Source organism: Miniopterus schreibersii (genome assembly GCF_964146895.1).
Source record: "Miniopterus schreibersii genome assembly, chromosome: 4".
NCBI classification, from domain to species: Eukaryota; Metazoa; Chordata; class Mammalia; order Chiroptera; family Miniopteridae; genus Miniopterus; species Miniopterus schreibersii.
Window position 1 is genome coordinate 59,618,677 of NC_138105.1, and position 144,179 is coordinate 59,762,855.

The following is a 144,179-nucleotide window of genomic DNA, read 5'->3' on the forward strand; positions in this document are numbered from 1 at the left end:
AATCTTTCAGAGCTGAGAAAATAAGAGTCACATAAACTCACAAAAGTCTAGCAGTCTCATGCCTGAGCAACACGAGAAAAGGAGAATTCACCCAAGATTTACCACAAACTCACTCACCTCATACCTAGCACTACGCATGACTTAAGGTAGCCAGCTTCTCATACAATCTTTCCAACAGAAGAAAGAGAGAAAACTCTCTAAAGAAGCCACCTGGAGCTGCTTTGGTGGTTTATATGCAATTTCCTGCATACATGTAACTGGAACTATACATGCTAATACCCAAAATGCATGGCTTATTACTGAAAGAAAAAGAAAGGCAAAAGAAAGAGAAACTATGAGTAATATGAAGGTGATCCTGATAGTGGAGGAAGAGTACACTTAAAAAGTAACTATGATGCCTGGCCAGGCATGGCCCAGCGGTTGAGCATCAACCTAGGATCCAAGCAATCAGGGTTCGATTCCCGGTCGGGGCACATGCCCGGGTTGCGTGCGGGCTGCAGCCGATCAATTACTCTCTCATCATTGATGTTTCTGTCTCTCTCTCTCCCTCTCCTTTCCTCTCTCTGAAATCAATAAAGATATATTTTTTTTAAAAAAGTAACTCTGAGATTAAAGCTGGCTGCAGACTGAGCGGAAGCTACACTAACACTCTCCCAAGCCCTCTCATGCCCCGCACTTCCTACCAGTCTCTATGTGGTCTCCACTTTTCCTCCTTGGTTATGAGGGTGCCTCCAGCTCATCTTCAGTTGCAGCTGATTATTCAGGATGGTTTTTCTAAATTTTTGTTGTAATTCCAGTTTGGCCCCGGGAGAGTGTCAGTGTAGCTTCCACTCAGTCCACAGCCATCTTTAATCTCTATTCCTTTTTTCAATGTCCTGTAGTTTTCTGAGTAGAAATATTTTAGCTCCTTGATTAAGTTTATTCCACGGTATCTTATTTTTTTGTTGCATTGGTAAATGGGATTGTGTTTTTAGTTTCTCTTCCTGAGACTTCATTTTGGGTGTATAAAAATGCCATTGATTTCTGGGTGTTACTTTTGTATCCTGCTACTTTGCCAAATTCACTTATTAAATCTAGTACTTTTTGGTGGAGTCCTTAGGGTTTTCGATGTGCGATATCATGTCATCTGCTAATAATGACAGTTTTACTTCTTCCTTTCCTATTTGGATGCCTTTCATGTTTTCTTCTTGTCTGATCACTGTGGCTAAGACTTCCAGTGCTTTGTTGCATAAGAGTGGTGAAAGCAGACAGACATCCCTGTCTTGTTCCTGTTTTTCAGGGAAATGCTTTTCGTTTTTGCCTATTGTGTATGATGTTGGCTGTAGGTTTGTCATATACGCCCTTATTGTGTTGAGGTATGATCCCTCTATTCTCACCTTGCTGAGAGTTGTTATCAATAATGGGTGCTGAATATTGTCGAATGCTTTTTCTGTGTCTATTGATATGATCATATGATTTTTATCTTTCATTTTATTTATGTGATGTATCACATTTATTGATTTGTGGATACTCTACCAGCCTTGCATCCCTGGAATAAATCCCACTAGGTCATGGTGGATAATCTTTTTAAAACATTCCTGGAACCAATTTGCTAATATTTTGTTGAGGATTTTGGCATCTATGTTCATCAGGGATATTGGAAGTCTTCCTTCCTCCTGGGTTTTATGGAATAGTTTGAGGAGGATGGTTGTTGGTTCTTCTCTGAATGTTTGGTAAAACTCCCCTGTGAAGCCATCTGGTCCAGGACTTTTGTTTGCTGGGAATTTTTTGATTACTGCTTCAATTTCATTAATTGTTATTGGTCTATTCAGAGTTTCTGATTCTTCCTGAGTCACTTTTGCAAAATTGTATGTTTCTACGAATTTGGCCATTTGGCCCACGTTGTACAATTTGTTGGCATAATTGTTTGTAATATTCTCTTATGATCCTTTGAATTTCTGTGGTGTCAGTTGTTACTTCACCTCTTTCCTTTCTGATTTCATTTATTCGGGTGCTCTCTCTTTGTTTCTTGATGAGTCTGGCTAAAGGTTCATTAATCTTCTTTATCTTATCCAAGAACAAACTGTTGGATTCATTGGTCTTTTATATTGCTTTTTTAGTCCCTATGTCATTTATTTCTGCTCTGATCTTTATGATCTCCTTCTTCTATTTACTCTGGGCTTTTCTTGTTGTTCTCTTTCTCAATTAGTTGTCAGGTTAGATAGTATATTAGAGATTTTTCTTGTTTCTTGAGATAGGCCTGGAGTGCTATGAACTTCCTTCTCAGGACTGCTTTTGTCTGTCCCACAGATTTTAGACTGTTGTATATTCATTTTCATTTGTTTCCAGGAATTTTTAAATTTATTCCTTGGTCTCATTAGTAACCGATTCATTGTTTAAAAACATGCTCTTAAACCTCATGTCTTTAAATGTTTTTGAGTGTGTTTATTCAGTTGATGTCTAGGTTTATACCATTGTGATCCAAGAAGATGCTTGATATGATTTCAATCTTCTTGAACTTCTAGAGACTTATTTTGTGTCCTAATATGTTGTCTCTCTTTGAGAATGTCCCATGTGCACTGGAGAAGAATGCATATTCTGCAGTTTTGGGGTGAAATGCTCAGTAAATGTCAATTAAATCTGTGTGATCTAGTGTGTCACTTAGGGTCATTATTTCCTTGTTGATTTTTTGTCTGGAAGATCTACCCAGTGATGTCAGTGGGGTGTTTCCCATTTGGATGTAGCCCCTTACAATGACTGTATGGGTGTCTATCTCTCCCAGTGATCCCACTTCTAGAAATTATCCTAAGAATCCTGAAACACCAATCGGAGAGAATATATGCACCCCTATGTCCATAGCAGCACAATTTACAATTTACAATAGCTAAGATTTGGAAGCAGCCCAAGTGCCCATCAGTAGATGAGTGGATAAAAAAGCTGTGGGACATTTACACCATGGAATAATATGCAGCTGTAAAGAAGAAAGATCCCATACCCTTTGGGACAGCATGGATGGGCCTGGAGAATATTATGCTAAGAGAAATAAGCGAGGCATGAAAGACAAATATCACATGATCTCATTTATATGTGGAATCTAAACAACATAATAAACTGATGAACAAAATAGATTCAGTGACATTGAAGCATGGAACAGACTGATGAATCTCAGAGGGAAGGCAGGAGTGAGTGGGTGGATGGGGAGAGATAAACCAAAGAATTTATATGCATATATGCGTACCCCATGGACAGAAACAATAGTGTGGTGAAGGCCTGGGGCAGGGTGAGGTGGAATAGAAGGGGTCAATGGGGGAAAGGGGACATCTCTAATACTTACAACAATAAAGATAAATTTTTTAAAAATCCATAATTTAAGAAAAACTGAGGGTTTTTTTGTTTTGTTTTAAATATATCTTTCTTGATTTCAGATAGAGGAAGGGAGAGGGAGAGAGAAAGAAACATCAATGATAAGAGAGTCATTGCTTGGCTGCCTCCTGCAGGCCCCTGACTGGGGATCGAGCTGCTACCCGGGCATGTTCCCCGACTGGGAATGGAAACTCCATCTCCTGAATCCTAGGTCCATGCCTAACTGCTGAGCCACGCCTGGCCAGGCAAAAGTTTTTTTATATATTTAAGTGCTTCTATATTGGTTGCATATATGTTTACCAGGGTTAAATCCTCTTTTGGACAGATCTCTTAATATTGCATCGTGCACCTGTCATTTTTATTTTACCTACTGGAGAAAGTGGATTTGATTAGTTTCCTTTAGATCTCTCATAGAAGGCTTCACTTTTCTGCATTTATTCAGCTGGGCCAAAGATTCTAACTTTAAGTTATCTTGTTACTTTAATGATGGAAGACTGTGGGTATTTTGCTAAATAAATAAAAATGAGCATTTTGGATGTAAGATATTGAATGCAATCTTACAAATTCCTAATCTATATTGTTGCCCCAACCACTCTGTCCATATTTGATCGCCATACCATGTAATTATCTTGACCTGCATGTTGATTTACGTTTCTCAGGTCGATATCCCTGTGTCTGCTCATTACGTGTTTTTACTAATACTTTATTCCAAGAAGAAAACAGCAGCAGATGGGAATGCCAGCCAGGCATTGTGCTAGTATCAGATTTCATTGTAACAAATATGTGACAATACATTTGTATTATTGAGATTCCTTTTTGCTTCTATTTCTCATAGAAGATATGTAGATGTATTTTTATTTTTATTGAAATAAATACATTTTAAGGTTGAACTTGGCAGCTGGTTACCTTGCAATCTTGTAAGCGTGAGGACTTTGAGGCCTTCACCACTAAAAGTCAATATATTACCTTCCCACGTGCTTTCCTGAAAGTACTTTAGTTTGCCTTCAGTACACTCCCATCTCCAAGTGTTACTCTCCCAACTACTTTGATGCTTTCACTTTATATGGTGAGAGTTTTTTTAGGTACTGTTCTTCTTAAGAGTATAATTAAATATAAACTTTTTAGTTAATCCATCACCAACCCAGTGTACTCCCACTCCAATACTACTGTTGTTTGTTGAATATAGAACTTGGTATAATTAAAGTAGATACAGAAACATTTAGAGAAAATTGATGCTTTGTCCCTTCCAATACAACAGGCTATTAGTTATATTATCTCCTTTCTGCATCTCTCTAATCATTTAAACCATAGATAGATGCAGAAAGGAGATAACTAACAACGAAACAATACTGTATGTGGATAGTTTTATACCTTTCCTAAGTAAAGTGACTAAGTAAGACTTCATTTGATAGTGACAGGAATACCCGCATATTGATATTTATGCCAATGTCATATGTATAAATTAATACCCCTTCATCAAAGTATATGTTCACTTGTGTTTTATATTTTTATTGTGGAAAGTTTCGTATATATTCATATATTGAGAGAATGGTATAATGAATCCATATGTGTCCTTCATCTAAGTTCAGTAAGTATCAACCGATAGCCCATCACCATTATTTTCTACACCTACGCTCTCACTCTGACTCACTAATATTGATGAGCAAACGAGCAAACACTTGCACTACACTGAGTCTTGTCTTGAGCACAACACAAGCTCATTTTAACCCTCTCTTCCTCCTCTATCTTGGCCAGCTTATAACCCCCATTTATGTCTGTGCTCCTTGTTTACTCTTTTTTTTTATAGTGCTGCCTCTCTGATGGTGTGACTGCCAGGGGTCAAAATAAAGGTCAGCACTGCATACAGCCAGTGCAGAGAAAGGAGACACGACAGTGATGCTCCTGGCCCTGCCCTCCTTTCCTCTCACCAGTGGCTGTCTATGGTGGCCCCATAACGGCTCTGGGTGAGGCCTTGGTGCATATGAAGGTCACTCTTTTGCTGCTCTCTCAGGGGGTGTTTTTGTTTCTTTTTGGATTGTCCCAGGTTGGGAACCCTCAATACCAGGTCCCCAAGAGGTGGTGGTTCCCATGAGGCATGCCAGCAGCATGCAGCCCCCAGGCTGGCTCACTCACAGCCTGCACTTTGGGGACGAGAGACACATTGTCCACATGAAAGTCAACAAGCTTTTCTTGTCCAAACACCTCCCAGTGTTCACCACAGCCGAGGGTGTTCTCCTTGGGGACCAGCATTTTGTCCAGAATGACTGCTCCTATCATGGTTATGTGGAGGGGGACCCAGAATCCCTGTTTGCTCTCAGTACCTGTTTGGGGTGTTTTCAAGGAACATTGCAGACAAAGGACATTGTTTACGAAATAGAGCCCAAAAGAGTTTCTACCACATTTGAACATCTCTTAAAGAAGATGAACAGCGAAGACACACAGTTCCTACCCATGAGAGGAGGACTGACAGATGAAGAAATAGCACAACAATTGAAATTTCGAGATAGCGTTAATTTCATTTTGATGCAGAGTATGTATGAAGGCTGGTGGACCCACAAGAGGGTTCTTGAACTAGCAGTGGTGGTGACCCAAATCATTATCTTCATCATGAAAGTAACATCTCAAGTGTGCAGTATGTTATATGCCTTGCTGTCAATGAAATGGATAACTTTTTAATTCACTGGCTGTTTATGTGGTTTTAATTGGAATTGAGGTCTGGACTGGAAAAAAAATCCATTCATTGGATACCATAGGTGCTCTCCTGAGTGCATTTTGCAAATAAAAGACCTCTGACTTTAATGAATGCTTATGCCATGATCTTGCCCTTACTTTTGTAAAGCGTGACTATGGTGTTACAGTTGGCTTAGCCTATGTTGGAGGAGTATGTGACTTCTGTCATAATTGTGCAGTTGATAGGTTCATGAATGGTAATTTGAATGATTTTGCATATATTATGTCCCATGAGATTGGTCATAATTTGGGTATGGTGCATGATGAGAAAAATTATGTATGTGGATATAAATCCTGCATAATGTATCTATCCATCAAGTCATTGGGGAGAAAAAGGGACATCTGTAATATTTTAAACAAAAAATAATAATAATAATGCATGATATTAAATATAAAAAATTTTAAAAATCAAGTGAAACTGGACTCAGCAGGTGCAGTTATGAAACCTTCATGAACACCATTGCAAGACGAAACTGTATGTACGTTTTATCAAATACAGGAAACATCTTCACATTTACACAGTATGGGAACAGTGTAGTTGAAGAAGGAGAAGAGTGTGACTGTGGCACTTTAAGTTTGTGTATGAATGATCCATGCTGTGCGTCCAACTGCACACTCAGACATGGGGCTGTTTGTGCTTTTGGGCTTTGTTGCAAAGACCGCCGATTGTGCCTACAGGCAAAGTAGGTAGACCAGAGGAAAATGAATGTGCTCTCCAGGAGTGGTGCAATGGGAAATCCTACCATTGTCCAGAAGGAGTGTGTGTGCAGAATGGGATCCCATGTCAGGGCGGTGGCCACTGCTATGAAAAAATATGCAATAACTGTGAAGAACAGTGTAGGAAAATTTTGGCAAAGATGCCAAGAGTGTAAATCAGAGTTGCTACATGCAAATGAACACACAATGTGGTATCAAGAACGCTACATATATAAAATGTAACATCTCAGGTATCTTGTGTGGGAGGATTCATGGTGAAACATGACAGAAATTCCCCATCTGAGAGGTCATTCTACGGTTCATTGGACTCGCTTCAATGGTGTCACCTGCTAGGGTACCAACTATCACTTGGGGATGACCATACCTGACATTGGTGATGTGAAAGATGGTACAGAGTGTGATACAGAACATGTCTGTGTTGAAAGAAGTGTGTCTGTATTTCACTCCTGCTAACTAGTTGTTCACCTGAGACCTGCAATATGAATGGGGTCTGCAACAACAGAGAACACTGCCATTGCAACCAGAAGTGGCACCCTCGCTTCTGCCTGGAAGAAGGCAGTGGAGGTGGTATTGATAGTGGCCCACCCCTGGGAGAAACGTGAAAGGAAAAAACAAGGAAGGTTTCCCTACTACTACTTTGCTTGATTCTTTTTTTTATTGCATTATGCCTGTTAATTTTGTGTTGTACAGCATGGAAAAGAGCAGATAAGAGTGCAGAGCAGAGTGTGCCTCCCTCACATGGGGGAGAGGAGGAAGATGTGTAGACTCTATCTTTGGAAGAACAAGATGTTCCAATTTCATATAAGGAAGAGCAGTGAAATGTTGTTCTGCATTTAAAAAGAAAAACAACAATGTACAATTTCAAAAAGGAAACCTAAACTTATCCAATTTCCCATATTCTAAGTTTTAGTCTCCTGGCTATAAAACTGTTACAGAATGTGTCACAGACCATTGACATAATCTGAGACTTTTTGTTCTTTGGGATCATAAAACATTGGCCATTAAACAATTAGCAAAATATCCTAATTCTTAGACTATTTCTACTTTACATTACTTTTTATTTCTGCTTTTCGTTTTTTCCCCCCTTTTTTCTGGGTGCCCCTTACCAATTTTCACCATTCTGTACTTCAGTTTTCATACCTGGTAAAATGTTGTTAAATATCTAGTTGAGGAGCTTGTGTGAAGAGTAAAAGAACTAATACAGTAAAATACTTCTCCAGAGTAACTTCGCAATAAATACTAACCCCTATTATTATTAGGAAACTCACTCTGATTTTCCTGTTCCTGCTCCTTTTGTGCATTTTAGTCTTGTTGATGTTGGTGCTCCAAGATCCCAATGCAATCGCCCTACTCTGTCACTCGCTTCTTTCATATTGACTTGCCTCAGCCTTCCTGATGCCCTGGCCAGGCTCCATTAACTCCCTCACCCTATACCAATGGAAATGCAAGTAAAATTGTAGAAAAAGAACATCCTGGTGACAGTTATTTTGATTTCAACTTAGATGTATTGAAAGTACTATGTCCTCAGATCAGACAGGCTTACCTTCAGTTGCTGAGCGCTCCAGAACCGGGGCCGAATGCACCATCCTCACATTCTCTGTACCTCAGGCCCCAGTGGAATTCAGGCCTAATCATATGATCCCACATTCACACATCCTCATTCTCCTCTGCACTACCCTTAACCTTTCATCCTTGCTTCCCCAGCTCTTCCACTGCACCCTCTGTGATTCAGGATGTTTCCTCAAGTTCCCCAACCCCACATACATTCCCAAAATGCATCCTCTAAAAGTCCCTTGCACCTTCTTGCTCTAGCTGAAACTGAATTGATCCAACACCATTTCACCTACAGCATCCCAGGTGTAGAGGTTTCTCCCCCAACAACCCAAAGAGCTCGAGACCTAGGATTGGGTTAGGAGACCCCCTTGTATCTCGTAGATGCTTCCAGACTGCCTTCCCTACTTTCTCCTTCAACACCCATTCCTCTATGTGTCTTCAGATTTTACCATCTCTTAACCATTCTTTTCACTTTTCATTGACATACCTCTTAGTCACTCCCTCCTTGATTTATAATTTCAATATTTTTTCTGCTGTCTCCCTATCCACCACACTGCCAGTATTAATTCTCAGTGACATTAAAGTACATGTAGATAATCTCTTGGTTCTTGGCCTCATTAGTGTTACATTTTATCCTACCCTCATCTAAGATGCCTACCCCTATGGCCATCATCAATGACTACACTCCACTAAAATCTTGGTTTAAAAGTCAATAATGTCCTATCCTTCCAACTCACTCTAGTATTTCCACTGCAATAATTTTAGGTTCTCTGTGAAGTCTTCTGTCTATGGACCCTTCCATATTTTTACTTTCCATCACCCTCTTTATTTTTCTCTTCTCCTTCTTTACCCAGTCTACACTCAAAGTAAATACATTAACACTCTAATATTCCCCCAATCCTGTGGTCATAAGCAATGGGTGTCAAATTCAAATATTATTTAGGTGCCCGTGATTCAGCAGTGAAGAAGTGACAGAGCGGGAAAGATAGAGGGGTGAGGAGATCTCATGAACTTATGATTCAAGGAACTTACATAGGTATCTGTGCTACGTATGTGTGTGATGAGCAAGGGGAAGCAATACAAATAAAAGAATGTGGAGAGGCATAAAGTCATCTGCAGATGACAGAATACAATAATAAGAATGAGAGACTTCTTTGAACAGGTGACATTAGCTATCAAATGTGAATAATGAGCAAAAGAAGGAAAAATGCAAAGTCCTTGGAATGGCATATTAGAGGGACAGGAAGAAGTTTAGTGGGGTTAACTAACTAGTGGAAGGGTTAGTGGAGACAGGATTGGAGAACTGGACAAGGCTAAGTCCCTGCACTGCAATACAAAGTTGTGGGGTTTTGCTTTGTTTTGTAGGTTTTTGTTTCTTATTTATTTATTTATTTATTTATTTGTATAATTAGAGCCTATTGGAGAGTTAGTAGTGGTGGAGAGATATGATCTGAATTATTCTTATGATTACCCAAATTACTAAGCTATTCTAAAGAGTAGCCTGAGGCTATTATGGCAAATGGACTGCAGGAGACAGGAAGACCTCATGGGTTCCTGTAGCCATAGTTCACACTAGAGATGGCAGATGTTTGAAATAGAACCATAACATTGGAGATGGTGAAATGAAGTCGGATTGAGAATGTATCTTGAAGTCAACTCTGTGGAACATGGGACTCGCTGATGAATTAGGTGTAAAGGATAATGGAAAGAAAGAAATCCAGACTTCTGTCCTGAGCAGCTAGATTGTTAATGCCCTGTGGGTAGATGCAGTCAAGGAAGATTTGGGCATTTGGCAGAATCCAATGAAGGAGAATAAATTGATTCAGGATAGAAGGGGGTGATTCCAAAAAGAAAGTCCTTGATAAGACATCATGGGGATAGAAACCAGAGCTCAAACGAAGTCGATTGCCTCAAGTACACCTCTTTCATTCAAAAAGTTTCCAGTAGAAATGGTGAAAAGATGACACAACTCTCATCTACTTTAATCTAATTTCTCTTCCAGTTCCATGGGGAAGTTCTCAGCTGAGAGTATCGGATACATTGAGAGGGAGGGGGAGATCTGGAGAGAAGAATGTGTGAAATAATCATCTGAGAGTGGAAAATGAATTAATCAGGAAAGTGGGGCAATGTCTAGTGATGTTGAGTGCCTGTTTCAGATCTGTCATCAGAAATTTGAAATTAGTTCAGTCACCGCTGTTCTGTGTTTTGTTTTGTTTTTCCTTTGGCATAATTCAATTGACTATGTACCTGTATGAAACACATATTTGGGTTTAAATGAGGTAAACGTTCCATTATTTTAAACTATATTAGTGTTTAATTGTTCATGGAATATGTCTCTTTGTGTTTCCTGAGCGAAGGTCCAGCTAATGGATAATGTGTATCTGTCTGCTTTTAATTTGCTGTTTCAATTTTAACCATCCTTGCCATTTGTACTCTGCTTTGTTACACAGGGAATGCAAACATACAAATTAAATTACTCCTTTGCCAGTCCTCTCATTACTAGTTTCTTCAATAACTGGCAACTTGAGGGGGACTGGAAACCTGGGAAGTGTTTAGATTACTATTCAAATCAGTCTTGCCTCATTAACAGCTCTAGCCTTTACAAAGATAGTAACTTTTTTTATTATTACTTATTTCAGAGAGAGGAAGGGAGAGGGAGAGAGAGATAGAAACATCAATGATAAGAGAAATGCATTGATCGGCTGCCTCCGGTTCACCCCTGGGTGGGGATCGAGCCCACAAAAGGGCCCTGTGCCCTGATCGAGAATCGAACCACAAATTTTTGGATCCTAGGTCTATGCTCAAGCACTGAGCCATGCCCGCTGGGCAAATATAATCACTTTCAGACTGCACAGTATGACTATATATAATACAGGGGAGGGCAAAAGTGGGTTTAAAGTTATGAGGATGAAAAACACGGTTTATTCTTTTATTATTTATTATTGTTTTCTTTCCCATACACATGATGGTAAACCTATTTTTGCCCCACCTCGGTATATGATTATCATTAAAATTTTATACATGTTACATATTTTTTAGTAACTATCAGAACCAAGAGTACTATCAGGCTGAGTGATACTGGCACAGCTACCAAGCATATTACCCTCAGGTTTAGACTCTTCAAAGAGATCTTTCAGTCCTCCACCAACTCCCTGAGGTTTCAGTACCAGGTTGGCCAACCTTCTCAGGAATTCTAGTCTTAGATCCATGGGACTTATTCCAAAGGCATACGTTCCAATAATCCCATCTCTTCCCTTTGATCCCCAGTCCTAGGAGCAATAGTTACATCTACTTGTTAGTGACTCATGGCTATCTCTGAGGTGTTGTTGCATTTTATGACAGATCTCAACTGATAGATCATTATCTTACTACAATAGAGAACACAGAAGGGAGTCTGACATTAGAAGCTTTTAACTTTTTTCACACCACTGCTTGTAACACCTTGTGGACATGACTTACTCTTAGACAGAATTTCCTTAAAATCTGGAAAGACAGAAAATAGCACTTGCCACTCGATTCATTTTTACGTTTTAATTTAATTTAATTTAATTTTTGTTTAAAATATTACAGGCCCTTTTTCTCCCCAATGACCCATTCCACGCCATCTCATCCCTCTTGCCAGGCCCTCTCTCCAAAATTGTCCATGTCCTTGGGTTGTTCATATATGCATATAAATTCTTTGGTTACTCTCTCCCTCTCCAACCACCCGCCCTCCTCCATCCCTCTGACATTCGTCAGTCTCACCTATGCTTCCATGTGATTAAATCTATTCTGTTCATCAGTTTATTAAGTTCTTTAGATTCCACGTATAAGTGAGATCATGTGATATTTGTCTTTCGCTGCCTGGCTTGTTTCACTTAGCATAATATTCTCCAGGTCCATCCATACTGTCCCAAAGGGTACGAGATTCTTCTTTACAGCTGCGTAGTATTCCATGGTGTAAATGTCCTACAGCTTTTTTATCCACTCATCTGCTGATGGGCACTTGGGTTTTTTCCAGATCTTAGCTATTGTAAACTGTGCTGCTATGAACATCGGGGTACATATATCCTTCCTGATTCATGTTTCAGGATTCTTAGAATACATTCCTAGGAGTGGGTCAAATGGCAGCTCCATTTCTAATTTTTTGAGGAACCTCCAAACTGTTTTCCATAGTGGTTGCACCAGTTTGCATTCCCACCAGCAGTGTACTAGGGTTCCCCTTTCTGCACACCCTCGCCAGCACATGTCGTTTGTTGATTTGTTGATGGCAGCCATTCTGACAGGTGTGAAGTGATACCTCATTGTGGTTTTAATTTGCATCTCTCTGATGATTAGCGACGTTGAGCATCTTCTCATGTGTCTCTTGGCCATCCGTATGTCCTCTTTGGAGAAGTGTCTATTTAAGTCCTTTGCCCATTTCTTAATTGGGTTGTTCGTCTTCCTCTTGCTGAGTACTATGAGCTCTTTGTACACTTTGGAAATTAGCCCCTTATCAGATACATCTTTGGCAAATATGTTTTCCCAGACCGTGGGATTCCTTTGAATTTTGAGGCTGTTTTCTTTTGCTGTGCAGAAGTTTTTGGTTTGATGTAGTCCCATATGTTTATTTTTTTCTTTTGTTTCTCTTGCTCTAGGAGATGGATCAGTGAAAAGCCCACTACGTGGGATGTCTGTGACTTTACTGCCTATGTTTTCTTCCAGGATTTTTATGGTTTCACGACTTACATTTAAGTCTTTTATCCATTTTGAGTTTATTTTAGTGTACAGTGAAAGTTGGTGGTCTAGTTTCATTCTTTTGCCTGTATCTGTCCAATTTTCCCAGCACCACTTATTGAAGAGACTGTCTTTACTCCATTGGATACTCTTGCCTCCTTTGTCAAATAGTAACTGACCATAATGGTGTGGGTCTATTTCTGGGGTCTCTGTTCTGTTCCATTGATCTATATGCCTGTTGTTGTACCAATACCAGGCTGTTTTGATTACAGTGGCTTTGTAATACAGTTTGAAGTCTGGTAAAGTGATCCCTCCCACTCTGTTCTTTTTTCTCAAGATGGCTGCAGCTATTCGAGGTCTTTTTTGGTTCCATATAAATTTTCAAAATGTTTGTTCTAGGTCTGTGAAATATGCTGTTGGTATTTTCATAGGAATTGCATTGAATTTATAAGTTGCTTTGGGTAGTACGGACATTTTAATGATATTAATTCTCCCAATCCATGAGCATGGTATATTCTTCCACTTGTTTAAATCTTCCTCTGTTTCTTTTTTCAGTGTCAAGTAGTTTTCCAAGTACAGGTCTTTTACATCCTTGGTTAATGTTATTCCTAGGTATCTTATTTTTGTAGTTGCAATGGTAAATGGTACTGTTTTCTTAGTTTCTCTCTCTGAAAGTTCATTGTTGGTGGTTGAGAATGCCATTGATTTCCAGACGTTGATTTTGTATCCAGCTACCTTTCCAAATTCGTTTATCAAATCTAGTAGTACTTTGATGGAGTCTTTAGGGTTTTCTATGTACAATATCAGGTCATCTTCAAATAATGACAGTTTTACTTCCTCCTTTCCAATTTGGATACCTTTTATGTTTTCTTCCTGTCTGATGGCTATGGCGAGGACTTCCAGTACTCTGTTGAATAAGAGTGGTGAAAGTGGACATCCGTGTCTTGTTTGTGTTTTTAATGGAAATGGTTTTAGTTTTTGCCCATTGAGTATGCTGTTGGCTGTAGGTCTGTCATATATGGCCTTTATTATGTTGAGGTATCATTCCTCTATTCCCACTTTGCTGAGAGTTTTTATCAGAAATGGGTGCTGGATTTTGTCGAATGCTTTTTCTGCGTCTATTGATATGATCATATGATTTTTGTCCTTCATTTTCTTTATGTGATGTATCACATTTATTGATTTGTGGATGTTGTACCAGCCTTGCATTCCTGGAATAAATTCCACTTGGTCATGATGTATGATCTTTTTAATGTATTGCTGGATCCGGTTTGCTAGTATTTTAGTGAGTATTTTAGTATCTATGTTCATCAGGGACTTTGGTCTGTAATTTTCTTTCTTTGTAGTATCTTTATCTGGTTTTGGGATTAGGATGATGCTGGCCTCATAAAAAGAGTTTGGGAGTTTTCTCTCCTCTTGAATTTTCTGGAATAGTTTGAATAGAATGGGTGTTAATTCTTCTTTGCATGTTTGGTAAAACTCACCTGTATTCCATTTGGTCCAGGACTTTTGTTTGCTGGGAGTTTTTTGATTACTGCTTCAATTTCATTAGTTGTTATCGGCCTATTCAGGTTTTCTGCCTCTTCTTGACTCAGCTTTGGAAGGTTGTATGCTTCTAGGGATTTGTCCATTTCCCCCATGTTGTCCAGTTTGTTGGCATATGGTTGCTCATAATATTTTTTTACAATCCTTTGTATTTCTGTTGGGTCAGTTGTTATATCGCCTCTTTCATTTCTGATTTTATTTATTTGGGTCCTCTCTCTTTGTTTCTTAGTGAGTCTGGCTAAAGATGCATCAATCTTATTTACCTTTTCAAAAAACCAGCTCTTGGTTTCATTGATTTTTGTATTTTTTTTTTTTTTTTAGTTTCTATGTCAATTTCTGCTCTGATTTTTATTATTTCCTTCCTTCTACTTCCTCGGGGCTTTTCTTGCTGTTCTTGTTCTAGTTCTTTTAGTTGTTGTGTTAGATGGTTCATTAGATCTTTTTTTTGTTTCTTGAAATAGGCCTGTGATGCTATGAATTTTCCTCTCAGGACTGCTTTCGCCATGTCCCATAGGTTTTGGGTTGTTGTCTGTTCATTTTCATTACTTTCCATGAAGTGTTTGATTTCTTCCTTGATCTCCTTGGTAAACCATTCATTGTTTAATAACATGCTATTTAGCCTCCATGTGGTTGAATATTTTTGAGTTTTTTTATAGTGGTTGATTTCTAGTTTCATGGCATTGTGATCTGAGAAGATGCTTGATATGATTTCAGTCTTCTTATATTTGTAGAGACTTGCCTTGTGCGCTATTTTTGAGAATGTTCCATGTGCACTAAAGAAGAATGTGTATTCTGCTGCTTTGGGATGAAATGTTTGGTAAATGTCAATTAAATCCATTAGATCTAGTGAGTCATTTAAAGTCTCTGTTTCCCTGTTGATTTTATGTCTTGATGATCTGTCCAATGCTTTGTTTTGTAGGTTTTTGTTTTTTATTTATTTATTTATTTATTTATTTATTTATTTATTTATTTGTATAATTGGAGCCTATTGGAGACTTAGTAGTGGTGGAGAGATATGATCTGAATTATTCTTATGATTACCCAAATTACTAAGCTATTCTAAAGAGTAGCCTGAGGCTATTATGGCAAATGGACTGCAGGAGGCAAGAGTGGAGACAGAAAGACCTCATGGGATCCTGTAGCCATAGTTCACACTAGAGATGGCAGATGTTTGAAATAGGACCATAACATTGGAGATGGTGAAATGAAGTCAGATTCAGAATGTATCTTGAAGTCAACTCTGTGGAACATGGGACTCGCTGATGAATTAGGTGTAAAGGATAATGGAAAGAAAGAAATCCAGACTTCTGCCCTGAGCAGCTAGATTGTTAATGCCCTGTGGGTAGATGCAGTCAAGGAAGATTTGGGCATTTGGCAGAATCCAATGAAGGAGAATAAATTGATTCAGGATAGAAGGGGGTGATTCCAAAAAGAAAGTCCTTGATAAGACATCATGGGGATAGAAACCAGAGCTCAAACGAAGTCAATTGCCTCAAGTACACCTCTTTCATTCAAAAAGTTTCCAGTAGAAATGGTGAAAAGATGACACAACTCTCATCTACTTTAACCTAATTTCTCTTCCAGTTCCATGGGGAAGTTCTCAGCTGAGAGTATCGGATACATGGAGAGGGAGGGCGAGATCTGGGGAGAACGATGTGTGAAATAATCATCTGAGAGTGGAAAATGAATTAATCAGGAAAGTGGGGCAATGTCTAGTGATGTTGAGTGCCTGTTTCAGATCTGTCATCAGAAATTTGAAATTAGTCCAGTCACCACTGTTCTGTGTTTTGTTTTGTTTTTCCTTTGGCATAATTCAATAGACTAAGTATCTGTATGAAACACATATTTGGGTTTAAATGAGGTATACGTTCCATTATTTTAAACTATGTTAGTGTTTAATTGTTCATGGAATATGTCTCTTTGTGTTTCCTGAGCCAAGGTCCAGCTAATGGATAATGTGTATTTGTGTGCTTTTAATTTGCTCTCTCATTTCTAACCATCCTTCCCATTTGTACTCTGCTTTGTCACACAGGAAATGCAAACATACAAATTAAATTTCTCCTTTGCCAGTCCTCTCATTACTAGTTTCTTCAATAGCTGGCAACTTGAGGGGGACTGGAAACCTGGGAAGTGTTTGGATTACTATTCAAATCAGTCATGCCTCATTAACAGCTCTAGCCTTTACAAAGATAGTAACTTTTTTTATTATTATTGATTTCAGAGAGAGGAAGAGAGAGGGAGAGAGATAGAAACATCAATGATAAGAGAGATGCATTGATCGGCTGCCTCCGGCACGCCCCTGGGTGGGGATCGAGCCCACAAAATGGCCCTGTGCCCTGATCGAGAATCGAACCACAAATTTCTGGATCCTAGGTCTATGCTCAACCACTGAGCCATTCCCGCTGCGCAAAGATAGTAACTTTCAGGCTGCACATTATGACTATATATAATACAGGGGAGGGCAAAAGTGGGTTTAAAGTTGTGAGGATACAAAACACAGTTTATTCTTTTATTATTTATTAAATATTGTGTTCTTTCCCATACACATGATGGTAAACCTACTTTTGCCCCGCCTCAGTATATAATGTTATAATTAAAATTTTATACATATTACATATTTTTTAGTAACTATCAGAACGAAGAGTACTATCAGGCTCAGTGATACTGGCACAGCTACCAAGCATGTTTCCCTCAGGTTTAGAGTCTTCAAGGGGATCTTTCAATTCTCCACCAACTCCCTGAGGTTTCAGTACCAGGTTGGCCAACCTTCTCCTCAGGAATTCTAGTCTTAGATCCATGGGACTTATTCCAATGTCGTACGTTCCAATAATCCCATTTCTTCCCTTGATCCCCAGTCCTATGAGCAATAGTTACATCTACTTGTTAATAACTCATGAGTATCTCTGAGGTGTTGTTACATTTTATGACAGATCTCAACTGACAGATCATTATCTTAGTATTATAGAGAACACAGAAGGGAGTCTGACATCAGAAGCTTTTAACTTTTTTCACACCACTGCTTGGAACACCTTGTGGACATGATAGACAGAATTTCCTCAAAATCTAGAAAGACAGAAAATAACACTTGCCACTAGATTCATTTGTACATTTAAAAAATTTTTCTTTATTGTTGAAAGTATTGCAGATGTCCCCTTTTTTCACTCACTGACTTCCTCCGCCCAGCTCCGACCCCTCCCCAAGCCTTCACCACACTATTGTCCATGTTCATGGGTTATGCATATATACATATGTTTTTCACTTAACCTTTCCCCCCACCCACCCTCCGCTTCCCCCTGAAATACCTCACAGTGTTGCATGCCTCAGTGTCCCTGGATCTATTTCGCTCATGATTTTATTTTGTTCATTAGGTTCCACATATACGTGAGATCATGTGATACTTGTCTTTCTCTGCCTGGCTTATTTCACTTAGCATACTACTCTCCACGTTCCTCCATGCTGTCTCAAAGGGTAAGAGATCCTTCTTTTCTACAGCTGCATAGTATTTTATGGTGTCAATGTCCACACCTTTTTTATCTATTCATCTACTGATGGGCAATTGGGCTTTTTCCAGATCTTAGCCATTGTAAACAGCACTTCTGTGCTCATAGGGGTGTGTATATTCTTTCTGATTGGTTTCTCTGGCTTCTTATGATGTATTCTTAGAAGTGGGGTCACTGGGTCAAATGGCAGTTTCGTTTTTAATTTTTTGAGGAAACTCCACACTGTTTTCCATAGTGTTTGTACTAGAGTGCATTCCCACAAGCAGCACAATAGAGTTTTTCTCTCCACATCCTCGCCAGCACTTGTAGTTTGTTGATTTATTGATGATACCATTCTGCCAGGTGATACTTCACTGTCATTCTAATTTGCATCTCTCTAAGGATTAGTGGCCTTGATCTTTTCTTCATATGTCTCTTGGCCATTTGTATGTCCTGTTTATTTTTATTTTATTGTTTTAACCCACACCCAAGGATATTTTTTCCATTGATTTTCAGACACAGTGAGAGAGAGAGAGAGAGAGAGAGACATCGATGTGAGAGACACATCATTGGTTTCCTCCAGCACTTGCCCTGATCACCAGGGCTGGGTATTGAGCCTGCATCCAAGGTGTGTGTCCTTGACCAGAATCAAAACTGGGACCCTTCAGTCCATGGGCCAATGCTCTAACCACTGAGCCCACCCAGCTAAGGCTCTATGTCCTCTTTAGAGAAGTGTCTATTCAGGTCTCATTCCCAGTTTTTAATTACATTCTTTGTCTTCCTTTTGTTGAGTTCTATGAGTACTTTATGTATTTTGGAAATTAACCCCGTATCAGATATATCATTGGCAAATATGTTCTCCCATATTAAGTTCCCTTTTCATTTTGACGCTGGTTTCCTTTGCTATGCAGAAGCTTTTTAGTTTGAGGGGTCCCATTTGTTAATTTTTTCCTTCGTGTCTCTTGCCCTAAGCGATATAGCTGTAAAATTATGGTACTTGAGATGTCTGATATTTTGCTGGCTACAATTTCTTTCAGGATTTTTATGGTTTCACACTAAATTTATGTACTTTGTCCATTTTGAGTTTATTCTTGTGTCTGGTGTAAGTTGGTGGTCTAGTTTCTTGTTTTTGCATATACCTGCCCAATATCCCCAACACCATTTATTAAAGAGACTCACTTTACTCCATTGTCTGCTCTTGTTTCCATTGTCAATCAAATATTAGTTGAATATAATGGCTTGGGTCAATTTCCTGGTTCTCTGTTCTTCTCCACTGACCTATATGCCTGTTCTTGTGCCAAAACCAAGCTGTTTTAATTACAGTGGCTTAGAAATGTAACTTCATATCCCGTGTTGTGATCCCTCCAACATTGTTCTTTCTCAAGATTGCTGCTGCTATTCAGGGTCTTTTTTCTTCCATACACATTTTTGAAGTGTTTATTCTAGATCTGTGAAATATGCCATTGCTATTTTACTGGGGATTTTATCAAAACTATAGATATAGCTTCAGGTAGTGTGGACATTTTAATGATGTTAATTCTACCAATCAATGAACACAGCATATTTTTTTCACCCATTTATATCTTTATCTATCTATTTTTCATGATCTGTAATTTTCTGAGTACAGGTCTTTTACTTCCTTGCTTATGTTTATTCCAAGGTGTCTTAATTTTTTTTGTTGCAATGGTAACTGGGATTGTGTCTTTAGTTTCTCTTCCTCTGAGATCATTATTGGTGTATAAAAATGCCATTGACTTCTGGGTGTTAATTTAAATCCTACTACATTCCTGAATGAATTCGTTTATTAAATCTAGTTGTTTCTAGTGGAGTTCTTAGGGTTTTCTATGTACAATGTCATGTCATCTGCAAATTATGTCAGTTTTGCTTCCTCCTTTCCAGTTTGGATGCCTTTATTTTTTTCCACTTCTCTGATTGCTGTGGCTAAGGCTTCCAGTACTATGTTGAGTAAGAGTGGTGAAAGTGGACATCCCTGCCTTGTTTCTCTTCTTAGAGGGAATGCTTTTAGTTTTTTCCCATTGAGTATGAAGTTGGCTAGAGGTTTGAAATATCTGTCCTTTATTATGTGCAGGTATGATCTCTCACTTGAAATTCCCACTTTGCTGAGAGTTTTTATGGAAAACCGGTGTTGGAATTTGTGGAAATTTTTCTGTGTCTATTGATATGATCATGTGATTTTTATCTTTCAATTAGTTTGTGTGATGCATCACATTTAGTGATTTGCCAATATTGTACCAACCTTGCATCCTGGAATAAATCCCACTTGGTCATAGTGTATGACCTTTTGATATATTGCTGGATCCAATTTGTTACTATTTTATTGAGGATTTTAGCATGTGTGCTCATTAGAAATATTGGCCTGTAATTTTCTTCCTTTGTAGTGTCTTTAAGTGGTTTTGGATTTACGATACTGCTGGCCTTTTAAAAGGAGTTTGGTAGTGTTCCTTCCTCTTGGATGTTATGGAATAGTTTCAGGAGGATTGGTGTTAGTTCATCTTTGAAGATTTGATGAAACTACCCTATGAAGCTGTTCGGACCAGGGCTTTTGTTTGCTGGGAGTTTTTGAATTACTGCTTCAATTTCATCCATAGTTATTGGTATATTCAGGTTTTCTGATTCTTCCTGATTCAATTTTGGAAGATGGTAATTATCTAGGAATTTGTTCATTTTGTCCAAGTTGTCCAAATTGTTGGCGTATAGTAGTTCATAGTATTTTCTTACAATCCTTTGTATTTCTTTGGTGTCAGTTGTTACTTCACCTCATTCCTTTCTGATTTTACTTATTTTCCTCCTCTCTCTTTGTTTCTTGATTAGTCTGGCTAAAGGTTCATTAATCTTGTTTATCTTTTCACAGAACCAGCTATTGGATTCATTGATCCTTTGTATTGTTTTGTTAGTCTCTATGTCATTTCTTTCCTGTCTGATCTTTATTAATTCCTTCCTTCTACTTACTCTAGGTTTTCTTGTATTCTCTTTCTAAATCTTTAAGTTGTCATGTTAGATAGCTAATTAGCAACTTTTCTTCTGTCTTGAGGTAAGCCTGTAGTGCTATGAACTGCTCTCTAACGACTGCTTCTTCTGTGTCCCATAGATTTGGGGTTGTTGAGTGCTAATGTTTGTTTGTTTCCAGGAAGTTTTTTATTTTTTAATTTCAGTGGTAACGCATTCATTGTTTAATAACATGCTATTTAGCCTCCATGTGTTTTAATATTTTTGAATATTTTTATGGTAATTGATTTATAGTTTCATGCCATTGTGATCCAAGAAGTTCCTTGATATAAATTCAGTCCTCTTGAACTGTAGAGACTTATTCCATGCCCTAAAATGTGGTCTCTTGGAGAACGTTCCATGTGCACTTTAGATGAGTGAACATTCTACAGCTTTGTTGTGGAATGCTCAGTAAATGTCAATTAAATCCATGGGATCTAGTGTGTTGTTTAGGGTCTCTGTTTCCTTGTTGATTTTTTAGTCTGGAAGAATGATCCAGTGATGTCAGTGGGGTGTTAAAGTCCCCTACTATGACTGTATTGCTGTTGGTTTCTTCCTTAATGTCCTCCAAGAATGATATTTTATATTTATGTGCTCCTATATTGGAGCATATAAATTTACCAGAGCTATATTTTCTTGTTGTAGTGATACCTATAGTATTATGTAGTGGCCTTTTTTGTCTTTTTATGGCCTTTGCTTACATATCTACTTTGTCACATGTAAGTATTCCTACCCTACTTTTATCTTGTTTCCATTAGCATGGAAAATTCTTTTCCATCGCTCCACTTTCTGTCTGGGTGAATCTTTTGTTCCAAGGTAGGTCGCCTGAAGGCAGCATATATATATAGGTCATGTTTTCTTATCCATTCACCTACTCTATGTCTTGGATTGGAGCACTGAATCCATTTAGTGAGGGTTATTATTGATAAGTACTTATTTACTGCCATTTATTTTTCTTTATATCTATGTTCTCTCAATCTTGATAGAGTTCTTCTTAAAGCTGTCCCTTCAACATTTCCAGCAGTGCTGGTTTGGTGGTAATGTACTCCTTTAATCGTTGTTTTTTGTTGTTGTTGGTTTCTTTTTATCTGGGATGCTCTATTTTTCCTCTTCAAATTTAAATGATAGCCTGGCTGGATAGAGTCATCTTGGGTTCAGGTTCTTGTTTTCATTGCTTTAAGTGTTTCATGCCGATCCCTTCTGGCCGGAAATGTTTCTGTTGAGGAATCAGCTGACATTCTTATGGGTACTCCCTTGTAGGACACTTTCTATCTCTCCGTTGCTGCCTTTAAGATTCCTTTTTCATCTTTGATGTTTGTCATTTTGATTATGATGTGTTTTCGAGTGGGTCTTTTTGGATTCATCTTTATTGGAACTCTGCATTTCCTGAAATTGTGTCACTTTTTCCATCACCAGGTTTGGGAAGTTTTCTGTCATCATTTTTTTTTATCAGGTTTTGTATTCCTTGCTCACTCTCTTCTCCTTCTGTACCTCTATGATGCAGATGTTCTTATGATTCATGTTGTCCCAAAGTTCCCTTAAACTATCCTCCTGCTTTTTAATTGTTTCTTTTTGCTTCTCTAATCGGGTGCATTTTCCTAACTTGTCATCCATGTCACTTATTCAGTCTTCTTCCTCATTTAATCTACTTTTGATCCCTTCCAATGTATTCTCGATGTCAGAGATGTTATTTTTCATTTCCAACTGATTTTTATTTATGGTTTCTAAGTTTCTTGAAATTCTCACAAAGATCCTATAGCATAACCATTACTTTGAACTCTATATATGACAAACTGCTTGCCTCCATTTCGTCTGGCTCCCTTTCTGGAGTTTCCTTTTTTCGTTCATTACTCGGTTGTTTCTCTCACTGTCCATTTTTGCTGTCCCTTTGTATTTGTGTCTATGTATTATATCAAATTGCTATGCTTTGCAGTCCTCGTAGGGTGGCCTTATGTAGTAAGTGATTTGTGGTACCCAGTGGTCTAGTCTCTTAAATCTCCTAGGCTGGGTGGTATAGGAAGTTTCATTATGTGAGTTATTTGGGCTCTCCTGTTTTAATAGGGCCTTGAAGGTTGTTGTCCCACTCATGGGAGGAATCTCCTCTCAGACTGGCAAACTGTGAGGCTCAGCTCTGACCACATTGTGTGAGTTGTTGTGCAGGTGCTGTCAGAAAAAAACAAAATGAGAAACAAAACAAAAACATACACAAGACCCCTACAATAACAACAAAAGCATATACAAATGAAGAGAGAATTAGGAAGGAGAATTGAGAACAATAATAGAAGAATGGAAAAGAAAATAAAATGTGAGGAGAAAGTAGGGGAAGAAAAATGAATATGAATGTGCAGAGATGAAAGAAAGAAAATAAGAATAAAGATAGGAGGAGGGAAATGGTACAAAAGAATAGAGGAAGAAAATAATTAGGAAAAGGGAAATAGTGGAGAAAGCAGTGAGACAAAAAATAAGAAAAAGGAAAACAAAGAGAAAGCAGGAAAGGAGGAATAAATAGGGTAAGAAAAGGGAGGAGAGAATTAGATTTCTAAAAGAAAAAACAGAGACTAAAATAATAACAAAAAATTAAACAAGAAAGATAAGAAGGGCAAAAAAGAAAAGTAGCATTCAACTCAGGAGCAGTTAGTGCCTCCTGGGTCTTCCCTTTGGAGCCTGCTCTTCTGATGACTGAGGCTGACTGTTCTGTCTGCCAATTCTGGACTCCCCAGGAGGTACTTAGCTGCTAACCACTCTCAGAAACTGTCCTCTTTTGGCTCTCAGCAACCTGCTTGACTTCAAACAATGCACAGTTTGTGTCTTTCTTTTCAGGACTTGGCAGCACGTGGGAGGGGCCAGGCTGCACTCTAAGGCTGGTTTGTTAGCAGCAGGGGACCCAGGGATGGGTCAGCAAACTTCCCCATGTTCTCTGGGCTCTGCCTGTGCCTGCCTTCACCTGCCAGCCAGCTGGCAATCTTAATCACTCAAAAGTCTGTTTCTGAAAGGGCTTTAGACCTGATCAGGAGTCTAAACCTCTGGGTTTCCTGTGAGAGCAGGTACCCTTCAGAATTCAAGGAAAGTGATGGGTGTGTTTCCCAGTCCCAGGACTGCTACTCTGAGAGTGTCCCAGAATATGTCCCTGCCCTCGGCTGGGCATATTTCCTCGTATACAGTCCAGTGGGATCAGCTGGGAACTTGGTGTTTCTATCAGCTCTCCTGTGAAGGCTTAGCACCAGTCAGGTTCCCAGATTAGTGGGGCAGTCAGCCCTACCCCCACACCAGTGACTGAGTCTGTACAAACCCTTAGGCTTGGTTTCGGCAAAGGTCAAGATGCAGGGTGTGGCAGGCAGGACTTTGGAGGCTGTGGCAGGCTGTACCACCAAGGGTAGGGTTTTTCCCTTTGCCTGAGCTGTGGCTTCTGGAAGGGGTTATAGCCTCTCAGGAAAGAGTGCTGTTACAGTGTGCTGGGGTGTGACCACATGCACATCTACTTGCCCCCTCTTTCCTACCCCAGCCTCTCCTCAGGCACCTTCAGTCTCCACTGCCCTCCTTCACTGAACCCTCAGGTGAGTAGCTGCAAATGAAAATCCTGTGCTCTTGATTTTCAAGGAAAACTGCTGCTTTATTGCCCACCAGCTCTAGTCTGCCAGCTCCTGCCTCCCGGTGGCCATCAGTTCTGCTGTCTTTCATGGCTGTGTTACCAGAGAGATGATGAAGAAACCTTGGTTCTTGTCTTCTTGAAGGAAATACTTCAATCCAGAGACAGTGTAGAAAAGAAAATAAGGATTTATTGGTCACAGCAAAAATGTACTTAGGACAACAAAACAAGGAAGGGCATAGAAGAAGCAGAGGAGAGCCTAGGCTGGGGTGCTTAGGCTCACTGAGAAGTCAGAGAGAGAAGAGGACAGGTTTGTGGACCTTGGAGACAGGTTCAGGGGTAAGCCTGGGATGAGCCGCCCCTGCCCATTGCTCCCCTGGTCACAAGTCTCTCAGAGTCCCCTGGGAGGGGAGAAGGAAATGGCATTAGCATGCTTCCCTGGTGGGGAGGGGGAGAGTGTGCCCTGGGACCTTCATTTTCATGGGTTTTCACGGCTGGGCATATAGAGGAGGTCTTAGGTGAGGATCAATAGAATATTTGTCACCTTTATGCTGATATACCAAAATGAGGTTTATTCTCTTAAATTCATTTGTCCTTGGGAGTGGTTGGTAAATGGCACTAATTGGATTTCTGTTATTTATCTCCAGGTAACCATATTTAAGCTATCTGCCCTCTGGCTGAGGAGGAGAAATAAAAAATTTTACCCTGAGATAAATATTTGCATCTCAGGTGGATTAAATTGTAATGAGCACTACTCGCTTTCTTTCTGTCTTCCTTCCTTCCTTCCTTCCTTCCTTCCTTCCTTCCTTCCTTCCTTCCTTCCTTCCTCCCTCCCTCCCTCCCTCCCTCCCTCCCTCCCTCCCTCCCTTCCTTCCTTCCTTCCTTCCTTCCTTCCTTTCTTCTTTCTTCTTTCTTTTTGTTTCTTTCATTCCTTCCTTTTTCCTTCCTGCTTTCTTTCTTTTAACAGAGACATTTTGTGGTTTGGGTGGTATTGGTGAGTTTTGCTTCTTAATATTATTTTATAATAAGCATCTTTGATTTATTTTTGTGTAATTAATACCAGCTATCTAATTGCCTGATTCATTAAGATTCTTGTTCAAAATATCATAGTTACTCTTGTCAGATTTTGGCAATGCCTCGTGGTGGGTGAGAGTCCTGGTATATGTAACTAGGGATGCAAAGATGATTTTGTTTCCTTCTTACTTCACTGGTCACTCCTTCTGGATCAATAATGCAAGATTAAGTATTTTTCTATTCTTCTCAAACATAGTAATATGAATTCCTGAATCTGCAGACATACAAAAAAGATACAAACTAATATGCACCCCCAACCCATGCAATATTCTGACATATAAAATCAGAGCGACTGGGAATATCTCTAATGTTATTTAAAGGAAGGACAAAAGAATGATTTTAGAGAATAAATTTGACACAGATAAGTGATACACAGATAAGTAACAGTGTTGTCAATACTTTCTTTAGCTTTACAAGGAAAACAATATTTAGTTGGCAAGGTTGACAATTTGACTCACCGTAGGAAGGAGAAAGCCAATGAACTGAAAAAAATGGAGGGTTTACTGTGCTGCATTTACCTATGCTGCCATCCTGACGGGAATCCTTGGCTTCAATTGCTTATCTGTGGGATTGGCTTTTCTTTCCATTTTAAGTAATAAATTATTTGGTCACATTTCTCAAGAAAAATATTTGAAAATGCTTCATATATTATTATTTTTTGTGGGCAAAAGTTGGTTTACAGATGTGAGTGTGAAACAGAGTTCATTCTTGTACAGTAAACGGTCGATTTCGTGGACCTTGATTTAATGGACTTCAGATTTAACAGGAAAAATTCACATCCATATGTCATATGTGAAAATTAACACCCTGCTAATTCAAAAATTCTTTTAACCAAGATTTACTTATAATTAAATTAATAGCTTATGTTTTGTTCTTAATTCACTGTTATTTTTAACAAATTTTATGAATAAGGCATATGTTGAGAAAGAGCACTATAGTAATATCGCCAGCATAAATAAATTTTACATATCTACAAATATAGTCTACATATTTAAATCCAAGTGCCACCACTCATAAACAGTGTTCCTCAGATGATTAGCACTTGATCACACCACATCAAGTACAGTAACTGGTTGTGTTGTCACTTGGTGTGACTTTCTGCAGCAGTTTTAACCTGTGCCAGCTCATGTTCCCACCTGAGCTAAGTCACACCCCAGCCCCAGGCATTTGTTAAGTGGAGATGCCTGGTGAATGCACGCAGTTACTAGACCTAGTCAGTATAAATTTATAATTACAAATTATAAATTTTTAAAAAAATTTTTAAAATTAAAAAAATTTTTTTTTATTTTATACAAAACTTTTCTGTGAAGTGAAACTTTCTTGCCTACTTAATTTTAAGTACATAAACCTGCCTAATAAGTGAAAACAAGTAAACTAACTAATGTGTCAAGCTTTTAACATATTCATTTGGAAAACCTACTTTATTACCTAATGGACTTTCCCTTTAAGGGACACCCCCTCACCTGAATAAGTCTCTTATATCAAGGTCTTACTTTACTCTCATTCTCCCACAACCACATCATAAATACAACTAAACAAAGAACAACAATCACTCCAAACCACATGAAATCTAGCTTAACAGGCATCCTACAACAAGAATATAAAGAAGACGCCACTGATACTGGTAGGAGGGCCAGAGACACTGAACAGGCTGGTCCCACACCCACAAGTGTTGGATAAAACTGCCCTAACCTGGTGAAGGGAATAGAATAAAGATCCAGGAGGCACTGAGAGTCCCAAACAAGATGAACCCAAAGAGGCCCACACCAACACACATCATAATCCAATGCAAAAGGTTGAAGACTTAAAAAATCTTAAAAGCAGCAAGAGAAAAGGAATGAGCTCCCACAAGACTGTCAGCTGATTGCTCACCAGAAACTTTGCATGCCAAAGGGATTGGCAAGAAATATTTAGAGTGGCTGAAAGCCAAGATTACTCTACCCAGCAAAGCTATCGTTTAGCATTGAAGGATATGTAAATAGCTTCCTGGAAAAGAAAAAGTTAAAAGAGATCCTCACCACAGAACCAGTATTACATGAAATGTTCAAGTGTCTTCTTGAAGAAGAGGAAGAAGAAAGATTAAGAATATGAACAGTCAAATGCCAATAAATACATACCTATCAACAACTGAATCCAAAATAAATTAATAAATAAATATAAAGGAACAGCTGGAATAGAAACAAACTCATTATGATGGTGGTCAGATGGGAGGAGGGTTGGAGGCTTTAGTAAAAGAGGTGAAGGGATTAAGAAGTTCAAATTGGTAGTAACAGAATAGACATGAGGATGTAAAGCACAGCATAGGGAATAGAGTCAATAATATTGTAATAAGTCTGTGTGGTGTTAGATGGGTATGAGGTTTCTCGGGGTAATCACTTAGTAAGTTATAAAGGCCTAATCACTGGAGTATAGTCCTGAATCGAACATAATACTGTATGTCAACTGTCATTGAAAAATAAAAATAATTTAAAATAATAATAAAAACAAAATAAAACTGAAAAGAAAAGCTATACATTAATACTTATACCAAATCAATAGCAATATAGGCACAGAGACTCCCTCTCAAACATGAGATATGTTCACCTTTCCATTAAGACCCTTTGTTATATATATATATTGTGAAAAGGTTCACACATGTTCATGTATTTACACAACAGTTTCATTAATCACTGTGGGTTATTCATCTAGGTTCAATGAGTGTCAGTCTATGACAAATCACCACCATTTTTTGGTACACCCACACTCTCACAGTGCCTTACAATTTCTTTTGTTTAAATATGTTTATAATGACTTATAGACAGAGATGAAGGGAGAGGGAGAAAGAGATAGAAACATCAATAAGAGAGAAACATGTATCAGCTGCCACCTGCACAACCCTCACTGGGGATGGGGTCCGCAAGAGCCCTGACCAGGAATTGAACCAGTGACCTCTTGGTGCATGGGACGATGCTCGGCCAATGCAGCCACACTGGTCGGGCTGCCTTATAATTCCTTATGTGAAATGCGTGCAATATTCTGAGTCATGTCTTGAGCCAAACACTATTCTATTTTTACTCTTATCTTTCTCTTCCCCTTCTACCTTGGCCTGCTCATAACTCCTGACCCAGTCTCTACTCTTCTTTTTGTTTTCTCTTTTAGTGTGCTGCTCTGATGGTCTGATCCTGCCAGAGAACAGATTCAAAGTCAATGCTGAATACCCAGCTCAGAGGGACAAGACAGAACAGTGATGCTAGCCACCCGTCCCATTTTCCTCTCACCAATGGCTTTGTATGGTGGCTCCATAATGGCTGCGACTGAGGCCCTGGTGCATGTGAGGAACACTCTCCTGCCACTCTGGCTGTGGGTGCTTCTGTTCTCATATGAATGGTCTCTGGTTGTGAACTCCCAACGCCATGGTCCCGCAGAAGTGGTGATTCCCAAGAGGCATGCCAGCCGCATGCAGCCCCCAAGCTGGCTCACTTACAGCCTGCATTTTGGGGGCCAGAGGCACATTGTCCACATGAAAGTTAACAAGCTTTTCTTGTCCAAGCAGCTCCCAGTGTTCACCTACACAGACCAGGGGGCTCTTGTTGAGGACCAGCCTTTTGTCCAGAATGACTGCTACTACCATGGTTATGTGGAGGGGGACCCAGAATCCCTGGTTACCCTCAGTACCTGTATGGGAGGGTTTCAAGGAATATTACAGACAAATGACATTGTTTATGAAATAGAGCCCAAAAGACATTCTACCACATTTGAACATCTTTTATATAAGGTAAACTGGGAGGAGATACAATTTCCACCCATGAGATGTGGACTGACAGATGAAGAGATAGCACGACAATTGAAATTTCGAGAGAGTGTTAATTTCACTTTGATGCAGAGTGGGTATGAAGGCTGGTGGACCCATAGGCGGGTTCTTGAACTGGCCGTGGTGGTGGGCCACAATCGATATCGTTATCACCAAAGTAACACCTCAAGGGTGCAGTTTGAAGTATTCCTTGTTCTCAATGAAGTAGGTAACTTTTTGGAATCACTGGATATTACTGTGGTTTTAATAGGAATTGAGGTCTGGACTCAATCAAACCCCATTAGAACAGATACCATAGATGATGCCCTGGACGATTTTTCCATATGGAAGTTATATGGCTTTAATAATCGCTTACCCCATGATGCTGCACATACTTTTCTAATGCGTGACTATGGTGTTACTGTTGGCTTAGCCTTTATTGGTGGACTATGTCAGTTTCGTTACAATTGTGGGGTTGAAAGTTTCATGACTGATGATTTGTATAAATTTGCATATATTGTGTCACATGAGCTTGGTCATAATTTGGGTATGGAGCATGATGACAACACTTGTGGATGTGGACATAAATACTGCATAATGTATCCAGCACAAGTAAAGGCAACTAGATTCAGCAACTGCAGTTATGCAGCCTTCATGAACTACATTGGAAATCAAAACTGTATGTACATTTCATCAAATACAAGGAACATCTTCACATTTACACAGTGTGGGAACAGTGTGGTTGAAGAAGGAGAAGAGTGTGACTGTGGCACTTTTGATTTGTGTATGAAAGATCCATGCTGTACGTCAAACTGCACACTCAGACGTGGCGCTGTTTGTGCTTTTGGGCTTTGTTGCAAAGACTGCCAGATTGTGCCAACAGGCGAAGTTTGTAGACCAGAGGAAAATGAATGTGATCTCCCAGAGTGGTGCAATGGGACATCCTACCATTGTCCAGAAGATGTGTATGTGCAGAATGGGAACCCATGCAAGGGCGGTGGCCACTGCTATGAAAAGAGATGCAATAACCGTGAAGAACAGTGTAGGAAAATTTTTGGCAAAGACGCCAAGAGTGCAAATCAGATTTGCTACAGGCAGATGAACACACAAGGTGACCGTTTTGGTAACTGTGGTATCAAGAACGCTGCATATGTAAAATGTGACATCTCAGATATCTTGTGTGGGAGGATTCAGTGTGAAAATGTGACAGAAATTCCCCATCTGAGAGATCATTCTACGGTGCATTGGACTCACTTCAATGGTGTCACCTGCTGGGGTACAGACTACCACTTGGGGATGACCATACCTGACATTGGTGATGTGAAAGATGGCACAAAGTGTGATACACAACATGTCTGCCACGAAAGAAAGTGTGTCCATATGTCACTTCCACTAACTAGTTGTTCACCTGAGACCTGCAATATGAATGGGGTCTGCAACAACAGAGAACACTGCCATTGCAACCAGAAGTGGCACCCTCGCTTCTGCCTGGAAGAAGGCAGTGGAGGTGGTATTGATAGTGGCCCACCCCCCAAGAGAAAACTACAAGGAACAGGAACAGGAAAGTTTTACCTGCTACTACTTTCCTTGATTCCTTTTTTTGTTGCATTATGCCTGTCAATTTTGTGTTGCATGACACGGAAAAGGAAAGATAAGAGTGAACAGCAGAGTGTGCCTCCCTCACATGGGGGAGAGGAGGAAGATGTGTAGACTCTATCTTTGGAAGAACAAGATGTTCCAATTTCATCTAAGGAAGAACAATGAAATGTTCTTCTGCATTTTAGAAAGAAAAGCAACAATGTACAATTTCAAAACGGAAACCTAAACTTATCCAATTTCCCATATTCTAACTTTTAGTCTCCTGGCTATAAAACTGTTACACAATGTGTTACAGACCATTGACATAATCTGAGACTTTTTGTTCTTTGGGATCATAAAACATTGGCCATTAAACAATTAGCAAAATATCCTAATTCTTAGACTATTTCTACTTTACATTACTTCTTATTTTTGCTTCTAGCTTTTTTTCCCCGTTTTTCTGGGTGCCCCTTACCAACTTTCACCATTCTGTACTTCAGTTTTCAAACCTGGTAAAATGTTGTTAAATATTTTGCTAAGGAGCTTGTGTGAAGAGTAAAAGAACCAATACAGTAAAATACTTGTCCAGAGTAACTTCCCAATAAATACTAAACCCTATTATTATTAGAAAACTCACTCTGATTTTCCTGTTCCTGCTCCTTTTGTGCATTTTAGTCTTGTTAATGTTGGTGCTCCAAGATCCCAATGCAATCGCCCTACTCTGTCACTCACTTCTTTCATGTTGACTTGCCTCAGCCTTCCTGATGCCCTGGCCAGGCTCCATTAACTCCCTCACCCCATACCAACTGAAAAGCAAGTAATATTAGAAAAAGAACATCCTGGTGACAGTTATTTTGATTTCAACTTAGATGTATTGAAAATACTATGTCCTCAGATCAGACAGGCTTACCTTCAGTTGCTGAGCGCTCCAGAACCAGGGCCAAATGCACCATCCTCACATTCTCTGTACCTCAGGGCCCAGTGGAATTCAGGCCTAATCATATGATCCCACATTCACACATCCTCATTCTCCTCTGCACTACCCTTAACCTTTCATCCTTGCTTCCCCAGCTCTTCCACTGCACCCTCTGTGATTCAGGATGTTTCCTCAAGTTCCCCAACCCCACATACATTCCCAAAATGCATCCTCTAAAAGTCCCTTGCACCTTCTTGCTCTAGCTGAAACTGAATTGATCCAACACCATTTCACCTACAGCATCCCAGGTGTAGAGGTTTCTCCCCCAACAACCCAAACAGCTCAAGACCTAGGATTGGGTTAGGAGACCCCCTTGTATCTCGTAGATGCTTCCAGACTGCCTTCCCTACTTTCTCCTTCAACACCCATTCCTCTATGTGTCTTCAGATTTTACCATCTCTTAACCATTCTTTTCACTTTTCATTGACATACCTCTTAGTCACTCCCTCCTTGATTTATAATTTCAATATTTTTTCTGCTGTCTCCCTATCCACCACACTGCCAGTATTAATTCTCAGTGACATTAAAGTACATGTAGATAATCTCTTGGTTCTTGGCCTCATTAGGGTTACATTTTATCCTACCCTCATCTAAGATGCCTACCCCTATGGCCATCATCAATGACTACACTCCACTAAAATCTTGGTTTAAAAGTCAATAATGTCCTATCCTTCCAACTCACTCTAGTATTTCCACTGCAATAATTTTAGGTTCTCTGTGAAGTCTTCTGTCTATGGACCCTTCCATATTTTTACTTTCCATCACCCTCTTTATTTTTCTCTTCTCCTTCTTTACCCAGTCTACACTCAAAGTAAATACATTAACACTCTAATATTCCCCCAATCCTGTGGTCATAAGCAATGGGTGTCAAATTCAAATATTATTTAGGTGCCCGTGATTCAGCAGTGAAGAAGTGACAGAGCGGGAAAGATAGAGGGGTGAGGAGATCTCATGAACTTATGATTCAAGGAACTTACATAGGTATCTGTGCTACGTATGTGTGTGATGAGCAAGGGGAAGCAATACAAATAAAAGAATGTGGAGAGGCATAAAGTTATCTGCAGATGAGAGAATACAATAATAAGAATGAGAGACTTCTTTGAACAGGTGACATTAGCTATCAAATGTGAATAATGAGCAAAAGAAGGAAAAATGCAAAGTCCTTGGAATGGCATATTAGAGGGGCAGGAAGAAGGTTAGTGGGGTTAACTAACTAGTGAAAGGATTAGTGGAGACAGGATTGGAGAACTGGACAAGGCTAAGTCCCTGCACTCCAATACAAAGTTGTGGGGGTTTTGCTTTGTTTTGTAGGTTTTTGTTTCTCATTTATTTATTTATTTATTTGTATAATTGGAGCCTATTGGAGACTTAGTAGTGGTGGAGAGATATGATCTGAATTATTCTTATGATTACCCAAATTACTAAGCTATTCTAAAGAGTAGCCTGAGGCTATTATGGCAAATGGACTGCAGGAGGCAAGAGTGGAGACAGAAAGACCTCATGGGATCCTGTAGCCATAGTTCACACTAGAGATGGCAGATGTTTGAAATAGGACCATAACATTGGAGATGGTGAAATGAAGTCAGATTCAGAATGTATCTTGAAGTCAACTCTGTGGAACATGGGACTCGCTGATGAATTAGGTGTAAAGGATAATGGAAAGAAAGAAATCCAGACTTCTGCCCTGAGCAGCTAGATTGTTAATGCCCTGTGGGTAGATGCAGTCAAGGAAGATTTGGGCATTTGGCAGAATCCAATGAAGGAGAATAAATTGATTCAGGATAGAAGGGGGTGATTCCAAAAAGAAAGTCCTTGATAAGACATCATGGGGATAGAAACCAGAGCTCAAATGAAGTCGATTGCCTCAAGTACACCTCTTTCATTCAAAAGGTTTCCAGTGGAAATGGTGAAAAGATGACACAACTCTCATCTACTTTAACCTAATTTCTCTTCCAGTTCCATGGGGAAGTTCTCAGCTGAGAGTATCGGATACATGGAGAGGGAGGGCGAGATCTGGGGAGAACGATGTGTGAAATAATCATCTGAGAGTGGAAAATGAATTAATCAGGAAAGTGGGGCAATGTCTAGTGATGTTGAGTGCCTGTTTCAGATCTGTCATCAGAAATTTGAAATTAGTCCAGTCACCACTGTTCTGTGTTTTGTTTTGTTTTTCCTTTGGCATAATTCAATAGACTAAGTATCTGTATGAAACACATATTTGGGTTTAAATGAGGTATACGTTCCATTATTTTAAACTATGTTAGTGTTTAATTGTTCATGGAATATGTCTCTTTGTGTTTCCTAAGCCAAGGTCCAGCTAATGGATAATGTGTATTTGTGTGCTTTTAATTTGCTGTCTCATTTCTAACCATCCTTGCCATTTGTACTCTGCTTTGTCACACAGGAAATGCAAACATACAAATTAAATTACTTTTTGCCAGTCCTCTCATTACTAGTTTCTTCAATCTTTGGAAACTAGAGGGGGACTGGAAACCTGGGAAGTGTTTGGATTACTATTCAAATCAGTCATGCCTCATTAACAGCTCTAGCCTTTACAAAGATAGTAACTTTTTTATTATTATTAATTTCAGAGAGAGGAAGGGAGAGGGAGAGAGAGATAGAAACATCAATGATAAGAGAGATGCATTGATCGGCTGCCTCCGGCAAGCCCCTCTCTGGGGATCGAGCCCACAAAAGGGCCCTGTGCCCTGATCGAGAATCGAACCACAAATTTCTGGGTCCTAGGTCTATGCTCAACCACTGAGCCATGCCCGCTGTGCAAAGATAGTAACTTTCAGGCTGCACATTATGACTATATATAATAATGGGAGTGCAAAAGTGGGTTTAAAGTTGTGAGGATGTGAAACACAGTTTATTCTTTTATTATTTATTAATTATTGTGTTCTTTCCCATACACATGATGGTAAACCTTCTTTTGCCCCACCTCGGTATATGATTATCATTAAAATTTTATACATATTACATATTTTTTTCATAACTATCAGAACCAAGAGTACTATCAGGCTCAGTGATACTGGCACAGCTACCAAGCATGTTTCCCTCAGGTTTAGAGTCTTCAAGGAGATCTTTCAATTCTCCACCAACTCCCTGAGGTTTCAGTACCAGGTTGGCCAACCTTCTCCTCAGGAATTCTAGTCTTAGATCCATGGGACTTATTCCAATGTTGTACGTTCCAATAATCCCATTTCTTCCCTTGATCCCCAGTCCTATGAGCAATAGTTACATCTACTTGTTAATAACTCATGACTATCTCTGAGGTGTTGTTGCATTTTATGACAGATCTCAACTGACAGGTCATTATCTTAGTATTATAGAGGACACAGAAGGGAGTCTGACATCAGAAGCTTTTAACTTTTTTCACACCACTGCTTGGAACACCTTGTAGATATGACTTACTCTTAGACAGAATTTCCTCAAAATCTGGAAAGACAGAAAATAATACTTGCCACTCAATTCATTTGTACATTTTTAAAATTTACCTTTATTGTTGAAAGTATTACAGATGTCCCCTTTTTTCTCCCCATGGACTTCCTCCGCCCAGCTCCGACCCCTCCCCAAGCCTTCACCACACTATTGTCCATGTTCATGGGTTATGCATATATACATATGTTTTTCACTTAACCTTTTCCCCCACCCACCCTCCGCTTCCCCCTGAAATACCTCACAGTGTTGCATGCCTCACTATCTCTGGATCTATTTCGCTCATGATTTTATTTTGTTCATTAGGTTCCACATATACGTGAGATCATGTGATACTTGTCTTTCTCTGCCTGGCTCATTTCACTTAGCATACTACTCTCCACGTTCCTCCATGCTGTCTCAAAGGGTAAGAGATCCTTCTTTTCTACAGCTGCATAGTATTTTATGGTGTCAATGTCCACACCTTTTTTATCTATTCATCTACTGATGGGCAATTGGGCTGTTTCCAGATCTTAGCCATTGTAAACAGCACTTCTGTGCTCATAGGGGTGTGTATATTCTTTCTGATTGGTTTCTCTGGCTTCTTATGATGTATTCTTAGAAGTGGGGTCACTGGGTCAAATGGCAGTTTCGTTTTTAATTTTTTGAGGAAACTCCACACTGTTTTCCATAGTGTTTGTACTAGAGTGCATTCCCACAAGCAGCACAATAGAGTTTTTCTCTCCACATCCTCGCCAGCACTTGTAGTTTGTTGATTTATTGATGATACCATTCTGCCAGGTGATACTTCACTGTCATTCTAATTTGCATCTCTCTAAGGATTAGTGGCCTTGATCTTTTCTTCATATGTCTCTTGGCCATTTGTATGTCCTGTTTATTTTTATTTTATTGTTTTAACCCACACCCAAGGATATTTTTTCCATTGATTTTCAGACACAGTCAGAGAGAGAGAGAGAGAGAGAGAGAGAAACATCGATGTGAGAGACACATGGATTGGTTGCCTCCAGCACTTGCCCTGATCACCAGGGCCGGGTATTGAGCCTGCAACCAAGGTATGTGTCCTTGGCCAGAATCAAAACAGGGACCCTTCAGTCCATGGGCCGATGCTTTAACCACTGAGCCCAACCAGCTTGGGCTGTATGTCCTCTTTAGAGAAATGTCCATTCAGGCCTCATTCCCAGTTTTTAATTACATTCTTTGTTTTTCTTTTGTTGAGTTCTATGAGTACTTTATGTATTTTGGAATTTAACTCCTTATCAGATGTATCTTTGGCAAATATGTTCTCCCATACAGTGAGTTCCCTTTTCATTTTGATGCTGGTTTCCTTTGCTATGCAAAACCTTTTTAGTTTGATGGGGTCCCTTTTGCTAATTTTTTTTCCTTTGTTTCTCTTCCCCCAATCAATATAGCTGTAAAATTATGGTAACTGAGAAGTCTGATATTTTGCTGCCTACAATTTCTTTCAGGATTTTTATGGTCATGCTTAATTTACGTACTTTATCCGTTTTGAGCTTATTCATGTGTCTGGTGTAAGTTGGTGGTCTAGTTTCATGTTTTTGCACGTACCTGCCCAATATCCCCAACACCATTTATTAAAGAGACTCACTTTACTCCATTGTCTGCTCTTGTTTCCATTGTCAATCAAATATTAGTTGAGCGTAATGGCTTGGCTCAATTTCCGGGTTCTCTGTTCTGTTTCTCTGACCTATATGACTGTTCTTTGCCAAAACCAAGCTGTTTTGATTACAGTGTCTTTGAAATGTAACTTCATATCCCGTGTTGTGATCCCTCCAACTTTGTTCTTCTTTCTCAAGATTGTTGCTGCTATTCACAGTCATTTTTGGTTCCATATAAATTGTTGAAGTGTTTGTCCTAGATATGTGAAATACGCCATTGCTATTTTAATGGGGATTTCATTGATCTATAGATGTAGCTTCAGGGTAGTGTGGACATTTTAATGATGTTAATTCTACCAATCAATGAACACAGCATAGTTTTTCACCAGTTTATGTCTTTACCTATCTATTTTCCGTGATCTGTAGTTTTCTGAGTACAGGACTTTTACTTCCTTGCTTATGTTTATTCCAAGGTGTCTTAATTTCTTTGTTGCAATGGTAACTGGGATTGTGTCTTTAGTTTCTCTTCCTCTGAGATCATTATTGGTGCATAAAAATGCCATTGACTTCTGGGTGTTAATTTAAATCCTACTACATTCCTGAATGAATTCGTTTATTAAATCTAGTTGTTTCTAGTGAAGTCCTTAGGATTTTCTATGTATAATGTCATGTCATCTGCAAATTATGTCAGTTTTGCTTCCTCCTTTCCAGTTTGGATGCCTTTATTTTTTCCACTTCTCTGATTACTGTGGCTGAGGCTTCCAGGACTATGTTGAATAAGAGTGGTGAAAGCAGACATCCCTGTCTTGTATCCGTTCTTTGAGGGAATGCTTCTGTTTTTTGCCCATTGAGTATGAAGTTAGCTAGAGGTTTGGAACATGTGGCCTTTATTATGTGGAGGTATGATCTCTCACCTGGAATTCCTACTTTCTGAGAGTTTTTATGAAAAATCTGTGTTGGAATTTGTGGAAATTTTTCTGTGTCCATTGACATGATCATGTAATTTTTATCGTTCAAATAGTTTGTGTGATGTATCACATATAGTGATTTGCCAATATTGTACAAACCTTACATTCCTGGAATAAATCCCACTTGGTCATAGTGTATGATCTTTTTGATATATTGCTGGATCCAATTTGTTAGTATTTTATTGAGAATTTTAGCATCTATGCTCATTATAAATATTGGCCTGTAATTTTCTTTCTTTGAAGTATCTTTAACTGGTTTTGGATATAGGATAATGCTGGCCTTGTGAAAGGAGTTTGGAAGTGTTCCTACCTCTTGGATGTTATGGAATAGTTTGAGTAGGATTGGTTTTAGCTCATCTTTGATGGTTTGATGAAACTACCCTGTGAAGCCATTCGGACCAGGGCTTTTGTTTGCTGGGAGTTTTTGCATTACTGCTTCAATTTCATCAGTACTTATTGGCGTATTCAGGTTTTCTGTTTCTTCTTGATTCAGTTTTGAAAGATGGTACTTTTCTAGGAATTTCCATTTTGTCCAAGTTGTCCAACTTGTATAGTTGTTCATAGTATTTAATTACAGTCTTTTGTATTTCTTTGGTGTCACTTGTTACTTCACCTCATTCCTTTCTGATTTTATTTATTTGCATCCTCTCTCTTTGTTTCTTGATGAGTCTGGCTAAAGGTTCATTAATCTTGTTTATCTTTTCACAGAACCAGCTATTGGATTCATTGGTCCTTTGTATTGTTTTGTTAGTCTCTATGTCATTTCTTTCCTGTCTGATCTTTATTAATTCCTTCCTTCTACTTACTCTGGGTTTTTCTGTATTCTCTTTCTAACTCTTTAAGTTTTCATGTTAAATAGTTAATTAGCAACTTTTCTTCTCTCTTGAGGTAGGCCTATAGTGCTATAAACTTCCCTCTTACGACTGCTTTTTCTGTGTCCCATAGATTTGGGGCTGTTGAGTGCTAATGTTTGTTTGTTTCCAGGAAGTTTTTTATATTTTAATTTCAGTGGTAACCCATTCATTGTTTAATAACATGCTATTTAGCCTCCATGTGTTTTAATATTTTTGAATATTTTTATGGTAATTGATTTATAGTTTCATGCCATTGTGATCCAAGAAGTTCCTTGATATAAATTCAGTCCTCTTGAACTGTAGAGACTTATTCCATGCCCTAAAATGTGGTCTCTTGGAGAACGTTCCATGTGCACTTGAGAAGAGTGTCCATTCTACAGCTTTGTTGTGGAATGCTCAGTAAATGTCAATTAAATTCATGTGATCTAGTTACTCTGCATCTTATTTATGGCCTCTGTTTCCTTATTGATTTTTTAGTCTGGAAGAATGATCCAGTGATGTCAGTGGGGTTTTAAAGTCCCCTACTATGACTCTATTGCTGTTAATTTCTTCCTTAATGTCCTCCAAGAATGTTTTTTTATATTTAGATGCTCCTATATTGGAGCATATAAATTTACCAACGCTATATTTTCTTGTTGTATTGATACTTATAGTATTATGTAGTGGCCATTTTTGTCTCTTTTTATGGCCTTTGCTTACATATCTACTTTGTCACATATAAGTATTCCTACCCCTAATTTTTTTGTTTCCATTAGCATGGAAAATTCTTTTCCATCTGTCCACTTTCTGTCTGTGCAAATCTTTTGTTCCAAGGTAGGTCGCCTGAAGGCAGCATATATATATGGGTCATGTTTTCTTATCCATTCAGCTACTCTATGTCTTGGATTGAAGCACTGAATCCATTTAGTAAAGGTTACCATTGATAGGTACTTATTTAGTGCCATCTTTTTTCCTTTATATCTATGTTCTCTCTCTCTCAATTTCTTGTTCTTAAAGCTCTCCCCTCTTCAACATTTCCAGCAATGCTGGTTTGGTGGTAAGGTAATACTTTATTCTTTTTTTTCTTTTGTTTTGTTTTGTCTGGGAAGCTCTATTTCCTCTTCAAATTTAAATGATAGACTGGCTGGATAGAGTCATCTAAGGTTCAAGTCCTTGTTTTTCATTCCTTTAAGTGTTTCATGCCAATCCCTTCTGGCCAGAACTGTTTTTGTTGAGGAATCCGCTGACATTATAATTGGTACTCCCTTGTAGGACACTTTCTGTCTCTCCCTTGCTGCCTTTAAGATTCTTTCTTCATCTTTAATGTTTGTCATTTTGATCATGATGTGTTTTCCAGTGGGTCTCTTTGGATTCATTTTTATTGGAACTGTGCATTTCCTGAACTTGTGTGACTTTTTCCGTCACCAGGTTAGGTAAGTTTTCTGTCATCACTTCTTTTATCAGGTTTTGTATTCCTTGCTCAGTCTCTTCTCCTTCTGACAGCTCTATGATGCAGATGTTTTTCTGCTTCATGTTGTCCCAAAGTTACCTTAAACTATCCTCCTGCTTTTTAACTCTTGTTTCTTTTTGCTTCTCGAATGGGGTGCATTTTCCTAGCTTGCAATCCATGTCACTTATTCAGTCTTCTTCCTCATTTAATCTGCTTTTGATCCCATCCAATATATTCTTGATATCAGAGATGTTATTTTTCATTTCCAACTGATTTTTATTTATGGTTTCTATTTCATGGTTCATGCTATTTTAGCCCCTCTAAGTTTCTTAAAATTCTCATGAAGATCCTAGGGCATACCCATTACATGGAACTCTATATGTGATAAACTGCTTGCCTCCATTTCGTCTGGCTCACTTTCTGGAGTTTTCTTTTTTCCTTCATTATGGGGTTGTTTCTCTGTCTCCCCATTTTTACTGCCCCTCTGTATTTGTTTTTAAGTATTATATCAAATTGCAATCCTTGCTGTCCTCCTGGGGTGGCCTTATGTAGTAAGTGATTTGTGGTACCCAGTGGTCTAGTCTCTTAAATCTCCTAGGCTGGGTGGTCTAGGAAGTTTCCTTGTGTGAATTATTTGGACTCTCCTGTTTTAATAGGGTCTTGAAGGTTGTTGTCCCACTCATGGGAGGAATCTCCTCTCAGGCTGGCAAATTGTGAGGCTGAACCCTGATCACATTGTGTGAGTTGTTGTGCAGGTGCTGTCTGAACAAAAAAAATTAGAATGAAACAAAAACATCCACAAGACCCCACCAATGCAACAAAAGCAAACACAAATGAAGAGAGAATTATGAAGGAGGAATGAGAACTATAATAGAAGAAAGGCAAAGGAAAGAAAATATGAGAAGAAAATAGGGGAAGAAAAAGGAATATGAATGTGCAGAGATGAAAGAAAGAAAATAGGAATAAAGATAGGAGAAGGGAAATAGTATAAAAGAAAAGAAGAAAATAATTAGGAAAAGGGAAATAGTGGAGAAAGCAGAGAGACAAAAAAGAAAAAGGAAAACAAAGAGAAAGCAGGAAAGGAGGAATAAATAGGGTAAGAAAAGGGAGGAGAGAATTAGATCTATAAAACAAAAAAGAGACTAAAATAATAACAAAAAATTAAACAAGAAAGATAAGAAGGGCAAAAAAGAAAAGTAGCATTCAACTCAGGAGCAGTTAGTGCCTCCTGGGTCTTCCCTTTGGAGCCTGCTCTTCTGATGACTGAGGCTGACTGTTCTGTCTGCCAATTCTGGACTCCCCAGGAGGTACTTAGCTGCTAACCACTCTCAGAAACTGTCCTCTTTTGGCTCTCAGCAACCTGCTTGACTTCAAACAATGCACAGTTTGTGTCTTTCTTTTCAGGACTTGGCAGCACGTGGGAGGGGCCAGGCTGCACTCTAAGGCTGGTTTGTTAGCAGCAGGGGACCCAGGGATGGGTCAGCAAACTTCCCCATGTTCTCTGGGCTCTGCCTGTGCCTGCCTTCACCTGCCAGCCAGCTGGCAATCTTAATCACTCAAAAGTCTGTTTCTGAAAGGGCTTTAGACCTGATCAGAGTCTAAACCTCTGGGTTTCCTGTGACAGCAGATACCTTTCAGATTTCAAGGAAAGTGATGGGTGTGTTTCCCAGTCCCAGGACTGCTACTCTGAGAGTGTCCCAGAATATGTCCCTTCCCTCGGCTGGGCAGATTTTCTTGTATACAGTCCAGTGGGATCAGCTGGGAACTTGGTGTTTCTATCAGCTCTCCTGTGAAGTCTTAGCACTACTTACGTTCCCAGGTAAGTGGGACAGTCAGCTCTATGCCCACACCAGTGACTGAGTCTGTTCAAACTCTTAGGCTTGGCCTCGGCAAAGGTCAAGATGCAGTGTGTGGCAGGCAGGGTTTCTGAGGCTGTCACAAGCTGTGCCACCAAGGGTAGGGTTTTTTCCTTTGCCTGAGCTGTGGCTTCTGGAAGGGGTTATAGCCTTTTAAGAAAGAGTGCTGTTATAGTGTGCTGGGGTGTGACCGCATGCACATCTTCTGGCCACCTCTTTCCTAGCCCAGCCTCTCCTCAGGCACCTTCAGTCCCCACTGCCCTCCTTCACTGAACGCTCAGGTGAGTAGCTGCAAATGAAAATAGTGTGCTCTTGATTTTCAAGGAAAACTGCCTCTTTATTGCCCACCAGCTCTGGTCTGCCCGCTCTCGCTTCCCACAGGTGTTGGATAAAACTTCCCTAACCTGGTGAAAGGAATAGAATAAAGGTCCAAGAGGTGCTGAGAGTCCCAAACAAGATGAACCCAAGGAGACCCACAGCAACACACATCATAATCGAAATGCAAAACGTTAAAGACTTAAAAAATCTTAAAAAACAGCAAGGGAAAAGGAATGAGCTCCCACAAGACTGTCAGCTGATTGCTCACCAGAATCTATGCTCGCCAAAAGGATTGGCAAAAAATATTTAGAGTGACTAAAAGCCAAGATTACTCTTACCCAGCAAAGCTATCCTTTAGCATTGAAGGATTTGTAAATAGCTTCTTGGAAAAGAAAAAGTTAAAAGAGATCATCACCACAGAACCAGTATTACATGAAATGTTCAAGTGTCTTCTTGAAGAAGAGGAAGAGGAAAGATTAAGAATATGAACAATCGAAAGGCACTTAATACATATCTTTCAGCAACTGACTCCAAAATAAGTAAACAAATAAATTTAAAAGAACAGGTGAAACAGAAACAAACTCATTATGATGGTCGTCAGACTGGAGGAGGGTTGGGGGCTTTGGTAAAACAGGTGAAGGGATTAAGAAGTTCAAATTGGTAGTAACAGAATAGTCATGAGGATGTAAAGTACAGCAAAGGGAATAGAGTCAATAATATTGTAATAAGTCTGTGTGGTGTTAGATGGGTATGAGGTTTCTTGGGATAATCACTTGGTAAGTTATAAAGGTCTAATCACTGGGGCACAGTTTTGAATCTAACATAATATTGTATGTCAACTGTCATTGAAAATTAAAAATAACTTAAAATAATAATAAAAACAAAATAGAATTGAAAAGAAAAGCTATACATTAATACGTATACCAAATCAATAGTAATACAGGCATAAATAGAGACTCCCTCTCAAACATGAGATCTGTTTACCTTTCCATTAACGCCCTTTGTTTTATATATATATTGTGAAAATGTTCACACATGTTCATGTATTTAAACAACAGTATCATTAATCACTGTGTGTTATTCATCTAGGTTCAATAAGTGTCCCTCTATCACAAATCACGACCATTTTTTGGTACATCCGCAATCTCACAGCGCCTTACAATTTCTTTTTTTTAAATATGTTCATAATAACTTTTAGTCAGAGATGAAGGGAGAGGGAGAAAGAGATAGAAACATCAATTAGAGAGAAACATGTATCAGCTGCCTCCTGCACAACCTCTACTGGAGATGGGGTCCGCAAGAGCCCTGACCAGGAATTAAACCAGTGACCTCTTGGTGCATGGGACGACACTTGGGCAATTCAGCCACACTGCTCAGGCTGCTTTACTATTCCTTATGGGAAAATGCATCAGTATTCTGACCCATGTCTTGAGCCAAACATGAATCTATTTTTACTCTTATTTTTCGCTTCCCCCTCCACCTTGGCCTGCTCATAACCCCTGACCCAGTCTCTACTCTTCTTTTTGTTTTCTCTTTTAGTGTGCTGCTCTGATGGTCTGATCCTGCCAGAGAACAGATTCAAAGTCAATGCTGAATACCCAGCTCAGAGGGACAAGACTGGACAGTGATGCTAGCCACCCGTCCCATTTTCCTCTCACCAATGGCTGTGTATGGTGGCTCCATAATGGCTGTGACTGAGGCCTTGGCACATGTGAGGAACACTCTCCTGCCACTCTGTCTGTGGGTGCTTCTGTTCTCATATGAATGGTCTCTGGTTGTAAACTCCCAATAACGGGGTCTCCCAGAAGGTAATTCCCATGAGGCATGCCAGCAGCATGAAGCCTCCCGGGTGGCCCACTTACAGCCGGCATTTTGGGGGCCAGAGGCACATTGTCCACATAAAAGTTAAGAAGCTTTTCTTGTCCAAGCACCTCCCAGTGTTCATCTACACAGACCAGTGTACTCTCCTTAGGGACCAGCCTTTTGTCCAGAAGGAATGCTCCTATCATGGTTATGTGGAGGGGCACCCAGAATCCCCGTTTGCTCTCAACACCTGTTTGGGATGTTTTCAAGGAATATTACAGACAAATGACATTGTTTATTAAATAGAGCCCAAAAGACATTCTACCACATTTGAACATTTCATATACCAGATGGACAGTGAGGAGACACAATTTCCACCCATGAGATGTGGACTCACAGATGAAGAAATAGCACAACAATTGAAATTTCAAGAGAGTGTTAATTTCACTTTGATGCAGAGTGGGTATGAAGGCTGGTGGACCCACAGGCGGATTCTTGAACTGGCAGTGGTGCTGGACCACAATCGATATCTTCATGACCAAAGTAACACCTCAAGGGTGCAATATGCAATATTCCTTGTTGTCAAGGAAATAGATAAGTTTTTGGACCCACTGGATGTTGATGTGGTTTTAATGGGAATGGAGATCTGGACAGAAAAAAACCTGTTACTATAGAGACCATAGGTGCTCTCCTGGATGCATTTTCCAGATGGAAGACACTTTGCTTTAATAATCGCTTACCCCATGATGTTGCACATGCTTTTGTAAAGAAACACTATGGTATTACTGTTGGCTTAGGCTATGTTGGACAAGTATGAAACTTACATCATAATACTGGGGTTGAAAGTTTCATGACTGATAATTTGCATAGTTTTACATATATTGTGTCATATGAGATTGGTCATAATTGTGGTATGCATCATGATGATAAAACTTGTGTAAGTGAACATAAACACTACATAATGTATCCAGTACAAGTAAGGGCAAGTAGGTTCAGCAACTGCTGTTATGCAGGCTTCATGAACACCATTGCAAGACGAAACTGTATGTACATTTAATCAAATACAGGGAACATCTTCGTATTTAAACAGTGTGGGAACAGTGTGGTTGAAGAAGGAGAAGAGTGTGACTGTGGCACTTTAAGTTTGTGTATGAAAGATCCATGCTGTGCATCAAACTGCACTCTCAAACGTGGGGCTGCTTGTGCTTTTGGGCTTTGTTGCAAAAACTGCTGGATTGTGCGATCAGGTGAAGTTTGTAGAATAGAGGAAAATGAATGTGATCTCCCAGAGTGGTGCGATGGGACAACCTACCATTGTCCAGAAGATGTGTATGTGCAGAATGGGATCCCATGTAAGGGCGGTGGCCACTGCTATGCAAAAAGATGCAATAACCGTCAAGTACAGTGTAGGAACATTTTTGGCAAACACTCCCACAGTGCAAATGTGAATTGCTACAGGCAAATGAACACACAAGGTGACCGTTTTGGTAACTGTGGTATTAAGAACGCTGCATATGTAGAATGTAACATCTCAGATATCTTGTGTGGGAGGATTCAGTGTGAAAATGTGACAGAAATTCCCTATCTGAGAGATCATTCTACTGTGCATTGGACTCGCTTCAATGGCGTCACGTGCTGGAGCACCGACTACCACTTGGGGATGACCATATCTGGCAATGGTGATGTGAAAGATGGTACAGAGTGTGTTAGAGAAGTGTGTCCATAAGCCACTTTTGCTAACTGGTTGTTCACCTAAGACCTGCAATATGAATGGAGTCTGCGACAACAGATATCACTGCCATTGCAACCAGAAGTGGCACCCTCCCTTTTGCCGGAAAGAAGGCAATGGAGGTAGTATTGATAGTGGCCCACCCCCTCCAGAAATATTACAAGAAAAAAGAAAAGGGAAGTTTAGCCTGCTACTACTTTCACTGATTTTTTGTTGTTGTTGTATTATGCTTGTTAATTTTTTGGTTTATGAATGAAAAGAAAGACCAGCCTGAATATAAGAATATTGCAGATCCACATGATGAAGAAGAGTAACATGTTTCAGTTTCGTCTAAAGAGGTGCAAGATGTTCCAATTTCACCTAAGGAAGTACAGTGAAATGTTCTACTGCATTTTAGAAAGAAAAGCAACAATTTACAGTTTCAGAAAAGAAACCCAATCTTATCCAATTTCCCATATGCTAAGTTTTAGTGTCCTGCCTGTAGAAATGTTACAGAATGTGTCACAGACCACTGACACAATCTGAGAATTTTTATTCTTTGGGATCATAAAACATTGGCCATTAAACAATTAGCAAAATATCCGAATTCCTGGAATAGGTCTAGTTTCCATTATTTTAAATAATGTTAGTGTTTAATTTTTCATTAAATTTGTCTTTCTGTGTTTCCTGAGTGAAACTACAGCTAATGGATAATGTGTATTTGTGTGCTTTTAATTTGCTCTCTCATTTCTAACCATCCTTCCCATTTGTACTCTGCTTTGTCACACAGGGAATGCAAACATACAAATTAAATTTCTCCTTTGCCAGTCCTCTCATTACTAGTTTCTTCAATTGCTGGCAACTAGAGGGGGACTGGAAACCTGGGAAGTGTTTGGATTACTATTCAAATCAGTCATGCCTCATTAACAGCTCTAGCCTTTACAAAGATAGTAACTTTTTTTATTATTATTGATTTCAGAGAGAGGAAGAGAGAGGGAGAGAGATAGAAACATCAATGATAAGAGAGATGCATTGATCGGCTGCCTCCGGCACGCCCCTGGGTGGGGATCGAGCCCACAAAATGGCCCTGTGCCCTGATCGAGAATCGAACCACAAATTTCTGGATCCTAGGTCTATGCTCAACCACTGAGCCATGCCCGCTGCGCAAAGATAGTAACTTTCAGGCTGCACATTATGACTATATATAATAAAGGGGAGGGCAAAAGTGGGTTTAAAGTTGTGAGGATGTGAAACACAGTTTATTCTTTTATTATTTATTAATTATTGTGTTCTTTCCCATACACATGATGGTAAACCTACTTTTGCCCCACCTCTGTATATAATGTTATAATTAAAATTTTATACATATTACATATTTTTTAGTAACTATCAGAACGAAGAGTACTATCAGGCTCAGTGATACTGGCTCAGCTACCAATCATGTTTCCCTCAGGTTTAGAGTCTTCAAGGGGATCTTTCAATTCTCCACCAACTCCCTGAGGTTTCAGTACCAGGTTGGCCAACCTTCTCCTCAGGAATTCTAGTCTTAGATCCATGGGACTTATTCCAATGTCGTACATTCCAATAACCCCATTTCTTCCCTTGATCCTCAGTCCTATGAGCAATAGTTACATCTACTTGTTAATAACTCATGACTATCTCTGAGGTGTTGTTGCATTTTATGACAGATCTCAACTGACAGGTCATTATCTTAGTATTATAGAGGACACAGAAGGGAGTCTGACATCAGAAGCTTTTAATTTTTTTCACACCACTGCTTGGAACACTTTGTGGACATGACTTGCTCTTAGACAGAATTTCCTCAAAATCTGGAAAGACAGAAAATAACACTTGCCACTGGATCAATTTGTACTTTTTAAAAATTTACCTTTATTGTTGAAAGTATAACAGATGTCCCCATTTTTCACCCCACAACTTCCTCCGCCCAGCTCCGACCCCTCCCCAAGCCTTCACCACACTATTGTCCATGTTCATGGGTTATGCATATATACATATGTTTTTCACTTAACCTTTTCCCCCACCCACCCTCCGCTTCCCCCTGAAATACCTCACAGTGTTGCATGCCTCACTATCTCTGGGTCTATTTCGCTCATGATTTTATTTTGTTCATTAGATTCCACATATATGTGAGATCATATGATACTTGTCTTTCTCTGCCTGGCTTATTTCACTTAGCATACTACTCTCCACGTTCCTCCATGCTGTCTCAAAGGGTAAGAGATCCTTCTTTTCTACAGCTGCATAGTATTTTATGGTGTTAATGTCCACACCTTTTTTATCTATTCATCTACTGATGGGCAATTGGGCTGTTTCCAGATCTTAGCCATTGTAAACAGCGCATCTGTGATCATAGGGGTGTGTATATTCTTTCTGATTGGTTTCTCTGGCTTCTTATGATATATTCTTAGAAGTGGGATCACTGGGTCAAATGGCAGTTTCGTTTTTAATTTTTGAGGAAACTCCACACTGTTTTCCATAGTGGTTGTACTACTCTGCCTTCCCACCAGCAGTGTACTAGAGTTCTTTTTCTCTCCACATCCTCGCCAGCACTTGTACTTTGTTGATTTATTGATGATACCATTCTGCCAGGAGATACCTCACTGTCATTCTAATTTGCATCTCTCTAAGGATTAGTGGCCTTGATCTTTTCTTCATATGTCTCTTGGCCATTTGTATGTCCTGTTTATTTTTATTTTATTGTTTTAACCCACACCCAAGGATATTTTTTCCATTGATTTTCAGACACAGTCAGAGAGAGAGAGAGAAACATCGATGTGAGAGACACATGGATTGGTTGCCTCCAGCACTTGCCCTGATCACCAGGGCTGGGTATTGAGCCTGTAACCAAGGTGTGTGTCCTTGGCCAGAATCAAAACGGGGACCCTTCAGTCCATGGGCCGATGCTCTAAACGCCGAGCCCAACCAGCTAAGGCTGTATGTCCTCTTTAGAGAAGTGTCCATTCAGGTCTCCTTCCCAGCTTTTAATTACATTCTTTGTCTTCCTTTTGTTGAGTTCTATGAATACTTTATGTATTTTGGAGTTTAACTCCTTATCAGATGTATCATTGGCAAATATGTTCTCCCATACAGTGAGTTCCCTTTTCATTTTGATGCTGGTTTCCTTTGCTATGCAAAACCTTTTTAATTGAGGGGGTCCCATTTTTTAAATTTTTCCTTCGTGTCTCTTGCCCTAAGCACTATAACTGTAAAATTATGGTACCTGAGAAATCTGATATTTTGCTGCCTATGATTTCTTTCAGGATTTTTATGGTTTCACACTTAATTTACATCCTTTATCCATTTTTAGTTTATTCATGTGTCTGGTGTAAGTTGGTGGTCTACTTTGATGTTTTGTTGTTGTTTTTTTTAATCTATCTTTATTGATTTCAGAGAAAGGAAAGGAGAGGGAGTCAGGGAGATAGAAACATCAATGATGAGAGAGTCATTGATTGGCTGCAGCCCACAACACAAGCATGTGCCCTGACCGGGAATCGAACCCTGATCGCCTGGATCCTAGGTCGATGCTCAACCTTTGAGCCACGCCCTGCCAGGCTACTTTGATGTTTTTTCACGTACCTGCCAATATCCCCAACACCATTTATTAAAGAGACTCACTTTACTCCATTGTCTGCTCTTGTTTCCATTGTCAATCAAATATTAGTTGAGCGTAATGGCTTGGCTCAATTTCCTGGTTCTCTGTTCTTCTCCACTGACCTATATGCCTGTTCTTGTGCCAAAACCAAGCTGTTTTGATTACAGTGTCTTTGAAATGTAGCTTCATATCCCGTATTGTGATCCCTCCAACTTTGTTCTTCTTTCTCAAGATTGCTGCTGCTATTCAGGGTCTTTTTTGGTTCCATAAAAATTTTTGAATTGTTTGTTCTAAATCTATAAAATATGACATTGCTATTTTAAAGGGGATTTCATTGAATCTATAGATATAGCTTCAGGTAGTGTGGACATTTTATTGATGTTAATTCTACCAATCAATGAACACAGCATAGTTTTTCACCAGTTTATATCTTTACCTATTTATTTTTCATGACCTGTAATTTTCTGAGTACAGGTCTTTTACTTCCTTGCTTATGTTTATTCTAAGGTGTCTTGATTTTTTTTTGTTGCAATGGTAACTGGGATTGTGTCTTTAGTTTCTCTTCCTCTGAGATCATTATTGGTGCATAAAAATGCCATTGACTTCTGGGTGTTAATTTAAATCCTACTACATTCCTGAATGAATTCGTTTATTAAATCTAGTTGTTTCTAGTGAAGTCCTTAGGATTTTCTATGTATAATGTCATGTCATCTGCAAATTATGTCAGTTTTGCTTCCTCCTTTCCAGTTTGGATGCCTTTATTTTTTTCCACTTCTCTGATTGCTGTGGCTAAGGCTTCCAGTACTATGTTGAGTAAGAGTGGTGAAAGTGGACATCCCTGCCTTGTTTCCGTTCTTTGAGGGAGTGCTTCTAGTGTTTGCACATTGAGTATGAAGTTGGCTAGAGGTTTGGAATATGTGGCCTTTATTATGTGGATGTATGATCTCTCACTTGGAATTCCCACTTTGCTGAGAGTTTTTATGAAAAATTGGTGTGGGAATTAGTGGAACATTTTCTGTGTCCAATGATATGATCATGTGATTTTTATCTTTCAATTAGTTTCTGTGATGCATCACATATAGTGATTTGCCAATATTGTACCAACCTTGCATCCTGGAATAAATCCCACTTGGTCATAGTGTATGATCTTTTTGATATATTGCTGGATCCAATTTGTTAATATTTTATTGAGGATTTTAGCATCTATGCTCATTATAAATATTGGCCTGTAATTTTCTTTCTTTGTAGTGTCTTTAACTGGTTTTGGATTTAGGATAATGCTGGCCTTGTGAAAGGAGTTTGGAAGTGTTCCTACCTCTTGGATGTTATGGAATAGTTTCAGGAGGATTGGTGTTAGTTCATCTTTGAAGGTTTGATGAAACTACCCTGTGAAGCCATTCGGACCAGCGCTTTTGTTTGCTGGGAGTTTTTGTATTACTGCTTCAATTTCATCAGTACTTATTGGTGTATTCAGGTTTTCTTTTTCTTTTTTTTTTTTTTTTAATATATCTCTATTGATTTCAGAGAGAGGAAAGGAGAGGGAGAGAGAGATAGAAACATCAATGATGAGAGAGTCATTGATCCAGTCCACAACCGGGCATGTGCCCTGACTGGGAATCAAACCCCGATCGCCTGGATCCTAGGTCGAAGCTCAACTGCTGAGCCATGCCCGGCCGGGCAGGTTTTCTGACTTTTCCTGATTCAGTTTTGGAAGATGGTGCTTTTCTAGGAATTTGTCCATTTTGTCCAAGTTGTCCAACTTGTTGGCGTATTGTAGTTCATAGTATTTTCTTACAATCCTTTGTATTTCTTTGGTGTCAGTTGTTACTTCACCTCATTCCTTTCTGATTGTACTTATTTTCTTCCTCTCTCTTTGTTTCTTGATGAGTCTGGCTAAAGGTTCATTAATCTTGTTTATCTTTTCACAGAACCAGCTATTGGATTCATTGATCCTTTGTATTGTTTTGTTAGTCTCTATGTCATTTCTTTCCTGTCTGATCTTTATTAATTCCTTCCTTCTCCTCACTCTGGATTTTCCTTGTATTCTCTTTCTAAATCTTTAAGTTGTCATGTTAGATAGTTGATTAGGAATTTTTCTTCTTTCTTGACATAAGCCTGTAGTGCTATGAACTTCTCTCTAAGTGCTGGTTTTGCTGTGTCCCATAGATTTTGGGTTGTTGAGTGCTAATGTTTGTTTGTTTCCAGAGAGTTTTTTATTTCTATTTTTATTTCAGTGGTAACCCATTCATTGTTTAATACCATGCTATTTAGCCTCCATGTGTTTTAATATTTTTGAGTATTTTTATGGTAATTGATTTATAGTTTCATGCCATTGTGATCCAAGAAGTTCCTTGATATGAATTCAGTCTTCTTGAACTGTAGAGATTTATTCCATGCCCTAAAATGTGGTCTCTTGGAGAATGTTTCATGGGCACTTGAGAAGAGTGTACATTCTACAGCTTTGTTGTGGAAGGCTCAGTAAATGTCAATTAAATCCATTTGATCTAGTGGGTTGTTTATGGTCTCGGTTTCCTTGTTGATTTTTTAGCCTGGAAGATCTATTCAGTGATGTCACTGGGGTGTTAAAGTCCCCTACTATGACTCTATTGCTGTTGATTTCTCCCTTAATGTCCTCCAAAAATGTTTTTTTATATTACGGTGCTCCTATATTAGAGCATATAAATATACCAGGTCTATATCTTATTGTTGCATTGATACCTTTAGAATTATGTAGAGGCCTTTTTTGTCTCTTTTTATGGCCTTCGCTTACATATCTACTTTGTCACATATAAGTATTCCTACCTCTACTTTTTTTGTTTCCATTAGCATGGAAAATTCTTTTCCATCCAACCACTTTCTATCTGGGAATATCTTTTGTTCTAAGGTAGGTTGTCTGAAGGCAGCATATATATATGGGTCATGTTTTCTTATCTATTCAGCTACTCTATGTCTTTGGATTGGAGCACTGAATCCATTTAGTTAAGATCATTATTGATAAGTACTTATTTACTGCCATTTTTTTTTGCCTTTATATCTATGTTCTCTCACTCTTAATTTCTTGTTCTTCTTAAAGTTCTCCCCTCTTCAACATTTCCAGCACTGCTGGTTTGGTGGTAAGGTAATACTTTATTCTTTGTTTTTTTTTTTTGTCTGGAAAGCTCTTATTTCCTCTTCAAATTTAAAAGATAGACTGGCTGGATAGATTCATCTTGGGTTCAGGTCCTTGTTTTTCATTGCTTTAAGTGTCTCATGCCAATCCCTTCTGGCCAGAACTGTTGTTTTTTTTTGAGGAATCAGCTGACATTATAATTGGTACTCCCTTGTAGGTCACTTTCTGTCTCTCCTTTGCAGCCTTTAAGATTCTGTCTTCATCTTTAATGTTTGTCATTTTTATTATGATGTGATTTTGAGTGGGTCTCTTTGGATTCATCTTAATTGGCATTCTGCGTTTCCTGAACTTGTGTGACTTTTTCCGTCACCAGGTTAGGTAAGATTTCTGTCATCACTTCTTTTATCAGGTTTTGTATTCCTTGCTCAGTCTCTTCTCCTTCTGACAGCTCTATGATGCAGATGTTTTTCTGCTTCATGTTGTCCCAAAGTTCCCTTAAACTATCCTCCTGCTTTTTAATTCTTGTTTCTTTTTGCTTCTTGAATGGGGTGCATTTTCCTAGCTTGCAATCCATGTCACTTACTCAGTCTTCTTCCTCATTTAATCTGCTTTTGATCCCATCCAATATATTCTTGATGTCAGAGATGTTATTTTTCATTTCCAACTGATTTTATTTATGGTTTCTATTTCATGTTTCATACTATTATAGCCCCTCCAAGTTTTCTGAAATTCTCACAAAGATCCTAGGGCATTACCATTAGTTTGACTCTATATCTGACAGATTGTTTGCCTCCATTTTGTTTGGCTCACTTTCTGGAGTTTCCTTTTTTTATGTTCATTACAGGGTTGTTTCTCTGTCACCCCATTTTTGCTGTTCCTTTGTATTTGTTTTTATGTATTATATCAAATTGCTATGCTTCGCAGTCCTCTTGGTGTGGCCTTATGTAGTAAGTGATTTGTGGTACCCAGTGGTGCAGTCTCTTAAATCTCTTGAGCTGTATGGTCTAGGAAGTTTCCTTGTGTGAATTATTTGGACTCTCCTGTTTTAATAGGGTCTTGAAGGTTGTTGTCCCACTCATGGGAGGAATCTCCTCTCAGACTGGCAAACTGTGAGGCTCAGCTCTGACCACATTGTGTGAGTTGTTGTGCAGGTGCTGACAGAAAAAAACAAAATGAGAAACAAAACAAAAACAGACACAAGACTCCAACAACAACAAAAGCCCACACAAATGAAGACAGAATTAGGAAGGAGAAATGAGAACTATAATAGAAGAAAAGAAAATATGAGGAGAAAGTAATGGAAGAAAAAGGAATATGAATATGCAGAATGAAAGAAAGAAAATGGGAATAAAGATAGGAGAAGGGAAATGGTATAAAAGAAAAGAGGAAGAAAATAATTATGAAAAGGGAAATAGTGGAGAAAGCAGAGAGACAAAAAATAAAGAAAAATAAAGAGAAAGCAGAAAAGAAGGAATAAATAGGGTAAGAAAAGGGAGGAGAGAATTAGATCTATAAAACAAAAAAGAGACTAAAATAATAACAAATAAATAAACAAGAAAGATAAGAAGGGCAAAAAAGAAAAGTACCATTCAACTCAGGAGCAGTTAGTGCCTCCTGGGTCTTCCCTTTGGAGCCTGCTCTTCTGATGACTGAGGCTGACTATTCTGTCTGCCAATTCTGGACTCCCCAGGAGGTACTTAGGTGCTAACCATTCTCAGAAACTGTCCTCCTTTGGCTCTCAGCAACCTGCTTGACTTCAAACAATGCACAGTTTGTGTCTTTCTTTTCAGGACTTGGCTGCACGTGGGAGGGGCCAGGTTGCACTCTAAGGCTGGTTTGTTAGCAGCAGGGGACCCAGGGATGGGTCAGCAAACTTCCCCATGTTCTCTGGGCTCTGCCTGTGCCTGCCTTCACCTGCCAGCCAGCTGGCAATCTTAATCACTCAAAAGTCTGTTTCTGAAAGGGCTTTAGACCTGATCAGAGTCTAAACCTCTGGGTCTCCTGTGACAGCAGATACCTTTCAGATTTCAAGGAAAGTGATGGGTGTGTTTCCCAGTCCCAGGACTGCTACTCTGAGAGTGTCCCAGAATATGTCCCTTCCCTCGGCTGGGCAGATTTTCTTGTATACAGTCCAGTGGGATCAGCTGGGAACTTGGTGTTTCTATCAGCTCTCCTGTGAAGGCCTAGCACCAGTCAGGTTCCCAGGTTAGTGGGACAGTCAGCTCTATGCCCACACCAGTGACTGAGTCTGTTCAAACTCTTAGGCTTGACCTCAGCATAGGTCTAGATGCAGTATGTGGCAGGCAGGGCTTCTGAGGCTGTGGCAGGCTATACCACCAAAGGTAGGGTTTTTTCCTTTGCCTGAGCTGTGGCTTCTGGAAGAGGTTATAGCCTCTCAGGAAAGAGTGCTGTTACAGTGTGCTGGGGTGTGACCACATGCACATCTTCTGGCCACCTCTGTCCTGCCCCAGCCTCTCCTCAGGCACCTTCAGTCCCCACTGCCCTCCTTCACTGAACTCTCAGGTGAGTAGCTTCAAATGAAAATACTGTGCTCTTGATTTTCAAAGAAAACTGCCTCTTTATTGCCCACTAGCTCTGGTCTGCCAGCTCTCGCCTCCCACAGGTGTTGGATAAAGCTGCCCTAACCTGGTGAAAGGAATAGAATAAAGGTCCAAGGGGCGCTGAGAGTCCCAAGCAAGATGAACCCAAAGAGGCCCACACCAACACACAACATAATCCAAATGGAAAAGGTTAAAGACAAAAAATCTTGAAAGTAGCAAGAGAAAAGAAATGAGCTCCCACAAGACTGTCAGCTGATTGCTCACCTGAAACTTTGCTCGCCAAAAGGATTGGCAAGAAATATTTCGAGTGGCTAAAAGCCAAGATTACTCTACCCAGCAAAGCTATCCTTTAGCATTGAAGGATATGTAAATAGCTTCCTGGAAAAGAAAAGTTAAGATTTCATCAATACTGAACCGGTATTATATGAAATATTAAAGTGTCTTCTTGAAGAAGAGGAAGAAGAAAGATTAAGAATATCAGTAATCGAATTGCAATAAATACATGCCTATCAGCAATTGAATCCAAAATAAAAAAACAAATACATATAAAGGAACAGGCTGAACAGAAACAAACTCATTATGATGGTCGCCAGATGGGAGGAGGGTTGGGGGCTTTGGTAAAACAGGTGAAGGGATTAAGAAGTTCAGATTGGTAGTAACAGAATAGACATGAGGATGTAAAGTACAGCATAGGGAATAGAGTCAATAATATTGTCATAAGTCTGTGTGATGTTAGATGGGTATGAGATTTATCGGGATAATCACTTAATAAGTTATAAAGGTCTAATCCTGGGGCTTACTCTTAAATCTAACATAATATTGTATGTCAACCGTGATGGAAAATTAAAATTAATTTAAAATAATAATAAAAACAAAATAAAATTGAAAAGAAAACCTATACATTAATACTTATTCCAAATCAATAACAATACAGGCATAAATTGAGATTCTCTCTCAAACATGGGATATGTTCATCTTTCCATTAAGACCCTTTGTTTTATATATATATATTGTGAAAATGTTCACACATGTTCATGTATTTAAACAACTATCATTAATCACTGTGTGTTATTCATCTAGGTTCAATAAGCGTCAGTCTATTATAAATCACCACTGTTTTTGGTACACCCACAGTCTCACACTGCCTTATAATTTCTTTTTTTTTTAAATATATTTATAATGACTTTTAGAGAGAGACGAAGGGAGAGGGAGAAAGAGATAGAAACATCAATTAGAGAGAAACATGTATGAGCTGCCTCCTGCACAGCCCCTGCTGGGGATAGGGCCCACATGAGTCCTGACCAGGAATTGAACCAGTGATCTCTTGGTGCATGGGATGATGCTCGGCCAATGCAGCCACACTGGTCGGGCTGCCTTAAAATTCCTTATGGGAAAGTGCATGCAATATTCTGAGTGATTCCTTGAGCCAAACACTAGTCTATTTTTACTCTTATTTTTCTCTTCCCCCTCCACCTTCGCCTGCTCATAATCCCAGACCCAGTCTCTACTCTTATTTTTGTTTTCTCTTTTAGTGTGCTGCTCTGATGGTCTGATCCTGCCAGAGAACATATTCAAAGTCAATGCTGAATACCCAGCTCAGAGGGACAAGACAGAACAGTGATGCTTGCCACCCGTCCCATTTTCCTCTCACCAATGGCTTTGTATGGTGGCTCCATAATGGCTGTGACTGAGGCCCTGGTGCATGTGAAGAACGCTCTCCTGCCACTCTGGCTGTGGGTGCTTCTGTTCTCATATGAATGGTCTCTGGTTGTGAACTCCCAACGCCATGGTCCCGCAGAAGTGGTGATTCCCAAGAGGCATGCCAGCCGCATGCAGCCCCCAGGCTGGCTCACTTACAGCCTGTATTTTGGGGGCCAGAGGCACATTGTCCACATGAAAGTTAACAAGCTTTTCTTGTCCAAGCAGCTCCCAGTGTTCACCTACACAGACCAGGAGGCTCTCATTGAGGACCAGCCTTTTGTCCAGAATGACTGCTACTACCATGGTTATGTGGAGCAAGATCCAGAATCCCAGGTTATCCTCAGTACCTGTTTGGGGGGGTTTCAAGGAATATTACAGACAAATGACGTTATTTATTTAATAGAGCCCAAAAGACATTCTACTACATTTGAACATTTCATATCTAAGATGGACAGTGAGGAGATACAGTCTCCACCCATGAGATGTGGACTCACAGATGAAGAAATAGCACGACAATTGAAATTTCAAGAGAGTGTTAATTTCACTTTGATGCAGAGTGGGGTGGAAGGCTGGTGGACTCACAGTCGGGTTCTTGAACTAGCAGTGGTGGTGGGCCACGATCGATATCTTCATCTCCAAAGTAACACCTCAAAGGTGCAGTATGAAATATTCTTAATTATCAATGAATTATCTATGTATTACGATCAATTACAAGTATTTGTGGCTTTAGCAGGAATTGAGATCTGGACTGAAAAAGACATCATTCTTAGAAATGATACTATAGAAAATTTCCTGCAGGATTTTGGCATATGGAAGGCATATAGCTTTAATGATCGCGTACCCCATGATGCTGCACAGGTTATTTTCAAGACTCCTTTTGGTCCTGCTATTGGCCACAGCCTTACTGGAAGAATATGTGAACCACACAAAAATTGTGGGGTTGGAGTTTTCCTGAAAAATGATTGGCATAGTTTTACAAATCTACTGGCACATTTGATTGGTCATAATTTGGGTATGGATCATGATGAAAAATATTGTGTATGTGCAGCAAAATACTGCATAATGGTTCCGCAACTACGCATGGCAACTAAATTCAGCAACTGCAGTATTGCTGGCTTCGTGAATACCATGTCAAAAACAAACTGTACATACATTAGAAATAATGTAAACTACTTCACATTTAAACAGTGTGGAAACAGTGTAGTTGAAGAAGGAGAAGAGTGTGACTGTGGCACTTTAAGTTTGTGTATGAAAGATCCATGCTGTATGACAAACTGCACTCTCATACCTGGGGCTGCTTGTGCTTTTGGGCTTTGTTGCAGAGACTGCCAGATTCTGCGATCAGGTGAAGTTTGTAGAATAGAGGAAAATGAATGTGATCTCCCAGAGTGGTGCGATGGGAGATCCTACCATTGTCCAGAAGATGTGTATGTGCAGAATGGGATCCCATGTAAGGGCGGTGGCCACTGCTATGAAAAGAGATGCAATAACCGTCAAGTACAGTGTAGGAACATTTTTGGCAAACACTCCCACAGTGCAAATGTGAATTGCTACAGGCAAATGAACACACAAGGTGACCGTTTTGGTAACTGTGGTATCAAGAACGCTGCATATATAGAATGTAACATCTCAGATATCTTGTGTGGGAGGATTCAGTGTGAAAATGTGACAGAAATTCCCTATCTGATAGATCATTCTACGGTGCATTGGACTCGCTTCAATGGCGTCACATGCTGGGGTACCGACTACCACTTGGGGATGACCATACCTGACATAGGTGATGTGAAAGATGGTACAGAGTGTGGTACAGAACATATCTGTGTTGAAAGGAAGTGTGTCCATACGTCACTTCTGTTAAGAAATTGTTCACCTAAGACCTGCAATATGAATGGGGTCTGCAACAACAGAGAAAACTGCCATTGCCACTATGAGTGGAACCCTCCCTTCTGCCTGAAAGCAGGCAATGGAGGTAGTATTGATAGTGGCCCACCCCCTTGGAGAAAATTGCAAAGAAAAGGAAAAGAGAAGTTTAACCTGCTACTACTTTTGTTGATTCCTTTTTTTGCTGCATTATGCTTGCTAGTTTGGTGGTGTATGCAAGGCAAAAAAGACCAGAAGGAAGTTAACAAAAACCCACAATGAAAAACATAAGAAGAGTAAATGTCATGACTTTACCTAAGGAAGAAGAGCAACATATTTCAGTTTCATCTAAAGAGGTGCAAGATGTTACAGTTTCATCTAAGGAAGAACAGTAAAATGTTCTACTGCATTTTAGAAAGAAAAGCAACAATTTACAGTTTCAAAAAAGAAACCCAATCTTATCCAATTTCCCATATGCTAAGTTTTAGTGTCCTGCCTGTAGAAATGTTACAGAATGTGTCACAGACCACTGACATAATCTGAGAATTTTTATTCTTTGGCATCATAAAACATTGTCCATTAAACAATTAGCAAAATATCCGAATTCCTGGAATAGGTCTAGTTTCCATTATTTTAAATAATGTTAGCGTTTAATTGTTCCTGGGATTTGTCTTTCTGTGTTTCCTGAGTGAAAGTACAGCTAATGGATAATGTGTATTTATGTGCTTTTAATTTGCTGTCTCAGTTCCAGCCATCCTTCCCATTTGTACTCTGCTTTGTCACACAGGGAATGCAAACATACTAATTAAATTTCTCGTTTGCCAGTCCTCTCATTATTACTTTCTTCAATAGCTGGCAACTAGAGGGAGACTGGACACCTGGAAAGTGTTGGATTACTGTTCATACCAGTCTTGCCTCATCAACAGCTCTAGCCTTTACGAAGATGGTAACTTTCAGTCTGCATATTATTACTGTATATAAACCAAGGGTGGGCAGAAGTAGGTTTATAGCCGTGAGTATGTGAAGCACAATTTATTCTTTTATTATTGACTAATTACTGTATTATTTTCCATACAAATGACTGTAAACCTACTTTTGCACACCACTGTATATAATGTTCTAATTATAATTTCGTATATTTACATATATTTTAGTAACTATCAGTACCAAAATACTGTCGGGCTCAGAGAAACCAGCACAGCTAGCAAGCATGTTGCCCTCAGGGTTCAGAGTGCCAGATCTTTGAGTCCTGCACCTGAGGTTTCGGTACCAGATTGGCTAACCTTCTCCTCAGAGGTTCTAGTATTAGATCCATGGGACTTATTCCAAAGGCATAGGTTCTAATAATCCCATCTCTTCCCTTTGATCCCCAGTCCTAGGAGCAATCGTTACATCTCCTTGTTAGTAACTCATGGTTATCTCTGTGGTGTGGTTCCTTTTTATGACACATCTCAACCGACAGAGTATTATCCTAGTATAATGGAGAACACAGAGGGGAGTCTGACATGAAAGCTTTTAACACTTTTTACACCAGATTTTTGTTGTCTGTCTCTCAGTAGGGTGACTTAAGCTATCTACCCTCTGAATGGGGAGGGGAAATGCACACCATTTTCCCTTGAGTGTCTGGGGTTTAGGGAAGATAGGATTGACCAGGTGGCCACAAAATTGCTGTTTGACTATCTGTCTTAGTTCCCTCTTCCACTAGTCCTGGAATTTTCCTAGCTTCGTATTATACTGTAACAGCTGGATTTCACATGGGCACCTGGTCCTGGCTCTGGTGTTCCAAGCTATGGAGGCCAGGCTAGGTTCCAGCCCTGGATCTTCTCAGGGAAATAACCCTCCCGTAGCCAAGAGATCTCTCTACACTCTTCTGGCACCCCTGGAAGCTGAGTCAGCCCTTCTCCTAACCTCGCCCTTCCTATCAGTCTCCTAGTGTTTTCTGCCCTTCCTTGATATACGTCTGCTCCTCAGCTGGGCCTCAGTTGGCAATCCCAGGTGAATGTTCCCCAGTTTCGATGTACATCCAGTCTGGCCCGGGGAGGACGTGAAAGCAAGCTCTGCCTATTTGGCTGCCACCTTCTCCCGCTCTGTACTTTTTCTTATAAAATGGATATTTAAAAAAACCCTACCATACTCTGAAGGACATATGAATCTCCACAACCATGTTTTCTCTGGTAAAGAAATGAATAAATAAAATAAAAACCAGAAAATCCAAATTATATTCTACGAATTTATTTTATGGACATCCAAGAGCTGAGAAAGCAATGTGGAGATGAACTAAAATTTCAGGGAGGGAAAAAATTCTGAAAAGCTCTCAGTCTTGCCCCTCATTTTTCTTCTGAGACATTGGCAATAATGGATGTGAATTGAGCCTTAGCCCAGTTAGAGGACTTCCTCTGAGAGAAAGAGAACTCCCCTGTGTTCTTTGTTACTGCTTAGGTTTAGATTGACTCACAAATTAGACATCAAAGGGCCTCTAATTTGCAGCCATTGCCCCCAAGTCACAATTACTTAATTTAAGAGCTTTGTGGGAGGCTGGAGACCTACTCTGAAATTTCTTAAACACGTGGTTTCCTAAATTCATGGCATATTTTAAATACAAGACATAGTAAAGGAAGGCTTATCTCAAGCATCTATACTGTCTATGTTTTTTAAATTGATTTTTAGAGAGAGAGGAATGTGAGGGAGAGACATAGAAACATCAATGAGATGGAAACATCAGTCCGCTGCCTCCTGCATGGCCCCTACTGGGGATCGAGCCTGCAAGTTGGGCATGGGCCCTGATCAGGAATCCAACCAGCAACCTCATGGTACATGGGACTCAATGAAGTAACTGAGCCACACCGGCCCAAACACTTATCGGATTTTGTCACATCAAAATCCGATAGCAAACCTTTGGAGAGCAGGATTGTCAACCTCTAGGTGATAGAGATAAATCCCCCATAATCTTTCAGAGCTGAGAAAATAAGAGTCACATAAACTCACAATTAAGTCTAGCAGTCTCATGCCTGAGCAACACGAGAAAAGGAGAATTCACCCAAGATTTACTAAAACTCACTCACCTCATACCTAGCACTACGCATGACTTAAGGTAGCCAGCTTCTCATACAATCTTTCCAACAGAAGAAAGAGAGAAAACTCTCTAAAGAAGCCACCTGGAGCTGCTTTGGTGGTTTATATGCAATTTCCTGCATACATGTAACTGGAACTATACATGCTAATACCCAAAATGCATGGCTTATTACTGAAAGAAAAAGAAAGGCAAAAGAAAGAGAAACTATGAGTAATATGAAGGTGATCCTGATAGTGGAGGAAGAGTACACTTAAAAAGTAACTATGATGCCCGGCCAGGCATGGCCCAGCGGTTGAGCATCAACCTAGGATCCAAGCAATCAGGGTTCGATTCCCGGTCGGGGCACATGCCCGGGTTGCGTGCGGGCTGCAGCCGATCAATTACTCTCTCATCATTGATGTTTCTGTCTCTCTCTCTCCCTCTCCTTTCCTCTCTCTGAAATCAATAAAGATATATTTTTTTTAAAAAAGTAACTCTGAGATTAAAGCTGGCTGCAGACTGAGCGGAAGCTACACTAACACTCTCCCAAGCCCTCTCATGCCCCGCACTTCCTACCAGTCTCTATGTGGTCTCCACTTTTCCTCCTTGGTTATGAGGGTGCCTCCAGCTCATCTTCAGTTGCAGCTGATTATTCAGGATGGTTTTTCTAAATTTTTGTTGTAATTCCAGTTTGGCCCCGGGAGAGTGTCAGTGTAGCTTCCACTCAGTCCACCGCCATCTTTAATCTCTATTCCTTTTTTCAATGTCCTGTAGTTTTCTGAGTAGAAATATTTTAGCTCCTTGATTAAGTTTATTCCACGGTATCTTATTTTTTTGTTGCATTGGTAAATGGGATTGTGTTTTTAGTTTCTCTTCCTGAGACTTCATTTTGGGTGTATAAAAATGCCATTGATTTCTGGGTGTTACTTTTGTATCCTGCTACTTTGCCAAATTCACTTATTAAATCTAGTACTTTTTGGTGGAGTCCTTAGGGTTTCCGATGTGCGATATCATGTCATCTGCTAATAATGACAATTTCACTTCCTCCTTTCCTATTTGGATGCCTTTCATGTTTTCTTCTTGTCTGATCACTGTGGCTAAGACTTCCAGTGCTTTGTTGCATAAGAGTGGTGAAAGCAGACAGACATCCCTGTCTTGTTCCTGTTTTTCAGGGAAATGCTTTTCGTTTTTGCCTATTGTGTATGATGTTGGCTGTAGGTTTGTCATATACGCCCTTATTGTGTTGAGGTATGATCCCTCTATTCTCACCTTGCTGAGAGTTGTTATCAATAATGGGTGCTGAATATTGTCGAATGCTTTTTCTCTGTCTATTGATATGATCATATGATTTTTATCTTTCATTTTATTTATGTGATGTATCACATTTATTGATTTGTGGATACTCTACCAGCCTTGCATCCCTGGAATAAATCCCACTAGGTCATGGTGGATAATCTTTTTAAAACATTCCTGGAACCAATTTGCTAATATTTTGTTGAGGATTTTGGCATCTATGTTCATCAGGGATATTGGAAGTCTTCCTTCCTCCTGGATTTTATGGAATAGTTTGAGGAGGATGGTTGTTGGTTCTTCTCTGAATGTTTGGTAAAACTCCCCTGTGAAGCCATCTGGTCCAGGACTTTTGTTTGCTGGGAATTTTTTGATTACTGCTTCAATTTCATTAATTGTTATTGGTCTATTCAGAGTTTCTGATTCTTCCTGAGTCACTTTTGCAAAATTGTATGTTTCTACGAATCTGGCCATTTGGCCCACGTTGTACAATTTGTTGGCATAATTGTTTGTAATATTCTCTTATGATCCTTTGAATTTCTGTGGTGTCAGTTGTTACTTCACCTCTTTCCTTTCTGATTTCATTTATTCGGGTGCTCTCTCTTTGTTTCTTGATGAGTCTGGCTAAAGGTTCATTAATCTTCTTTATCTTATCCAAGAACAAACTGTTGGATTCATTGGTCTTTTATATTGCTTTTTTAGTCCCTATGTCATTTATTTCTGCTCTGATCTTTATGATCTCCTTCTTCTATTTACTCTGGGCTTTTCTTGTTGTTCTCTTTCTCAATTAGTTGTCAGGTTAGATAGTATATTAGAGATTTTTCTTGTTTCTTGAGATAGGCCTGGAGTGCTATGAACTCCCTTCTCAGGACTGCTTTTGTCTGTCCCATAGATTTTGGACTGTTGTATGTTCATTTTCATTTGTTTCCAGGAATTTTTAAATTTATTCCTTGGTCTCATTAGTAACCGATTCATTGTTTAAAAACATGCTCTTAAACCTCATGTCTTTAAATGTTTTTGAGTGTGTTTATTCAGTTGATGTCTAGGTTTATACCATTGTGATCCAAGAAGATGCTTGATATGATTTCAATCTTCTTGAACTTCTAGAGACTTATTTTGTGCCCTAATATGTTGTCTCTCTTTGAGAATGTCCCATGTGCACTGGAGAAGAATGCATATTCTGCAGTTTTGGGGTGAAATGCTCAGTAAATGTCAATTAAATCTGTGTGATCTAGTGTGTCACTTAGGGTCATTATTTCCTTGTTGATTTTTTGTCTGGAAGATCTACCCAGTGATGTCAGTGGGGTGTTTCCCATTTGGATGTAGCCCCTTACAATGACTGTATGGGTGTCTATCTCTCCCAGTGATCCCACTTCTAGAAATTATCCTAAGAATCCTGAAACACCAATCGGAGAGAATATATGCACCCCTATGTCCATAGCAGCACAATTTACAATTTACAATAGCTAAGATTTGGAAGCAGCCCAAGTGCCCATCAGTAGATGAGTGGATAAAAAAGCTGTGGGACATTTACACCATGGAATAATATGCAGCTGTAAAGAAGAAAGATCCCATACCCTTTGGGACAGCATGGATGGGCCTGGAGAATATTATGCTAAGAGAAATAAGCGAGGCATGAAAGACAAATATCACATGATCTCATTTATATGTGGAATCTAAACAACATAATAAACTGATGAACAAAATAGATTCAGTGACATTGAAGCATGGAACAGACTGATGAATCTCAGAGGGAAGGCAGGAGTGAGTGGGTGGATGGGGAGAGATAAACCAAAGAATTTATATGCATATATGCGTACCCCATGGACAGAAACAATAGTGTGGTGAAGGCCTGGGGCAGGGTGAGGTGGAATAGAAGGGGTCAATGGGGGAAAGGGGACATCTCTAATACTTACAACAATAAAGATAAATTTTTTAAAAATCCATAATTTAAGAAAAACTGAGGGTTTTTTTGTTTTGTTTTAAATATATCTTTCTTGATTTCAGATAGAGGAAGGGAGAGGGAGAGAGAAAGAAACATCAATGATAAGAGAGTCATTGCTTGGCTGCCTCCTGCAGGCCCCTGACTGGGGATCGAGCTGCTACCCGGGCATGTTCCCCGACTGGGAATGGAAACTCCATCTCCTGAATCCTAGGTCCATGCCTAACTGCTGAGCCACGCCTGGCCAGGCAAAAGTTTTTTTATATATTTAAGTGCTTCTATATTGGTTGCATATATGTTTACCAGGGTTAAATCCTCTTTTGGACAGATCTCTTAATATTGCATCGTGCACCTGTCATTTTTATTTTACCTACTGGAGAAAGTGGATTTGATTAGTTTCCTTTAGATCTCTCATAGAAGGCTTCACTTTTCTGCATTTATTCAGCTGGGCCAAAGATTCTAACTTTAAGTTATCTTGTTACTTTAATGATGGAAGACTGTGGGTATTTCGCTAAATAAATAAAAATGAGCATTTTGGATGTAAGATATTGAATGCAATCTTACAAATTCCTAATCTATATTGTTGCCCCAACCACTCTGTCCATATTTGATCGCCATACCATGTAATTATCTTGACCTGCATGTTGATTTACGTTTCTCAGGTCGATATCCCTGTGTCTGCTCATTACGTGTTTTTACTAATACTTTATTCCAAGAAGAAAACAGCAGCAGATGGGAATGCCAGCCAGGCATTGTGCTAGTATCAGATTTCATTGTAACAAATATGTGACAATACATTTGTATTATTGAGATTCCTTTTTGCTTCTATTTCTCATAGAAGATATGTAGATGTATTTTTATTTTTATTGAAATAAATACATTTTAAGGTTGAACTTGGCAGCTGGTTACCTTGCAATCTTGTAAGCGTGAGGACTTTGAGGCCTTCACCACTAAAAGTCAATATATTACCTTCCCACGTGCTTTCCTGAAAGTACTTTAGTTTGCCTTCAGTACACTCCCATCTCCAAGTGTTACTCTCCCAACTACTTTGATGCTTTCACTTTATATGGTGAGAGTTTTTTTAGGTACTGTTCTTCTTAAGAGTATAATTAAATATAAACTTTTTAGTTAATCCATCACCAACCCAGTGTACTCCCACTCCAATACTACTGTTGTTTGTTGAATATAGAACTTGGTATAATTAATGTAGATACAGAAACATTTAGAGAAAATTGATGCTTTGTCCCTTCCAATACAACAGGCTATTAGTTATATTATCTCCTTTCTGCATCTCTCTAATCATTTAAACCATAGATAGATGCAGAAAGGAGATAACTAACAACGAAACAATACTGTATGTGGATAGTTTTATACCTTTCCTAAGTAAAGTGACTAAGTAAGACTTCATTTGATAGTGACAGGAATACCCGCATATTGATATTTATGCCAATGTCATATGTATAAATTAATACCCCTTCATCAAAGTATATGTTCACTTGTGTTTTATATTTTTATTGTGGAAAGTTTCGTATATATTCATATATTGAGAGAATGGTATAATGAATCCATATGTGTCCTTCATCTAAGTTCAGTAAGTATCAACCGATAGCCCATCACCATTATTTTCTACACCTACGCTCTCACTCTGACTCACTAATATTGATGAGCAAACGAGCAAACACTTGCACTACACTGAGTCTTGTCTTGAGCACAACACAAGCTCATTTTAACCCTCTCTTCCTCCTCTATCTTGGCCAGCTTATAACCCCCATTTATGTCTGTGCTCCTTGTTTACTCTTTTTTTTTATAGTGCTGCCTCTCTGATGGTGTGACTGCCAGGGGTCAAAATAAAGGTCAGCACTGCATACAGCCAGTGCAGAGAAAGGAGACACGACAGTGATGCTCCTGGCCCTGCCCTCCTTTCCTCTCACCAGTGGCTGTCTATGGTGGCCCCATAACGGCTCTGGGTGAGGCCTTGGTGCATATGAAGGTCACTCTTTTGCTGCTCTCTCAGGGGGTGTTTTTGTTTCTTTTTGGATTGTCCCAGGTTGGGAACCCTCAATACCAGGTCCCCAAGAGGTGGTGGTTCCCATGAGGCATGCCAGCAGCATGCAGCCCCCAGGCTGGCTCACTCACAGCCTGCACTTTGGGGACGAGAGACACATTGTCCACATGAAAGTCAACAAGCTTTTCTTGTCCAAACACCTCCCAGTGTTCACCACAGCCGAGGGTGTTCTCCTTGGGGACCAGCATTTTGTCCAGAATGACTGCTCCTATCATGGTTATGTGGAGGGGGACCCAGAATCCCTGTTTGCTCTCAGTACCTGTTTGGGGTGTTTTCAAGGAACATTGCAGACAAAGGACATTGTTTACGAAATAGAGCCCAAAAGAGTTTCTACCACATTTGAACATCTCTTAAAGAAGATGAACAGCGAAGACACACAGTTCCTACCCATGAGAGGAGGACTGACAGATGAAGAAATAGCACAACAATTGAAATTTCGAGATAGCGTTAATTTCATTTTGATGCAGAGTATGTATGAAGGCTGGTGGACCCACAAGAGGGTTCTTGAACTAGCAGTGGTGGTGACCCAAATCATTATCTTCATCATGAAAGTAACATCTCAAGTGTGCAGTATGTTATATGCCTTGCTGTCAATGAAATGGATAACTTTTTAATTCACTGGCTGTTTATGTGGTTTTAATTGGAATTGAGGTCTGGACTGGAAAGAAAATCCATTCATTGGATACCATAGGTGCTCTCCTGAGTGCATTTTGCAAATAAAAGACCTCTGACTTTAATGAATGCTTATGCCATGATCTTGCCCTTACTTTTGTAAAGCGTGACTATGGTGTTACAGTTGGCTTAGCCTATGTTGGAGGAGTATGTGACTTCTGTCATAATTGTGCAGTTGATAGGTTCATGAATGGTAATTTGAATGATTTTGCATATATTATGTCCCATGAGATTGGTCATAATTTGGGTATGGTGCATGATGAGAAAAATTATGTATGTGGATATAAATCCTGCATAATGTATCTATCCATCAAGTCATTGGGGAGAAAAAGGGACATCTGTAATATTTTAAACAAAAAATAATAATAATAATCATGATATTAAATATAAAAAATTTTAAAAATCAAGTGAAACTGGACTCAGCAGGTGCAGTTATGAAACCTTCATGAACACCATTGCAAGACGAAACTGTATGTACGTTTTATCAAATACAGGAAACATCTTCACATTTACACAGTATGGGAACAGTGTAGTTGAAGAAGGAGAAGAGTGTGACTGTGGCACTTTAAGTTTGTGTATGAATGATCCATGCTGTGCGTCCAACTGCACACTCAGACATGGGGCTGTTTGTGCTTTTGGGCTTTGTTGCAAAGACCGCCGATTGTGCCTACAGGCAAAGTAGGTAGACCAGAGGAAAATGAATGTGCTCTCCAGGAGTGGTGCAATGGGAAATCCTACCATTGTCCAGAAGGAGTGTGTGTGCAGAATGGGATCCCATGTCAGGGCGGTGGCCACTGCTATGAAAAAATATGCAATAACTGTGAAGAACAGTGTAGGAAAATTTTGGCAAAGATGCCAAGAGTGTAAATCAGAGTTGCTACATGCAAATGAACACACAATGTGGTATCAAGAACGCTACATATATAAAATGTAACATCTCAGGTATCTTGTGTGGGAGGATTCATGGTGAAACATGACAGAAATTCCCCATCTGAGAGGTCATTCTACGGTTCATTGGACTCGCTTCAATGGTGTCACCTGCTAGGGTACCAACTATCACTTGGGGATGACCATACCTGACATTGGTGATGTGAAAGATGGTACAGAGTGTGATACAGAACATGTCTGTGTTGAAAGAAGTGTGTCTGTATTTCACTCCTGCTAACTAGTTGTTCACCTGAGACCTGCAATATGAATGGGGTCTGCAACAACAGAGAACACTGCCATTGCAACCAGAAGTGGCACCCTCGCTTCTGCCTGGAAGAAGGCAGTGGAGGTGGTATTGATAGTGGCCCACCCCTGGGAGAAACGTGAAAGGAAAAAACAAGGAAGGTTTCCCTACTACTACTTTGCTTGATTCTTTTTTTTATTGCATTATGCCTGTTAATTTTGTGTTGTACAGCATGGAAAAGAGCAGATAAGAGTGCAGAGCAGAGTGTGCCTCCCTCACATGGGGGAGAGGAGGAAGATGTGTAGACTCTATCTTTGGAAGAACAAGATGTTCCAATTTCATATAAGGAAGAGCAGTGAAATGTTGTTCTGCATTTAAAAAGAAAAACAACAATGTACAATTTCAAAAAGGAAACCTAAACTTATCCAATTTCCCATATTCTAAGTTTTAGTCTCCTGGCTATAAAACTGTTACAGAATGTGTCACAGACCATTGACATAATCTGAGACTTTTTGTTCTTTGGGATCATAAAACATTGGCCATTAAACAATTAGCAAAATATCCTAATTCTTAGACTATTTCTACTTTACATTACTTTTTATTTCTGCTTTTCGTTTTTTCCCCCCTTTTTTCTGGGTGCCCCTTACCAATTTTCACCATTCTGTACTTCAGTTTTCATACCTGGTAAAATGTTGTTAAATATCTAGTTGAGGAGCTTGTGTGAAGAGTAAAAGAACTAATACAGTAAAATACTTCTCCAGAGTAACTTCGCAATAAATACTAACCCCTATTATTATTAGGAAACTCACTCTGATTTTCCTGTTCCTGCTCCTTTTGTGCATTTTAGTCTTGTTGATGTTGGTGCTCCAAGATCCCAATGCAATCGCCCTACTCTGTCACTCGCTTCTTTCATATTGACTTGCCTCAGCCTTCCTGATGCCCTGGCCAGGCTCCATTAACTCCCTCACCCTATACCAATGGAAATGCAAGTAAAATTGTAGAAAAAGAACATCCTGGTGACAGTTATTTTGATTTCAACTTAGATGTATTGAAAGTACTATGTCCTCAGATCAGACAGGCTTACCTTCAGTTGCTGAGCGCTCCAGAACCAGGGCCAAATGCACCATCCTCACATTCTCTGTACCTCAGGCCCCAGTGGAATTCAGGCCTAATCATATGATCCCACATTCACACATCCTCATTCTCCTCTGCACTACCCTTAACCTTTCATCCTTGCTTCCCCAGCTCTTCCACTGCACCCTCTGTGATTCAGGATGTTTCCTCAAGTTCCCCAACCCCACATACATTCCCAAAATGCATCCTCTAAAAGTCCCTTGCACCTTCTTGCTCTAGCTGAAACTGAATTGATCCAACACCATTTCACCTACAGCATCCCAGGTGTAGAGGTTTCTCCCCCAACAACCCAAAGAGCTCGAGACCTAGGATTGGGTTAGGAGACCCCCTTGTATCTCGTAGATGCTTCCAGACTGCCTTCCCTACTTTCTCCTTCAACACCCATTCCTCTATGTGTCTTCAGATTTTACCATCTCTTAACCATTCTTTTCACTTTTCATTGACATACCTCTTAGTCACTCCCTCCTTGATTTATAATTTCAATATTTTTTCTGCTGTCTCCCTATCCACCACACTGCCAGTATTAATTCTCAGTGACATTAAAGTACATGTAGATAATCTCTTGGTTCTTGGCCTCATTAGTGTTACATTTTATCCTACCCTCATCTAAGATGCCTACCCCTATGGCCATCATCAATGACTACACTCCACTAAAATCTTGGTTTAAAAGTCAATAATGTCCTATCCTTCCAACTCACTCTAGTATTTCCACTGCAATAATTTTAGGTTCTCTGTGAAGTCTTCTGTCTATGGACCCTTCCATATTTTTACTTTCCATCACCCTCTTTATTTTTCTCTTCTCCTTCTTTACCCAGTCTACACTCAAAGTAAATACATTAACACTCTAATATTCCCCCAATCCTGTGGTCATAAGCAATGGGTGTCAAATTCAAATATTATTTAGGTGCCCGTGATTCAGCAGTGAAGAAGTGACAGAGCGGGAAAGATAGAGGGGTGAGGAGATCTCATGAACTTATGATTCAAGGAACTTACATAGGTATCTGTGCTACGTATGTGTGTGATGAGCAAGGGGAAGCAATACAAATAAAAGAATGTGGAGAGGCATAAAGTCATCTGCAGATGACAGAATACAATAATAAGAATGAGAGACTTCTTTGAACAGGTGACATTAGCTATCAAATGTGAATAATGAGCAAAAGAAGGAAAAATGCAAAGTCCTTGGAATGGCATATTAGAGGGACAGGAAGAAGTTTAGTGGGGTTAACTAACTAGTGGAAGGGTTAGTGGAGACAGGATTGGAGAACTGGACAAGGCTAAGTCCCTGCACTGCAATACAAAGTTGTGGGGTTTTGCTTTGTTTTGTAGGTTTTTGTTTCTTATTTATTTATTTATTTATTTATTTGTATAATTAGAGCCTATTGGAGAGTTAGTAGTGGTGGAGAGATATGATCTGAATTATTCTTATGATTACCCAAATTACTAAGCTATTCTAAAGAGTAGCCTGAGGCTATTATGGCAAATGGACTGCAGGAGACAGGAAGACCTCATGGGTTCCTGTAGCCATAGTTCACACTAGAGATGGCAGATGTTTGAAATAGAACCATAACATTGGAGATGGTGAAATGAAGTCGGATTGAGAATGTATCTTGAAGTCAACTCTGTGGAACATGGGACTCGCTGATGAATTAGGTGTAAAGGATAATGGAAAGAAAGAAATCCAGACTTCTGTCCTGAGCAGCTAGATTGTTAATGCCCTGTGGGTAGATGCAGTCAAGGAAGATTTGGGCATTTGGCAGAATCCAATGAAGGAGAATAAATTGATTCAGGATAGAAGGGGGTGATTCCAAAAAGAAAGTCCTTGATAAGACATCATGGGGATAGAAACCAGAGCTCAAACGAAGTCGATTGCCTCAAGTACACCTCTTTCATTCAAAAAGTTTCCAGTAGAAATGGTGAAAAGATGACACAACTCTCATCTACTTTAATCTAATTTCTCTTCCAGTTCCATGGGGAAGTTCTCAGCTGAGAGTATCGGATACATTGAGAGGGAGGGGGAGATCTGGAGAGAAGAATGTGTGAAATAATCATCTGAGAGTGGAAAATGAATTAATCAGGAAAGTGGGGCAATGTCTAGTGATGTTGAGTGCCTGTTTCAGATCTGTCATCAGAAATTTGAAATTAGTTCAGTCACCGCTGTTCTGTGTTTTGTTTTGTTTTTCCTTTGGCATAATTCAATTGACTATGTACCTGTATGAAACACATATTTGGGTTTAAATGAGGTAAACGTTCCATTATTTTAAACTATATTAGTGTTTAATTGTTCATGGAATATGTCTCTTTGTGTTTCCTGAGCGAAGGTCCAGCTAATGGATAATGTGTATCTGTCTGCTTTTAATTTGCTGTTTCAATTTTAACCATCCTTGCCATTTGTACTCTGCTTTGTTACACAGGGAATGCAAACATACAAATTAAATTACTCCTTTGCCAGTCCTCTCATTACTAGTTTCTTCAATAACTGGCAACTTGAGGGGGACTGGAAACCTGGGAAGTGTTTAGATTACTATTCAAATCAGTCTTGCCTCATTAACAGCTCTAGCCTTTACAAAGATAGTAACTTTTTTTATTATTACTTATTTCAGAGAGAGGAAGGGAGAGGGAGAGAGAGATAGAAACATCAATGATAAGAGAAATGCATTGATCGGCTGCCTCCGGTTCACCCCTGGGTGGGGATCGAGCCCACAAAAGGGCCCTGTGCCCTGATCGAGAATCGAACCACAAATTTTTGGATCCTAGGTCTATGCTCAAGCACTGAGCCATGCCCGCTGGGCAAATATAATCACTTTCAGACTGCACAGTATGACTATATATAATACAGGGGAGGGCAAAAGTGGGTTTAAAGTTATGAGGATGAAAAACACGGTTTATTCTTTTATTATTTATTATTGTTTTCTTTCCCATACACATGATGGTAAACCTATTTTTGCCCCACCTCGGTATATGATTATCATTAAAATTTTATACATGTTACATATTTTTTAGTAACTATCAGAACCAAGAGTACTATCAGGCTGAGTGATACTGGCACAGCTACCAAGCATATTACCCTCAGGTTTAGACTCTTCAAAGAGATCTTTCAGTCCTCCACCAACTCCCTGAGGTTTCAGTACCAGGTTGGCCAACCTTCTCAGGAATTCTAGTCTTAGATCCATGGGACTTATTCCAAAGGCATACGTTCCAATAATCCCATCTCTTCCCTTTGATCCCCAGTCCTAGGAGCAATAGTTACATCTACTTGTTAGTGACTCATGGCTATCTCTGAGGTGTTGTTGCATTTTATGACAGATCTCAACTGATAGATCATTATCTTACTACAATAGAGAACACAGAAGGGAGTCTGACATTAGAAGCTTTTAACTTTTTTCACACCACTGCTTGTAACACCTTGTGGACATGACTTACTCTTAGACAGAATTTCCTTAAAATCTGGAAAGACAGAAAATAGCACTTGCCACTCGATTCATTTTTACGTTTTAATTTAATTTAATTTAATTTTTGTTTAAAATATTACAGGCCCTTTTTCTCCCCAATGACCCATTCCACGCCATCTCATCCCTCTTGCCAGGCCCTCTCTCCAAAATTGTCCATGTCCTTGGGTTGTTCATATATGCATATAAATTCTTTGGTTACTCTCTCCCTCTCCAACCACCCGCCCTCCTCCATCCCTCTGACATTCGTCAGTCTCACCTATGCTTCCATGTGATTAAATCTATTCTGTTCATCAGTTTATTAAGTTCTTTAGATTCCACGTATAAGTGAGATCATGTGATATTTGTCTTTCGCTGCCTGGCTTGTTTCACTTAGCATAATATTCTCCAGGTCCATCCATACTGTCCCAAAGGGTACGAGATTCTTCTTTACAGCTGCGTAGTATTCCATGGTGTAAATGTCCTACAGCTTTTTTATCCACTCATCTGCTGATGGGCACTTGGGTTTTTTCCAGATCTTAGCTATTGTAAACTGTGCTGCTATGAACATCGGGGTACATATATCCTTCCTGATTCATGTTTCAGGATTCTTAGAATACATTCCTAGGAGTGGGTCAAATGGCAGCTCCATTTCTAATTTTTTGAGGAACCTCCAAACTGTATTCCATAGTGGTTGCACCAGTTTGCATTCCCACCAGCAGTGTACTAGGGTTCCCCTTTCTGCACACCCTCGCCAGCACATGTCGTTTGTTGATTTGTTGATGGCAGCCATTCTGACAGGTGTGAAGTGATACCTCATTGTGGTTTTAATTTGCATCTCTCTGATGATTAGCGACGTTGAGCATTTTCTCATGTGTCTCTTGGCCATCCGTATGTCCTCTTTGGAGAAGTGTCTATTTAAGTCCTTTGCCCATTTCTTAATTGGGTTGTTCGTCTTCCTCTTGCTGAGTACTATGAGCTCTTTGTACACTTTGGAAATTAGCCCCTTATCAGATACATCTTTGGCAAATATGTTTTCCCAGACCGTGGGATTCCTTTGAATTTTGAGGCTGTTTTCTTTTGCTGTGCAGAAGTTTTTGGTTTGATGTAGTCCCATATGTTTATTTTTTTCTTTTGTTTCTCTTGCTCTAGGAGATGGATCAGTGAAAAGCCCACTACATGGGATGTCTGTGACTTTACTGCCTATGTTTTCTTCCAGGATTTTTATGGTTTCACGACTTACATTTAAGTCTTTTATCCATTTTGAGTTTATTTTAGTGTACAGTGAAAGTTGGTGGTCTAGTTTCATTCTTTTGCCTGTATCTGTCCAATTTTCCCAGCACCACTTATTGAAGAGACTGTCTTTACTCCATTGGATACTCTTGCCTCCTTTGTCAAATAGTAACTGACCATAATGGTGTGGGTCTATTTCTGGGGTCTCTGTTCTGTTCCATTGATCTATATGCCTGTTGTTGTACCAATACCAGGCTGTTTTGATTACAGTGGCTTTGTAATACAGTTTGAAGTCTGGTAAAGTGATCCCTCCCACTCTGTTCTTTTTTCTCAAGATGGCTGCAGCTATTCGAGGTCTTTTTTGGTTCCATATAAATTTTCAAAATGTTTGTTCTAGGTCTGTGAAATATGCTGTTGGTATTTTCATAGGAATTGCATTGAATTTATAAGTTGCTTTGGGTAGTACGGACATTTTAATGATATTAATTCTCCCAATCCATGAGCATGGTATATTCTTCCACTTGTTTAAATCTTCCTCTGTTTCTTTTTTCAGTGTCAAGTAGTTTTCCAAGTACAGGTCTTTTACATCCTTGGTTAATGTTATTCCTAGGTATCTTATTTTTGTAGTTGCAATGGTAAATGGTACTGTTTTCTTAGTTTCTCTCTCTGAAAGTTCATTGTTGGTGGTTGAGAATGCCATTGATTTCCAGACGTTGATTTTGTATCCAGCTACCTTTCCAAATTCGTTTATCAAATCTAGTAGTACTTTGATGGAGTCTTTAGGGTTTTCTATGTACAATATCAGGTCATCTTCAAATAATGACAGTTTTACTTCCTCCTTTCCAATTTGGATACCTTTTATGTTTTCTTCCTGTCTGATGGCTATGGCGAGGACTTCCAGTACTCTGTTGAATAAGAGTGGTGAAAGTGGACATCCGTGTCTTGTTTGTGTTTTTAATGGAAATGGCTTTAGTTTTTGCCCATTGAGTATGCTGTTGGCTGTAGGTCTGTCATATATGGCCTTTATTATGTTGAGGTATCATTCCTCTATTCCCACTTTGCTGAGAGTTTTTATCAGAAATGGGTGCTGGATTTTGTCGAATGCTTTTTCTGCGTCTATTGATATGATCATATGATTTTTGTCCTTCATTTTCTTTATGTGATGTATCACATTTATTGATTTGTGGATGTTGTACCAGCCTTGCATTCCCGGAATAAATTCCACTTGGTCATGATGTATGATCTTTTTAATGTATTGCTGGATCCGGTTTGCTAGTATTTTAGTGAGTATTTTAGTATCTATGTTCATCAGGGAATTTGGTTTGTAATTTTCTTTCTTTGTAGTATCTTTATCTGGTTTTGGGATTAGGATGATGCTGGCCTCATAAAAAGAGTTTGGGAGTTTTCTCTCCTCTTGAATTTTCTGGAATAGTTTGAATAGAATGGGTGTTAATTCTTCTTTGCATGTTTGGTAAAACTCACCTGTATTCCATTTGGTCCAGGACTTTTGTTTGCTGGGAGTTTTTTGATTACTGCTTCAATTTCATTAGTTGTTATCGGCCTATTCAGGTTTTCTGCCTCTTCTTGACTCAGCTTTGGAAGGTTGTATGCTTCTAGGGATTTGTCCATTTCCCCCATGTTGTCCAGTTTGTTGGCATATGGTTGCTCATAATATTTTTTTACAATCCTTTGTATTTCTGTTGGGTCAGTTGTTATATCGCCTCTTTCATTTCTGATTTTATTTATTTGGGTCCTCTCTCTTTGTTTCTTAGTGAGTCTGGCTAAAGATGCATCAATCTTATTTACCTTTTCAAAAAACCAGCTCTTGGTTTCATTGATTTTTGTATTTTTTTTTTTTTTTTTTAGTTTCTATGTCAATTTCTGCTCTGATTTTTATTATTTCCTTCCTTCTACTTCCTTGGGGCTTTTCTTGCTGTTCTTGTTCTAGTTCTTTTAGTTGTTGTGTTAGATGGTTCATTAGATCTTTTTTTTGTTTCTTGAAATAGGCCTGTAATGCTATGAATTTTCCTCTCAGGACTGCTTTCGCCGTGTCCCATAGGTTTTGGGTTGTTGTCTGTTCATTTTCATTACTTTCCATGAAGTGTTTGATTTCTTCCTTGATCTCCTTGGTAACCCATTCATTGTTTAATAACATGCTATTTAGCCTCCATGTGTTTGAATATTTTTGAGTTTTTTTATAGTGGTTGATTTCTAGTTTCATGGCATTGTGATCTGAGAAGATGCTTGATATGATTTCAGTCTTCTTATATTTGTAGAGACTTGCCTTGTGCGCTATTTTTGAGAATGTTCCATGTGCACTAAAGAAGAATGTGTATTCTGCTGCTTTGGGATGAAATGTTTGGTAAATGTCAATTAAATCCATTAGATCTAGTGAGTCATTTAAAGTCTCTGTTTCCCTGTTGATTTTATGTCTTGATGATCTGTCCAATGCTGACAGTGGGGTGTTAAAGTCCCCCACCATGATTGTGTTGCTGTCAATCTTCCCCTTAAAGTCACCCAAGAAATTTTTTTATATATTTAGGTGCTCCTATATTGGGTGCATAAATGTTTATAAGGGTTATTTCCTCCTGTTGGATTGATCCCTTTAGTATTATGTAGTGACCATCTTTGTGTCTTGCTATGGTCTTTATTTTGAAATCTATTTTGTCAGAAATAGGAATTGCAACTCCAGCTTTCTTTTACTTTCCATTTGCATGGAATATTTTATTCCATCCCTTCACTTTTAGCTTGTGTGAATCTTTTTCTCTCATGTGGGTCTCTTGTAGACAGCATAATTTGGGTCCTGTTTTCTTATCCATTAAGCTACCCTCTGTCTTTTGATTGGACCATTTATTCCATTTACATTTAAGGTTACTATTGATATAAACTTATTTAATGCCATTTTTCCCCTTTATGCTGATGTACCTTTCTCTCACTATTCTTTCTTTTTCTTAGAGCAGTCCTTTTAGCCATTTCTTGCAATGCTGGTTTGGTGGTACCGAACTCCTTTAGCCTTTTTTTGTCAGGGAAGCTCTTTATTTCATTTTTAATTTTAAATGATAGCCTTGCTGGATAAGGCAATCTTGGTGCATGTTCTTGCTTTTCATTACTTTGAGAACTTCATGCCACTCCTTCTGCCCTGAAGAGTTTCTGTTGAGAAATCAGCTGTTAGCCTTATTGGGGTTCCCTTGTAGGTCACTGCTTGTTTCTCTCTTTCAGCCCTTAATATTTTCTCTTTGTCCTTGACATTTGCCCTTTTAATTATGATGTGTCTTGTAGTGGGTCTCTTTGGGTCCCTCTTGTTTAAAACCCGCTGTGCTTTCTGAACTTGTGTGGCTTTCTCCCTCTCCAGCCTAGGGAAGTTTTCCTCATTATTTCCTCCACCAAGTTCTCTATCCCTTGCTCTCTTTCCTTCCCCTGTGGCACTCCTATAATGTGAATGTTGTTTCCCTTTATGTTGTCCCAAAGCTCCCTTAGACTGTCCTCATGCTTTTTAAGTGTTTTTTCTTTTTGCTGCTCTGATTGATTTTTTCTACCTTGTCTTCTAAGTCACTTATTCTATCCTCTGCTTCATTGAGCCTGATTTTAATTCCTTCCGGTGTATTCTTGATATCAGATACAGCATTCTTTATTTCTGTCTGATTTTTGTTTATGTTATGGATCTCTTTTTTCATGTTTTCCCTAAAGTCCTCCATCTTATCCTCTATTGCCTTGTTTTTCTCTTTAAGTTTCTTAAACATCTTCACCATCAATACTCTGAATTCTGTTTCTGATAGCTTGCTTAACTCCATCTCTTCAAGGACTTTTCCTGGCAATGTTTCCTTTCCTTTAATTTGGGGGTTGTTTCTTTGTCTCCCTATTTTAGTAGGTCTCAGTGTTTGTATCTATATGTTAGATATATTTGCTGTCTCCCAGTCTTGTGGGAAGGGATTTTGTCTTGTGGTTCCAGTGGAGCCCAGAGGTGTGTTTTCCTTATACTTCTGAGCTCTTTGCTCTAGGCATGTCCCTTTTGTGGGTGTCCCTTTTGTAGTTTCTTTATGTTCTCCTGTTGTGGTTGGGTCTAGATTGTCATTGACCAGTCCTTGGGAGGGCTATCCTCTCAGGTTGGTTAACTGTGTCTCAGTCCCAACCTTGTGTAAGCTGTTGTACAGGTGCTGGCAAGGCAGGACAATATACAACTAAACTTCCAGGAAACAAGTGGTATCTTACAAAATATCTTGACAGTCACGATGAAAACAACCCAAGTGAAAATAGAACTGGGAGAGTGAAGGGAGAACACACCCAAAAAAAAGCTTTAAAAAAAAGAGAGAAAGAAAAGTAATGCTTAGAGAGAGATATCTAAATTATTGTTAAAAGTGATGAAAATTTAGAAAATAATAATAAACTAAAATGTAAAAAATAGAGAAACTACAGGGAGATAACAGAGGCAGAGAAAAGATTCTGAAAGAAGGGCCAGCAAAAAATTAAGGGAGAGAATAGCAATAGGATAATAGTTGAAAAGAAGAAAATAAAAATACAATAAAGAGAATAAGAGAAACTAACAACCAAACAAAAAGAAAAGAAGGCAAAATGGAGGGTAACAAAAGAATGAAAGAAAAGAATAAAAAGAGGAAAGGAAAAAAAAGTTAAAAAAACAAAAACAAAAAAGTTATGCCAATGGATCGAGAAGAGAGAGAGATAAAGCCTGGGCAGGGAGGGAGTCTGGTAAGAGATTTGGGAGAAACTATATAGGAAAGCAGTAAACTTTGTTATAATGATAAAGTCCCAGTCATTACACAGGAATATCAAGAAAGCCTTGATAGTAAACAGATAAAGATACTACAAAGAAAGAAAATTACAGACCAAAGTCCCTGATGAACATAGATACTAAAATACTCACTAAAATACTAGCAAACCGGATCCAGCAATACATTAAAAAGATCATACATCATGACCAAGTGGAATTTATTCCAGGAATGCAAGGCTGGTACAACATCCACAAATCAATAAATGTGATACATCACATAAAGAAAATGAAGGACAAAAATCATATGATCATATCAATAGATGCAGAAAAAGCATTCGACAAAATCCAGCACCCATTTCTGATAAAAACTCTCAGCAAAGTGGGAATAGAGGAATGATACCTCAACATAATAAAGGCCATATATGACAGACCTACAGCCAACAGCATACTCAATGGGCAAAAACTAAAACCATTTCCATTAAAAACACAAACAAGACACGGATGTCCACTTTCACCACTCTTATTCAACAGAGTACTGGAAGTCCTCGCCATAGCCATCAGACAGGAAGAAAACATAAAAGGTATCCAAATTGGAAAGGAGGAAGTAAAACTGTCATTATTTGAAGATGACCTGATATTGTACATAGAAAACCCTAAAGACTCCATCAAAGTACTACTAGATTTGATAAACGAATTTGGAAAGGTAGCTGGATACAAAATCAACGTCTGGAAATCAATGGCATTCTCAACCACCAACAATGAACTTTCAGAGAGAGAAACTAAGAAAACAGTACCATTTACCATTGCAACTACAAAAATAAGATACCTAGGAATAACATTAACCAAGGATGTAAAAGACCTGTACTTGGAAAACTACTTGACACTGAAAAAAGAAACAGAGGAAGATTTAAACAAGTGGAAGAATATACCATGCTCATGGATTGGGAGAATTAATATCATTAAAATGTCCGTACTACCCAAAGCAACTTATAAATTCAATGCAATTCCTATGAAAATACCAACAGCATATTTCACAGACCTAGAACAAACATTTTGAAAATTTATATGGAACCAAAAAAGACCTCGAATAGCTGCAGCCATCTTGAGAAAAAAGAACAGAGTGGGAGGGATCACTTTACCAGACTTCAAACTGTATTACAAAGCCACTGTAATCAAAACAGCCTGGTATTGGTACAACAACAGGCATATAGATCAATGGAACAGAACAGAGACCCCAGAAATAGACCCACACCATTATGGTCAGTTACTATTTGACAAAGGAGGCAAGAGTATCCAATGGAGTAAAGACAGTCTCTTCAATAAGTGGTGCTGGGAAAATTGGACAGATACAGGCAAAAGAATGAAACTAGACCACCAACTTTCACTGTACACTAAAATAAACTCAAAATGGATAAAAGACTTAAATGTAAGTCGTGAAACCATAAAAATCCTGGAAGAAAACATAGGCAGTAAAGTCACAGACATCCCACGTAGTGGGCTTTTCACTGATCCATCTCCTAGAGCAAGAGAAACAAAAGAAAAAAATAAACATATGGGACTACATCAAACCAAAAACTTCTGCACAGCAAAAGAAAACAGCCTCAAAATTCAAAGGAATCCCACGGTCTGGGAAAACATATTTGCCAAAGATGTATCTGATAAGGGGCTAATTTCCAAAGTGTACAAAGAGCTCATAGTACTCAGCAAGAGGAAGACGAACAACCCAATTAAGAAATGGGCAAAGGACTTAAATAGACACTTCTCCAAAGAGGATATACGGATGGCCAAGAGACACATGAGAAGATGCTCAACGTCGCTAATCATCAGAGAGATGCAAATTAAAACCACAATGAGGTATCACTTCACACCTGTCAGAATGGCTGCCATCAACAAATCAACAAACGACATGTGCTGGCGAGGGTGTGCAGAAAGGGGAACCCTAGTACACTGCTGGTGGGAATGCAAACTGGTGCAACCACTATGGAAAACAGTTTGGAGGTTCCTCAAAAAATTAGAAATGGAGCTGCCATTTGACCCACTCCTAGGAATGTATTCTAAGAATCCTGAAACATGAATCAGGAAGGATATATGTACCCCGATGTTCATAGCAGCACAGTTTACAATAGCTAAGATCTGGAAAAAACCCAAGTGCCCATCAGCAGATGAGTGGATAAAAAAGCTGTAGGACATTTACACCATGGAATACTACGCAGCTGTAAAGAAGAATCTCGTACCCTTTGGGACAGTATGGATGGACCTGGAGAATATTATGCTAAGTGAAACAAGCCAGGCAGCGAAAGACAAATATCACATGATCTCACTTATACGTGGAATCTAAAGAACTTAATAAACTGATGAACAGAATAGATTTAATCACATGGAAGCATAGGTGAGACTGACGAATGTCAGAGGGATGGAGGAGGGCGGGTGGTTGGAGAGGGAGAGAGTAACCAAAGAATTTATATGCATATATACACAACCCAAGGACATGGACACTGGTGGGGAGAGGGACTGGGGAGGGGGAAGGAATGGGGTGGAACGGGTCATTGGGGAGAAAAAGGGACATCTGTAATATTTTAAACAAAAATAAAATTTCAAACAAACAAACAAACAAAAACAACAAACTAATATTCACCCTCAACCCATGCAATATTCTGACATATAAAATCAGAGCGACTGGGAATATCTCTAATGTTATTTAAAGGAAAGACAAAAGAATGATTTTTGGAGAATAAATTTGACACAGATAAGTGATACACAGATAAGTAACAGTGTTGTCAATACTTTCTTTAGCTTTACAAGGAAAACAATATTTAGTTGGCAAGGTTGACAATTTGACTCACCGTAGGAAGGAGAAAGCCAATGAACTGAAAAAAATGGAGGGTTTACTGTGCTGCATTTACCTATGCTGCCATCCTGACGGGAATCCTTGGCTTCAATTGCTTATCTGTGGGATTGGCTTTTCTTTCCATTTTAAGTAATAAATTATTTGGTCACATTTCTCAAGAAAAATATTTGAAAACGCTTCATATATTATTATTTTTTGTGGGGAAAAGTTGGTTTACAGATGTGAGTGTGAAACAGAGTTCATTCTTGTACAGTAAACGGTCGATTTCGTGGACCTTGATTTAATGGACTTCAGATTTAACAAGAAAAATTCATTTCCATATGTCATATGTGAAAATTAACACCCTGCTAATTTAAAAATGCTTTTAACCAAGATTTACTTATAATTAAATTAATAGCTTATGTTTTGTTCTTAATTCACTGTTATTTTTAACAAATTTTATGAATAAGGCATATGTTGAGAAAGAGCACTATAGTAATATCGCCAGCATAAATAAATTTTACATATCTACAAATATAGTCTACATATTTAAATCCAAGTGCCACCACTCATAAACAGTGTTCCTCAGATGATTAGCACTTGATCACACCACATCAAGTACAGTAATTGGTTCTGTTGTCACTTGGTGTGACTTTCTGCAGCAGTTTTAACCTGTGCCAGCTCATGTTCCCACCTGAGCTAAGTCACACCCCAGCCCCAGGCATTTGTTAAGTGGAGATGCCTGGTGAATGCACGCAGTTACTAGACCTAGTCAGTATAAATTTATAATTATAATAATACATATACAAAACTTTTCTGTGAAATGAAGCTTTCTTGCTTACTTAATTTTAAGTAAATAAACCTGCCTAATAAGTGAAAACAAGTAAACTAACTAATGTGCCAAGCTTTTAACATATTCATTTGGAAAACCTACTTTATTACCTAATGGACTTTCCCTTTAAGGGACACCCCCTCACCTGAATAAGTCCCCTCACCTGAATAAGTCTCTTATATCAAGGTTTTACTTTACTCTCATTCTCCCACAACCACATCATAAATACAACTAAACAAAGAACAACAATCACTCCAAACCACATGAAATCTAGCTTAACAGACATCCTACAACAAGAATATAAAGAAGACGCCACTGATACTGGTAGGAGGGCCAGAGACACTGAACAGGCTGGTCCCACACCCACAAGTGTTGGATAAAACTGCTCTAACCTAGTGAAGGGAATAGAATAAAGATCCAGGAGGCACTGAGAGTCCCAAACAAGAAGAACCCAAAGAGGCCCACACCAACACACATCATAATCCAATGCAAAAGGTTGAAGACTTAAAAAATCTTAAAAGCAGCAAGAGAAAAGGAATGAGCTCCCACAAGACTGTCAGCTGATTGCTCACCAGAAACTTTGCACGCCAAAGGGATTGGCAAGAAATATTTAGAGTGACTAAAAGCCAAGATTACTCTACCCAGCAAAGCTACCCTTTAGCATTGAAGGATATGTAAATAGCTCCTGGAAAAGAAAAAGTTAGAAGGGTTCATCACGGAACCAATATTACATGAAATGTTCAAGTGTCTTCTTGAAGAAGAGGAAGAGGAAAGATTAAGAATATGAACAGTCAAATGGCAATAAATACATACCTATCAACAACTGAATCCAAAATAAATTAATAAATAAATATTAAGGAACAGCCGGAACAGAAAGAAACTCATTATGATGGTAATCAGGTGGGAGGAGGGTTGGGGGCTTTGGTAAAATAGGTGAAGGGATTAAGAAGTTCAAATTGGTAGTAACAGAATAGTCATGAGGATGTAAAGTACAGCATAGGGAATAGAGTCAATAATATTGTAATAAGTCTGTGTGGTGTTAGATGGGTATGAGGTTTCTCGGGATAATCACTTGGTAAGTTATAAAGGTCTAATCACTGGGGCATAGTTTTGAATCTAACATAATATTGTATGTCAACTGTCATTGAAAAATAAAAATAATTTAAAATAATAATAAAAACAAAATAAAACTTAAAAGAAAAGCTATACATTAATATTTATACCAAATCAATAGGTATATAGGCATAAATAGTGACTCCCTCTCAAGTATGAGATATTATCACCTTTCCATTAAGAATCTTTGTTTTATATATATATTGTGAAAATGTTCACACATGTTCATGTATTTAAATAACAGTTTCTTTAATCACTGTGGGTTATTCATCTAGGTTCAATGAGTGTCAGTCTATGACAAATCATCACCGTTTTCTGGTACATCTGCAATCTCACACCGCCTTACAATTTCTTTTGATTAAATATGTTTATAATGACTTTTAGACAGAGATGAAGGGAGAGGGAGAAAGAGATAGAAACATCGAAAAGAGAGAAACATGTATCAGCTGCCACCTGCACAACCCTCACTGGGGATGGGGTCCGCAAGAGCCCTGACCAGGAATTGAACCAGTGACCTCTTGGTGCATGGGATGATGCTCGGCCAATGCAGCCACACTGGTCGGGTTGCTTTCCAATTCCTTATGGGAAAATGCATGCAATATTCTGAGTCATGCCTTGAGCCAAACACTATTCTATTTTTACTCTTATCTTTCTCTTCCCCCTCCACCTTCGCCTGCTCATAATCCCAGGCCCAGTCTCTACTCTTATTTTTGTTTTCTCTTTTAGTGTGCTGCTCTGATGGTCTGATCCTGCCAGAGAACAGATTCAAAGTCAATGCTGAATACCCACCTCAGAGGGACAAGACAGAACAGTGATGCTAGCCACCCGTCCCATTTTCCTCTCACCAATGGCTTTGTATGGTGGCTCCATAATGGCTGTGACTGAGGCCCTGGTGCATGTGAAGAACACTCTCCTGCCACTTTGGCTGTGGGTGCTTCTGTTCTCATATGAATGGTCTCTGGTTGTGAACTCCCAACGCCATGGTCCCGCAGAAGTGGTGATTCCCAAGAGGCATGCCAGCCGCATACAGCCTCCAGGCTGGCTCACTTACAGCCTGCATTTTGGGGGCCAGAAGCACATTGTCCACATGAAAGTTAACAAACTTTTCTTGTCCAAGCACCTCCCAGTGTTCACCTACACAGACCAGGGGGCTCTTCTTAAGGACCAGCCTTTTGTCCAGAAGGAATGCTACTACCATGGTTATGTGGAGGGGGACCCAGAATCCCAAGTTGCCCTTAGTACCTGTATGGGAGGGTTTCAAGGATTATTACAAACAAATGACATTGTTTATGAAATAGAGCCCAAAAGAGTTTCTACCACATTTGAACATTTCATATACCAGATGGACAGTGAGGAGACACAATTTCCACCCATGAGATGTGGACTCACAGATGAAGAAATAGCACAACAATTGAAATTTCAAGAGAGTGTTAATTTCACTTTGATGCAGAGTGGGTATGAAGGCTGGTGGACCCACAAACGGATTCTTGAACTGGCAGTGGTGGTGGACCACAATCGGTATCTTCATGACCAAAGTAACACCTCAGTGGTGCAGTATGTAGTATTCCTTGTTGTCAATGAAGTAGATAACTTTTTGGATTCACTGGATGTTGATGTGGTTTTAATGGGAATTGAGGTCTGGACTCAAAAAAACCCCATTATAATAGATACTATAACTGATCTCCTGGATGCATTTTCCACATGGAAGACACTTGGCTTTAATAATCGCTTACCCCATGATGTTGCACATACTTTTGTAAAGCGTGACTATGGTATTACTGTTGGCTTAGCCTATGTTGGAGCAGTATGTCACTTTCATTATAATTGTGGGGTTGATAGTTTCATGGATGATAATTTTCATAGTTTTGCATATATTGTGTCACATGAGATTGGTCACAATTTGGGTATGGAGCATGATGACAACACTTGTATATGTGGACATAACTACTGCATAATGTATCCTACAAAAGTAAGTGCAACTAGGTTCAGCAACTGCAGTTATGCAGACTTCATGAACACCATTGCAAGACGAAACTGTATGTACATTTCATCAAATACAGGGAACATCTTCAAATTTACACAGTGTGGGAACAGTGTGGTTGAAGAAGGAGAAGAGTGTGACTGTGGCACTTTAAGTTTGTGTATGAAAGATCCATGCTGTACGTCAAACTGCACACTCAGACGTGGCGCTGTTTGTGCTTTTGGGCTTTGTTGCAAAGACTGCCAGATTGTGCCAACAGGCGAAGTTTGTAGACCAGAGGAAAATGAATGTGATCTCCCAGAGTGGTGCAATGGGACATCCTACCACTGTCCAGAAGATGTGTATGTGCAGAATGGGAACCCATGCAAGGGCGGTGGCCACTGCTATGAAAAGAGATGCAATAACCGTGAAGAACAGTGTAGGAAAATTTTTGGCAAAGACGCCAAGAGTGCAAATCAGATTTGCTACAGGCAGATGAACACACAAGGTGACCGTTTTGGTAACTGTGGTATCAAGAACGCTGCATATGTAAAATGTGACATCTCAGATATCTTGTGTGGGAGGATTCAGTGTGAAAATGTGACAGAAATTCCCCGACTGAGAGATCATTCTACGGTGCATTGGACTCGCTTCAATGGCGTCACCTGCTGGGGTACAGACTACCACTTGGGGATGACCATACCTGACATAGGTGATGTGAAAGGTGGTACAGAGTGTGGTACAGAACACGTCTGTGTCGAAAGGAAGTGTGTGCATATGTCACTTCTGTTAAGAAATTGTTCACCTAAGGCCTGTAATATGAATGGGGTCTGCAACAACAGGCTACACTGCCATTGCAACCGGAAGTGGGACCCTCCCTTCTGCCTGGAAGAAGGTAGTGGAGGTAGTATTGATAGTGGCCCACCCCCTGGGAAAAAATTGCAAGGAACAGGAAAAGGGAAGGTTTACCTGCTACTACTTTTGTTGATTCCCTTTTCTCTTGCATTATGCTTCTTAATTTTGTGCTGTATGCATGATGAAGAATAGATGAGAGTGAACAGCAGAATGTGGCACATTCACATGAGTAAGAAGAGCAAATGTCAAGACTTTATCTAAGGAAGAAGAGCAACATGTTTCAATTTCATGTAAAGAGGTGCAAGATGTTACAGTTTCATCTAAGGAAGAACAGTGAAATGTTCTACTGCATTTTAGAAAGAAAAGCAACAATTTACAGTTTCAGAAAAGAAACCCAATCTTATCCAATTTCCCATATGCTAAGTTTTAGTGTCCTGCCTATAGAAATGTTACAGAATGTGTCACAGACCACTGACATAATCTGAGAATTTTTATTCTTTGGCATCATAAAACATTGGCCATTAAACAATTAGCAAAATATCCGAATTCCTGGAATAGGTCTAGTTTCCATTATTTTAAATAATGTTAGCGTTTAATTGTTCCTGGGATTTGTCTTTCTGTGTTTCCTGAGTGAAAGTACAGCTAATAGATAATGTGTATTTATGTGCTTTTAATTTGCTCTCTCATTTCTAACCATCCTTCCCATTTGTACGCTGCTTTGTCACACAGGGAATGCAAACATACTAATTAAATTTCTCGTTTGCCAGTCCTCTCATTATTACTTTCTTCAATAGCTGGCAACTAGAGGGAGACTGGACACCTGGGAAGTGTTGGATTACTGTTCATACCAGTCTTGCCTCATCAACAGCTCTAGCCTTTACGAAGATGGTAACTTTCAGTCTGCACATTATTACTATATATAACCCAAGGGTGGGCAGAAGTAGGTTTATAGCCGTGAGTATGTGAAGCACAATTTATTCTTTTATTATTGACTAATTGCTGTATTATTTTCCATACAAATGACTGTAAACCTACTTTTGCACACCACTGTATATAATGTTCTAATTATAATTTCGTATATTTACATATATTTTAGTAACTATCAGTACCAAAATACTGTCGGGCTCAGAGAAACCAGCACAGCTAGCAAGCATGTTGCCCTCAGGGTTCAGAGTGCCAGATCTTTGAGTCCTGCACCTGAGGTTTCGGTACCAGATTGGCTAACCTTCTCCTCAGAGGTTCTAGTATTAGATCCATGGGACTTATTCCAAAGGCATAGGTTCTAATAATCCCATCTCTTCCCTTTGATCCCCAGTCCTAGGAGCAATCGTTACATCTCCTTGTTAGTAACTCATGGTTATCTCTGTGGTGTGGTTCCATTTTATGACACATCTCAACCGACAGAGTATTATCCTAGTATAATGGAGAACACAGAGGGGAGACTGACATGAAAAGCTTTTAACTCTTTTACACCAGATTTTTGTTGTCTGTCTCTCAGAAGGGTGATTTAAGCTATCTACCCTCTGAATGGGGAGGGGAAATGCACACCATTTTCCCTTGAGTGTCTGGGGTTTAGGGAAGATAGGATTGACCAGGTGGCCACAAAATTGCTGTTTGACTATCTGTCTTAGTTCCCTCTTCCACTAGTCCTGGAATTTTCCTAGCTTCGTATTATATTATAACAGCTGGATTTCACATGGGCACCTGGTCCTGGCTCTGGTGTTCCAAGCTATGGAGGCCAGGCTAGGTTCCAGCCCTGGATCTTCTCAGGGAAATAACCCTCCCGTAGCCAAGAGATCCCACTACACTCTTCTGGCACCCCTGGAAGCTGAGTCAGCCCTTCTCCTAACCTCGCCCTTCCTATCAGTCTCCTAGTGTTTTCTGCCCTTCCTTGATATACGTCTGCTCCTCAGCTGGGCCTCAGTTGGCAATCCCAGGTGAATGTTCCCCAGTTTCGATGTACATCCAGTCTGGCCCGGGGAGGACGTGAAAGCAAGCTCTGCCTATTTGGCTGCCACCTTCTCCCGCTCTGTACTTTTTCTTATAAAATGGATATTTAAAAAAACCCTACCATACTCTGAAGGACATATGAATCTCCACAACCATGTTTTCTCTGGTAAAGAAATGAATAAATAAAATAAAAACCAGAAAATCCAAATTATATTCTACGAATTTATTTTATGGACATCCAAGAGCTGAGAAAGCAATGTGGAGATGAACTAAAATTTCAGGGAGGGAAAAAATTCTGAAAAGCTCTCAGTCTTGCCCCTCATTTTTCTTCTGAGACATTGGCAATAATGGATGTGAATTGAGCCTTAGCCCAGTTAAAGGACTTCCTCTGAGAGAAAGAGAACTCCCCTGTGTTCTTTGTTACTGCTTAGGTTTAGATTGACTCACAAATTAGACATCAAAGGGCCTCTAATTTGCAGCCATTGCCCCCAAGTCACAATTATTTAATTTAAGAGCTTTGTGGGAGGCTGGAGACCTACTCTGAAATTTCTTAAACACGTGGTTTCCTAAATTCATGGCATATTTTGAATACAAGACATAGTAAAGGAAGGCTTATCTCAAGCATCTATACTGTCTATGTTTTTTAAATTGATTTTTAGAGAGAGAGGAATGTGAGGGAGAGACATAGAAACATCAATGAGATGGAAACATCAGTCCGCTGCCTCCTGCATGGCCCCTACTGGGGATCGAGCCTGCAAGTTGGGCATGGGCCCTGATCAGGAATCCAACCAGCAACCTCATGGTACATGGGACTCAATGAAGTAACTGAGCCACACCGGCCCAAACACTTATCGGATTTTGTCACATCAAAATCCGATAGCAAACCTTTGGAGAGCAGGATTGTCAACCTCTAGGTGATAGAGATAAATCCCCCATAATCTTTCAGAGCTGAGAAAATAAGAGTCACATAAACTCACAATTAAGTCTAGCAGTCTCATGCCTGAGCAACACGAGAAAAGGAGAATTCACCCAAGATTTACTAAAACTCACTCACCTCATACCTAGCACTACGCATGACTTAAGGTAGCCAGCTTCTCATACAATCTTTCCAACAGAAGAAAGAGAGAAAACTCTCTAAAGAAGCCACCTGGAGCTGCTTTGGTGGTTTATATGCAATTTCCTGCATACATGTAACTGGAACTATACATGCTAATACCCAAAATGCATGGCTTATTACTGAAAGAAAAAGAAAGGCAAAAGAAAGAGAAACTATGAGTAATATGAAGGTGATCCTGATAGTGGAGGAAGAGTACACTTAAAAAGTAACTATGATGCCCGGCCAGGCATGGCCCAGCGGTTGAGCATCAACCTAGGATCCAAGCAATCAGGGTTCGATTCCCGGTCGGGGCACATGCCCGGGTTGCGTGCGGGCTGCAGCCGATCAATTACTCTCTCATCATTGATGTTTCTGTCTCTCTCTCTCCCTCTCCTTTCCTCTCTCTGAAATCAATAAAGATATATTTTTTTTAAAAAAGTAACTCTGAGATTAAAGCTGGCTGCAGACTGAGCGGAAGCTACACTAACACTCTCCCAAGCCCTCTCATGCCCCGCACTTCCTACCAGTCTCTATGTGGTCTCCACTTTTCCTCCTTGGTTATGAGGGTGCCTCCAGCTCATCTTCAGTTGCAGCTGATTATTCAGGATGGTTTTTCTAAATTTTTGTTGTAATTCCAGTTTGGCCCCGGGAGAGTGTCAGTGTAGCTTCCACTCAGTCCACCGCCATCTTTAATCTCTATTCCTTTTTTCAATGTCCTGTAGTTTTCTGAGTAGAAATATTTTAGCTCCTTGATTAAGTTTATTCCACGGTATCTTATTTTTTTGTTGCATTGGTAAATGGGATTGTGTTTTTAGTTTCTCTTCCTGAGACTTCATTTTGGGTGTATAAAAATGCCATTGATTTCTGGGTGTTACTTTTGTATCCTGCTACTTTGCCAAATTCACTTATTAAATCTAGTACTTTTTGGTGGAGTCCTTAGGGTTTCCGATGTGCGATATCATGTCATCTGCTAATAATGACAATTTCACTTCCTCCTTTCCTATTTGGATGCCTTTCATGTTTTCTTCTTGTCTGATCACTGTGGCTAAGACTTCCAGTGCTTTGTTGCATAAGAGTGGTGAAAGCAGACAGACATCCCTGTCTTGTTCCTGTTTTTCAGGGAAATGCTTTTCGTTTTTGCCTATTGTGTATGATGTTGGCTGTAGGTTTGTCATATACGCCCTTATTGTGTTGAGGTATGACCCCTCTATTCTCACCTTGCTGAGAGTTGTTATCAATAATGGGTGCTGAATATTGTCGAATGCTTTTTCTCTGTCTATTGATATGATCATATGATTTTTATCTTTCATTTTATTTATGTGATGTATCACATTTATTGATTTGTGGATACTCTACCAGCCTTGCATCCCTGGAATAAATCCCACTAGGTCATGGTGAATAATCTTTTTAAAACATTCCTGGAACCAATTTGCTAATATTTTGTTGAGGATTTTGGCATCTATGTTCATCAGGGATATTGGAAGTCTTCCTTCCTCCTGGATTTTATGGAATAGTTTGAGGAGGATGGGTGTTGGTTCTTCTCTGAATGTTTGGTAAAACTCCCCTGTGAAGCCATCTGGTCCAGGACTTTTGTTTGCTGGGAATTTTTTGATTACTGCTTCAATTTCATTAATTGTTATTGGTCTATTCAGAGTTTCTGATTCTTCCTGAGTCACTTTTGGAAAATTGTATGTTTCTACGAATTTGGCCATTTGGCCCATGTTGTACAATTTGTTGGCATAATTGTTTGTAATATTCTCTTATGATCCTTTGAATTTCTGTGGTGTCAGTTGTTACTTCACCTCTTTCCTTTCTGATTTCATTTATTCGGGTGCTCTCTCTTTGTTTCTTGATGAGTCTGGCTAAAGGTTCATTAATCTTCTTTATCTTATCCAAGAACAAACTGTTGGATTCATTGGTCTTTTATATTGCTTTTTTAGTCCCTATGTCATTTATTTCTGCTCTGATCTTTATGATCTCCTTCTTCTATTTACTCTGGGCTTTTCTTGTTGTTCTCTTTCTCAATTAGTTGTCAGGTTAGATAGTATATTAGAGATTTTTCTTGTTTCTTGAGATAGGCCTGGAGTGCTATGAACTCCCTTCTCAGGACTGCTTTTGTCTGTCCCATAGATTTTGGACTGTTGTATGTTCATTTTCATTTGTTTCCAGGAATTTTTAAATTTATTCCTTGGTCTCATTAGTAACCGATTCATTGTTTAAAAACATGCTCTTAAACCTCATGTCTTTAAATGTTTTTGAGTGTGTTTATTCAGTTGATGTCTAGGTTTATACCATTGTGATCCAAGAAGATGCTTGATATGATTTCAATCTTCTTGAACTTCTAGAGACTTATTTTGTGTCCTAATATGTTGTCTCTCTTTGAGAATGTCCCATGTGCACTGGAGAAGAATGCATATTCTGCAGTTTTGGGGTGAAATGCTCAGTAAATGTCAATTAAATCTGTGTGATCTAGTGTGTCACTTAGGGTCATTATTTCCTTGTTGATTTTTTGTCTGGAAGATCTACCCAGTGATGTCAGTGGGGTGTTTCCCATTTGGATGTAGCCCCTTACAATGACTGTATGGGTGTCTATCTCTCCCAGTGATCCCACTTCTAGAAATTATCCTAAGAATCCTGAAACACCAATCGGAGAGAATATATGCACCCCTATGTCCATAGCAGCACAATTTACAATTTACAATAGCTAAGATTTGGAAGCAGCCCAAGTGCCCATCAGTAGATGAGTGGATAAAAAAGCTGTGGGACATTTACACCATGGAATAATATGCAGCTGTAAAGAAGAAAGATCCCATACCCTTTGGGACAGCATGGATGGGCCTGGAGAATATTATGCTAAGAGAAATAAGCGAGGCATGAAAGACAAATATCACATGATCTCATTTATATGTGGAATCTAAACAACATAATAAACTGATGAACAAAATAGATTCAGTGACATTGAAGCATGGAACAGACTGATGAATCTCAGAGGGAAGGCAGGAGTGAGTGGGTGGATGGGGAGAGATAAACCAAAGAATTTATATGCATATATGCGTACCCCATGGACAGAAACAATAGTGTGGTGAAGGCCTGGGGCAGGGTGAGGTGGAATAGAAGGGGTCAATGGGGGAAAGGGGACATCTCTAATACTTACAACAATAAAGATAAATTTTTTAAAAATCCATAATTTAAGAAAAACTGAGGGTTTTTTTGTTTTGTTTTAAATATATCTTTCTTGATTTCAGATAGAGGAAGGGAGAGGGAGAGAGAAAGAAACATCAATGATAAGAGAGTCATTGCTTGGCTGCCTCCTGCAGGCCCCTGACTGGGGATCGAGCTGCTACCCGGGCATGTTCCCCGACTGGGAATGGAAACTCCATCTCCTGGATCCTAGGTCCATGCCTAACTGCTGAGCCACGCCTGGCCAGGCAAAAGTTTTTTTATATATTTAAGTGCTTCTATATTGGTTGCATATATGTTTACCAGGGTTAAATCCTCTTTTGGACAGATCTCTTAATATTGCATCGTGCACCTGTCATTTTTATTTTACCTACTGGAGAAAGTGGATTTGATTAGTTTCCTTTAGATCTCTCATAGAAGGCTTCACTTTTCTGCATTTATTCAGCTGGGCCAAAGATTCTAACTTTAAGTTATCTTGTTACTTTAATGATGGAAGACTGTGGGTATTTTGCTAAATAAATAAAAATGAGCATTTTGGATGTAAGATATTGAATGCAATCTTACAAATTCCTAATCTATATTGTTGCCCCAACCACTCTGTCCATATTTGATCGCCATACCATGTAATTATCTTGACCTGCATGTTGATTTACGTTTCTCAGGTCGATATCCCTGTGTCTGCTCATTACGTGTTTTTACTAATACTTTATTCCAAGAAGAAAACAGCAGCAGATGGGAATGCCAGCCAGGCATTGTGCTAGTATCAGATTTCATTGTAACAAATATGTGACAATACATTTGTATTATTGAGATTCCTTTTTGCTTCTATTTCTCATAGAAGATATGTAGATGTATTTTTATTTTTATTGAAATAAATACATTTTAAGGTTGAACTTGGCAGCTGGTTACCTTGCAATCTTGTAAGCGTGAGGACTTTGAGGCCTTCACCACTAAAAGTCAATATATTACCTTCCCACGTGCTTTCCTGAAAGTACTTTAGTTTGCCTTCAGTACACTCCCATCTCCAAGTGTTACTCTCCCAACTACTTTGATGCTTTCACTTTATATGGTGAGAGTTTTTTTAGGTACTGTTCTTCTTAAGAGTATAATTAAATATAAACTTTTTAGTTAATCCATCACCAACCCAGTGTACTCCCACTCCAATACTACTGTTGTTTGTTGAATATAGAACTTGGTATAATTAAAGTAGATACAGAAACATTTAGAGAAAATTGATGCTTTGTCCCTTCCAATACAACAGGCTATTAGTTATATTATCTCCTTTCTGCATCTCTCTAATCATTTAAACCATAGATAGATGCAGAAAGGAGATAACTAACAACGAAACAATACTGTATGTGGATAGTTTTATACCTTTCCTAAGTAAAGTGACTAAGTAAGACTTCATTTGATAGTGACAGGAATACCCGCATATTGATATTTATGCCAATGTCATATGTATAAATTAATACCCCTTCATCAAAGTATATGTTCACTTGTGTTTTATATTTTTATTGTGGAAAGTTTCGTATATATTCATATATTGAGAGAATGGTATAATGAATCCATATGTGTCCTTCATCTAAGTTCAGTAAGTATCAACCGATAGCCCATCACCATTATTTTCTACACCTACGCTCTCACTCTGACTCACTAATATTGATGAGCAAACGAGCAAACACTTGCACCACACTGAGTCTTGTCTTGAGCACAACACAAGCTCATTTTAACCCTCTCTTCCTCCTCTATCTTGGCCAGCTTATAACCCCCATTTATGTCTGTGCTCCTTGTTTACTCTTTTTTTTTATAGTGCTGCCTCTCTGATGGTGTGACTGCCAGGGGTCAAAATAAAGGTCAGCACTGCATACAGCCAGTGCAGAGAAAGGAGACACGACAGTGATGCTCCTGGCCCTGCCCTCCTTTCCTCTCACCAGTGGCTGTCTATGGTGGCCCCATAACGGCTCTGGGTGAGGCCTTGGTGCATATGAAGGTCACTCTTTTGCTGCTCTCTCAGGGGGTGTTTTTGTTTCTTTTTGGATTGTCCCAGGTTGGGAACCCTCAATACCAGGTCCCCAAGAGGTGGTGGTTCCCATGAGGCATGCCAGCAGCATGCAGCCCCCAGGCTGGCTCACTCACAGCCTGCACTTTGGGGACGAGAGACACATTGTCCACATGAAAGTCAACAAGCTTTTCTTGTCCAAACACCTCCCAGTGTTCACCACAGCCGAGGGTGTTCTCCTTGGGGACCAGCATTTTGTCCAGAATGACTGCTCCTATCATGGTTATGTGGAGGGGGACCCAGAATCCCTGTTTGCTCTCAGTACCTGTTTGGGGTGTTTCAAGGAACATTGCAGACAAAGGACATTGTTTACGAAATAGAGCCCAAAAGAGTTTCTACCACATTTGAACATCTCTTAAAGAAGATGAACAGCGAAGACACACAGTTCCTACCCATGAGAGGAGGACTGACAGATGAAGAAATAGCACAACAATTGAAATTTCGAGATAGCGTTAATTTCATTTTGATGCAGAGTATGTATGAAGGCTGGTGGACCCACAAGAGGGTTCTTGAACTAGCAGTGGTGGTGACCCAAATCGTTATCTTCATCATGAAAGTAACATCTCAAGTGTGCAGTATGTTATATGCCTTGCTGTCAATGAAATGGATAACTTTTTAATTCACTGGCTGTTTATGTGGTTTTAATTGGAATTGAGGTCTGGACTGGAAAGAAAATCCATTCATTGGATACCATAGGTACTCTCCTGAGTGCATTTTGCAAATAAAAGACCTCTGACTTTAATGAATGCTTATGCCATGATCTTGCACATACTTTTGTAAAGCATGACTGTGGGCTTAACCTATGTTGGAGGAGTATGTGACTTCTGTTATAATTGTGCAGTTGATATGTTCATGAATGGTAATTTGTATAACTTTGCATATATTATGTCCCATGAGATTGGTCATAATTTGGGAATGGTGCATGATGAAAACAAGGGAAATAGTGGGATATCTGTAAAACTTTCAACAATAAAAATAAATTAAAAAATAATAAAATTAGAAAACCCATAAAATTAATATAATAATAAACAGAATGCATTATTCTAGCACTCAAAATAATATTGCCATGTTGGCTTATTTCTTTTCCATTAAAATAACTGGTAGAGAAAAGTTTAAAAATTTTAGAATACTTAATACTTCCTATGCAGAATATTTGAACGAAATGGACACTTTAGGGAAATATAAATCAATAAATTTGGCCAATATAATAAAATTTCAGGTAGTCAAAGTTCTGTCCTTTCACACTCTAAAGATGCTAAGGTGGAAGAAACAAGACGGCAGTGTAGGTAACAGCTGCACCCGCCGCCTCCCGCAACCACATCAAAATTACAACTAAATACAGAACAACCGTAACTCAGAGCCTCCTGAGATCTGGCTGAACAGAAGCCCCACAACCAGGGAACTGAAGAAGCACTGAGATGGGTAGGAGGGGCAGAGACGCGGGCGGATCGGGGCTGAATCAGGGAGACATGGCTGCGGGCCCACACCCAGTGCCACGGGTTAAACCTGGGAGGAAATCTCAGTGGTGGGGGTTTCCCGAAGGAGCAAGGGGTCCCAGCCCCCCAGCAGCCCCCCAGCCTAGGGCTCCAGGGCCGGGAAGAGACATCCCCACAACTCCAGGCTATGAAACCTGTTCTGGGGTGACCCGCAACAGACTACCACCAGAGTTTGTGTTTGAATTTTGGAGCCTTTATTAGCTGGCCAGTTGTGGCGTCTCACCCATGTAAGAGCCGAGCTGCAGCCCCGACCCTCAGTTCTTCTCTCACTTTATGCTCAGTAACCACAAAGGCTCTGCAGTAAAGGAGTTTCCAATAATTTGTCAGGCTGTCAGCTTTTGGTACAGGAAACAAGGGGGGACCTTTAGCAACACAAAAGGAACGATTTAAACACAATGTCTTACAATGAGTAATGGGGTTATGCTTGGCCGGAGTGTGACTGGTTTGTTCTTTCTAAGGGAACTCAGGGGGGGGCGGCGATTATTGGGCTAGCTTGTCAGGCCTTGTCCTGTACAGTAGGGATCTTGCTCTACCTTTACTGTTAGTTCCTTAGGTATATTCTTCTGGCCATTGTGGCCAGAACAAAACCAGAGGGGACTGTGGCTGAGGGTCACCGAGGCTGTGGGAGCCCCAGGCTTTCCTCTTAAAGGGCCTGTGTTTGGACTCACTGAGATGCGCTCCCTCTGAGCCCCAGCACCGGGCGGCAGCTGGAAAGGAACCTGGGACACTTGGGGAGGAACTAACCTTCCTGAAGTTGGGGTGAGAGCTGGAGGGGCGGCTTTCTCCCAGGCAGAAGAGCTGGCGGAGGCCATTGCTCCTTTGGCGAGTGCTCCCTGCACACAGCTGGCAGGCAGGCAACATATTTGAATAGCCAGCAGGTGACTCACACCTCTGGCCCCACCCTGGTGATTCCCAGAGGCCACGCCCCTCCCCACCTACAGGCTCATCCAGGCCATTTCCAGTGGCTTTTCTATGCAAGTGGCCTCTCGAGCCCCATGCTTAGGACTTTCCTAAAATCTCTCAAACAAGCAACAGCAGGCCCCATACGGCTTGATAAGTGGCCCCACGCCTGGCACTAGCAGCAGCCTGCATTGGCTCATAGCTTGGCCTCTCCTGGACAACACCAAGCCCAGCACAAGTAGCAGCCATCTACAGATTGCTGTGTAGATCAGGCTGCGTAGCCCTAGGCAAGGCACTGGCAGAGACTGACTTTGCACCTCCTGGGAGGCCCCAGAGACAGTGGTGGTCAGAGACCTAGTGGTTAGACTCGACCACGCTGGATTACAACCCCACCACATCCAAAAGTGACACACTCAAGGGGTGCACTTGGTGAACACCAAAGCTCCACTGTAGTAAATCCTGCTTCATAGGAGTGTCTCCAGCACAGCAGCTCTTCAGCTGTAGTGCAGCTGGTCCTCACAGCTGATTGGCCTGGGGGTAAATTCCTCCCAGGTACACCAACAGCAACCAAGGCTCAACTACAACAATACAGTGCATACAGCCACACAGGGGAGAACCTAGAAGACCCAGCTCAGGTTACTGGGGAGCCTGAGCCACTGGACCCTACAGGACACCTACTACACAAAGCCACTCTACAAATTCCAAGAGATATAGCACCTCTACCTAATACATAGAAACAAACACCAGGAAGCATCCAAAATGCAGAGGCAAAGAAACATATCACAAAGGAAAGAACAAAAGAAATCTCTAGACAAGAAACTAAATGAAATAGATCCAAGCAAGCTAACAGAAACAGAGTTCAGAATAATGGTTATAAGGATGCTCAAGGATATTTGTAAGAATATGACGAAAATAATTGAGAAAATAGGTGACATAATAAAGTACCAATTTGAAATGAAGGCTACATGAACTGAAATGAAGAGTAATTTACAGGGAATCAACAGCAGCGTGGAGGACACTGAGAATCAAATCAGCAATTTAGAACATGAGGAAACAAAAAACACCCAACCAGAAGAGCAAAAAGAAAAAAGAATCCAGAAATATGTAGATAGCATAAGGAGCCTCTGGGACAACTTCAAGAGGCCCAACATTCGTATTATTGGGGTACCAGAAGGAGAAGAACGAGAGTAAGAAATTGAAAACCTATTTTAAAAATAAATAAAAAATAAATAATTACAGAAAGCTTCCTCTACCTGGGGAAAGAAATAGACTTACAAATCCAGGAAGCACAGAGGGCCCCAAACAAGAGGAGCCCAAAGATGTCCACACCAAGACACATCATAATTAAAATGCCAAAGGTTAAAGACAAAGAGAGAATCTTTTTTTCTTTTTTCTTTTTTTTAATATATCTTTATTGATTTCAGAGAGAGGAAATGAGAGGGAGAGAGAGAGACAGAAACATCAATGATGAGAGAATCATTGATCGAGCCAGCAACCTGAGCATGTGCCCTGACCGGGAATGGAACCCCGATTGCCTGGATCCCAGGTCAACTCTCAGCTGCTGAGCCACGCCCAGCCGGGCCAAAGAGTGAATCTTAAAAGCAGCAAGAGAAAAGCAATTAGTTACCTACAAGGGAGCACCCATACGAATGTCAGCTGATTTCTCAACAGAAACTTTGCAGGCCAGAAGGGAGTGGCAAGAAATATTTAAAGTGATGAAAAACATGGAACTACAACCAAGATTACTCTACCCAGCAAAGCTATCATTTAGAACTGAAGGTCAGATAAAGAGCTTCTCAGACAAGGAAAAGCTAAAGGAGTTCATCACCACCAGACCAGCACTATAGGAAATGTTGAAGGGTCTTCTTTAACAAGAAGCTAATGAACAAGAGAATCTGATGAACTAAATGGATCCAGAGACATTGATGCATGTAACAGACAATCATATTTCAGAGGGAAGAGGGAAGGGGGGTGGAGGGTGGGAAGGGATTAACCAAAGAAGTTATATGCATGTATGCATAGCCAATGGACACAGTCCTAACTAGGTGGGGGCCTGGGGAGGGAGTGGGAGTGAGGTGGAGGGGGTCAATTGGGGGGGGAAATGGGACACCTGTAATACTTTCAACAATAAAGATAAATAAATAAAAAAGAATTTATATGCATGTGTGCATAACCCATGGACAGACAATAGTGTGATGAAGGCCTGGGGAGGGGGCAGAAGTGGAGTGGATGGGATCAGTGAGGGAAAAAATGAGAACATCTGTAATACTTTCAACAATAAAGATAAATTTTTTAAAATTTAAAAAAAAATTAAAAACTTTTTTAAAAAGATGTTAAAGTCAGCTAGATTTTATGCACAACATTCAAGATGTGGATAATTTCTATTTTATGAGAATAATTCAGAGGACAGAATAAGCTAGATAGCTACTCAACACATTTTACAAAATAGAATAACCACTATATAGAAATGTCACAAGGGCAATATATTAGCTACATATTACAGCATAACAAAAACTCCTAAAATATAGTGGCTTAAACCAACAGACATTTATTACCTCACAGTTTCTGTGGGTCAGGAATCTTGAGTGTGGCTTAACTGGGTGCTTTGGCTCAAAGTCTCCCACTTGATTGTAAACAAAGCTGTCAGCTGGGCTGCATGCTAAAGTCTTCCGAACTCATTCACATGGTTGTTGGCAGGCCTCAGTCCCTTGCCATGTGGGACTCTCTAGAACTATATCATGACATGGCTGCTGGCTTACCCAAGAGCAACTGATCTGAGAAAGAATGAGAGAATATACCCAAAATGAAAGCTATTGCCTTTTTTTTTTTAATTTTAAGGGCATTTTTATTTTTATTTTTTATTAATTTATTTTTTTAAATATACCTTTATTGATTTCAGAGAGAGGAAGGGAGAAGGAGAGAGAGAGATAAAAATATCAATGATGAGAGAGTCATTGATTGGCTGCCCCCCACACACACACACACACACACCTGCTAGGGATCACGCTTGCAACCCGGGCATGTGCCCTGACCAGGAACTGAACAGTGATCTCCTGGATCCTAGGTCGATGCTCAACTGCTGAGCCATGCCTGGCCAGGCGAAAGCTATTGCCTTTTTATAAGTAATTTTGTAAATGGCATCTTCTCTCATGTGATATACTCTATTGGTTCACTATATGTCAGTCAATAAGTCCAGTCCATACCCAGGGGACATGTTTGCAAATCATTATGAACCTAGGGGCAGGGATAATTGAGAATTACCTTAGAAGCTACTTATCACAGACAGCAAAAGATAAAAAGAGCCAATCTATCCTACAAATGTAGATATAAATGCTACATAAACTATTATTAAATTGAACTTAATTTCAAAGTAAAGGATGAGTACATGATGAGCAAACAGTATTTACCTGGGAATGAAAGATTGGGCCAACATTTAATACATTAAATTATTCCATTTTTTGAGCACTTAACATGTGCTCAGTACTGTCTTAAGTCTTGGGGATAGGGTAGTGGACAAGATAGACAAAATTCCTGCCTTTACGGAATATATAGTGTAATGATGGAGAATACTTTATATACACAATGATTTTGGAAAAGATACTTGTGTGATAGTAGTAAAATAGGATAGTTTTCACAAATTAGGGATAAAAAATGGTTAGTTGTATTGTCTTAGTTTCATCTTTGATGCAAAGTATTTTTGACAAGTATTTTAATGCCAGTAGTTTTGGGGAGAGATAGTCCCAAATATATACACCAGAAGAGTGGGAAATGAGACAAGAAAGAGAGGAAACTGAAAAAATGATGAATTTGAAGACAGTTACCATTTTGAACTACTGTATATCATTTCCCTGGTGAACTCTAAGATGAGTGTAGAAGACACGTCAGAGTTATGCTGGTTGAAGGATGAGGAAGCTGGGATACTTCTCTACACTTCTCATACATTATCAATTGAGTGCTGCTTCCAGGGTTACTAATTACTCCTGGCATGCTGAAGTTCCCCAACAGCCTTGAGGAAGAGTGTCCCAGGTCTTCCAATTAAGCATCCCTTTCTGTGTAGAGAAGAATGCCAAAGGTAAGAGCAGTGCAGCAACAGTTTGTGCTAATGTCTACCTCTTGCACTACTCAGATTGTCTCATGCTCCATGTTCAACTTATTTCATCTTGTCCTTGATATTTTAAGATTGTGACTAGTTAAGATTCAAAACATAGTTGAAACACTAGGGTTAGGAATGTTACAGGCCTTGCTACTTGCAGTTGGTCTTGAGGCCATAACTGATATGCATCTTTTTAAAAAAAATATATCTTTATTGATTTCAGAGAGAGGAAAAGAGAGGGAGAGATAGAAACATCAATGATGAGAAAGTCATTGATTGAGCCCGCAACCCAGGCATGTGCCCTGACCAGGAATTGAACCCCGACCGCCTGGATCCTAGGTCGACACTCAACAGCTGAGCCACGCCTGGCCAGGAGGTTTTTCTTCTTTATTAGTCTAGATGTCCCTCACCCCTGGACAGCATTTCTGTTGATCTATTGCTTGCCCTGTGGTGTAAGCCAGGCCTCTGTTCCTGTGATGTCTGAGTTCCTGGTTAATGGCTCCTAATCAGGCTATAATTACTGAAATTGTTAATTCATGGTTATCACTGGGCATGATGAAATAACAAGAAGGCATTCCAGTGAAACCTCTAAGGTTTTATTTGCCCTCTACCTTCGCATGATAATTAGGACCAATTAACCCTACTGATGTAGTAATTTCTTTCTTTGTTGCCTAGTCTTCTGGTATCAGGAGTGCAAAATAACCAGATGGCACTCATAGCATTAAATGTGACAGAACCCTAATTTGTCCCCTGGTAGCAGCAGTAAAAACCTAAAACCTAAAAATCACAGAAAAAAATCTAAAACTGGTCCAGTGGAGCCTAAAGATGTAGGAATAGGAAACACAAATTCCCAAAGTACATCCCTAGGAGTGACCAGAGGGGCCAATCCTATGTCCATACCTTGTTTTTCAGACCCTTGTATCCTAGCTATTGGGAACACAAAATCATGTATGGCCATTGGTTTAAAATATGTATTACATCTTAAAAGACAGTGCTGTAACCCTGTGATGTGACACCTTCAAGATAGTTTCTTCATGTTTAAGAACCTCATATCATATTTTATTCTCTCTTAGGACTGATCATGCTTAAGTTCTTCTACTATTTTTGGATTCTTCATAACTTCACTCTCTGAAAATAGCTTGAGTCTCAAAGGACTCTTGCCTCATTGTACTGGCTGTCATACTTCCTCCATTTGACAATGAAGCTGCAGTTAAAATGAATGAAGTGAACTGGCCAGTTATTGAGTAACAGGGCTGGATTTGAGCAATTTTCAGTGCTTTTCCCATGGACATACCCATAGATGTTGGTTAGCAGTTTAGTACGCGACAAACTATGTGTTAACTTCAAGGTCACCATTTACTGATATTTATATGTATAGAGCATCATTAAAAATCTTTTAAAAACAAATTTTATCTATTTTTTATTTTTTCCCCATAAAACTGTCTAGGTAGGCAAAAGGTCAATGACTTTCATTTTGTAGATGAAGGGAACACAACGTGGCAAGTGACTGACTGAAATGGTGGTCTTGAGTTCTAGCGGTAACACTTTTTCTATTAAACTGCTGTCTAGTTAATCAAATAACAGTATTCAATTAAACTATTGACATGCAAAGGACCTATGATGAAATTAGAACAGTTAAGAGTAGAGTAATTATGTTATTTAATGAGTTGGGGTTTGTCGAGGGGGCTGTCATAGAGATAACACATTTATGGGGACTGTCTAAAAAGGACAAGGTCAAGAAGGAATGTAGCAGAATTGCAAAATTATGAAAGCCATGACTAAAGAAAAATCTGGATCAAGGATGCACTCTTTAAAAATTTGAGCATGGACAAAAGGAAGACAAAAAATCCAATTGAAAAATGGGCAAAGGACCTAAATAGACACTTCTCCAAAGAGGACATATAGATGGCCAAGAGACACATGAGAAAATGCTCAGTCACTAATCATCAGAGAGATGCAAATTAAAATGACAGCGAGGTATCACCTCACATCTGCCAGAATGGCTATTATCAATAAATCAACAAATGACAGGTGCTGGCAAGGGTGTGGAGAAAAGGGCACCCTAGTGCACTGTTGGTGGGAATGGAGACTGGTACAGCCACTATGGAAAATAGTATGGAGATTCCTCAAAAAATTAAAAATGGAACTGCCATTTGACCCAGTGATCACAATTCTAGGAATATATCCTAAGATTCCTGAAACACCACCCAAAAAGAACTTATGCAACCCTATGTTCATAGCTAAGATCTGGAAACAGCCCAAGTGTCCATCAGTAGATGAGTAGATAAAAAAGCTGTGGTACATTTACACCATGGGATACTATGCAGCTATAAAAAAGAAGGATCTCTTACCCTTTGAGACAGTATAGAGGGACCTAGAGAGTATTATGCTAAGCGAGATAAGCCAGTCAGAGAAAGACAAGTATAACATGATCTCACTCATATGTGGAATCTAACGAACAAAATAAACTGATGAAAAAATAGATCCAGAGACATAGAAGCATGAAACAGACTGACAAATATCAGAGGAAAGGTGAGGGTGGGTGGGTGGGTGGGAAGAGATTAATCAAAGAATTTATATGCATGTATGCATAACCCAGGAACATAGACAATAGTGTGGTGAAGACCTGGGGGGATGGGGTTAATGGGGAAAAAAGGGGGACATCTGTAATACTTTCAGCAATAAAGATAAATTTTTAAAAATTTCTATAGCACATAACAAATTTATAAAACTTAACATTCAAGGATGGTAGTAGAAACATAGCTGTTTTTAAAAATTGCCATAGAGTGTTTGAATGTCAGAAACACACATAGCTATTAATAAAGTTAGAATATATCTAATCTTCAAAATAAATGTTAGGGAGGCCACTGTGACATTCCATTAGGATGAAATCCTCGAACAGATAGAGTATAGGTGTGACGATCAATTCCATACACCAAAGACTGGGAAAACCTTTATCCAGTAATTCAGTGCAAACCAATCCCTATTATTTTTATATCTTTAAAGAATAATTTTTAAAACCTTAATAAATGATTCCTCCTGGGCAATTACACCTGCCTTAATAGCCTGCTTCATTCACTTTTCTTGGAGTTGATTTTGCTTTACAGGAAACAACCATCAAATTTTCTTTTTCTTTTCCCAAGATTTAACAAATAGTCAAGAATTATATAAAAATACAGAAAGGCCTACACCAAGTAACAAGTGAAAAATATAACTCAAAATGATGTCTGCATACTGACAGCACATTGGTATACTTTATAAAAATGATGCTAGACAGTTTACAGAGTTGGTGATGGCAGTGGTTTCCAAGAAACTTACTAAATCAGACCTCTAGAGAGCACTAGAAACCTTTGTTTTAAACAAGGGCCTCAGATGATTCTAGGCTTTGATTAAAAGTGTGGTTTGGGGAAGTACTTTTAACCCTCATTGTGTGTCAGATGACATACACAATAAAATGAAATTATAAGTCATGTAGTTGAACAAAAATAATTTCCTTCTATAAACTATTAATAAATACCTAAGCATAATATAGTTTTTAAAAGGAAATCACATGAATATACTTGTATGCATAAAGATAAGTACACTAATCAAAAGCTATTCAACAAGAAACGTTAACAGCAAATCCAAATACAAAGATAGTCTTCTGAATTCCAAGTTTCATTGACCGTCAAAATCTGCCAATCTTTTACTCCTTCTCTTGTATATTATTCTGTATCCATGTTCTCTGTATCTGACTGGATTCCTGGATTTTATTTCATTTTCTGAGAGATATTTTCCACAGATATATGTCATGGGCTGCTGCTTTGCAGGTTGAAAGTCCTTTGGGTGTCCATTGTTAGTCCCCATGTAACACAGAAAAATTTCTCACCCTGTGCTTCCAAACAAATTCTGGCTTATTGCTGTGTTGTGTGTGTGTGTGTGTGTGTGTGTGTGTGTGTGTGTGTGTGTGTGTGTGTGTAAAATCATTACTGCAAAATTATCTTCTCATCACATTTCTCATATAAATACAATTCCAGGTATTTTCATCATGACCTTTCTCAAATTCATGCAATTCCACACAACAAAGACTACAAAGATAAATCAGGTATTTTAATATAATGTTGAAAATCCAGTGAAATTCTCTGGCCTTGTATGTGTTTCTTAGTCTTGTTATAAATAATGGATGCCAAAATATTTGTATTTAAATTACTTTTACATGCTGATAAAATCTCATGACTTGGACATTGAGGTAATGAAAGAAACCCTCCATAATAAGCAAATTATATAACAACCTATAGCTCACAGCACACAGAAAAATCCTTTTCTTTTTTATGTCAATTTTTTAGATGCTAAGGAAACTGGTTTATTATTTATTTATTTTTCCCTTTTCTCACCGATTTTGATGTGCTGCAGTAAGTTATCACTGTCAATTCTTTCTGTTTTCTGAAGCTTTCCTAGCCTTGTATACACACAAAACATAAGCCAATTCAGATCAGTGATTTGTGTATTTGTTATAGTAGAGTAATTTAATTTGGAATAAGCATTTGCACTGTGGCAATTTCTGGTTTTCCCTGTTCCTATTGAACATGCTTTTAATTTTTTATTTTTAAAAAATTTATCTTTATTGTTGAAAGTATTACAGATACCCCTCTTTTCCCCCTTTTTTATCCCCATTGATCCCCTCCACCCTACATCCCCGCCCCCCTCTCAGGCCTTCACCACACTATTGTCTGTGTCCATGGGTTATGCATATATGCTATAAATTCTTTGATTAATCTCTCCTCACCCACTCCCCCACCCTTGCCTTCCCACTGAGATTCATCAGTCTATTCTACGCTTTTGTGTCTCTGGATCTATTTTGTTCCTCATTCTATTTTGTTTATTAGAGTCTACATATGAGTGAGATCATGAAAAACTGAATCAGGAAAAATCAGAAAACCTGAATAGGCTAATAACTACTTTGAAATCAAAGCAGCAATAAATGAATAAATAAAATAATAAAAATTTTTAAAAACTCCCAGCAAACAAAAGCCCTGGTCTGGATGGCTTCACAGGGGAGCTTTCTAATTCTTTAAGTTGAAAGGTTAAATAGTTTACTGAACATATTTCTTGCTTTTTGAGGTAGGTCTGCAGTGCTATGAACTTCCCTCTTAGGACTGCTTTTGCTGTGTACCCATAGATTTGGGGTTGTTATATGTTCATTTCCATTTTTTTCCAGGAAGTTTTTTTATTTCCTTCTTGAGTTTATTGGTAACCCATTCATTCTTTACTAACATGCTATTTAGCCTCCATGTGTTTGAATGCTTTTGAGTGTTTTTACTGTAGTTAATTTCCAATTTCATGCCCTTGTGATCTGAGATGCTTGATCTGATTTCAGTCTTCTTGAACTTGTAGAGACTTGTTTTGTGTTCTAACATGTGGTCTGTCATTGAGCATGACCCATGTGCACTTGAGAGGAATGTATATTCTTCAGCTTTGGGGTGAAATGTTCTGTAAATATCAATTAAATCCATTTGATCTAGTGTGCCATTTAAAGTCACTGTTTCTGTGTTGACTTTTTGTCTGAAAGATCTATCCAGTGAAGTCACTGAGGTGTCAAAGTCCAAGACTATGACTGTAATGCTGTTGATCTCTCCCTTAAGGTCCTATCGTTATTATTGATAGGTCCTCATTTATTGCCATTTTAATTCTTTATGCCTATGTTTCTCTCTCTATTTCTTATTATTACAGTAGTCCCTTTAACATTTCTTGCAATGCTTCTATTTCTACTAATTACAGCAGTTCCTTTAACATTTCCTGCAGTACTGGTTTGGTGGTGATAAACTCCTTTAGCTTTTTATTGTCTGTGAATCTCTTTATTTCACCATCTATTTTGAATGATAGCCTTGCTGGATAGAGTAGTCTTGGTTTCAGATCCTTGTTTTGCATTACCTTGAATACTTCATGTCATTCCCTTCTGGCCTGTAGAGTTTCTGCTGAGAAGTCAGCTGACAGCCTTATGGGAGCTCCTTTGTAGGTAACAGATTGCTTTTCTCTTGTTGCCTTTAAGACTCTCTCTTTGTCTTGAGTTTTTGGCATTTTAATTATGATGTGTCTGGGCATGGGCCTCTTTGGATTCTTCTTACTTGGCACTCTCTGTGCCTCCTGAACTTGTGTGACTTTTTCCTTCACCAGGTTAGGGAAGTTTTCTGCCATTATTTTTTCAAACAGATTCTCTAACCCTTGCTTACTTTTGACCTCCTCTGGCACTTCTATGATGTGAATATTGTTACATTTCGTGTTGTCCCACAGCTCCCTTAGACTTTTCTTCTGGTTTTTAATTGCTTTTTCTTTTTGGATCTCTGATTGAGTGATTTTTTCTACCCTGTCTTCTAATTCACTGATCCAAACCTTAGCTTCCTCTAATCTGCTGTTTATTCCTTCCAATGTATTCTTTATATCTGCTATGTCATTCTTCATTTCTGCCTGGTCATTTTTCATAGTTTCCATATCTTTTTTCATGCTGTTGAGCATCTTTACAATCAGTTTTCTGAACTCTATATCTGATAGATTGCTTATCTCCATTTCATTAAGCTCTTTTTCTGGAGACTTCTCTTGTTCTTTCATTTGGGTCTTGTTTTTTGTCTCCCCATTTTGACTGCCTATTTGTGTTTTTTTCTATGTATTAGGTAGTCCTGGCAGGACTCTCAGTCCTTTTGGAAGGTCTCTGGTGCAGGCCAATGTCAGATGCTATTTGTGACTGGGCTTGAGTGCCCTGTTTGAAGCTATCAATGGCCCATGGCTTGAGGTCCCCTCTGTTGGGGCTGGGTGCATTTGTACAGGACCAAGATGCACACCAAAGTCTGCTTTTCCAAGGCCCGGGTCCAGAAGCAGATCAGGCAAAGACTCAAAGCACTCTGAGGTCTGCGTCTGTCTGCAGGCTGGGTTATCTGATTCTCTTAATGAGCCTCAGGCTGCAGAAACTCCTCTAGGTAAGCTGAGAGGTTTTCCAGCAGGGTGGGGCAATTGCTTCCCCCTAGGCAAAAGCTGCTTGGAAGGTAAATGTCTGCCTCTGCAGTATGGGGGAATAACTCAGCACAGGAATCCAGAGGGGTGTCCTCTGAGCTCTATCTCCAGAGCCCACAACCTTAGATTCTCCTCACACAGCTCCAGTCCACTCTGCCCTCCCTCTGCTGAAGCCTAAGGTGAGTGGCTACACATGAAACTTTTTGCATTGGATCTTTAAGAGGGTGCTTGCATTTCCAGCTGTCTCTCCCTGGAAGACAGAAAACTGGCTGCTTTTCACAGCCAGATGTTATGTGGGCAACTTTCTCAGTTCTGGTGCTCTTGGCTGGGAAGCCCAGCCTGGTGTTTAAGCCCCAGAGTCCTCAGTGGGAACCCCCCACAGCTGAGATATCCCTCTCGGCCTTCAGCTGCTGCCTGTGGGAGCCCAGCCAGCCCTCTCATGCCTCCACACTTCCTACCAGCTCTATTTGGTCTCCACTTTTCCTCCTTGATTATGAGTGTGCTCTGCAGCTCATCTTCAGTTGCAGTTGATTATTCAGGATGGTTTTTCTATATTTTAGTTGTAATTCCAGTTTGGTACCAGGAGAGTATTAGTGTAGCTTTCACTCAGTCTGCTGCTACCTTTCTGAACATGCTTTTAAAGGGTACACAGCTCTAGCTGCCTTTATTTCTATGTTAAAATCATCCCTGTTAGGGTTAGATAGGTCATCAGTTAATTTTATATGTCAGAATCGTTAGTTTGGAAGATTTGGTACTATATGAAACACACACTTTGAGTTCCAATTGTGTTAAAAACAACGTGCTGTGAATCTCCAAACCCAAAAAACACAAAATGTGATTTGGAGTCTGGTCATGCAGTGAAGACATAGCATTCACATATTTATATCTGATATCAAACACTGTAAAGATAGACTTTGATATAAAACTTTAAATGATTGAAATTGAAAATAAGATGTGTAATGTATGTATATATATAGTTAATCCTCACCCAACGATATTTTCTCCACTGATTTTTGGAGAGAATGGAAGGGAGGGAGAGAGGGGGGGACAAAGGTAGAAAGAGAGAAACATCCATGTGAGAGAGACACATCAGTTGGTTACCTCCACATGCTCCCTAACCCGTGGTGGTTATCAAACCCCGGTATGTGCCCTTGACAGGGAATCAAACCCAAGACCCTTCAGTTCACAAGCAGATGCTCTAGTCACTGAACACACTGGCCAGGGTTGATGTTTAGTATTATTAAATGATTTTAAAATTTCTTTTAAAAACTCAGGGTGGTGGCTTCCAGTTAAGATGATTCTTTTAATGTTTGAAATTGCCATTTGACACATGTCACATTTATATAATCTAATCTTTTTTCACAGGAAATAGGATATTAAGCAAGAGTTTTAGCTATCAGAGAAAGTTTCACTATGATAACTTATAACTCTAGAAGTAAAGAGAGATGTGGAAATAAGAAGCCAAGAATATTTTAACTTTGGATTATAAAAATGTGACAAAGAAAATGAGTTTTAAAATAATCTTTATATTTTTGAAACGTATTGATATGTTATTATCTGAAAAAGTTCATGTGATGATGTCCACTAAACCCATTAGAGGCAAAATTTTTCTTTCTTGCATTTACATGTAGAATTGATTGGCCCAATAGCATTATGCTAAAAGAGTAAAAGTTGGCCTTTATTTCCCTGATAGGCATAAAAGCTCCATATGATAAGTCCCTTGTGAGATTTTATAACTTGTTGAAATAAAATGATTCTAGAAACAGTTATTCTAAAAAAAAAATCAAAAAATTTATGAAGGGTAAAGAGCCATTTAATGATAGTTAGAAGGAAGTCCTACTATCAAAGTATATGTGAACATAGAAAGTCAGGATTGTTGGGAAAACAAGAGTAGATACAAATCAGTTCTAATTAGTAAAAGAGGAACTTCAATGCAAGTGGACTTCATGAAAATGAGGACGTAACTTTGTCATTCAGTCTATAAGATTTAATTTGTACTTACTATGTGTATTAGGGTTCTCCAGAGAAACAGAACCATTAGGATGTATATAAGGAAATGAAGAGATTTATTATAAGGAATATATATATATATATATTGTATTCACACCACCATGGAAGAGGGCAAGTCCCAAAAATACAACATGAGTTGGCAAACTAGAGACCCAGGAGGGTCAATGTGTAATTCCAGTCCAAGTCCAAAGCCCTAAGAACTGGGAGAACCAAGAGAACCAGGAGAGAACCAGGTATAGTTCCTGTTCAAAGGCCAGCGGACTCAGGAACCAGGAAGAGCCGTTGTTTCAGTTTGAATTTTAATGGGGAAAAAAAGCTGATGTCCTAGTTTGAAAGCAGTCAAACAAGAAGAATTCTCATACTTGGGAGTCATCCTTTTTGTTCTATTTAGGTTTTCAACTGATTGGATGAGGTCCACCCATATTAGGAAAGGCAATCTGCTTTACTCAGTCTACTCATTTAAATGTTAATTTCATCCAGAAGCACTCTCACAGAAACACTCAGAGTAATGTTTGACCAAATACCTCAACACTCTGTGGCTCAGCCAGGTTACCACATAAAATTAAGTATCACACAGTATAATGAACTTTTATTATTTACATACTGAAAAGGAATAATATGTGCAAGACAAACATTTTTCAAATAGACTTTCAATGTCTCATCTACAAAAATAGTGCCTGATGTTTGCTAGACATTTAGTTATAAGAAGTATTCATGGCTCACTGCAGTGCAACTAAATGCCAAGTCTTATACTTTGAAGCTTGACAGGTAAAGCCCTTGGAATTGCCTGCTTTCAGGCCTGAAAAATCACACGCAGTTATTTTGGCCAGGAGCTGGATAGACTCCTCACTAGAGAGTTATATAAAAAGGATAAAAGTAGTCTATGTGCTAGAATTTCTGACAAAAGGTAAAAAAGTCCTATACTGTGAATAGTTATTTCAGAGTGTGTAAAGAAAGGATAGGCAATTAGGTCAGATTAGGTCAAAACTGACAAAGGATAGGTCAGAGTCAGATGTGTTTCCAAACTGCTGAGAAGGTCTCTTATGGGAACACTTACTGTTTTCAACTCCTGTGTGGACAGAAGTGAGGGCTCAAGATAAACTGGGTGCAGTTATTTGGAGTTTGTGCTTCTTAGTGACCATGAGTGAGAGTGCAGAGTGGGGGAGCTAGAGGTGGTAAAAGGGGCCTGGGAGATGGTCTGTGTGCCGGTCTGTGTGCCTGATGTCTACATTGCATTCCTGACTGGTCCAGACCAACACCACTGTGTGCAGGAGTCCATTGAAGATCAGGGAGGGAACAGACTGCAAGGGCAGTGCTTCTGTACCAGTGCTCTCGTACACCCCCTTTCTTGCCTCATTGCCAGTTAGGACAGGGCCTTCAAGAACGCAGCATTTGTAGAGGTTGCAGGAAGACTGACAGGTAGCTGAATGTCAGCTGGAAGATCTAGTCACCAGTTGGGACTCAGTGACCATGTTTCTCCTCCATTAGGCCCTGCCTTTCTAGGATGTTGCCTTAGAGCAAGAACAGGCCCAACAATCTGCCATGGGAATGTGAGAGGGATGTTTACTGAACTCTGCAGCCACCTCCAAAGTCCAAAGGGCAAGGAAACATGCTCAGACCTCTTCCCCCTCACGCCAATCCTGTCTCTCACCCAGCACCTGGGGAGATCCATGCTAGCTGGGAAGAAAGCACATGGATAAAACACATATGAGAGGGAGGCGGGGACTTCCTGTGTTCTTTATTGTTTTCCACTGCTAAAATTGCACTGTTTATTGCAATGTAAAGTGTATCCTGAGGGTAGGGAGGAGTGTTTAATACACAATGCCAGTACGTCTCCTTGTTTTGTTTTTTTCCTGTTTGTGGCAAGAGCCTGATAATTGTGTTTCTGATCTGCCCATCCAGTATTTTGTTCTTCCATCAAGTATTATTATAGTTTCTATTCTTACTATCTCTCCATCAATGAGATTCTGGTGAAGCTCTCTGCAGTTTCACCAATAACAGTGACATAAAATGACTCTCTAAATAGCATCGAAAGCTCAGCTACCTTCTGAATTTAGGATAAAGATCCTGTCCCCTTCTTGTTATGGATTAGGAGGTTGAGAACTGGGGTAAACCTTGGCTATATTTGGAGAAATGCCCTGCCTCTTCTCTCATATTTATGCAGGGTTCCCTAAAGTGGTTCAGTTGTTTCATTTGTATGATGGTATTAAGAGAGAATGAAAAATATAAAGCCCAGAGTCCTGAGAGAGATTCTTCAAGTCTGGCTTTTAATCAGAATCAAATTAGAGTTTTAAAAAATCTATATGCCTGAGTGCTGTGCTGGGTGAGTGGTGTAGAGGGTATGTGGTGGAGCCTGGCATGGCATCCAGATGAGGGGAGGGGGAAGGGAGAGCTGAGAAAGTGTTGCAAAATCACAGGTTATTCTTCATTGTGATAAAGGATTTGGTTTTCCTGATGCATTATAAAACCTACAGTTTTCCCAAGCTGGTGTCTCCAACCAAATTCCATATAAAACATTGGAAGGAGAGTTCAAAAAAGAAAAGATTTTAAAGATCAAGTCCCAAATAATCAAAACCAAGTGTAATTGTGATTTGAGTTTATCTCTTCCCTTAAAGAGCATCTGTCTAAGAGTATTTCTGTCTCTTAATTATCCTTCACAAAATAAAAAACCATAACTTTGGCATTTCACAAGAAGGAACCACTTAGAAGTCCTTAGAACTAGAAGCAGTGGGAATTCTCAGACCCAGCCCTGGTGGTTTTACTGACAGATTGGGCAAGCCTCATCATAAACATGGAAGACAGTCAAGTACTTTGAGCTTCTTGGGTGGAATTTGGGCAACGCTTTACTCTTTGGGGAAAGATGTAGTGTACTGTCTTTCCCCGCCATTCAGCCTTTCTACTCAGTAACTCCCACCTTTCCTGAAGTAATAGTGTTTTCGGTGGAAGTGGGGTATCCACTGGTGGAATGGTGGAAGTGGAAGATTCCTTTTCTTACTGGGTGCTGGGGGTCAGGTTCTTATGATATCTTGAGAAAAGGAATTTTCTAAGATTCGCACTGGAGGATAAGTGATTTTTATTTATTTTTATTATTTATTTATTTTAAATTTACCTTTATTGTTGAAAATATTACAGATATTTCCCTTTTTCCCCATTGACCCCTTTCACCCCAAACCCACTCCCCACCCCAGTCCTTCACCACACTATTTTCTGTGTCCATGTGTTGTGCATATATGCATATAAATTCTTTGGTTAATCTCTCCCCACCCACCCACCCACCCCTATCTTTCTTCTAAGATTCATCAGTTTGTTCCATGCTACAATGTCACTGAATCTATTTTGTTCATCAGTTTATCATGTTCTTTAGATTCCACATATAAGTGAGATCATGTGATGTTTGTCTTTCTCTAACTGGCTTACTTCGCTTAGCATAATATTCTCCAGGTCCACCCATACTGTCTCAAAGGGCCCAAGGTCCTTCTTCTTTACAGCTACATAGTATTCCATGGTGTAAATGTCCCACAGCTTTTTTATCCACTCATCTACTGATGGGCACTTGGGCTGTTTCCAAATCTTAGCTATTGTAAATTGTGCTGCTATAAACATAGGGGTGCATAAGTTCTTTCTGATTGGTGTTGGGTTTCTTAGGATATATTCCTAGAAGTGGGATCACTGGGTCAAAAGGCAGCTCAATTTTTAATTTTTTGAGGAACCTCCATACTGTTTTCCATAGTGGCTACACCAGTCTGGATTCCTGTCAGCAGTGTAGCAGGGTTCCCTTTTTCCCACATCCTCGCCAGCACATGTCATTTGATAATTTGTTGATGGCAGCCATTCTGACAGGTGTGAAATGATACCTCATTGTGGTTTTAATTTGCATCTCTCTGATGATTGGTGATGTTGAGCACTTTTTCATATGTCTCTTGGCCATCTGTATGTCCTCTTTGGAGAGGAGTCTATTCAGGTCCTTCGCCCATTTTTTAATTGTATTGTTTGTCTTCCTCTTGTTGAATTGTATGGTTCTTTGTACACTTTGGAAATTAGCCCCAGTGATTTTTATTTATGTGGTATTACATCCCTGCATTTCTAAAGTCCTATTTCCCTTAATCCAGTCCTGGAAGAGGTGAAGCTGGGAATCCAGCAGAGCTAGAATCAAAGCCAGTGTGCAGAGTTTCCAGTTCTGTGGTGGAGTTGGGTCCAGCATAGCACCCAGACTAGTTCCAGTCCATTAGTCCATTGTACGGGGTCCATGTGGCTGTGAGCCATGTGGGCAAATGCAGGGGGGGCGTGCCCCCTGCAACAACAGAGCCTGGAGCCCAGCACACGACCAAAAGGGAACTCCTTTGTTTAGGAGTTTAAATATCTTGTCTTCCCACACTTGCAGTGGCCACACCTACTCTGGCCAATGACCTGTTTCCAGATATGACTGACAGACAAGTATCTTTCCTACATCACCCAGACTTGACTGGGCATGCATCTATTTGGTCTTCCCTTTGCTCTTTCCAGTTAATTAATAACTGGGTTATTTACAATGGTATCAATAGCATCTGGTCCTACCTCTCCATCTGGAAATATTTTTGCACCATCTAGGTTAGCAAACCATGTAGTTAGCTTAATGCTTAAAAAAGTATACTCATCGTCTTTAAAATATAATCAATTTCAAAGTGTATTTCAGTTTTCCCTGTTGCCCTTTCCTAAAAAGTAAGTTCAGGACAACAGCATTTTTCCTTACATACTTGGCTGTGATCTTTTGTTTTTTAAATAAAGAAATAATTGGATAAAAACTCTTTTTAAAATTCTGTTAGGTTGATAGTTTGTATTAACACTGACAGTACCAGAGATGCATCAAATCTATGATTATAGATGATACACAATCATGAAAGAAGTATAACATTAAATGTTAGCTTATCAATAACTTACATTTCAGACTAATTAGCCAATCAGTATTTGATAATCAACTTTAATATGGCTTTTCTCTCCTTAACCTGCTGTAATCCTTTATTCTTGAATATTTCATAGCTGAATGCCCCTTTCCTGCCTTCTGCATAACCTATTTCCTTCATTTTTCCTCTTCTAACTTCCTCCATAACTGCTCAATTATATTTGTTCTCGGAGAGCTAGTGCTCTTCATATTTCTCACCTATTGATGCTATGAAGAAAGACATGGGTATAGATATTGGTACTGCTGCAAGGTTCTGGAAATTGGGTGTGGCCTCTGTATTTATACTTCTCCAGTAGGTAAGAGGGGAGTATTTGCTTGACTATAAGTTATTTTCTTTTCCTGTGTGTTTATTAATATGAAATAATATGAAGATTGAATTTTAAAAGTACATTTGATAAAATGTACTTCCAATGAGATAATAAGGCATAGCTTGGTTTGATAGGATGATACTGATCATATTGGACCATAGGAAGGTCAAGCATGTGCACAGATGACAGGATGCATTTGTAATTTGATGCATCCTGTTATGAAGAGAAATAATAATGTTTTGAAAGCTCAAATAATGATTTTACGTATGACCACATTTCCGTGTAAACAGCAGAGAGTTTAGACAAATCAATCTTCTGTCTGATTGAATATTGTACTAATATAAATATTGTACTTATACCAATGGTTTGGGTTTGGGTTTAAGTAATCCAACATACATTTTATTCCCTACATAATCTTCCATAAAATATTATTCCCTGGTTCAATATTTCTCTCCTAGTTTTCTTTAAAGTTATTTCCAATGCAAGAGTGCGGCATGTGGGTAGAGTTAATTGGCTCACTGACTTAGCTGCTTTCTGCTAATTTCATGTTATTTTGCAAACAATATTTGAAAGAGCATAGCTAAATCTAGGCATGATTAACTATCTGGAAATTCCACAAACACAACAAATTTGACTTATGCTCCTTCTTTTTTCAAAAAGATAATTCGGCCAGTTGTCAGCATACTGAAAATTTGACAGTGGAAATTTCTGTCAGTTTGAATGAACTGAAATCTTCATGTTCCAGATTCTACCTGAACATAATCTCCAGTGAAGGGGATCATTTTTTTATGCCCCAGTTCCTTTTCTTTTTCTTTCTCTTGTTCTTTCTCTTTTTCTTATCTCCTGTCCCAACAGAGTACCTATTAGAGACACTCTTCCAGGACACACTGATTCTACAGGTGAGACCTTATAGTGTTCAAACCTAACATATAACCTTAACAGTCAGGAGGGAGAACATGATTGCTGAATGGCAGAGGCAGGGACAGAAATAAATCAAAGTTTTAGAGGAGCTTCTTGGGAGCCTGTCAGTTTGCCTTTAAATGGATACCTTGACCAAGGAAGCAGTGGTCTCAGTTCCCTGAAAAGCCCACGGTAGGCTTCTTCTGAAGTCACATACATTAACATTGCTCTGACTATCTTTATACAATACTTTGTCTATTATTGAGGCTCTGAAACTTTGGGATATGTTCAATACGATCTGTTTAAATAAAAAATAAGAGATGATGAGTGAAATGTTTAAATGAAACAATGTTAGTAACAATTGTTTGTTTTCCTATGTTTGGCCAAATATAATCCCTGAGAACATCATTCTTCAATATTTAAATATGAAAACTAATTAGTATTAACTCAGGCAGGAATCTTGCATGTCAAATCTCTGGCTGTATCTGTTATGATATTGCATAAAAATGATGAACTGCCAATTAGTTAGAAAAAAAGATAGATGTGTTCAAGTACCTCAGTCTAATGAGACTGCCTGTCTTATAAAACTTTTTCACTAAGAAACAAAACTTCGTGGACAAACATTTATTTAGATATAAAAGGGCAGCAAGTAATTGAGAGCTAAATATTCTTGTACTTTAAAGAATTCTTACACTGACAAAAGAAAATGATTATAATTACTGTGAAATATTTGGGCTGAATTGAGGTTAACAGCGACAATTATCTGACTAAATGGGCTTGCCTTAGAGCATCATAGTATCTGGAAAATATTAGTGGCAGGTAAAAGATAAGGGAGAACTTGTGAAACAGAGAGAAAGGGGGTTAGACAATGTTGTGTCTAAGCATTTAAGACAAATCAATTGGAAGATATATGTAGGGGAAGATGAGGGGAGGAGGGAGGAAAACTTCATTCAGAAAGTGGATTTTCTAAGCTATCCTTGTATGAAGGACAAGGTGCCATGGGATCCCTGTTGATATTTAAAGAGTCATTTGCATCTTAAAGATTTTCCTTTATCTCTTGATCACATCTCATTTTTCTGTTGGTTGCAAAATTTATTAAGAAATAAAGAAAGTAAATTCACTAAAGAAGCAAGGCAAGCAATTTTATCAAAATATGTCCGGCTTATGGAACACAGATGGACTTCCCAGCTAGTCTGAGAAGCCCTATCTTGTAGAGGTTTGGCTTTTTATACTTTTCTGTCTACAGGTTTTAAATTTCCTCTGCCAGATATCTTGGTACAGGCTAGCTCTCAAGGGCTTCCTTTTATTTTGTTTATGGCTTTCCCAGAATTTATGAGTAGCATTTGGCGATTTTATCTCTAACAAGCCCCGAAACTGCTGGCTTCTCTGTTTAAACAGTGAGATGAAAACTCCCTCTTTACTCCCTCTTCCCCAAGATGGTTGACTTCTTTGTTTAGTGGGTAAGATAAACTCTCTATTCTTCCCTTCTCCCTGCCTCCTGCCTTAGCAGTTCCAGGGTGATTTAAACTATGTATTCCTTCCACTCCTAGGAACGTATCCTAAGAATCCTGAAACACTAGTCAGAAAGAATATATGCACCCCGATGTTCATAGCAGCACAGTTTACAATAGCTAAGATCTAGAAACAGCCCAAGTGCCCATCAGTAGATGAGTGGATAAAAAAGCTGTGGGACATTTACACCATGGAATACTATGCAGCTGTAAAGAAGAAGGATCTCGTACCCTTTGGCACAGTATGGATGGGCCTGGAGAGTATTATGCTAAGTGAAATAAGCCAGGCAGAGAAAGACAAACATCACATGACCTCACTTATATGTGGAATCTAAAGAACTTAATAAACTGATGAACAGAATAGATTCAATGACATGGAGGCATGGATCAGACTGACGAATGTCAGAGGGATGGAGGAGGGCAGATGAGTAGAGGGGGAGAGAGTAACCAAGAAATTTATATGCATATATGCACAACCCAAGGACACAGACAGTGGTGGAGAGAGGGACTGGGGAGGGGGGTAGGATGGGGTGGAATGGGTCATTGGGGAGAAAAAGGGACATCTGTAATATTTTAAACAAAAATAAAATTTAAAGAATTAAAAGGAAAATAAATAAATAAATAAATAAATAAATAAATAAATAAATAAACTATGTATTCTTTGGTTAGGGAGGAGAGACATTGACAATTTGTTCTTAAGCATCCTTGGTTGGGAAAGATAAGATCTTGCTGCAAATTGTCTGCAAGCTGCCCAAACCGTTGGGCCTTGTTTAATTTTCTTGTCTGTTTCCCTATTCCTCTTGCCCTGGAATTTCCCTAGCTTCTTACTACCCTGTTTCAAGATGAGTGGGAGTTCCAGAGTAATTGTGTGAGAAGCTTGGTGGATCTTCTCTCTTTTTAAAAATACATCTTTATTGATTTTGGAGAGAGGGAGCGGGAGAGAGAGACAGAAACATCAATGATGAGAGAGTAGTCAGTGACAGACTGCCTCCTGCATGCCCCCCACTGGGGATCGAGCCAACAACCCTGGCATGTGCCTTGACTGGGAATTGAACTGGTATCTCCTGGATCATAGGTCAATGTTCAACTGCTGAGCTACACCCGACCAGGAGGATCTTCTCTTTAGTGAGCAATTATTTAACTGATGAAAATTTTAAAAAATTAATGTCTCTGGAAATTTATCTAAGGGCATACAACAAATGGAGAAACATTTATCCAAACAAGTGTTCTAAATCTTGCTAAAAGCTAAAAGAAATTGTGACATTTGAACTACAACATATCCTTTCCCCCAGGTAGGTCTGTGTTACTTTCTGTATTCAGGACAGATATGGTCAATACGAGTGGGTTCATTCAACACTAAGATCCCAGACTATGCTATGGTGTCATTTAAGTAAGGACAGACCTCATACTTACCTACTTTTCACCTAACTGTCTGCTATGAAAATTATGTATTATGTAGACAGAGACAAATTTATTCATCCCACTCTCACTCAAAGGGTGAGAGTTATGCCTCAGGCACAATAGGCCTAGAATACTGAGTTGCCAATTTTGTTTGACCCAGTTTGATGTAGAGCCACTGTTCTATGACAGGAGGGGCAGGTTAAGAAGACCATATTCTACCATCTTCCTCTTGCATCAGTTGGTGGAGTGGTGATAACACTCGGATAGAGAGATATGCTTTCTACACCTATGGCTCCTATGTAGTAGTAAAGATGTTCTGCCAGGAAACAGGTCATAGGAAGAGCTCTTCCTGAGTAGACTGACTTTATTCGGTACACAAAATGGAGAAGTACATGAATAAGGGTATTGTTGAAAATATGTAGATTTTGGTGTCAAGCATTTAAGAGAAGGCTGTCAACTCCATGAACCTAATAACAACAAGCAAAATGAAAGACCACCAGAAGTTTAACTAAGAGACCAGATGAAGAGACAGCCAACAAGATCCCTCCTGGATCCCACTCACCACTGTGTGTCTAGAAGGCTGGGTATGAGTTCTAAGGTGCACGTACTCAGTAGCAACCAAAGTATCATAGTCAGGGGAATGCAGGAGGCAACCAATCAATGACTCTCTCATCATTGATGTTTTTTTCTCTCTCCCTCTCCCTTCCTCTCCCTGAAATCAATAAAGATATATTTAAAACAAAACAAAAACTCATTTTTTTCTTAAATTATGGATTTTTAAAAAATTTATCTTTATTGTTGTAAGTATTAGAGATGCCTCCTTTTTCCCCCATTGACCCCTTCTATCTCACCCCAACCTGCCCCAGGCCTCCACCACACTATTTTCTGTGTCCATGGGTTATGCATATATGCATATAAGTTCTTTGATTTATCTCTCCCCATCCATCCACTCACTCCTGCCTTCCCTCTGAGATTCATCAGTCTGTTCCATGCTTCAATGTCTCTGAAAAGCAATGGAAGAAATATTCTTGGGTAAGGATTTTTTTTTTTAAGTAAACTAAAGACAAAGAAGGTAATTTTATGTTCTGTTTTTAAATTCCAGGAACTTGCCTGGCCCAGTGGTTGAGCATACACCTATATGATCCAGGAGATCTTGGTTCGATTCCTAGTCAGGGCACATGCCCAGGTTTCAGGCTCAATCCCCAGCAGGGGGCATGCAGAAGGCAGTCAGTCATTGACTCTCATCACTGATGTTTCTGTCTCTCCCCCTCTCCCTTCCTCTCTCTCTGAAATTAATAAAAATATATTTAAATAAATAAATAAAGTCCAGAAATTTGAAGATGCTTATAGACTGAAGGTAAAGAATAATGAATTTGGCAAGATTGAAGCAATAAGAAGAAAAAGAAATAATTGAAGCTGCAAGGACTTCAAAGCTCTCAATAATAATGATTATAAGGAAGGGAGGCAGATAATGAACACTTGATTATAAATTATTTTCTGAGTATTTAATGCCTTTCTGGAGAGCTATGTTCAATAAAACCCAATAATTTCTAGGTCTAATTTACTATCTCATGGTAAATTAACTCCTTTCTCCTTCTGCTGTGACAATTTGTACTTTGATAGCTTGATAACTATTTGATTTTTCTCTGTGTTCTTTTAAGGAAAGGCATTTGTCAAAATGCCATATCTTTCTTAATTAGCTGAGGCCCTAAGCTATCTGGAAATAAGCTACCTATCAACATTCACCTGGTGCCCACCAGCCCACTCCCAGCATGCAATGAACCTTCTTCTGACCCTTCCTTTGATGTCCTAGATTGCCAGCCCCTGGATCACACAATGTTCTTGGACTTTCCTGGCAGGCTTCCAAGCTCACCTCCCAGCTCCAGCTATGTCTGGATGGAAAACAAATTTTTATAGAAAATGTCAAAGCACCACTGAACATTCTGCCCTTAGTGTTCCCTAAGGGATTTGTGTTCATAAATTTCACTGCTTAGCAATGTAAACCATACTTCCAAAGCTTTTCTCATGATCAAGAAGGCAAGACTTCCAAGACAAGAAAAATCAGTAAATTTTGGATTCATGACCAGAGATGCTAAAGATTCCAAACCAGTGAGGTTTAAGTAAATGGAGCAATCATCAATAACCAGCACACACCCAATGACTCTAAGATTTCCCTGTCAGTTTTCAGGGTGCTGGGAGAGTTTTATTCCCAGATGCCACTTGTCCCAGCAACTTCAAAGGAGAAAAAACCTGAACCTAAGTAAACCTAAGTAAAGTGACTACTTTTCCTCTATAAATGTCACCTTAGCCAGGAACCGTAAGACAATGATTTTTCAACGGAATATCTCTCCTGCCTTCACCCAAACTTCTCCCTTTCTGTAAGTGCTATGCACCCTACTGTGGTTGCCCACATCCTGTCAATATTTAACAAATGTACTTTGAATAACAGATAGTCATGTTCGTTGCATGCTGTCTCCTGATATGAAGGCTCACAGGAACACAGAAATGTTCTTGCTACTGAAAGGTTCAATAATCAGACAGTGACCTACCTCCTGAGTAATAAATATATAAAGAAGTTCTCTTCATTTTAGCTACTGATTCTAAGTAATGTATTCAACCATGAGGGTCTTGCTTTGCATCCTTGAGGTCCTTGCCTTGTTGTCCACAGTTCCTCCAGGTAAGACAGAAACCTTTCTTTCCAGAGTTATGAAAATACTAGGTTTTCCGAGAGTTTGAAAATAAGTTAGACAAGGGCAGACTGTACCATACAATGAAAAATGTTAGAGGTGTGAGTTGACTGCTCACAGGAAAGGATTGTTGATGCTACTACATCTATAAGGTGGTGCCTTTCAGTGATTTAACTTATTATGAAATCTAACTTGCAGTTGTGCTTGATCCAAAGATGGTGGAAAGATGTTTGCAGAACATACATACACACACAAATAGGAGGAATTGAAAAAATGGAAAGTGAGTGATGATTAAAAAAAGGACCAGGGGTAAAGAGGAGGCCACTCCATCATAACCTGTGATTCACAGAACATTCTGATCATTAATCTAGGTAAGGGGTAAAAACCTAAGTGGAAATTACTATGTGTATAGTGGGAGCTAAGATTCTACCTCAACAATTAACAAAATTAATTTTCCCAAATTAATTTTCCCAAATTAATTTTAAAATCCACCAATACTATATAATAAATACATATTAACCTAATCTTTGGACTTATAACTGGGGTTTATATTATCATCTATTGTTTTATTTATCTCATATTATTATCTATTGTCTTATGTATATACTACCTTAGAACACATTTTAATACCTAGCAATTCAAAATTTTCTTCATTTTTCTTGGTTTTTTATATTTATTGAGATAAAATTCACTCTTTTAAAGTGTACCATCTCAGTGGTTTTCTGTATATTCATAAAGTAATGCAACTATCACCACTATCTAATTCCAGAACATTTCATCACCCCTAAAAGAAACTCCATATTCATTAATTCCCCATCTTTCCCTCCCCTCAGAACCTGGCAACCACTATCTGCTTTCTGTCACTATCAGTTTATCTTTTCTGGACATTTAATATAATCATACAATATATGGCCCTTTGTGTCTGTTTTCTTTCACTTAGCTTAATGTTTTTCAGAGTTCACCCATGTTGTACTATGCTTAATATTTAACTCCTTTCAACTGATAAATAATATTCTAGTAAACAGATACTACTATGTTTTATTCATCTATTCATCATTGATGGACATTTCCATTGTCTCTACTTTGGAACTATTATGAACGATGTGGCTATGAACATTTATGTCCAAGTTTAGCATGGACACATCTCCAATTTTGGGGGGTAAATATCTGGGAACAGAATTGCTGTGTTATATGAGTAACTCTGTGTTTAACTTATTGAGAAATTGCCAATGTTCCACAGCTGCAGGTTTCATTTTACAAACTCACCAGCAATGCATGAGAGTTCCAATTTCTCCACATACTCACCAACACTTGCTATTATCTGCCTTTTTTATTATAAATCATCCTAGTTGGTGTAAATTGATATCTCATTGTAGTTTTAATTTGCATTTTACTTCCCAGTTAATTTGCAATGTTGAGCATTTTTTCATGTGTTTATTGGCCATTTGTATATCTTCTTTATAGAAGTGCCTATTCAAAGTTCTTTAACTCATTTTTAATTAGGTTGTCTTTTATTATTGAGTTTCAGTGAATCTAGAGATCAATTTGGGGAGAGTTGCTATCTTTACAAAATTGAGTCTGCAGCTCTGTAATACTTTGAAATCAGGAATTGTAATGCCTTTATTTTTATTCTTCTGTCTCAAGATGGCTTTGGCTATTCAGTCTTTTGTGGTTCCATATGAATTTTAGAATTGTATTTTTTTTTATTTCTGTGAAAAAAAATTGTTGGGTTTTTCATAGAAATTGTGTTAAATCACTAGATCACTTTTGTTAGTATGAATATTTTAAAAATATGAAATCTTCTAATCCTTGAATATGCAACTGATTTTTATGAGGATTTTATATCCTACAACTTTACTAAATTTATTCATTAGTTCTCACAGAATTTTTGGTGAAAACTTTAGAGTTTCTACATGTAAGATCGTACAAATGAAAAACAGAGATCATTTTATCTCTTTCTGGTTTGAATACCTTTTATTTCTTTTTCTTAAAGTAGTGTGGTACTGGCATAAAAACAGACATATAAACCAAGGAAACAGATTAGAAAGTTCACAAATAAACTGACACATACATGTCAACTAATTTTTGACAAGAGTGCCAAGAATATACAATGGGGGAAAAACATTCTCTTCAACAAATGATGCTGGGAACACTGGACATCCACCTGCAAAAGAATGAAATTGAATCTTTATTTTACACTATACACAAAAATAAACTCAATATAAATTAAACATTTAAACTTAAGATGAAAACTGTAAAAATCTTAAAAGAAAACATAGTGGGGAAATTTCTTGACCTTGGTCTTGGCAGTGCTTTCTTGGTTATGACACCAGAAGCACAAGCAACAAAAGAAAATTAGACAACTGGGACTGCATTAAACTTAAAAGCTCTGAGCAGCAAATGAATCATCAAAAGAATGAAAAGACAATCTATAAAATGAGAGAAAATATTTTCAAACCAGGTACCTGGTAAGTTAAAATCCAAAATATATAAGGATCTCATACAACTGAATAGCAAAATAATAATCATCATCATCTAATTTTATAATGGGCAAAGTACCCAAATAGATATTTTTCCAAAGAAGATATATACATGGCCAACAGGAATACAAAAAGGTGTTCAACACCACTTATCATCAAGAAAGTGCAAAACAACAATGAGATATCACCTCACATCTGTTACAATGGCTATTACTTAAAAAAATAATAATAACAAATGTTGGCAAATATATGGAATAAAGGGAACCCTTATACACTTTTGACGGTAATGTAAATAAGTATAGCCATTATGAAAAGCAGTATGAAGGTTTCTCAAAAACTTAAAATTAGAACTACCATATAATCCAGCAATCCCACTTCTGATTTATATCCAAAGGAACACAATCAGAATGTTGACAAGATATCTGCACTCCCATATTCATTGCAGCATTATTCACACTAGTCAAGATACGGAAACAAGTGTACATCAGTTCATGAATGGTTAAAGTAATTGTGATATATATATATATAAAACATATATCATATAAATAATATATATATAATTGAATATTATTTAGCCTTAAAAAGAACCATTTGCAACAACATGAACAAACCTGAAGGACATTATGCTAAATCAAGTAAGCAAGAAACACAGACAGACCAATACTGTATGATCTCATTTATATGTGAAATATAAAAATGTCAAGCTCAAAGAAGTAGATAGTATAATGGTGGTTGCCAGAGGATAAGGGAGGGGGAATGGAGAGGTGTTGGTCAAAGGGTACAAACTTTCAGTTATAAGATGAATAAGTTCTGGAGACTTAACGTACAGCATGGTGACTACAGTTAATAATGTATTGCATACTTGACATTTGCCAAGAGAGTAGATCTCAAGTGATCTCACCACACAAAGAAAGAGAAACTAAGTGAGTTGGTGGTTATGTTATCTCACAGTGATAATAAAATCACAATGTATATTATATCAAAACATCATATTGTACCTTAAATATATGCAAAAGTCATACTCTTAATAACAGAAAGAATGATGGTTGCCTGGGGATGAGAAGTAGAGGAAATGGAGAACTGTTGGTCAAAGGTTCAGTTATGCAAAATAAATAAGTTCTGAAGTTCTGCTCTACACACAGTACCTATGGATGACAATACTATATTGTAAATTTAAAATTTGCTAAGGGTATAGACCTTATTCTAACTAAGTATTCTTACCACAAATAATAACATTAATAATATTAAAGAAGGTGGGAGAAAGTTTTGGTAGGTGATGGATATGTCTATGACCTTGATGGTCATGACAGTTTCATAGCTGTACACTTGTCCCCAAACTTTATCAAGTTCTATACATTAAATATGCACAGTTCTTTACATCTATCATATCATGATAAAATGGTTTAAAACTAAATTAAATAAAATGTCTCTTTATTAAAGTATTGCAACTAAACAATGAAAAGGACATGATATAATTACTATATTACCAATGTGCAACTCCATTGCATTAATGAATCTAGCCATTGAGCATTAATAACTGCTATCATCTCCAAAATAAAGATAACCAGGCATTAAGGGTCTCCTTATAAAACACACACACACCAATACATTGCAGCTAGCTAAAAGAATCAAACATGAGTCTGATCCAGTCTTTGAATCATGCTGCCAATTTCTGAAAATACAGAGGACACAGAAACATGTTGAATTCTCCAAGAGTATGCAATCAAAAAATATCAACTGTGGGGAACACTACAGATTAAACATCTCAAGTTCTTCAATATAAAAAATACAAGAAAAGAATTTGGGAAGGACCTGTAGATTTAAAGGGAATAGCAAACATTGTGATGAGAAAAAACTTAAAATGTAATGTCTAAGGGTGAAAATTCAGGTAATAAAACAAATTTTTTAAAGTAAGGAAATGATTACTATAAAACTTAAGATAGTTTTCTTTGTGGGAAAAGGACAGAAGAAAATGCTGAGAGAGAGAGAGAGAGAGAGAGAGAGAGAGAGAGAGAAAGAGAGAGAGAGGGAGAGAGATATCTGGGAACCAAAGTAAGAGATTATGGTTTATAGGATCTTGTGCAGATCTCAGAAACTTCCTCAGTAAACAAGACATGGTTTGAGGCCTAAATACACCAGAAAGTTGGAACCAAGACCCAACTCCCTCTGTCCCCTTCTCATTCTCTATTGGTGATATTTTTTTTTAATAATCTAAGAAAGTAAAGGGAATAAGAAATAACTTCTCCATTTTCCAACCACCATATAGCTTTTAATTTTAGCTTACTCTACCTTCTCTTGATTTTCTGATTTAAGGCTAACCTTTCCTCTTGTGCACTGAATTTTATCCCCACTAGCTGTTTAAAAACTTCACTCTTGAAATTAAACATTCTTTCTTCCATCATAAATCCTCACCCCTAAATGGATGTTTCATTTGAGGCAGGAATATGCTGTAACAGTTCTCATCAAAAACCTTTCCCCTTTTCAGCTACTTCCTCATATATCTACTCTCTTATAGAAAAAAATACTCATTTATCTTTATTCACTATCTCCACTTTTTTCTCTACTACAATTTTTTTGTTATTTTTTCTGGGCAAGTTCTTTATTGTTGTTGTTTCAAGTTATTATGAAATACTTTCAACATTAAAATATAAAAATAACTAACATAACACAATATGATGTTTTCTCTTTTCAAAGCCAGCTTAGTTTTTAACAGCAGGTGTTCTTCAGCATCCCATACATGCAGAATGAAGTGCAATCCCAAAGAATTTGCTGTTAGATACTGTGATGACTGGCTCATCTGCTGCAAAATAAAGGCACTTGATTTGAAGAGAAGAAAGAAGTGGTGAAAAGTCCAACTCCACCTTCTTCAAACTAAAAATGAATAAGATCCCTTTGTCTATATAAGAATAATTAATATGATAGATAATGGAAATTCATAATAATTCTGTTGAAATGATCAGGTTAAAGTAAATATAAATTTAATAAAGGCTTACACTCTATTTTCGTGTGTGCACTTTTACATTAATGTTCTCAGTTTACATCCACAGCCACATTGCTGTTTCATCAATAGTACTATAACCCAGCCCCACCACTTATTAACTTTTTAACTTTGGGCAAATTCTTTAGTCTCTCTCTACCTCAGTTTCCTTACTTATGAAGTGGGGTGTGAGGATTATATGCATTAATATACATAATTTTTTAAATTTGTCTTTGTTGTTGAAAGTATTACAGATGTGCCCTTTTTTCCCCATTGACCCCTCTATCCAGCACCCACCCCCGCACCAGGCCTTCACCACACTATTGTCTGTGTCCATGGGTTGTGCATATATGCATATAAATTCTTTGGTTAATCTCTCTCCACCCTCCCACCCACCCCCACCTTCCCTCTGAGAGTCATCAGTACATAAATTCCTAAGCAACACCTAACCCCAGTGTAAGCTCTATATGTGTTAATCATAATTTCATGGACCAGAGAATGTGATCTGGTCCATGATTTACTAAATCATTCATTGTGGTCTAAGGTAAATTGATATTTATTAAAATTTCCTGTGGTTTTGAAAATAAGGTATATTTTCTGTTTCTGAGATAATACAATCTTACATAAGCACAACATACTTACGCATTATTATATTTTGGTAATCTAGGACCCGTATACTGGCAGTGAGCACTAAGAAGAAAAAGGAGAGTCAGATGGATTTCAGAAAGAGGACTGACAGAATTTAGCAGCCATATAATATAATGAGGAAAAGGTACAAAAGGTGATCCTGAGATTTCAAAGTTGGCAAAGAGATGATTGGCAATATAGCTCACTAAACTAGAGTCCAGAGATAAAGCAGGTTGGGAGCATGGGGAAAGTCAATAAAGAGATGTTTTGGCATAATATAATTTTGGCATGAAGGGATATGATTATCAGTCCACTAAGCTCATTTGTAAAAGTATAACAATTTTTTTAATAAATGAACTTAATTTCTATTATGAACCTCATTCTGCCTGGTCACAGAAACTGAAACATAGTTAACTCAGAGTTGTTCCTTTTTTCTCCAAGTTCCAGAGAAGTTAAACAGTGGTGAGGCATCTGAGAGAGCCTTGATTAAGACATCCCCTTGGCTTGGTCTTCCATCACTAGTCAAGGTATAACTGCTGAGTTGCCTCTCATTCTTAATAAAATTCTTAAAACTCTTTGGGTGAGGCTCATTCCTTAGTGCATAAGATAATTCTGCTACTCATGCATCATTCTGGGTTACCAGAAATTCAGATGGGACTATCTATGGCTTCACCACTTCCATGTCGATCTCAGGCATATAGGGATTATACTACTGCTCCCTTCCCTTGCTGGGGGAACCTCTGTGAGGAAAGGGGAATCAATGCTGTGAGACTATCTACTAAAGAGGACCATGTAATCAATGCTTAGCTATGTTCTTGCCACCTCTCTGAGCTCCATTTTCATAAGGAAACCCTAGTGTGTCATGCTCTCAGACTTTATGCAGTATTTCTGTCCTCCATTACCCTATGCTATTTCCCTCCTCTCCCACTATATAAATCCCAGAACTGAAGATAGAAACAGTGACCCATCACAATTTAAGCTGTCTTTCTTCCTTTACTCCTATACTCTCCTTCTGCCTCTACCTTATTCAAAACTTGGTTTAGGAAAGGAACCGTTCCCTTAAATCATCTGCATTCTCCAAATCTGTCATAAAATCTGAATCCAAGAGCTCCTGCCAGTGCCCAAGAGCACATAGTTTTGAGATGAGGAATCCTGCTCTTTGTTTCTCTCTTTTTGAGGGGAAGGTATACCACCAACCACCAAAAGCTAGAAGAAAAACACAGAACAGATTCTTCCTTAAACTTTCAGAAGGAAACAACACTGCCAAAACCTTGATCTCAGACTTCTAGTACCCAGAACTATGAGACAATACATTTCTGTTGTTTAAGCCATCCAGTTTGTGGTAATTTATTATGGCAGCTCCAGAGAACTAATACACCATACTCCTTTTTTTTTTTTTTACTTCTTTATTTTTATTTATTTATTTTTCTTATTTTTTTATTGACTTTATCTTTATTGTTGAGACCATTACAGATGTCCCCCTTTTAACCCCACTGATCCCCTCCACCCCATATCAATCCCACCCCCAGGCCCTCCCCACACCAATGTCCATGTCCATGGACCATGCCCATAAACATACAAGTTCCCTGATTAATCTCTCCCCACCACACACACACCCTACCCCCCTTCCCCCTGAGATCCCTCAGTTTGTTCCAAGCTTCTATGTCTCTGGATCCACTTTGTTCATCAGTTTATTTTGTTTATTATATTCCACATATAAGTGAGGTCATTTGGTACTTGTCCTTCTCTGACTGGCTCATTTCACTTAGCATAATACTCTCTAGTTCCCTCCATGCTGTGCCAAAGGCGAAAAGGTCCTTCCTCTTCACAGCCACATAGTACCCCATGGTGTAAATGTGCCACAGCTTTTTTATCCACTCATCTACTGATGGACAATTGGGCTGTTTCCAGATCTTAGCTATTATAAATTGCGCTGCTATGACCATAGGGGTGCATAAGTTCTTTGTGATTGGAGTTTCGAGTTCCTTAGGATATATTCCTAGAAATGGGATCACTGGGTCAAATGGCAGCTCCATTTTTAATCTTTTGAGGAAACTCCATATTGTTTTCCATAGTGGCTGCACCAGTCTGCATTCCCACCAGCAGTGGACTAGGGGGCCCTTTTCTCCACACCCTCACCAGCACTTGTAGTTCTTTGACCTGTTGATGGTAGCCATTCTGACAGGTGTGAAGTGATACCTCATTGTGGTTTTAATTTGCATCTCCCTGATGATTAACGACATTGAGTATTTTTTCATATGTCTTTTAGCCATTTGTATGTCCTCTTTGGAGAAGTGTCTATTTAGGTCCATTGCCCATTTTTTAATTGGATTGTTTGTCTTCCTTTTGTTAAGTTGTATAAGTTCCTTATATATTTTGGATATTTACCGTTTATCCGATGTGTCATTGTCAAATATGTTCTCCCATACAGTGGGCTCCCTTTTCGTTTTATTGATGGTTTCTTTTGCTGTGCAGAAGCTTTTTATTTTGATGAGTTCCCATTTGTTTATTTTCTCCTTAGTTTCTCTTGCCCTAAGAGATGTATCAGCAAACATATTGCTATGAGAGAAGTCTGAGATTTTACTGCCTATTTTTTCCTCTAGGATTTTTATGGTTTCATGTCTTATATTTGTCTTTTATCCATTTTGAATTTACTTTTGTGTATGGTGTAAGTTGGTGGTCCAGTTTCACTTTTTTGCATGTATCTGTCCAATTTTTCCAACACCATTTATTGAAAAGATTGTCTTTACTCCATTGTATGTTGTTGCCTCCTTTGTCAAATATTAATTGACCATAATAGTATGGGTCAATTTCTGGGCTCTCTGTTCTGTTCCACTGATCAATATGTCTGTTCTTGTGCCAGTACCAGGCTGTTTTGATTACAGTGGCTTTGTAGTATAACTTCATATCTGGTATTGTGATCCCTCCAACTTTGTTCTTCTTTCTCAGGATTGCCATGGATATCCTGAGGAAACACCCTGGGGTGTTTTTTGGTTCCATATAAATTTTTGAAGTGTTTTTTCTAGATTTGTGAAATATGTTGTTGGTGTTTTAATAGGAATTGCATTGAATTTATAGATTGCTTTGGGTAATATGAACATTTTAATGATGCTAATTCTTCCAATCCATGAACATAGTATATTTTTCCATTTGCTTATATCTTCCTTTATTTCTTTTTTCAGTGTCCTGTAGTTTTCTGAGTAAAGGTCTTTTATGTCTTTGGTTAAGTTTATTCCTAGGTATCTTATTTTTTTAGTTGCAATGGTAAATGGTATTTTTTTTAGTTTCTCTTTCTGAAAGTTCATTATTGATATATAAAAATGCCATCAATTTCTGGGTGTTAATTTTGTATCCTGCTACCTTGCTGAATTAAATAAATTAGATTTAATTTATTAAATCGAGTAGTTTTTTGGTGGAGTCTTTAGGATTCTCTATGTACAATATCAGGTCATCTGCAGTTAATTATAGTTTTGTTCCTCCTTTCCAACTTGGATGCTTTTTATGTTTTCTTTTTGTCTGATGGCTGTGGCTAGGACTTCCAATACTATGTTGAATAGGAGTGATGAAATTGGACACCCCTGTCTTGTTCCTGTTCTTAGGGGAAAAGGTTTTAGTTTTTGCCCATTGAGTATGATGTTGGCTCTAGGTTTGTTATATATGGCCTTTATTATGTTGAAGTATGACCCCTCTATTCCCACTTTGCTAAGAGTTTTTATCAAAAATAGGTGTTAGATTTTATCAAATGCTTTTTCTGCATCAATTTATATGATCATGTGATTTTTATCTTTCAATTTGTTTATGTGATGTATCACGTTTATTGATTTGCAAATATTGTACCAGCTTTGCATCCCTGGAATAAATCCCACTTGGTCATGGTGTATGATCTTTTTAATATATTGCTGGATCCAATTTGCTAATATTTTGTTGAGGATTTTAGCATCTATGTTCAGCAGGGATATTGGCCTATAATTCTCTTTCTTTGTAGTGTCTTTATCTGGTTTGGAATCAGACTAATGCTGGCCTCATAAAAAGAGTTTGGAAGTGTTCCTTACACTTGGATTTTTTGAAATAGTTTGAGGAGGATAGGTGTTAATTCTTCTTTGAATGTTTGGTAAAACTCCCCTGTGAAGCCATCCAGGCTGGGGCTTTTTATTTATGTTTTAATTAAATTTACTGGGGTGATGTCAATGTAAGAAACATCCAAACCTGTAAGAATTTTTATGAGTTTATTTAAGCCAAACTGATAACAATTGCTGGGAAACAAAATCTTAAGGAATTGAGAAAAACCTCCAGAGGATGGTAATTATGTACCTTATTTGATACATTAAAATTAAAGGAGGAGGTATAAGGGGATTACATGAAATTCACTGGTGATAGATTAGAGAGACAGGGGAAAGAAAGCAGGGAAATCTCTGGTATTGGATAAAAAGTAAAATGAGTAGACATGTACTTTTTTAACATTTGTGGGTATAGAATAGTTAACAGTCAATAATATGATAATAATAACGAGGGGATTTGTGATCTTTGCTCTGGCACTGTGTTTGTGCTTTGAGGGGTCTAGAAAAAAGGAAATAACTGGTATTTCAAAGGTGTGTTATCAGGTATGTTATCATAGATGCAAAAATGACAACAGACAGGCTCAGTTAAGGTGAAGATTGACCTTTGTTAGGGAAAAATACCACCCTAGAATATGACTACCTGCCATAAGCTGCTTTTAGTTAGAAAGTTTTAATTTCAGACCATCCTATGTGGTTACTTTAGGTCTCTAAGTTTGTAAGGCCTCCATGTAGGCCTCCCATGATCTTGTCAGGTTTAGTATGTGACCCTTTTTTGACATTGGTTAATAAGATTATATAGGTTTCAAGTGTATATTTCTATGATACATAATCTGTATATTGAGTTGTGTGCCCACCACTTAAAGTCAAATCATCTTTCATCACCATATATTTGACCCCCATTTACTCTTTACTACCCCCACTCTCCTTCCCTCTGGTAACCACCATACTGTTGTTTATGTCTATGAGTTTTTATCTGTTTGTTTGTCCTGTTTGTTCATTTGTTGCTTTCAGTTTTATATTCCACATATGAGTAAAATCATATGGTTCTTAGCTATTTCTGACTGACCTATTTAGCTTAGCAGGATATTTTCAAGGTGTGTCCATATTGTAACAAATGGCAGTATTTCATCCTTTCTTATGGCTGCGTAGTATTCCATTGTGTATATATATCACATCTTCTTTATCCAATCATCTATCAAAGGACACTTTGGGACTGGTGGGCATAGCTCAGTGGTTGAGCATCGACCTATGATCTAGGAGATCAAGGTTTGATTCCCGCTCAAGGCACATGCCTGGGTTGCAGGCTTGATCCCCAGCAGGGGGTGTGCAGGAGGCATCCAATCAATGACTCTCTCTCCTCATTGATGTTTCTATCTCTCTCTCCTCCCTTCCTCTCCCTGAAATCAATAAAAACATTTTTAAAAAAGAAACTTTGGTTATTTCCATGTCTCGGCCACCATAAATAATGCTACAATGAGCATAGGGTGCATATATCTTTGCAAATAAATGTCTTCAAATTTTTTGAGTAGATACCCAAAAGAGGGATTGCTGGGTCATATGATAACTCTATTCTCAATTTTTTAGGACCTTCCATACTGTTTTCTATAGTGGTTGTAACAGTTTACATTCCCACCAACAGTGAACAAGAATTCCTTTTTATCCAAAACCTCTCCAACACTCGTTATTTCTTGTCTTATTGATAATAACCATTCTAACAGGTGTGAGGTGGTATCTCATTGTAGTTTTGACTTGCATTTCCCTAATAGCTAGTTAAGTTGAGCATCTTTTCATGTATCTGTTGGCCATTTGTATGTCTTCTTGGGAGAAGTGTTCATTCAGGTCCTCTGTCCATTTTTTAATTGGATTGTTTGTTTGGTGGTGAGTTGTATGAGTTCTTTATATATTTTGGATATTAACCCTTTGTTGGAGCTATTGTCTGCAAATATCTTCTCAAATTTGATTGGTTGCCTTTTGTTTTATTGGCTGTTTCTTGTGCTGTGCAGAAACTTTTTAGTTTGATATAGCCCTTTCATTTATTTTTGCCTTTACTTCCCTTGCCTTTGGGGTCAAATTCATAAAATCTTCTCTAAGGCCAAGGTCCACAAGTTTAGTACCTATGTTTTCTTTTATGTAATTTGTTGTTTCAGGTCTTACTTCTTAAAATTAAGAAATATATATCTAAATAATTGTTGAGTTAAAAAACAAATACCTGAATATTGGACATATTTTGTACTGAATAAAAACAAAAAATGTATTTCGAAACCATGGGATACAACTAAAATACTACTCAGATAATAATTATACCCTTAAATTAGAAGACTGAAATCAAAAAATAGATTCTCTCCCTTCACCTCCTAAAGAAATAGAAATCTGAAAGAAGAAAATAATGAAAAACATACTACTATAATGGAAATTTTAAAATTTTAGATAAAATGACAAATCTGTAGAAAATACAACTTACTCAAACTGGCACAAGAAGAAATGGAAAATCTAAATAGTCCTAAAATTCTTTTAAATTTTTAATTTTTTACTAAAACATTCACACAAATAAATTCCAAGCCTAGATTAACTTCTTGGTAAGTAAGATATATAAAGAAGAAAAAAACCAATTGTACACAACTCTCCAAGGGAAAAGGAAAAGAGGGAAGATGTGCCTTCTCATTTCAACATGAAGGACAATATTAGAAAGGAAATTTCAGGCCATTACACTCATACTCAATCAAAACTTTCAAACAAAACATCAAATTACTACAGCAATATATAAAAAGCATCTAGATGAGCTTATTTCTGGATTATAAAATTTGTTTTTTGGCAAACAAAAAGAGAGGAGACCCCAGCCTCTCTTACCCCATAATGATGAATAGTTAGATAGCTATCCATGAACAAAAATAGCTCTGGGAGAGCTCTATAACTCCTGTAAGAAATTTTAGCAACACGATGAAACAAAAACACTTGAGAATAATAACACAAAAAAATATATGTTGAAGCCTAACCCCCAAGATGATGATATTTGGAGGTGGAACCTTCAGGAGGTGAGTAGGTCATGTAGGTGTAATCCTAATGAGTGGGATCTGTTCCTTTATAAAAGAGATCCCAGAGAGCTCCCTTATTTTCGTTTCTTTGTGTGAGGACACAGAGAGAAGATACTTATCTAACAGCCAAGAAGCAGGGTTTCACCAGACAACAAATCCATTCATGCATTGGTCTTGGACTGCTCAGACTCCAGAACTGTGAGAAATAAATAAATCTCTGTTGTGTATAAGCCACCCATTCTGTGGTGGTATTCTTATAGCAGCCCACTAAAAGGAACATACAACAAGACACAATAAGAACTCCCTGGGACACAAGGATGGTTCAACATATGGAAATCAATAAACATGATACACCACATTGATAGACTGAATGATAAAATTATATAATCATCTTAATAAATGCAGAAATTGAATTTACAAAATATAACATTCTTTCATGAAAAACTCTCAACATAATGGTTATAGAAGAAATGTACCGCAAGAGAATAAAAGCCACATATGACAATCCCACAACTAGCATAATGGTCAATGATGAAAGTATGAAAGGTTTTCTTCTAAGATCAGGAAAAGGAAAAGGATGCACACTTTGACCACATAGTACTGGAAATTCTACCACAGCAATTAGGCAAGAAAAAGAAATAAAAGTTATCAAAATTGGAAGGAAGAAATAAAAGTGTCATCACTTAAAGAAAACACTAAAGACTCCACCAAAAAACTGTTAGAACTAGTAAATGAATTCAGTAAATTCACAGGCTACAAAATCAATGTACAGGAATTTGTGACATTTCTACACACTACTAACAAACTATCAGAAAGAGAAATTAAGAATATAATTCCATTTACAATTGCATCAAAAAGGATAAAATACCTAGGATTAAATTTAAACAAGGAAGTGAAAGACCTATACATGGAAAACTATACAATAGAGATAAAAGAAATTGGAAATGACACAAATAAATGGAAAAATATACCATGATCATGGACTGGAAGAATTAAAATTGTCAAATTGTCCATACTACCCAAACCAATCTACAGATTCAATTCAATTCCTATCAAAACTCCAATGGCAAGGGAAACAAAAACAAAAATAAACAAATGGGGCTACATCAAACCAAAAAGCCTCTGCAGAGCAAAGCAAACCATCATCAAAACAAAAGGCAACTTACTGAATGGGAGAAGATATTTGCAAATCATACATCTAACAAGGGTTTAGTATCCAAAATATAGAAAGAACTCGTATAACTCAAGAACAAAAACACAAGCAATCTTATTTTTTTAAATGAGCAGAGGTTCTGAATAGATATTATCCAAAGAAGACATACAGGTGGCCAAAGATATATGAAAAGATGTTCAACCTCACTAATTATTAGGGAAATACAGAACAAAACCACAGTGAAATATCACCCCACAGCTGTTAGAGTGACTATTATCAAAAAGACAAGAAACAAGCATTGGAAAAGATATGGAGAAAAGAGAGCCCAGGTACACTCTTGGTGGGAATGCAGATTGGTGCAACCACTGTGGAAACCAGTATGGAGATTCCTCAAAAAATTAATAGAACTACCATATGATCCAGCTATTCCACTACTGGGCATTTACCCAAAGAACACAAAAACATAAATTCAAAAAGTATATTCACCCTTATGTTCATTGCAGCACTATTTACAAAAGTCAAGATATAGAAACAACCTAAGGGTCCATCAATAGATGAACGAATAAAGAAAGTGTGATATATATGATAGAATATTACTCAGCCATAAAAAGGAATGAAACCTTGCCATTTGCATCAATGTGGATGGACCTTAAGAGTATTATGCAAAGTGAGTAAGTCAGAGAAAGACAGATACCATATAATTTTAATCATATGTGGAATCGAAAACAGAAAAAAACAAATATACAAACAAAATAAAACTCATAGATACAGAGAACAGATCAGTGGTTAGACCTTGGGGATTATCTCTTCATAGTGTACACAAATGTCAAGTTATAATGTTGTACACCTGAAACTCATATATTTTAAAAAAACAAGAGATAGCAAACATTAGTGAGGATATGGAAAACAGGGAACACTGTTGATAGAAATGTAAACTGGTGCAGCCATTATGAAAAACAGTATAGAATTTTCTTAAAAAAATAAAATTAGAAATACCACATGATCCAGCAATCCCATTTCAAGGTATATATTCAAAGGAAACAAAATTGTATCTCAAAGAGTTATCTGCACACTCATGCTTATTCCAGCATCATTTACAGCAGCCAACATATGGGAACCTCAGTGACCATCAACACTAAGTGGATAGAGAAAATGTGGTATATATATGCAATAGAACACCAGTCAGCCATAAAAAAGAGAGAAATCCTGCCATTTGTGACAACATGGATGAAACAGGAGGACATTATGCTAATTGGGGGAAAACCAGACACAGAGAATTACTGTGTTATCTCCCTTACATGTGAAATCTCAAAAAATCAAATTCATAGAACCAGAAAGTAAAGTGGTGGTTGCCAGGGGTTGGGAGGTGGGGGAAATGGGGAGATGTTGATCAAAGGGAACAAACTTTCAATTATAAAATCAGATAGTTCTGAAGATCTAATGTATAGCATGATGACTCTAGTTAATAATAGTGTATGATATACTTGAAGTTTGCTAAGACAGTAAATCTTACTGTCACCAAGCAAACAAAAAAAGACTATTTGAGGTGAAGGATGTGTTAATAAGCTTGATTGTGATCATCACTTCACCATGTGTGTGTATTTCAAATCATCACATTTTATTCCTTACATGTATACAATTTTTATTTGTCAATTATACCTCAGTAAAATGGGGGAGGAAGAAGTCATGAAGAATGTTTGTGGAGGGGTGATATTTTTATTATCTTGAATGTGATGATGGTTTCAAAAAACTGGATATGTGTCTAAACTTATCAATTTGTATACTTTAATATTTGCAGTTCTTATGTCATTTACATCTCAATAAAGATGGTTTTAAATAGTGACAGTTATAAAAAATGTCCTTGAGAGAATATTATGCAACTTTAAAAAAAAATACTACTTAAAGACTTTATAATGGCACAGCAAATACTTATGGTATATAGCATATTACAAAAGCAGGATACCTAATTACAAGTATATTAAGTTTATAACTATGCAAAACAAAATATTAAAGAATAAACTAGGCATAAATAAAACTTTCTTAAGAAACACAAATGTTGTCTCTGAGAGAAAGGGCTCAAGTATAACTTTTCTTTCCATGTACTTTTTAATATTTAACAAATTTTCTAAAATTAGCACTTAATTTTTGTTGTAACATAAAGACTGAACAAAATAAACTTCATTTATTTTAAAAAAAAAAAAGGCATACAGTTCTCAGGTCTCCATTAGCACTTTTGGAAAACCCAAGTGGGGGAGCAGTGCCTTTTTCAAAAGGAAAAGCTGTCAAACGGGAATAGCTGTCAGTTCTCCCCTCATATAAGCATTACTAACTCAGCTGCCTCAGGAGAGATCAGTGTAGCATATCTACCTGGAGCAGGGCATACCCTAGACATGAGAGCTTTGTACAGGGGTGTGTGCCCAATCTTCCCTTTCTGCTCTCTGACAGCCAGTGTCCGACCCTGCCACCAGCCTCCTCAACAGAAGATCCTAGCCATGAAGGCTCTCCTCATCGTGTTTGTCTTTCTAGTCTTCTGGGACCCAGCACTGGCAGGTAAAATGGAAGTCTTCCTGGGAGGGTCCTTTGTCTAGAAGTACAATTCCACTCAGCAAACCTATGAATGTCCTCCCACCATTTTCAAAGTGAAAAAAAGCATCAAGCAGCTTTGATTTCAGCAAGGCCTGAGCTTGAATCTTGGCTCTCCAACTCGTTAACTGTACTGCTGTAGGCAAAAGTCTGAGCTTTTTTAAACTTTAGTCTCTTCACTTACAAAACAGAAATAATAATACTAACCTCAGAGTCTGGCAAGAATTAAATGGGATAATGTATAGAATATGCCTATAAATAATATGTACAGTACCTGACTTATGAAAAGTATCATTATATTTTCATTAGTAACCCCCCATCCTGTTTTGCCACTATTTTGTCTCTAATTCAGGAACATATCTATCTAGTCGTACTAGCCAAAACCAGCAAATAGTGATAACATTTTAAGCTTTCTAATATGCTGAAATTGCATATAGTAAATTTACTATTTGTAGAGTCCTTAGGTACATGGTGAAACAGATTTGGAACTGCTTGTTCCAAGAGAATTAATGAGCTTCATATGATGAAAGAAATGTCTGATTAGATGAGGTAATGGCTAGAGAGACATGAAGGAGAACACTAACTGGCCTCATGTTCTGACTTTAGAAATCTCATCTTGAATACTCTCTTCACTTGGTGTTATTGAATCAATTCAAGTCCATATGTTATAGGGTCCCATTTAATTTCTCACCATCCCTGAAGTATTCTCTAGGCAAATGAGCCAGATTTTCAGATCATGTGACTCAGTAGGCTGATTTTAAGAATCCATAGGATCAAGGCCTTTTAAAGCTGTTGATGGGATCAATTCCACTATGGTTTATGGCAATGGATCCATGGTCTCTATACAGTCAACAATCAGATGTAATCTCCAATATTCCATTTAGTGTCTTATACATTTCCATAGCTGGTCTTTTTCATAGGACTTTCTTGCCTCATATACAAACCATTACACTTCATCTTCTTGGGCTTCCATCTTGCCAGCTAAGTAACACTGATCCCTTCTTTTTTCCTATAGAACAGTTATCCTCCAGAGCATGATGACTTGGATAGGGTATATGTTGGCTCAAAATATCAACACATGGACAAATAGTGTCACTCTTGTCCTTTTAACACCCTCTTATATATGAACATAAACAAATATTCATAGTTTGAAGACCCTGTAGAGTCACATGTCTACAAAATTGTAAGCTTAGCTTAAATGCCTTGGGGTCTAATAAGACACCCAAATCTTCAGCAGTGATTTCACCCTCCTCTGAACTAATACCATTCCATGTTGCAAATGTTTCAATGGGCTTGTCATGCTTCTTTCCCCTCTCACAGGTATTTTGTGTTTCTTTTCTCATTGTCTAGACTGAAAATTCCTTGAGATTAAGGTCTATGTCATACTCAAATCTGTACCCCAACATACCTGGGTTTATAAAAACTGGTTTGGGAATGAATAAATAATTTTAAAATGAGTTAATGATTACATGTATAGGTAACTTGATTGTTTAGAGTGTATTAACTGACCAATTTGGGGAAACTTCCAAGTTACTAATTGTCTTAGTCAGCTCAGACTGCTGTAAAAAAATACCACAAACTGCATGGCATAAACAAACTTTATTTTCTCTTAGTTTTAGAGGCTGAAAAGTCTAAGATCAACTGCAGGTAGATTCAATTTCTGACAAGAGTTATATTCCTGGCTTATATACAGCCATCTTCTTTCTGTATCTTCTACCAATAAAGCCACCAATCCTATTAATTTAGGCCACCAATCCTAATGCATTGACCTTATTTCACTTTATCTCCTGAAGTCCCTATCTCCAAATACAGTCAAACTGAGGATTAGGGTTTCGACATATGAATGGGCAGGGCGGGGGGGGGGGGGGGGGGGAGCAGGGCTGCAATTCAATCTAAAGCACAAGTTAATTTTTTTCAGTCAGAATCATTGATTCAAATAGAATTAATCATATGACCTAGTCTTCTTGGAATCCAGTGTGATGGAAAATGGAGGGACTTGTCATTTTACAGTCCAAAGGGACCTATAGTGAATTATTCTTCCATTTATTTTCTCTCCAGGATTGATTCCAATATTACCAGAAATGCACAAGAAATGCTATGGAAATGGCATCTGCAGACTTGAGTGCTATGGAAGTGAAATGTTAGTTGCCTACTGTATGTTCCAGCTGGAGTGCTGTGTCAAAGGAAACCCTGATCCCTGATGTGAGAAGCCAGTGAATGTCAATTAACTTGGAAGTCCATGTTCACCCCCATCTTTCACACAGCCAAGGAATTTTAATTAAACTGTGACACTGTGATGTGCCCACAACTGTTGGTTTTTAGCATTTTTATAAGCCTTTGAGTTGTTATGATTTTGGATTTTAAAAACTGGGCCACAGCCTCCCTAAAAACAGCTAAGCTCCTCATGAAAACAACCTAGAATACATTTCCTCACTTCAAAGTGATATCCGTGCTCTCCTCAGTGCCTACTTATCTCTTCACTTATAGAAAGGATGTCTTAATTATTCACAGAGGCTTCAAATTATAAAAACATCTTTTTATACCTAGGCTTTCAGCTCCCCACATACCTTTGCTTAGGTCCTCCCACCTATAGAGGAACAGATCTTCCCTGATGACTTTGTCTCCCTCACACAGACTACATAGGCAAGGCTTAGCTGCAGGCTGCCTCAAGTCTTGACTGAGCCTGACCCTGCGATTCTTCATACAGACTCCATGAGGCAGGTTCTCATTCACCACCCTGGTTTCAAGGAGTGAAACCATGGAACTTTACACCTCAGCCTGCTTAGGGTCCAGCTACAGGCTATGAGACCATTTGGCTATGGTTTAGAGTTGGCTCCTGAGCAGTAGAGTGGCCCACACTTCTACTGCCCATCATCAGGCCCCTCTGGTGGGGTGTCATCCTGTGGAACTCGGTGCTAACACCATGCTTTGCTGCTAGTGTCAGTAATAAACTGTCTAAATCCACCTAGATGCATTGTTCTCTTTGCCGGCCAAACTTCTGAAAGTATAACAGGCCAACCTAGAAATGCTGGTTGTCCTGCTGACTACTGCGATGTTAGTGAATGTCTACCCACCCGCTCAACACCACCAACCCATATACAGATGCTCGAGTGTGCGAGGGCTGCATGTGCTGCTCAGGAAGAGGGGTGCAGTGGCAGAGGGGGGGCAGAGATTCTGATTGTGGAACACTTCTCTTCAGCTTCAGCGCTCAATACAGCTTCGACTCTCTAGTAATTCTGAAAGGACAAAACTCTAGGTGCAAAGAGTCAATTGTTGACTGGGAGGGCTGAGGAAACAACAGCTAAGTCCCGGCCTGAAATGACAGTACTGCCTTTTCAGCCTCCTCACTGCAACTGGGAAGAGATGAAGGAATAGTGGGTGAGAAAGAATAAGGGGTTGTGAAGTTCTACCCTCCCAGACATTGTTCAGTCTGTGATAAAATCTAGTGCTGGTGTCTTTAGTTTGGGAGATACTAAGAGTATAGTAGAGTGTGTCTTCCTCTCAGAGACCCATACTGTGGTCATTAGGGGAGATAAGTTAAGTAGAATGGAAACAGAGATGCCCTGGAATGGTAACCTTGGTTGTTAAGTATCCAGAGTATGGAATGTATCAAGACAGGGCCCAGGAAAACTATCATATTCTGAAGGAGGCAGGGAATTCTTATTTGAAGAGCACTGAATCTTCTGCAACTTTACCCTCATAACATACAGGTAGCCTTATTTTACTCTTTCACTTCAAATATATGTTCTTTAAACACACAAATAAACTATAACTTGAAGAATCCAGCTGTTATTGGGGAAGTTGAGGTATTCCTTTCCCCATTGAGTGCTTGGAGTGGAGTCCTTATGATATCCAGAGAAAAAAAATTTCTGAGACTCACATGGAAGAATGAGCGATTTGTATTTGTATGGAATTACATCTCTGGGTTTCCAAAGTCCCATTTCCCTTAATCCAGTGTAGCTGGGGTTTCAGCAAAGCTAAAAGCAAAGCAAGTGTCCGTAGTTTCCATTCCATGTTGCAGCCAGATCCAGTTAAGCATCAGGCTCATTGCAGTCCATTGTGTGTGGGAGTCCACATGGCCATGGGCCATGTGGGTGAGTGCAGGGGAGCCAAGAGAGCACGTCCCCTGCAACAAGAGTCCCAAGAGCACAAGAGAAACCAAGAGGAACACGAGAGCAAACTCCTTGGCTTAAGGGATTAAATATCCCAAATTTTCCACCTTGCAGTGCCCATGCCTATTCTGGCCAATGACCTGTTCCCAAATGTGACTGAAGACAAGTACCCTCCCGGCATCACCCCACTTTACTAGGAATGTGTCTCTCTCCCCTCCGCTGGACCCCTGGGAGTTGTAGCTTCCTGACAAAGCTACCCAAATGACATGCCTATAATATTTGGCCTTCCTTTTGCTCCTTTCCTGTTATTAATAACTAGGTTAATTACAATGGTATCATATCCTCAGGTGATGATTTAAAAAAAAGAAACTATTAAACTGTAAGTAATAATAGCATTCTAAAGTACTTAGGGACAATTGTACTGATGCTTGTAACTTACTTTGAAATGCATCCAAACA

General features: G+C 38.8%; 1 protein-coding gene and 4 pseudogenes across 5 annotated transcripts; all 5 read left to right on the forward strand.

Annotated features, from left to right (window-relative positions):
• The first annotated feature begins 28,954 nt into the window (after positions 1-28,954).
• On the forward strand, positions 28,955-31,207 carry LOC308556266 (disintegrin and metalloproteinase domain-containing protein 20 pseudogene; annotated as a pseudogene). The gene has a single exon. The product of its transcript is annotated as a disintegrin and metalloproteinase domain-containing protein 20 pseudogene (transcript).
• Positions 31,208-44,160: 12,953 nt separating this feature from the next.
• LOC308556267 (disintegrin and metalloproteinase domain-containing protein 20 pseudogene) lies at positions 44,161-56,948 on the forward strand (annotated as a pseudogene). Its single transcript has 3 exons — positions 44,161-46,245; positions 53,140-53,144; positions 56,860-56,948. The product of its transcript is annotated as a disintegrin and metalloproteinase domain-containing protein 20 pseudogene (transcript).
• On the forward strand, positions 56,948-59,170 carry LOC308556268 (disintegrin and metalloproteinase domain-containing protein 20 pseudogene; annotated as a pseudogene). The gene has a single exon. The product of its transcript is annotated as a disintegrin and metalloproteinase domain-containing protein 20 pseudogene (transcript).
• A 26,014-nt stretch (positions 59,171-85,184) lies between these two features.
• On the forward strand, positions 85,185-87,377 carry LOC308556269 (disintegrin and metalloproteinase domain-containing protein 20 pseudogene; annotated as a pseudogene). The gene has a single exon. The product of its transcript is annotated as a disintegrin and metalloproteinase domain-containing protein 20 pseudogene (transcript).
• Positions 87,378-139,518: 52,141 nt separating this feature from the next.
• On the forward strand, positions 139,519-141,810 carry DEFB134 (defensin beta 134; the record flags this gene model as incomplete). Its single annotated transcript, XM_081135430.1, has 2 exons — positions 139,519-139,576; positions 141,668-141,810. 2 exons carry the CDS (start codon positions 139,519-139,521, stop codon positions 141,808-141,810), a joined length of 201 nt encoding a protein of 66 aa, XP_080991556.1.
• Between the last annotated feature and the right edge of the window lie 2,369 nt (positions 141,811-144,179).